This window comes from Malus domestica, chromosome 16 (genome assembly GCF_042453785.1).
Source record: "Malus domestica chromosome 16, GDT2T_hap1".
Lineage (NCBI taxonomy): Eukaryota > Viridiplantae > Streptophyta > Magnoliopsida > Rosales > Rosaceae > Malus > Malus domestica.
Window position 1 is genome coordinate 12,245,243 of NC_091676.1, and position 112,064 is coordinate 12,357,306.

Here is a 112,064-nt window from a genome sequence, read left to right on the forward strand (position 1 = left end):
CTACGCCAAGATTCTTAAACACTTTCAACTCAGCAGGGGCACAACACTTAGCCAAACCAATGGCACCTGACGGGTCTGAGTCTCCCTCTGGCTTAGTGGTCTTTTTACGACCACTTTTCTTCGAAAGCTTTTTGTACTTCATGGCATCCTAATACCAAAATCGGATCCATGAAGAAATATTCACATCTGGTTTACCCTGAGTCTCATAAGAAAGCTTGTGATATGCCCAAAACAAATAGCGGTAACTCGCAAGCAATCCTCGACTATTGCGATGATAAATTTTCTTCACGTTAAGAACAACCTCGTCGTAAAATTTACCCTGGATCGGCAAGACTCCTATATTGTGGAGATCCTAAAGTGAAATCGACATCTCCCCTTGTGATGTGTGAAATGTGTTGGTCGCTGAACACCAATGCTCAATGAATGCACGAAGGACAGAAGGATATCGATCATAACTAAACAAAGATGCATATACGGCATGATAAAGGCCCACGTTAGTAAGCACATCTTTGGATAGACTCAAGACATCTTCAAGCCATTCCCAATAAAACTCAACAAAGATGGCTTCTCCAGTAGTCGACAAAGGGCTATTCCAAGTCACAACTCTGCTAAGGATGTGATCACCAAGAAGCTCAAACGAAGCCGGTGAGTTATCAAGAACATGGTGCAAAGGATTCAAGATAAGAATCCTCGATGTACATGCGTTCTTCTTCGTATTTAGTCGACCAACATCTGTCACCTCCCAAAATACTTCAGAAGACCACGACTTGATATGCATCAAGTTATATTTCATAGGAAGAACAAGCGCTTTTGGGTTAGTCAACTGCGCACAAAGCTTCAACATCGTTCCCCTAACTTGCGAATCACCTTCCTTCACAAGAATGGTGATGGTATTGCTCTTAAAGCACTTGAAAAATACCATGGCTGCAACAAAACAAACAAGGCAACATAAGCATATGAGTGGGGCGGCAAGAAAAAAAAATTGCTTAATTAAAGCAAAAGACATGCGAGACGAACCTTGTGAATGTTGAAAGATGATGATGACAAAGTCACAACAACGAAAAGAAATCAGCCACAAAGCTTGAGAAGCACGACAAAAAAGGTAGCTACAAGACGGTCCTTCAAAGCACGCTACAGTAACAAAGAAAATCAAAATGCTACGTAATCGCACATATAGGAGAACAATTAATCATGGATGAAACAATGAACTGAGTTACCCGAATGCATCACTAGACCCATATTCGTCAACCCAATAGCAATTCCTCGGCTCCAAATCAACGAAACAAATTATCCATCAATGCTCGAGACCCATCCATGCGGATTGCCATCACTCCAAATTCCTATGGACCTCATACCATTGCAGATTATCGAAGTAAATCGCCATTGTTACAGACATGGCGAACCAAAATCATCTCCAAAGTTATCGGTCAGAATCCCGTCGGCACCAATTCCCAGAAAAAGACAATTCTCATTCAGATTTCAATAAAACAAGAGAAACAAGATGAACTTTATTCAATGGTTCTTAATAACACAATTAGCATATCAGAATACAAGTTTATTCATTACACTAATAAAACAAGAGGGTTAATAAACCAAAATTATCTTAATCTACAAACATCATAACCAACTGCAGCGAAAGCAATACATTCAAAATCAAAATTATGATGTTTAAATAGAGATATACTTTAGTAACTTGATACATACATCTTCAATTATGCAGGCGTGGAAAGAAAATCTCCAACCCATATCGAGAATCGCCAGTTCTCTTCTCGTTCAGACTGGTAACGGTCAAAATTTTTGAAAAAAACAAAACCCTATTCTTTGTTTTTTCAACAGCCAACGGTCATAAATTTTTTAACCAAAGTGTATGTTATAAACGACGTTGTATTCCTTGTTCTTTAGAAAACAAATAGACAAACTTTATATGTTGCAGATTTTAGGAAACGATTTTGGATCGAATTTAGTTGTTAAATTCAATGGCTCTGATACCACATGTAAGAATAAGAACAGTCTTTATAATATACTTAGCCAAGAATACAAGAATTTACCAACTAAATCACAACCAACGCATCAAATATGTTCTACATATGCAAATACTGAAGTAATATCTGAACACATAACTGCAGACTGTTTGACGAAGTCTTTTCCATGTGTGCTGTCAGAAGACAGCAGATGGTGCTGCTGCATGTGTGGCGTGCTGTCACCTGTATTTTAAATTGTAAAGTTTGTATGTTGTAGTGTATATAACAAAGCCTTCCCGTAAGGCCTAAGTTATGAAATTGATTTGAAAAGTTGCTGTGTTTCTAAGTTTAACACAGACATGTTCATGGATGAAGAAGCCATGGACGAATCTACACACAACCTTCTCCTTTCTACAAAACTCAATGATCTCCAAGTTATAAGTAATTGGAACAATAAGAGCGTATTTTTGTGAGAGAAGGGGCTTGTGGTTTTATACTACAAGACATGGATTGCCCTATAACAATCCTACAAGGAATACAAGACTGCATTCCTTGTATTAGTAGGAGTCCTATAAACAAGCAAACACAAGAGTCCTCAATATACCAATATGATTGGATTAACTCTTGTCAACATGATTTAGACTTCTTTATAATATCAATTATCCCACTTGTAAGAATTATACTCATACTCTTACAGTATTTCCTTTACTTGCAATAATAAATAAAATGAAATTTATGGATCTGATGATTCTTGCAAGTTTTTGTTTTGCACTCAACAATGTTAAGCTCCATTTTTATAGCTACATGAATTTGCTTGTCAGATGAGAATCCATAATAATTGAATACATTTGGATCTCTACCACATAATAGCATAAATTAAAGTGACGATGAAATGAAAAATCTGATTTAGTTTTCCTTGGAGACCATTTTGCAAATCATACCATAAATACGCCTATGAACTCACACACCTATGATGAAGATTTAAGATCTTGTTTTCCTCATCTTTGGTGTAGCATGACTCATATCGTTGGCAGTTCTTACTTCTTGCAATGGAATTTTCTTAGCTTGTCTGGTTTTCGATTTTTAAATTAGTGTCCATCCTGGCATACATGTTAGACTTGCTTTCCTAATGTGTTATTTTATTTTTATTCCTAACATATTTCTTTCAGTGTTTCAAAGCTTTATAACTTTTATTTTTATTCCTAACCTATTTTTCTTGTATATCTTGTTTTGCTTTCAAGAAGGATCCAGTTTATGTCTCCTCTGTTTTATTTGTATTTTTCTTGTTGCCTTAAGTGGGGACAGATTAATGTCTCTTATCGGTTTCATGTATATTTCATTTTGTTTCAAAGAAGTAAGGTTTATATTCCACTCATCAATTAGGTGTAACTTTTTTTTATTCAATAAAATTTTCCTTATACCATTGAGATTTCTTAAGAGCTTAAAAAATTATCAAAGTTGTCACTTAGTACTAGGGTCTAGTGGTATTCATCTTCACTTATGAGTGAAAGGTCTTAGGTTCGATTCTCGCCAAAAGCGAATTTTGAACCACATTATCGCTAGTCAATTGTGAGGCTAAGTCCACCGCCTCTCTTTAACGTAAATAATATCGTTTGTTAAAAAAAAAATTATCAAAGTTAGAAGGAAATGCGGAGAAAAGAGAATTCATGAGGGGAGTTTGGAAAATTAGGTTTCCTATGATGTTGCCCACGCTAATAGGACAATACCAATTTCTTACATTAATTTTAGTCAAAGAAATCACGAAGCAGCCTCTACAACTTGATTGGAAAATAATTAAGTGTGGTGTGCTAACTCCATATATTATATTGAAATTTCTAGTGGATTATTCTAAGTCACTTGTCTGCATACAATTATATGGATTCGGATCCTCGTTAGATCCTTTTTGTGAGGATCTCAAAGATCTGCGAATTATATTCATTCATCGTATATCGTACAGTCAGAAATTATTTTGAATATTTTTATTTAAAATTAAATACAAACAATAACTAACAAAAATTGACCGCACTATGTACGATAAAAGAACACGATTTACAAATTCCTAAGATTCTCTCCAAAATAATCTAGAGAGGATCTTGTTGGCAATTATATTGAATATACCCTTGATTATTTTTTCAGTACTAATTAGAATACTGTAAAAAACGGGTCAAAGTGTGATAATGATATGAGCTGTGGAAATATTGGGTGGCGTGTTAGAGGTGGGGTGGAGGGGTCAGAAATACAGGGATATTATTTGGTTTTTAACCTTTAATAAACCACGCACTACGTGGGGTTTTTATCATTTCAAACAACTTGGAATATATACATACATTATATATATATATATATATATATATATGTTATATATTTATATAAATTATTGGGATAATGTTTTATTATTTTTTTACTTGATAGAATCATATATATATATGTTATATATTTATATAAATTATTGGGATAATGTTTTATTATTTTTTTACTTGATAGAATCATATATATATATATATATATTTAAGTAATTGTGTGCTTTTTTATTTTTTTAATTTCATGGTGGTATACATATAGAAATGGTGTACCTAATTTGCAAAGGATGGATTGACTACAAGTTCATCCAATTGTGAAATGAATTGGAGAACTTTTGAGATGATACATAAAAAAAATAAAAATAAACGAGATACAACAACAACAACAACAACAACAACAACAAAGCTTTTTCCTACTAAGTGGGGTCGGCTATATGAATCCTAGAACGCCATTGCGCTCGGTTTTGTGTCATGTCCTCCGTTAGATCCAAGTACTCTAAGTCTTTTCTTAGGGTCTCTTCCAAAGTTTTCCTAGGTCTTCCTCTACCCCTTCGGCCCCGAACCTCTGTTTCGTAGTTACATCTTCGAACTGGAGCGTCAGTAGGCATTCTTTGCACATGTCCAAACCACCGTAACCGATTTTCTCTCATCTTTCCTTCAACTTCGGCTACTCCTACTTTACCTCGAATATCCTCATTCACAATCTTATCCTTTCTCGTGTGCCTACACATCCCACGAAGCATCCTTATCTCCGCTACACCCATTTTGTGTACGTGTTGATGCTTCACCGCCCAACATTCTATGTCATACAACATCGCTGGCCTTATTGCCGTCCTATAAAATTTTTCCTTGAGCTTCAGTGACCTACGACGGTCACACAACACGCCGGATGCATTCTTACACTTCATCCATCCAGCTTGTATTCTATGGTTGAGATCTCCATCTAATTCTCCGTTCTCTTGCAAGATAGATCCTAGGTAGCGAAAACGGTCGCTTTTGTGATCTTCGCTAGATTACTCCGGTCATTAGTGTGGATAAGTATATAAATGGATAGAGATAGGAAAGCAAACACCAGATGTACGTGGTTCACCCATATTGGCTACGTCCACGAAATAGAGGAGTTCTCATTAATTGTGAAGGGTTTACACAAGTACATAGGTTCAAGCTCTCTTTTAGTGAGTACAAGTGAATGATTTAATACAAATGACATTAGGAAATATTGTGGGCGAATGATCTCGTAATCACGAAACTTCTAAGTTCCGGAGTGTGGTATCGTCTTGACTTGCCTTATCTGTCTCGTAAGTAGATGTGGCATCTTTTCTGGAAGTACTCTTCCTCTATCCAGGGGTGGTATCTTTAACTGGTGGAGATGCACAAGGTAATGTATCAATTTCACTTGAAGCTTACTTGTAGTTTCAGGCTTGGTCAAGCGCGATACAAACCATGTAGTAGGAGTCTTCCAAGTCGCCGAGCTAAGGGATCTGCTGAAAGAGGTGACAGACAAGGTAAGCAATCAGAGCTCCAAGCAATCAGTCCCAGATCAGAACTTTGATTTCGACTTCCGGCTGATTGTTCATATTCTCCCTATCTTGCAGGCAGCATGAAGGATAAAGAGAAGAAAAATGAGAAGAGATGATATGAGATACTTTTACTTTTGAAGAAGTAACTTTCCATAGGCTTATTCTTGAACTGGGCTGGAGGGTTTTCTGGTTTCCTCCAGAGTATAAGGCCGACTGAAGAATTTGAGGGTCAAAACAAGTCCATCAAATCTATAGTACGTTCGACCCTGCTGATATGGGATACTTTTGCTTTTGACAGAGTAGTGGATGTATCGGCACGTGTGCTGTTACGCTTGTCTCCACATGCTTCCTTGTATCTTTCTCACTTGCCCTATATGTTCCTCAGGTAGATGCGGTATCTTCCCTGGAAGCATAAGATGTTGAAGATGAGTACTCGAGAGCAATGCCAGGTAAGTAATCAAGTAAGGGGTTCCAGGTAGTCAGTTTCTGACTGGAAACTTGATTCCAAGTGTTGATTGATTGCTCTCTTTCTCCTTGTCTTGCAGGTAAGAACAAGGCCAAAGGAAAAGACAGGGAAAAAACATGATATGGGATACTCTTGCTTTTAACCCTGATGATATGAGATATTCTTGCTCTAATATAGCTTGTTTGCAGAGGTATTATCGGGGGGAAAGAAAGCTGAATATTTCAAAAGGCTTCTTTGGGAGTGCCCTCTCAGATATGAGGAAGGGTTGAGCATTTTTGCAGGTCTGCCTGTCTGTTGGGGATGGAGGTCAACATATATAGGAGTCTCCCTAACAACAAGTAGTAATGCTATTCCTTTACCCTGCTTGGTCATAACACGGTAGTGGGAGCTGCCAGCTTCACATGTTTTAACTCTGTCAGAGCACTTTGAAAAAGTGGTCTGTGGTATCTGGAAAGCTGATGTTGCGTGTAAAGATTACAGACAAGCTTTATCCAAGGAGATCCGGCTCTTGAAGTTGGGAAAGTGGTGCCTCTTCGGTTTTCGAACAAGCAATCCTGTCAGAGATCTGGCTCTCGAGATTCGGAGAACGATGCCTTTTCGATTTTTGAGAAACCAATCCTGCTAGGGGTCTGGCTCTCGAGATTCGGAAAGCGGTGTCTCTTCGATTTTTGAGAAAGTAATCATGTTAGGAGTCTGGCTCTCAAGATTCGGAGGGCGGTGCCTCTTCGATTTTGGAGCAAGCAATCTTGTTGGGAGTGTTTTCTCAAATGTGAGAAAAGGTTGGGCATGTTTGCTAGTCTATCTTGCCATGAAGCACAGAGGTTGACACACAGGGACTTTCCAATTATCCAGCAGTGGTACTGTTCCTTTACCCTTGTAGGTAATAATATGGTAGCTAGACCTTCAAAATTTATGTGTCTAAACTTTGTTAGTGCTGTTTCTTTGCTATTCTTTTACCCTTCTTGGTCAGAGCGGTGTAGTGGGAGCTGCAAGCTTCACGTGTCTCAACTTTGTCAGAAAACTTTGGCAAAGTTATCTGTGGTACCCATGAGCTAATGTTGCGTGTGGGAAGTGGGTGATTGAACAGTAAGATTCATGTGCTTTCTACTTCACCAGAAATCTTCGACATAATGCCCATAATTTCCGCAAAGCTGACAGGTGCTGACAAGGCTGGAAAAGTAGGTGCCTCGTCGATTTCTGAGATCGGCTCTCGTGGTCTCTGAGCAGCCCAGCTTTTGAGAAAGTAAGCGCCTCTTCGATTTCTGAGATCGGCCTTCGTGGTCTTTGAGCAGCCCAACTTTTGAGAAAGCAATTGTCTCGGGGTCTCTGAGTAGCCCAGCTTTTGAGAAAGCAAATGCCTCTTCGATTTCTGAAGCTCCGTCGAGTGCAGATTTTTATAGAGGCTGGCATTAAGTTCCAAAGCACACTTGAATCTCTACCAGTAGAAGCTCCATTCTTGCACTTCTAAGATCTTGATTTGTCCGACCTCCTTCGACCGTCGTTTTGACTTGAACCTTGTTGAAGAGGCAGCCACGCCTTCTCCAGACAACATATGGCGCCCATCCTTCGTCTCCCCTACTGGTCCTCTTACCGTTGGGGATTCCGTGATGATGAATGATATGACCGCTGCGGTAGTGGCCAGGAACCTTCTCACTCCCAAAGATAACAGACTACTTTCCAAACGGTCTGATGAGTTGGCTGTTAAGGATTCTCTGGCTCTCAGTGTTCAGTGTGCAGGTTCTGTGTCTAACATGGCCCAACGCCTATTTGCTCGAACCCGCCAAGTTGAATCATTGACGGCTGAAGTGATGAGTCTCAAACAGGAGATTAGAGGGTTCAAGCATGAGAATAAATAGTTGCACCAGCTCACACATGACTATACTACAAACATGAAGAGGAAGCTTGACCAGATGAAGGAATCTGATGGTCAGGTTTTACTTGATCATCAGAGATTTGTGGGTTTGTTCCAAAGGCATTTATTGCTTTTGTCTTCTGGGGCTGTACCGCGTAATGAAGCTCCAAATGATCAACCTCTGCTGCCTCCTCCTTCTAGGGTTCTGTCCAGTACTGAGGCTCCAAATGATCCCCCTCCAGTGCCTGCTCTTTCTGGGGCTCTACCGACTGCTGAGACTTCTCCTAAGCAACCTTTGTGAAGGCTCCCTCTTGTTTGTTTATTTTGACTCATGTATATGTACATATTTGTGACTTATCGGGGATATCAATAAATAGCTTTCCTTCATTTCAACGTATTGTGTTAAATACACCAAAGCCTTCTTCGCTAAGTTCTCTGAATTTTCTTTTGTTGAAGCTTGTATGTTGAAGCTTTGTGAGTGGAGCATGTAGGTTGAGGTAGTATTCCCTTAATTTTCCGAGTGAGGAAAACTTCTCGGTTGAAGACTTGGAAAATCCAAGTCACTGAGTGGGATCGGCTACATGAATCTTTGAACGCCATTGTGCTCGGTCCTGTGTCATGTCCTCTATTAGATCCAAGTACTCTAAGTCTTTTCTTAGAGTCTCTTCCAAAGTTTTCCTAGGTCTTCCTCTACCCTTTCGACCCTGAACCTTTGTCCCATAGTCGCATCTTCTAATCAGAGCGTCAGTAGGCCTTCTTTGCACATGTCCAAACCACCGTAACCAATTTTCTCTCATCTTTCCTTCAATTTCGGCTACTCCTACTTTACCCCGGATATCCTCATTCCTAATTTTATCCTCTCTTGTGTGCCCACACATCCAACGAAGCATCCTCATCTCCGCTACACCCATTTTGTGTATGTGTTGATGCTTCACCGCCCAACATTATGTGCCATACAGCATCGCCGGCCTTATTGCCGTCCTATAAAATTTTCCCTTGAGTTTCAGTGGCATACGGCGGTCACACAACACGCCGGATGCACTCTTCCACTTCATCCATCCAGCTTGTATTCTATGGTTGAGATCTTCATCTAATTCTCCGTTCTTTTGCAAGATAGATCCTAGGTAACGAAAACGATCGCTCTTTGGTATTTCTTGATCTCCGATCCTCACCCCTAACTCGTTTTGGCTTCCATTTGCACTGAACTTGCACTCCATATATTCTGTCTTTGATCGGCTTAGGCAAAGACCTTTAGATTCCAACACTTCTCTCCAAAGGTTAAGCTTTGCATTTACCCCTTCCTGAGTTTCATCTATCAACACTATATCGTCTGCGAAAAGCATACACCAAGGAATATCATCTTGAATATGTCCTGTTAACTCATCCATTACCAACGCAAAAAGGTAAGGACTTAAGGATGAGCCTTGATGTAATCCTACAGTTATGGGAAAGCTTTCGGTTTGTCCTTCATGAGTTCTTACGGCAGTCTTTGCTCCTTCATACATATCCTTTATAGCTTGGATATATGCTACTCGTACTCCTTTCTTCTCTAAAATCCTCCAAATAATGTCTCTTGGGACCCTATCATACGCTTTTTCCAAATCTATAAAGACCATGTGTAAATCCTTTTTCCCATCTCTATATCTTTCCATCAATCTTCGTAAGAGATAGATTGCCTCCATGGTTGAGCGCCCTGGCATGAACCCGAATTGGTTGTCCGAAACCCGTGTCTCTTGCCTCAATCTATGCTCAATGACTCTCTCCCAGAGCTTCATTGTATGACTCATTAGCTTAATACCCCTATAGTTCATGCAATTTTGTACGTCGTCCTTATTCTTGTAGATAGGCACCAAAGGGCTCGTTCGCCACTCATTTGGCATCTTCTTTGTTTTCAAAATCCTATTGAAAAGGTCAATGAGCCATGTTATACCTGTCTCTCCCAAAACTTTCCACACTTCGATTGGTATATCGTCTGGGCCTACTGCTTTTCTATGCTTCATCTTCTTCAAAGCTACAACCACTTCTTCCTTCCGGATTCGACGATAAAAATAGTAGTTTCTACACTCTTCTGAGTTACTCAACTCCCCTAAAGAAGCACTCCTTTCATGTCCTTCATTGAAAAGATTATGAAAATAACCTCTCCATTTATCTTTAACCGCGTTCTCTGTAGCAAGAACCTTTCCATCCTCATCCTTGATGCACCTCACTTGGTTTAGGTCCCTTGTCTTCTTTTCCCTTGCTCTAGCTAGTTTATAGATATCCAACTCTCCTTCTTTGGTATCTAGTCGCTTATACATATCGTCATAAGCTGCTAACTTAGCTTCTCTCACAGCTTTCTTCGCCTCTTGCTTCGCTTTTCTATACCTTTCACCATTTTCATCGGTCCTATCCTTGTATAAGGCTTTACAACATTCCTTCTTAGCCTTCACCTTTGTTTATACCTCCTCATTCCACCACCAAGATTCCTTTTGGTGTGTGGCAAAGCCCTTGGACTCTCCTAATACCTCTTTTGCTACTTTTCGGATACAACTAGCCATGGAATCCCACATTTGGCTAGCTTCCCCCTCTCTATCCCACACACACTGGGTGATTACTTTCTCTTTGAAAATGACTTGTTTTTCTTCTTTTAGATTCCACCATCTAGTCCTTGGGCACTTCCAAGTCTTGTTCTTTTTTCTCACTCTTTTGATATGTACATCCATCACCAACAAGCGATGTTGATTAGCCACGCTCTCTCCTGGTATAACTTTGCAATCCTTACAAGTTATACGATCCCCTTTCCTCATTAGAAGAAAATCTATTTGTGTTTTTGACAACCCACTCTTGTAGGTGATCACATGTTCTTCTCTCTTCTTAAAGAATGTGTTGGCTAAGAAGAGATCATTTGCCATTGCAAAATCCAAGATAGCTTCCCCATCCTCGTTTCTCTCCCCAAAACCATGGCCACCATGAAAACCTCCATAGTTGCCTGTCTCCTTGCCCATGTGTCCATTTAAATCTCCTCCTATAAATAACTTCTCCGTCTGAGCAATTCCTTGCACCAAGTCTCCAAGGTCTTCCCAAAATTTCTCCTTCGAACTCATATCCAACCCTACTTGAGATGTGTACGCACTAATCACATTGATAAGTTCTTGTCCTATTACAATCTTGATTGCCATGATTCTATCTCCTACCCTCTTGACATCTACAACATCTCGTGTCAAGGTCTTGTCCACGATGATGCCAACACCGTTTCTCGTTCTATTTGTGCCCGAGTACCAAAGTTTAAACCCTGAGTTTTCTAGATCCTTTGCCTTAAGACCAACCCACTTAGTTTCTTGTAGGCACATAATATTTATCCTTCTCCTCACCATAACTTCCACTACTTCCATAGATTTTCCCGTTAAGGTTCCTATATTTCGCGTTCCTAAACGCATTCTACTCTTCTGAACTCTACCCTTCTGTCCTAACTTCTTCACCCTCCCCCGTCCAATGGAATCAAAGTACTTCTTTTGTGTGTCCCGTGTAAAGTTGATAGGTGCATATGCTCCCAAACAACTTTGAGTGGAGTCGTTCGAAAAGAAGTTTCTATGACCCCCTTGCTCATTTAACACTGCATCCGGGTGCCTATGGAGATACAGCGACCCTTGCTCACTTATCACTGTGCTCGGGCCACACAGCGCGCCACTTACGGGTGACGCCCTAGCTTTAGCGCGATTTCGTTCTGAATTCATTTTCATAAGGATTCGACGTAACTGTGGAGTGCCGGCTGTCGACTACCTGACGCCCTCCCCCTCCTCCTTTACCCGAGCTTGGGACCGGCAATGTAAGATAAACTTACATAGGCGGAGTTATAAACGAGATACAACAACGTTAAATAATTTAATCTATGTCAAATCCAATGCAAGGATCATGAACAAGAAGAATTTAGTCTATTATCCAAGAATACTTCTCATTATGATTATACGCTTACTGTTTTTTAAATTTTGAACTTGTTGGATGGATGTACTTTTGTATTCTTAGTATAGTTTTTTTTTTTTTTTTTGAAGTATAAATAGGCACTTATTTACAAAATATATAATAAATTTATATAAATCCGTCTAGCCACCTAGACGCTAGGCGTCTGCCGCCGCCCGACTAACACCTAGCATTTTTTAGAAATATTCAAATATATATTGTTTTATTTTTTCATTTCGAATCTGTTAGAAGAAAGATTAGAAATGTTGCATCCAATTACTGATGTTTACCAGATATGTGCAGAGACAGTACTTTCGTTATTTAGTAGTTGGAGGGTAGGAAATTGAGGATCAATTGCTACATACCTTGCCTGCAACTGGTTCTGACCTCTGAGTCATTGAATTTTGTTTATGGCGAAATCGTTCAGAGCTGAATTTTTTTTTTTTTTTCTTTCTATGTTTTTAATGTAACCTGAAGCTAAAAGAATTACAAGCGTAATTCTTTGAAGAGAAAAGTTCTGGAGTCCATCAGTTTGGACAGAAAAACTCAAAGAATTATTTGATTATTTCTTGAATTGATGAGTTACGTTGGAAGCCAAACGGCTTAAAAAGACATAAGCACTGCATAGTATAACCATGAGTCTTATTATGCTCTCAATTCTTTGCAAAAACGAGATATTATACGCACAAAATGACACCAGGATATTTCTCGATCTATTTTGTCACCATATCGATTGAATCTAATATTTCTCAACTTTAATTCTTCTTTTCAAAAAATTTTCATCTTTCATCATGGAATTGTCTCATATCTCGTCTTACATCATACTCCTCCACTTGAAAAGAGCTCGATCTCGAGTTTGTAACAATCTTGATAACTAGTAGACAACTTCCTTGTTAACCAAATGGATCCTTAAACTTGAGAAGCCCAACTTTTCCGTGCACTTAAGGGGAATAATCATGAAATCAATTCCATAAACAAGATTGAAATATGCCAATGGGTAATCAAAATGTTCTTCCTTACCTAATGTAGAACTATTATTGAAACTTAATTTTTCGACCCACTTTATGTTGGATAGTGGCCAAATTAGTGGCCAACTTGGCATTCACTTTCAGCTAGTAAATTAAACAAAGAAAAGTTTGGTGGACATCATCATGAGTAAAGGCACAATGATTATGTTTGTTGAAAAGAAAAAGGAAGGTCATGATGATGTTTGTAAATGAATGATTATTCCTTTACTTTGGATTTTTTATTGAATGTTTTTGTATGGATAAAGGTTGCAGCCGAATGTGGGAGAGGTGGGGGAGCGGCATCAGATGAGAGACATACTAGGGAGAGCGTTCGGCTCTCCCATTTGAAACAGTGATGCTCCTTCCCATTTGTCTGTAATCCCCTTTTGTTAGTAATCCCTCAATCAAAGATGTTGCTGCTACATGTTGTGTAGCTTTTGGGAAATGAGGATTTGGTATGTATTTTCTTCTTCGCCGGTTGTTCTTTGTGAGAGTGAGAGCTATTGGGTGTATGTGGGATTTGGGTTTGAGAGTTAAAACTCTATTTGTAATCTCTATTTTGATATTAGTGGAATTTCCTCGCCGTCTCGGAACTGGACGTAGGCTTACGCCGAACCAGTATAAATCCTTGTGTTATTTGGATTATTTGTCTTATCATATTTTGCCATTGTAGCTTATTAGTTTCATATTTGACGCTTCCGCACAACACTTTAAACAAAATAAAGTTCTAAAAACTAAAAAGTGATAAATTAAAGAGATTTCTTAATGTCACTAGTGAGCACCTACCCAACCATTTTTGTTGACAAAGAACACTCAATGACATTGTCACCGGAGAGCAACCGGAGGAAGGAGCTTTTGTGAGGACAAAGACGAGGCCTTGTCTTTGTGCGGTTGTTCTTTGATAAGAATCGGTATGGATGCAAAGAGAGAAGGAGGGGAAGACATATAGAGATAGACAGAGAGTAGAGAGAGAATTTGAATCCATCCTTGTCTGTCGTTCATGGTCTGGTGCGGAACTTAGCAGAGAAAGGGTGCTTGTCGTTACCACGTCGGGTAGGTGAATACGAATGCTGGTTCTTTGAGTTTTTTCCTTTGGCTTTTTGTTTAATTTTATTTGTTTCATATTAAAGATAAGTACACTGAGGTTATTTAGGAATCATATGAGAAAAGAGTATTTTCATTTTTCAATATTTATTGGTGGGGGAGAATATAAGGTGGGGTGAGACAATAGGACTGATAGGTGGTATTAGTAGCACTCTTCCATTAAATGGTAGCTCAGAGTGAATAACAATAGTGGGTAATAACTTGTGTTTATACTGTAACACGATGTTCCTGGTATAATAATCAACGTTGATAATGCAACAAACAATATCATTCTATAACTTCAAAATGGTTTTGTAGCATAGGACAATAAACTTTTTATTATTATAGTAATTTTATTCAAACAAAGGTAGCAATACCCTTAGTAAGTTAGTATTTTTCCAACTAAAGCATCACTGAATGAAAAAAACATAAGAAACTTGAACTTATGCCATGAAGACAACAAGGGTAACACACAAATTACATGTATGGATAACATCAGATTTAGTTGTAGGCATCAGGGTTGGCCACGAGGTAGGCTTCAAGAAGCTTGAAGAGACCGGAAGCCTTCTCTTTGCCAGCCTTAACATGCTCTTCCTTGATCTCAACATCACCCTTAGCATGGTAGTGGCTAGTGGTTTTGATGATGGATCCTCCATCAGGAGATGCGATCAATTTGGTCTCATAAGTGATCTTCTCAAGCTTGTCAGACAAGGTATCTCCTTCAATCATAGAGTAACTGTATGTAAAGTTGTCTTTGTCAATCCCATTGACCCTTTGCTTAACATACCCGTATTGGCTGCCTGCAAATGAATTAAAACATAAATTAGTACAAAAAAAGTCATTAATAATTTTGAGTTCATTCAAGTGTAAAACATACGAACAGAGGAGGAGAGTAATGAGGGTTATTTAACCTTCACCAAAGGTAACTTTCTTGATGGTTCCAACACCTCCATCGCCTTCGATGATTTTAGTGCTTTTAATTGCTTATGGAGCAATCTTCGGGATGAGGTTATCGCCATCAAGGATAAAAGCCTTGAACAATCTAGGTGCAGGGATGACAGAGGTGAACTCGGTTTCATATGTGAAAACACCCATGATGAACTTTGGATTTGGAAAATGATCAAAGAAAAAGAGTATATACTAAGACACTTGTCCAACTACCATGAGGTTTTGAGTTGGAGAGGAAAGAATGCTGTGGTTGGTATTTATAGATCACAAGTAAGAGACTGATGCTGTGGTGTGATGGCGGTCCTTCTTGTTTGTCTACCAGTTTATGCGAGTTGGTACTACAATTCTATCCAATATGTCCTAAACTGTCAAAAAGAGAGCACTAGGGGCCGAATTACTTTCAACACATGCCCTTTGACTCTGCACTAGACAAAAGATTGATTGGGATCGGGCTCCGGGTGGTCTTTAACTCTTTACATTTTAATTTTAATTTTCAATCCATTTGCAGTTTTTCAAATGGTTGGCCTTGAAGGTCAAATTAACTGAAAACTAGCGGAAATATTTTTAAATGAACTGATGGATCTAATGTATGTATCGAATGGATATATCAAAATATATTAAATGAATTAATATTTGAATTTTCAATCCATTTGCAGTTTTTCAAATGGTTGGCCTTGAAAGTAGACCTGGCAATTCATGTCGTGTTTTCTATGTTCGTGTCGTTTTTATGTCATACTCGATATCTTAACAAGTTGTGTCGTGTAAAGGCCGTGTCGTGTAACACTAGTTAAAGTAAACTGGTAAAATGACCTGAACCGAAATCGACCCGATAATATTAACAGGTAATATGACCCAACCCGTTACCCGTTAAGGAAAATATATTTTAAACCAATAAATAATCAAATGAAAAACATAATACTAAATAAGTATATACATATCATATTGTTACATTCAAAACATAAAAATGCATTTTTCTTTTAAGTATATTTTCGCTTACCTAAATTGATCAAATGGTAAAATTGGAAAATATTGGAATAGAGAAGGGGTTTTTTCATCCAAAAAAGTTCTAATAATATAAGTGAAATAGAATCCAACGGTACAGATTTACTCTCATTTATTTTACGGCTGTTATTTAAGTAAGGTTTTTAATAATTTTTTAATTAATGTAGAAGTGTAAAAAATATAGAAAAAATATATAAACACTCGTAATGACAAACTTTACAACTTTCATGAAAAGCTTAACTTCGAAATTCACCACTATAATCATATAAATCATAGGTCAAAATTTAACCGTTGATTGTTATTTACATTTACGCTTCATTGTTCTCATCAAATTTTGTTTTTTTTTTCAGATTTTCTTTTTTGAAAACATGATCTATTAGAAGATGCAAGAAGATGAACGATTTGGATCGTTAATATTATATTCAGAGTTTTATGGTTAGTAAAAATATTGCTTGATGTTTATAAAGTTTCTACAAACTATATGACATTGACTCATATTTCAATTAACCGTAAATATCAAAACGTGATATCAAAGATCTAAACTGTTCATCTACTTAGATCCTCCAGATGATCATGTTTTCAAAAAAGAAAATTAAAAAAAGAAAATTTAGTAAGAAAAATAAAGCGTAAATGACAATCGACGGTTAAATATAAATTTAAGGTTTATGAATTATAGTGTTGGATTTCAAAGCTGATCCCTTCATGAAAGTTGTAAAGCTTGTCACTATGAAAGATTGTATTTTTTTTTTTTTTACATTTTTTTACACTTCTACAATAATTATTATTAATTTTTCCCTCAAATAAAAAATATTATTCATGAGGGTTTGGAGGATTTTAAAAATCTAAATGATAATGTAAGTGTAACCATTATCTGCTTGTGGAGGAATAATGATAAGTCACGAGTGTTTATATATTCTTTCACATTTTTCATACTTGTATGTATGTCTTCTTAGTTCTTGCCTATACAAATACTATACTAGTTTATTTTAATTTTGGACAAGAACATGTTAAGTAAAATTTATCCTAGTAATGATAATAAGGAACTCTCATAATAAAAATAAATAATGACTAAAACCTTATTTTTAAACTTATATAGAATAATAATACAAAACTATATATTTAATATAGAATATATTGTATATATTAATAAGGCTATTGTATTTTATAATAAATCTTTTAGTAATTAAACTTTAAAATTATCAAAATAATTTTTTTTCTTAACAGGTTACCCACATGTTACCCACGTGTATACTCGTTAAGAATTCATTATTAACGGGGTTTTAACGGGTCACCCGATAATGACTCGATTAGTTATCGTGTTGACCCGAAACCCGCTATTTTTGTGTCGAGTTAAAAACTGTCGGCCACAACTCGACGTCATCGACCGCAACAGCCACTGCGCCTCCCACACCTGCTACGATGTCGATGAGTGGAAAAATCATAGATGATTTCACCAAAAAGGGCGTCGTCGGCAAGGTCTGTCAGGTGATCGGAGCTGTCATCGATGTTAGGTTCGACAAGGGATTACCGTCGATCTTCACGGCTCTCGAGATCCAGGATAACTCGAAGGTGGGATTAGAGTTAGAGAGAGAGAGGTCCTGGATAAGGGTTTCTGGGTTTAGGGATTAGAGAGAGAAAGAGAGAGAGAGAGAGAGAGAGAAAGAGAGAGAAAGAGAAAGAGAGAGAGAGAGAGAGAGTGTGTGTGTGTGTGTGTGTGTGTGTGTGTGTGTGTGATTTGGGGGTAGGGAAGACGATTTGGATTTGGGGTTTTTTTTTCTTTTTTGTCTTTTCTTTAATTAATTATTTTAAATATTTTATTAAGTGTTTAGCCACGTGGCATAAATGTGGCAGCCACGTCAGCACAAATAGGGACCTTTATTCACCATGTCATCACGTAACGGTTAACGTAACATATTTTTTAATGGATGTATGAAATTAAAATAAAATGATAAGTAAATATATGAAATTGAAATGTTTTAAAGATGTTGTAAAGAATTGAAATCGACCACAAACCTGAGGGGGTAAAATGTAATTTACCTTTGCTTTAATACTTCAACTGTAAGAATTGAATAAGCTGTTATTAGTGCATATTTAGATTGACACATTAAATTTTGTATTTCATTATTATCATGTTTATAGGTTAGTCAAACAAGAATCTCCACGAAGGGTTGTTTAATTTCTCAGATCGTAAAAGTCAGCATCATGGGTGTTGTCACATAGGAAACTGAATTCAGCTCAATCATTTCTTCTACTGAGTTGTTCAAAGCCCTTGTTCTTGATGCCAATAACCTCGTGTCCTAGATTGCTCAACAAGCAGTCAAAGCTACGAAAATTCTTGAAAGCAACTTCATCCTACTAAGGCAAGTGTTATCCGGAGTATTAAGCTAAGATAATTACTGTTTTAGTGAACTGTAAATGACCTACAAATTTTTTTTCATTGTGGCGCCATGATGAAGTCAGCATGACGTCATATTGCCTCAAGTGCAAAGGCACAAGAATGACCGATTGCTAAGTCCGGTGGGTTGGGCCCATTGATTTGGGTGGGTTGGAGTTGTTTTTGTTGGGGTAGGGTGATTGAATCACCCAATTGCAAAGGCAATTGGGAGGGGTGAAGTTGCTCTGATGAAGATTGAGGTGTTGGAACTATCAAGAAGACTAGCTTTGTTGAAACGTTTGTTTAATTTCTATCAAAAAGTTTGTTAACTTGTTAATTTGCCTAATTAACAAGTTAATGTATTGAGAGCACTAGTGTCGATGCAAATTTCCACCGTCTTCAGTCTTAACGAAAATGCACCTGCAAAGCAATTAACACATTTGATCAAGGATCTAAGCCTTAAACGCCCACGAGGTTGGGGAGGGGGGGAGGGTTAGGCCAATGGATCTCCGATGCCTAAGTCGGTTTCTCTGAGAGAGTAAAGTGTTTAGGGTTTTTTTAGGGTAGCAAAAGCTTACCAAAATTTGGTAGAATATGGGGTATTTATGGAGAAATATTCTCAAGATATTAAATAGGAAATAATATCTTGAGATGATGGAGTAATTACCCCTAATTGATTTAAATTGGAATTACTTAATTGATTGGAATCAATCTTCAATTGGGAATGTATTAAAGATAGGATTTGGGTAATTAATCCTTATCTTTAATGCTTTGACTTTTCCTTGCCAAGGGCAGGTGAACTATGGGCAGTCGTATTCAGCTACTGGACCTTCAAATGTGCGAGATGGGCGTGGGAGCATCTGAGAAGCTTGCCCATTTATTGAGGGAAATCTTGTCTTTCTTAGGCAAAAGTCCACGTGTCACCTCTAGAATTTTTGAGATTATTTTAGCCTCCACAAATGCCCCCACACCTGCTTGGCTGCACGTAGGAAAATGGCAGTAGGTGTAGAAATCTTAAGTTGTGTAGGCTTGTAGAGTTGTTTCCCAATTTGAACTTGATCTCCTTTCTGGATTTGGAGATAGACTTCTTCTACGAAAAGGAAACTAATTGCCAACAAGGAAGAGAAGCTAGAGGAAATTTTTCTTCCCTCTCCCCTAGCTTTCTTCTTCTTTTGCCCTTGCAAAGAGTAGTCTCTTGTTGTTGTTCTTCTTCTCCATGCTTCACCAAGGTAAGAAAAAATTGAATTTTCTTCTTCTTGATTTTTTGGGAGTCTTAGGACTGAAAAAATTGGCTCAACGGGGGCTGAGAAAGTGTGGCTGACGTGGCAGAGACGCCACAGGGCTGCAGTGCATAGTGGCAGCGCAACACAGGTTCTACTCGGCTTAGGTCGAGGTACTAGTGGCATGAGCTTGGCTCAGTGTTCGACTGGCGTAGGCCAGGTAATGGCCCAACACGAGCCAAAGGCGCAGATGCGCGATGCGGGGCTCTGGCCCGTTGGAGTGTAGGAGAGAGGGAGAGAAACGCAGGGCGCTCGCCTCCTCTAACAGGTGGACTAGGTCATGGGCCATTAGGCCTGCTTGGAGTGCTACTGGGCACGAGCCCGTGCAGGTGTGAGGTGAAAGAGTGAGAAAGTTCGACTTGGGCCAGCTCTCGGGTCTTGATGGTATGAGCCAAGGGTCTGGGCTTGCTGGCTTAGTCTGGTGCACGAAGGAAGTGGGAAAATGAGGCTTGGGCGTTCCCCCATGCTGGGCCATGCTGCTTGCGAATAAAACGGTTGGGCCATAGGGCCTGGTGTTGGGGCGTAAGGCTTTCGGTCCTTTATTTTTTTATTTATTTTTCTTCATACTTTTTGTAGAGACTTTGAGATGTCTTCCTACGATTGCAAAAGTGACGAGTATCCTCCACCTTTATACTATCAAGGTGGTTCTTCCGGCAAGGTGGGCTACTTCAAGGTTGCGCATGTAAAGATCAATTTTGATGAGTTGTTCCAGGTTTTCTTGACTCGTACAAGCATGCAATTTCGTTAGGACGCCACGTCAAGCAGGTGAAGGATGATAGCGGCCATGAACCGTGTGGCGAAGGTGCCACTACAAGGAAGAAGGCTTATCAAATTTTATCTGTATTACTTTGTGTTAGGATTCACCCTTTCTATGCCGCGTTTTTGTTCAAGAGGTGATTTTCTCCATGAAATGCGCGTCTGCTCAATGCTCCCCAAATGCAATTCATGCAATGTTGGGGTTCTTCAACTTGAGTAGGTTCTTTGATCTTGGCTTGACCATAAATGAGTTTTGATACTTCTCTGAAATCGGCTACGAGGAAAGTATATGGCAGCTGAGATCTCGCCATAGGCTGCTCAATGCTCCCTACAAAGGTGATCATGAGTGGGTAAATGACACCTTGGAGGTGAGTGGAGATTGGGAGTTTGACTCCTCTCCTGAACTGCGCATTCCGACTGTCTTTATTATCGGTAAGTGAATTGCTTCATTCTTGTCATGTTTGAATTTTTGTTAAGCTACTCCATGACGTCAGTTTGTTGACTGTCTTTCTTACTTTATGTAAATTTGGAGTTTGGCTCAACTTCAAGAACTTAGGTAGATATGAAGAAAGTGCATGTCACATTGGGCATTCATGCTGAGTACCGTGAATGACGATGGCTGCTCAGTTTTCTTCGTCGAGAAAAAGGCAGGCTGCCTCCGAAGGAAGAGATAAAGCAGATAAAGGATGAAGCACTTGCTCGTCCAATCGCTGCTGTAGAGCCTGCTGCTAATGAGGGTGGAAAGAAGAGGTATTCCTCACCTGCTTGTGAGCCTTGGACCGAGAAGAAGCCAAAGACTTCTTTTGCTACTCGCGGGGGTTCGTCTACTGCTGAGAAGCTTGTCATCGATTTGACTTTTCCAAAAAGGACAAAAAAAGTCTGTTAAGCCTAAACCTGTGAAACCTGCTGCTCTAAATGTGGCCACGTTCATTGCTGAGAGGATAGCCTAGTAGAAATGTTCGGTGGTGCCTTTAATGTCCAGGTTTATGTCGAAGCGCACGTCAAAAGCTATACCAGGTTCAGCTTCTGTAAGGCTCGTCGCTATGAAGAGTGAAAAGGTGGATTCTGCTAAAAATGTTGCGCTTGGGCCTGTTTCTCCTTCTGCTACGACTAGTTCGTCTACTGAGAAAGGGAAATCTGCTAGCACGGGCAGTTATGAGGGATCCACAGAGTCTGAGGTTGGAAAGTTTCTCGAGGTTTGTGCGTTGCTAAAGGCTGACCTACTTGAGGACGTTGATCATGCGCCAAGTTTGTTAACAGCGTTGGGAAAGTTGTCATCCACTCAGACTCTTTTGCGAAACGTCCTGCCTACTCGATGAAGTTCTCCTTAATTGCCACAATGTATAAGACTTTGATCCTGGCATCTGAGTCATGCGCATTGACCAGGATGCTGTCAAGTGTACTTCTCTACCCCCACTTCTATGCAGTTGGAGTTTTCTCATCATGAGGTCACCCATTTGAAGGCTAAACTTAGTGCGACTCAAGCGGTGTTGGAAGTTACAAAGAAGAAAATCAGTCGTGTTTTTCCAATGGTCGAAGACCTTGAGCGTCTCAATCCGGAGCTGCGATCTTCTTGTTTTGTCTCAAGAAGATTGCCAGTAAGCTTGAGTCCAAGGAAGTGGATCTGCAAGGTACTCTGTCTGTTAGCGATAACCTAAGAAATGAACTGGATAAGCTGCAGGTTGCTCACACTAGGCTTGTTGAGAAGAATGTATAACTAAAGAATGAGAAAGTTGGTCACGAAGTGGTGCTTGCTTCTTATCAGGCCGATTACTACAAGCTTGGCTATGTAGACCATCTTCAAGGCAAGCAGTCGGATTATGAATTTTTCGAGAAGGACTTCGAGACTTTCGCCATTTCTCCAGTTCATCTGCTTGATTTCTTATTTGAGGCTGCATTTGGTGGAGTAGTTGAGGGTCAGGTAGTCCATGCAATGGCGGTGAGGATGAGTTGATGGAAACTTTGGCTGCTATGAGCGATGTGGCTATTGAAGGCATGGCAGTTGAGGAACTAGTGGTTGCATAGACTGCCAATGAGTAGTTTTTTTGCTTAGACTTAGGAGTTTTCTTTTTTTCCTTTTTGTTCTACTTTATTTAAACTTTGCTAGCCTTCAAACCGGTTTATCAATTTGCTAGAAATTTAATAATCAGATTTCTTTCCTTTACTTCAATCCTTCTATTTTGCCATGGTTTTTGCGAAACTTTATAGTAAGATAGGTGGTTGGGTGAGCTGTTTCAATAAAGTAATTGATCCCATATCATCACTTAGATTTTAGTTTCAGGTTCGGGACTTTGGGAGCCTTGCCTGCTTGAGGCGACTTGCAAAGCTTTGCCGTTGGACGGGCAGTTGTATTGGCTACTTTGATAGAGCAATTAATCCCACATCGTCACTTTAGGCTTTATCTTGGCCTTGGGGCTTCTAGAGCTTTACCTGGAAGAGGAAAAAGGTGCGAGACTTTTAACTTATAGAGCAGGAGGCTGAACTCGTTGCCTCCGTAGGAAACAAAATAGTGCACATAGGTATTATAATCATGAATCTCGACTTTAATGGCTTCTTGAGCTTCGACCCTCCTAGGGTGTGTTGCGAAGTTTTTCACTTATAGAGTCGTTGGCTGGACATTTGTTTCTCGTAGAAAACAGAGGAAATCCGTGTAGCTGCTATAGCTATACCTCGACTTTGAGTAGCTTCTTGAGCTTCGGCCATCCCGGGGCGTGTTGCGAAGTTTTTAACTTATACAGTCGTTGGTTGGACACTTACTTCTGGTAGAAAGCAAATCAGATCCGCATAGCTGCTATAGTCATCCCTCAGCTTTAAGTGGCTTCTTGAGCTTTAGTCTCTGCAAAACTTAAACCGTAGACCATCGGCCAGAAGCGTTGCTTTTAAGTTAGCAGACGAGTCCATGTAGTCATAGCAGGTGTAAGTCTCGACTTACGGATTACCTTGGGCTGCCAGCAGTTAGGTCGTCGGTCGAGCGTCTTACTTACAAAAGCAGATTACCTGCGTGACCACTTCAGGCGTCGTCCCTGGCTCTCGAATGTGTTTTAGGCATGAGGTGTAGGCAGAATCGTGCCTCAGAAGCCATATCCTTCCGAGTTGTAACTTGATTCCGCAAGTCGCTTAACCAGTACTTCAACACTTAAAAAACCAAGCTACTTTCATGAAGACTTGCACGTCGAGGACATACCATTTAGTCACGTGAATTCTTTCATGGGCAGGTGTTCTGCACTTAGCTTCTCTTCCAGTTAAAGAAACGGGATCCAACGAAATTGAATCCTTTAGTCAGCTAAGTTTATTTTAGGAGAATGACTATCTTGCCAATTCTGGGAGTCGTCCAGCTCAAGTAGTCACTGTATTCCAGAATAGTTTATCATCTCCTAATTAAAGAGCATACGCCATGTCTGCAAGGGCAGAGGTGTCTTATGCTTGTCCCAGGCTTGTGAATAATTCCTTCAATTTTCATTGAAAATAGAGAAATTTATTAACTTTGCTGGTAGGCAGTAATGGCATAACAACTGATAATCCTCGACATGCGAGGTCTTGTTCATCAAGTTGCTTGAGTCTTTGAACTTTATTTGTCTTGAACGGGGTCCAAGGAATGGTGGGAGGTCACACGTAGTACTTTCTCAGGTTGTAGACATTCCACTTCTCGTCGATTTCTTTGTCTCTCATGGTGGTGAGGGTGTAGTTGCCCATTCCGCCTACTTGGCTGATTTTGTATCGATCTTCCCATATGGGAGCCATTTTTTTTAGCCTTCCCATCGGGCGATGATAAAAGGCTTTTCTGAGGACTAAGTCTCCTGGCTGGAACTACCGAATCTTCGCCCTCTTGTTGTAGCTGATAGGCCGTAATGTAGGTGATAACCTTTTTGCGCTCTTCCTCTGCCAAGTATAAGTTCGTGGCCATCTCCTTCTCGATTTACTCAAAATTCAGCAGTACAGTGCTGATGGTTGGCACCATGACGTTGGGAAGAATGATCGCCTCAGAGCCATAATCCAGGGAGAATAGAGTTTCGTCGGTTGCTCGTCTCTTGGTGGTGCGATACGCCTACAGAACACCAGGAAGCTCGTCTTGCCACTTGCCCTTCTTGTCTGAGAATGACTTATAGAAGCAGTCGATGATGGTCTTGTTGGACCCCTCGGCCTACCTGTTGCCCTGCGAATACCAGGGCGTGGACATATGCTGCTTGATGTCATATTTTTTGAAGAACTTCTCTAAGTCTTTGCCAACGAACTACGGGCCATTATCGGTAACGATGGAGTGTGGGATGCTGAAGCGGCAGATGATGCTCTTCCATATGAAGCGCTCTATATCTGTGTGGGTAGTTGTAGTCATGGGTTCAGCTTCGACCCATTTTGTAAAGTAGTTGGTCGCTACGATCATCATGCCTTTGCCCCTAATGGCAAGCGGCATTGGTCCTACCAGGTCAATCGCCCACTGCATCAATGGCCAAGGGTTCGTCTGCGGGTGAAGATCACTAGCAGGTAATGCGAGCATGGGCTTCAAGTGCTGGCAACTGTCGCACATTTGTACATACTCTTTGGCGTCTTGATGCATGTTTGGCCAGCAGTAGTCAACGTTAAGAGCTTTTTGTGCCATGGAACGGCCTCTAGAGTCATTTCCACAGACGCCTTCGTGGATTGAGCTAAAAATCTTCAAGTTATCAAGAGGCGATAAGCATCAAAGATGTAGTCCTGAGAAGGATCTGCGAACGAGTATGTCGTTCCACATGTAGTAGCGTGATGCCTTCATCTGGAGTTTTCTAGACTCCAGTCTATCTTCGGGAAGCATTTCATTGACTAAGTAGTCGATGATGTGATCATGCCAACTCGGAGTTGTGTTGATCTGCTCCACCTCGACTGTTGGTTCTTCATTTATACTTTGCTTCTCCAAGTACTCTACTGAGATGAAACGCTTGAGCTGATGGTCTAAGGTAGAGCCTAAGCCTGCTAATGCGTCTGCGTGGGCATACCTTGTTGAGTCAACAAGCAGGTCAATTCGGGGAACCGGGTAGTTATCTTTAGGGTATGCCTTGTTGAGGTTGGTGTAATCCATGCATACTTTCCATTTGCCCTTATCTTTTTTCTTCACAGCACGACGTTGGCTAGCCATGCTGACTGTGCCACTTCCTCAATGAATCCGGCCTCCAGTAACTTGTCAATCTCAGCCTCGATAATCGCTACTCGCTCGGGTGCAAAATGTCGCCTCTTTTGGATCACAGGTTTGGCAACGGGTAACCATGCAAAAATGTCACAGTTTTCCTTAAGGAAAACCGTGAGTTTTTCCTTCTTCATTGGGCTCAGATGTGAGCCAATCCTAGCCATCTTTTTTGGATGGTAGGGGTCAAAAATGATGTCCTCAGCGTTCTCTTCGAGTTTCCATCCTGATTCATCTTCCAGGGCATTGTCGACCTTGACGCCATCTTCTTAACCTGCCTATTGTAGTTGCTATTTGGCTGAGGTCGAGTCGTATTTCTGCACTTCAGCTGCTATTGCTAGGGCGAAAAACTTCTTCTTCGACTTCTTAAGAACTTGCATAGTGCATCTCCAAGACATGGCATGGTCGCCTTTGATCTCTCATACTGCTCCTCCCAATATGCAAAATCGGATCTTCTGATACTCGATCGAGGTCATAGCTCCAATCTTCACTAGCCAAGGTCAGCCCAATATCCCATTATAGGGAGATGGGCCACTGACGATCATGAAGGTTTGAATGATACAATCAGTGGGCTGGTTACGTCGAGAGTGATGGTGCTGATGGCAATTGAGGTAAGTTCGTTGAATTTGGTCAAGACTTTTGCTTTGCGTTTGATCATGCTTTCTAGGCCTATTTTCTGGATGACTGACAGTTGTAGGATGTTGATCGAGCTGCCATTGCCCACCATAATTCAGTTAACGATGGCATGCGCCAGTTGAATAGAAATCATCAAGGCGTCGTCGTGGGGAAAATCTATTCCATCCGCGTCCTGCGTGGTAAAGCCAACGATTGTCCAGGTACAACATCTATGGCTTGAACCTGAAATACCGATCTCGCCTGCTGGATCTTCCCCTTCTTTGAGTTGTTGGTGGTCCCTAGATGCTCAGACTCGGCAAAGATTGTGAAAGTGAATTAAAACTTGAGAGGTGTTAATGTAATGTCTCAAACATGAGGAAATTTTGTGAAAACTCGATAAACCTCAGGAGGTGTTATTGTAATTAACCAAACCACTGCAATATATTTATCTCGTCTGCTTTTTCGAAATTTCCGTTTGCTAGAAATGTGTGCTTTTCTCTTTGTCACTTTCAATAGGAATTTTCAGTATAATTGAAAAACCATTTCGTATATTAGTTTAGTTATGTTATACCAAGTATATCGTCGGCCAAAATTAAACTTTTTATCTTTTCTTCTCTATCATTTGATTTGACCAAACTTCTTGTTCTGAACAAGTTGAGCTCAAGTTTACATCGGATAACATGTCTGCACATTTGTTATCTTATTTTTTAACTAAAAGGGAAAAAAAAACCCTTATAAGTTATCTTATTTTTTACCATATTAAAGCTAACCCCTATTTTTTGTTATAATTGGCCTTATGTTTTAGCTATAAAAACCACGTAGTTGAGACCAATGTCTTATTTTAAGTTATAACCTTAAATTTAGTTTGAATTTAATGTGTTAGTTTTTTTTTATATCAAAACAAGTGTAGGTTCTTATGATATAATCATTTCAAAACTAAGATTTTCATACAAAATTAAGGCTCCGCCATTCATGTTTGATTGAAAAATTTCATGCCAATACAAAACACAAAAACTTTAATTTTCCTCTCATTAGTTGTATTGTAATTAATATTTCTAGTTTTTTTTGTAGGGCTTCAAGGGCCCCTCCTAGTCTGATTTTTTGACTCTGCCACTGATCATAGCTATGAATACCCTTTATTTTTTAAAAGGTGTAGACTATTGAGTGTACAATTTTTGTATATAAGAAAAAAAGGTTCATCCATGTAAAAATGTGTTAGTTATATAAAATATATAGAAAACTTGAATGAACACTCATTATATGTTTGTACCAAATTTTTTTATATGTTCTAGTATTTTATACTATACATATCATCTATTTTAAAATTTATGTTTCCAATATAATTATATATTTTTTAGAATAAGAAAATATTTATTATATGTTTTATAATAAAAGGTAAATAAAACTAAAAGCAGACCTCCTAGACGCTTATACTGGTCGTAAGCTCTGACTGGTCGGCTGACTTGTACCTTTTAGAACGTTGGTATATAAGAATATTATTATTTTTCAATCATATAAAGTAGATAATATTATATATTTTTTCTCATTATCCGGTATCTTTTATGTCAGACCTAGAAAACCCATGTTTGGATGATTATGTATGTTGAACGTGGACGGATTTTTAGGACAACCAGCTTTTTGGACGTATCAAGACAAATATTGGTACCAATTTGCACGATCAGATTGGGTTAGAAGGTAGTTTGTTGAACGTGGGCGGATTTTTAGGACAATCAGCTTGTTGGATGTATCAAGACAAATTTTGTTACTAATTGCATGATCAGATTGATTAAACGGATATGACTTGAAAAATTAATTCCTACTTATTCATGCGGCCCGAATACAAAATGATCCACGTCTTTCGCATATTAACTGTACTTAATCATTTCTATTGTCAATAAAAAAAACGTTCCTCTTGAAAAGCTGTTTTTTTTCAAATTTATTATTATTTAAGGGGAGCAGGGAGGGGGAGAAAGAATAAGACAGTTTGAAACCATTACAATAGTTTTAAGAAGGGAAGTTTTGAATTTAGGACATATAGGTGGAAAATAGGGCTAGAAAAAAATTCCGAAAATCCCAAAATGTACCAAAAAAATCCCGATCCCGAACCATTCGATACGGAAATTGGTCTCACCATTTTAAGAGTTTGGTAATCCCAAACCGAACCGAAACCTTAATATATATATATATATATATATATATATATATAAAATATTCTTTTTGTTATGACAATTACTTATTGGTGCTTTTGTTTTAGTTAAAGCGGCTTAAGACTGTCTTTCAGCTTCATGCCACTAAAACAAACAAGCTAACTAAAACCTATATATCTTTCACCATCATTTTTCAGTCTGCGTCCACGAGCACTACAAAATAAAAGCTCATCTACCATGATAATTTTATCACGGGCTTTATGTGTCCGTTATAAAAACTACAAATTTATGACGGGCATAAGAAGCACGTGATAAATAACAATTTTATACCACAGACAAATTTAGTCTGTTGTAAAATAGCAGTGAATGACGATGCGCAAAGTTGCACATTGTAAATTTACTAAGCCACCATAGATAATGCTCATGGTCAATACTGTCTGTATCCATAGCGCCTTTTTGTTATCTACCACGGGAAAAATGTGTGGTATTGTACATGCTTAATTGAAAATTTTGGAGGAGGCTGGACACCAAAATTTTGCAAAATTTCAAACTATGTAATTATCTGTATTATTTAAGAAAATAAAAACTGAAACAATAATCGTTTAGAACCAGATAAACACCACACCACATCCATCGTGCAAAACTAGACCAGTAAAAGAAATCGAAGTAGTTTTCTAAACGTATGTCTATGAAGTGCAATTAAATTCTGAAACTAACTATCCACTTCTCCCACGACAGTTTCCTCCACAAAGGAAAAGCTATGTTGTTTATTCGATCCTCTCACGTACTTTTTTTATTGCAATTTTAGTTTATCTGGTTTATTTTTATTTATCGATTAGATTCCTCCATTAATTTGGTATTAAATTCTGCAATTGTTTTGTTGTTTTGGGTTCACTGTATTTCTGACTCTCCATTATGTTTATTAGGAGTTTTGATAAAGCTAGATTTCTTGTTTCATCGACTTTGGGGTAGAATTGTACAATGGCTGGCCAGTCCAAGAGTGAATCCACCTACGATTTCACTGGCAAGGTTGGTTTTTGACAAAAAAATATTATTTTCCTTTTCCATCTACTCTACAATTTGAAGTTTTGGTAAATTATTTTTGAACATTAACAATCGAACGCTCTCATATTTTGTTTTTAGGTTTACTGGGTTGTATCGGCAAAATCTTCCATCTATTTACTCCTCCTTTGTTAAATGAATCTCTATAATTTAGGTTTGATTTTTATGCTTCAGGATTCGTAGTTTACAATATATTCTTTTAAATTTCTAGGTTAAGTATTGGCTGATAATGCTTTCTCCAATTGAGTTGGCTGGCGCAGAGACCAAATGGTAGCGGTCCTCCTTGTGGAGGAATCTGCTAGAATTCTTTTTGCGCAAATTTTCTTTCTGTTTGGATCAAAACTTGAAACTTTGGGCTTAAGAAAGGAGCTAGCCCAAAAGGAGGCCCGAAGGGAAAGATAGCTGAAGCCCAGTCAAAGCCCAGAAGGCAGAAAGGGCATTTTCTGACTTGATGCAGCTCATGAAGACCACTTGCTTACCTACCCAAAGGCCAAGTGGTATAGACTGACCAGCTACACAGCCCATAAAAGTACTTTATGATGGCAGTATATGTAAAAAAGCTGATGAGTCATCACCCTTCAAACCGCATTCGGGCAAGATTGTTGCTACAGGAGACCAAGCCGAGTTGTCTATATAAGAAGAAAGAGAAACCAGGAATAAGGACACTCAATCAAATAAACAAATGCAAGCACAAACTCTGCCCAAAGCCAGATTTGCCTTCAAAACGAAGCTGTAGTCAGCCCAAGCATTCATCCCTCGCGGGATAAACCTTCACTCAAACTCTTGTAATAGCTCTGCTACCTTATTCAACCTTGCTGTAGTATCGATTCACTTTTGTAAATCTCTCTCCCTCCCTGAAGCTTTCATACCCTTGATAAACCACAAAGATAGGAACCTGCAAGACGACCAAGCTTGCCCGACAAGGTTAAACCTTGCCCGACCTTCTTTGTTTTTGTCTTTTCATTCATTAGCCTAGCAATATGTTGTATATTTCCAGTTATATTCAAGTAGTTATTTCTAGCAAAATGACTATTAAAAGGCTTTCTCAATACTTGGATCCGATTTGAATATATCTTCAGTGTTCAAACCAGATCCAAGTCCTAAGCCCTCGAGCATGTAAATCTGATTAGTTAAAAGTCCTTGGCCTCAAGGCATAAAAAGAACCTTATGTGGACTTAACCAATCCACGACAATCCTTGATAAACGAGAAGTTCGAAGTTACTTGGGGCGCAAGTAATCGACCTACCTCTTAGTCTTATTGCTATTACATTATGATTATCATAGAACGCTTAAGCATGGGAAGGATCCTGATAGGAAGCCTCAAGGCCTACACCTAAGGCCCCACGAAGGCACCTATTTGGATTCATTCCATTCTGCAGTCTAGGGCGTTTGAGTATAAGAACGAACTCTAATGGGAAGCCTCAAGGCCTACACCTAAGGCCCCACGAAGGCACCTATTTGGATTCATTCTACCTCTCGAACTCGGATAATCAGAAGTATAATAGTAATAAAGACTCATACATTCACGAGAACAAATATGATGTGTTCGAGCACTGGTTTAGTTATTGATAAGAAGTCTCAAGGCCTACACCTAAGGCCTCACAAAGGCACCTATTATAACTAACACGGTTTCTCGGGGATATACATATACAACCAAAACTCGACATCCATTTCATATCTGCCATACTAAAGATGGCAGTGGCACGCCTGAGCACTTAAAAGTTAACCTTGATTGTGAGCCTCAAGGCCTACACCTAAGGCCCCACAAAGGCATTTCTCAAAGTTAAATTTGTCCTTCTCTTTCAGCATTGCCCGACAAGCCTTGCCCGACAAGCCTTGCCCGACGCGACTTGCCCGACAAAGCCCGATAGTGAAGCAGAAGCCCGACAGCAGCCCTCAACCGACGCCAACCTTCCGGGGAGCTGTGTGCTCGTCGGCCAGAAAACATCCCCGACGGAAATTCCTGACGCAAACATAGTTTTGGCACGCCCGGTGGGATCCTACATGGATCAGAAGATATATGTCAAAATGCCAGAAGATTTGCAAACCACGTTAGTACAAATGTTACAAAGATTGGAGAAAGCTTCCACAGGCTTTAGAAAAGAAACAAACCTGGTTCCTCCCCAGGGAAAGAGACTTAAAAGTAGCCCGCCTGAAGAGTTGGTGGTAGACAAACCTGCGGTTCCCTTTTCAGAAGCCCCCGTAAATATGATCAATATGGCATGGGTTGAAAAGGGAAAAGAAAGAATCACAAGGGAACCAGAGGAAGAAAAATTGACTGAAAAACCTACTGGAGGGGTGATTAAATCGCCCGAATATCCAAAAGCAGCCATAATCAAGGGGATGGTTATGTGTAGTAAGTGCCAATGCGAGTGTGAGCTCGAAATTCCCCCGGCTGGAGTCCTCATTGATCATGAACTGATCAGGAGGAAGGAAGAGGATGAAAGGAGGAGAGCCCATGAAAAGATCAAGCAGGCTACGAAAAAAGACACTTCCCGAAGCGTTTTTCAACGATTAGGAGGTGATTCCCAACCCAAAGCTTTGTCAGAAGTATTTCGAAACCATGAGGCTTCTGAAGAGGCAGAAGATATGGAGGCCAAAATACGGAGGGGTACAGATCATCCTCAATATGGCCAGATGGGAAGGGAAATCAAGAGGATGGTTGGGATAACAAATCCTGTCATAAAAGAAAAACATGCCCACCTCGGGCGAAAATGGTACGTAGTCGGAAAGAACGGACAGCCTACCAAACAAATTGGATCCTCCATGGTCAGGAGAGTTCAAAGGCAGCACAAAGCCTACATGAATTCCCTGAAAACCCCTGCAACATCCGAAGCCTCCAAAAATCAAAAATTGGAGAAAACATCATCTGGGGGAAATAGTCAGCTCCATTGGAGAAGTAAGAAAGAGGTGGAAAAGGCCAATAGCAAGACGGAAGGCGAAGGGAATCACGTGCCGCAGAGCCAGCACCCTGGGAAGTATCGGATATTGAGGAGAGCTCAAGAAGATCTAGTCATGGTGCCAACCCCCGGGTGGAAGCCCGAGCCTATTTGCGTTAGAGCTGTTTCATCTGAAAGGATACCACCTTCTCTGCCCTTGGGGGATCCTTTTGGTGAAGTTCCAAGGCAAACGCTGTATGCGGGCATGAATCAACAGGAAGGGGCACCAGAACCACTACTTCCAGCCGATGCAATGGCCTGGTTGGACGAATTCATGGACCAGGTTGGAGGCAATAAATAAGATCTGCCCGAGCCTAGTAATTTTCATATCAACATGGCATATGTATTATCCGCCATGTTTGGTGTCAGACCTGATCAGCCCGCTACTATGGAAGATGATTACTTGACAACTGAGCCAATGATGGCACATGTCAATGTGGAGGTAGTCGAAGAGGGAGAAGCGGGTAAGGCTGAATCCACTGAAGCGTCCAAAGAAAGTCCTTTCAGGATTTACACAGACGAAATGGTGTTTAGCCGCCCGAACAGCTCGTTGGCCAATCATCTGAAGCCCATATATGTTGCTGCTCATTTGGAAGGTGTGCCCTTCAAAAGAATTCTAATTGATGGGGGAGCAGCTGTTAATGTGTTACCAGCCAAACAAATGAGGAAAATGGGAAGAGGCACGGATGATCTTATTCCCACAGGCCTCACAGTCTCTAGCTTCTCAGGTGCTATCACCAAAACTCATGGGATATTGCCTTTAGAAGTGGATTTGGGATCTAAACAGATTATGCTGGCATTCTTTGTGGTGGACTGCACTTCCACATATGGGGCCTTACTCGAAAGAGATTGGATCTATCAAAGCCTGGCCATACCCTCCACTCTTCATCAACAAGTGGCTGTTTACCATGAAGCGGGCACAGAAGGACCAGGCTTTTGGGAGATGGTAGAGGCCAAATCACGGCCATTTCTCCCCACAGCCAACGTTGCATAAGCAAGTTTCTACAACCCCAACGTAGGAATCTTGAAGTGTTCAAGAGCTGACGAGAACGGCCGCCCTACCAAGGTGACGGCCCAAAAGCTTTTGGAACAAGGAATGCTCCTTACTAGAGAGGAGTGGGATAGACCTTGTATCCTCCCAAATCCCCTACACCATCAATGACTAAACAAAAGAAGAAAGATCAGGTAACGGCAGTCAGATCCCTGATTAAAAGACTGTTGGTATATAGGAAGGGAAGAAGACAAGAAATGGAGCTCTTGGACAAAGAAGAGCAGAAATGGCAGGTGGGAACTTCAACCAGCCAACATGAAAGCAAGGACGAATCTTGCAGAGAAGAATTGGAAAGGGCCATTTAAATGGCCGAGTGCATTTATGACCTAGATGAGCCAGATGACTTGCCCGAGAGCCCGGAGTTGGTCGAATTTCTGTGTGCAGAACCTGATAAGCCACCACCAGAAGTCCAGGATCCTCTGGAAACTATTGATCTAGGAACAGAGGAGGATCCAAGACCAATACAAATTAGTGGTTTATTAGGGGTTGATGATCGGGCGAAGATTATCTGTCTTTTGCAAGAGTTCAAAGACTATTTTGCTTGGCATTATACTGAGATGCCAGGTTTAGATTCAGCCTTGGTAGAACATAGAATGCCCATCAAGGAGGGATATAAACATGTTAAGCAAGCACCACGAAGGATGTCAAAGGAGATAGAAGAAAAGGTCAAAGAAGAGATTGAAAGGCTATTAAAAGCTGGCTTTATCAGACCAACCAAGCATGTGGAGTGGTTAGCCAACATTGTACCCGTTTTAAAAGCTGTAACAAAAGTAGTACGATGTTGTGTGGATTACAGAAATATTAATGGCGCTACACCAAAAGATGAATATCCTATGCCCATGGCTGATTTATCCATAAATGCAGTAGCGAAACATAAAGTCCTATCTTTTATGGATGGGAATACCGGGTATAATCAGATAAAGATGGCTCCAGAAGATATACACAAAACAGCTTTTAGGTGTCCTGGTCATGTGGGGGCATATGAATATCTGGTCATGCCATTCGAGCTCAAGAACACTGGTGCAACTTACCAAAAAGCAATGAATGCCATCTTTCACGATCTGATTGGCCAAAACATGGAAGTATAAATTGATGACATAGTGGTGAAGTCCAAGACAGAAGAACAGCATCTGGAAGATCTCAGACAGACATTAGCAAGAATGAGGATCCACAAATTGAAGATGAATCCAAAGAAGTGTGCGTTTGGAGTAAGAGCAGGCAACTTCTTGGGATTCCTGGTGCATCAAAGAGGTGTTGAAGTGGATAAGAACAAATCTCGGGCAATAAAGGAGTCACCTTCACCCACCAACAAGGTGCAACTCCAGAGGTTACTGGGAAAAATTAACTTCTTGAGGAGATTCATTGCTAATTTAGCAGGCAAGATCCAGCCGCTGACTCCTTTACTAAGACTAAAAGATAAAGAGAGCTTCGAATGGGGACCGCCGCACCAACAGGCCTTTGACAGCGTCAAGGCCTATTTGACGTCTCCACCAGTGTTGGTGCCACCTCAAAGGGGAAAACCCTTGAAGTTGTATATTTCTGCCTCTGAAAAGTCAATCGGGAGTTTGCTAGCCCAAAATAATGAAGGCGGGAAGGAACAGGCAGTGTACTACCTCAGTAGAATTCTGACCGAGGTAGAGACAAGGTATTCCCCGGTAGAGAGATTATGCTTGGCTTTATATTTCATTGCCAGTAAATTAAGGCATTACATGTTACCTTGTCACGTACACATCATCGCCAAGACAGATGTGATAAAGTACATGTTGTCAAAGCCAATGCTCACAGGAAGGATTGGGAAATGGATTCTAGCATTATCAGAATTCAGTTTTCAGTACGTACCCCAAAGGGCAGTCAAAGGCCAAGCAATTGCTGACTTCCTGGCCGAGCACCAAGAATCTCAAAGTAAGGTAATCAATATCCCAGGAAGCCTGGAGGTTACTAGCATTTGGATCCCGCCAAGAAAAGATATTTCGGGCAAAGAAGACTGGGTCCAGCAAGAGATAAGAAGAGTGGCTGGTCTCTGGATCACTCATTGGAAGTTGTATTTCGATGGATCCCACACCCAGAAGGCTTCAGGAGCGGGCATTGTAATTGTAAACCCTCAGGGAGTTTATCATTATTATTCATTTCTCCTGGACTACCAAGGAAATACTAATAATCGAGCAGAGTATGAGGCCTTAATTATTGGTTTGGAAATCTTGATGGATCTGGGGGCAGTAGAGGTAGAGGTCTTTGGGGATTCAGAGTTGGTAATAAACCAGTTAAATGGGGAATTCAAGTGCAGACATATTACCATGGCGGGGTATTACTTGGCAGCTACGCAATTATTGAGTTTCTGGGATTCTCAGATATCGGTCAATCATATTCCCAGGGGATCCAACTTAGCGGCTAACGAGATGGCACAGCTAGCCTCAGGAGTGCCAATACATGAGAGAAAATATGGGATAGATGTCGAGATCCAAAGAAGAAACCTTCCTTCCATCTTAGAAAGGGGATTCAGTCTAGATGTAATGGTGCTAAAGGCCGAGATAGAAGATTGGAGGTCACCTATCATTCATCATTTGAAGGATCCTTCTTCGCCTACAAGTAAGAATGATAGACAGCAAGCAACCAAGTATGTCTTATGGGCAAAGAACTTGCTAAGAAAAACTCCATATGGGTTACTGTTGAAATGCTTGGGCCAGGAAGAATCCATGAGGGTAATGGCCGAAGTACATGAATGAGTATGTGGAGCACATCAGGCTGGAACGAAGATGAGATGGTTGCTTAGGAGGTATGGTTATTTCTGGCCCAACATGGAAAAAGATTGCAAGTCTTATGCCCGAGGTTGTGAAGAATGTCAAAGGCATGGACCTCTCCAGCATGTGCCCTTGGTACCTTTAAATCCAGTGGTCAAGCCTTGGCCCTTCAGAGGATGGGCGATGGACTTCATCGGGCAAATATATCCGGCTTCTAGTAAAGGGCATACCTTCATAATTGTAGCAACGGATTACTTCACCAAGTGGGTGGAAGCATCAGCAGTAAAATCCATAACTTCAGCCACAGTCAAGAATTTTATCGAGACCAAGATTTTGCACATATTTGGGGTGCCCGAAACTATAGTGACGGATCGTGGACCATCTTTTATTTCAAAAGAAGTTGAGGAGTTTGCAAGCAAGTACAAAATAAAGATGATCCAGTCCAGTCCGTACTACCCTCAATCAAATGACCAGGCAGAAGCCAGCAACAAGATCCTGGTCAACATTATCAAGAGGATGGTGATTGATAGTCCAGAAAAATGGCATGAAAATCTGGGGAACACTTTGTGGGCATACAGAACTTCTAAGAGAGCAGGAACAGGGACAACTCCTTATGCTTTAACTTTCGGGCAAGATGCAATGCTCCCCGTGGAAATCAATGTAAGTTCTGTAAGAATTCAAAATCAATTTGGATTGCATAGTGAAGAGTATATCGAAGCCATGTGTCAAGGAATTGAAGACTTGGATGCCGCCCGAATTGAAGCTTTGAACCAGATTCAAGAAGGAAAGCGAGTCGTTGCCCGAGCTTATAACAAAAAGGTGAAGATGAAATCTTTCAAAGAAGGGGATTTAGTATGGAAGACAGTCCTCCCTCTAGGAGCTCAGCTCAGGGGCTTTGGAAAATGGAGCCCGACATGGGAAGGTCCTTTCATTATTAGTCGCGTTTTGGATAGAAGGGGATACTACTTGGCGGACCTTGAGGGAAACAGGCATAAACATCCCATTAATGTTAATTTCTTAAAGAAATATTGTCCTACGTTGTGGGATCTCATAGATTGTTATATTGAAGAGGATGCAGGGTAAAGTAAGCTTCGGGATATCAATGTGCAGTGTATATTTACTAATCATTCAAGAAGATGGAAAGACAAGAGTTGCTGAGATAATGTATATTTCATTTCGACAAATTGATGAAATTTACAAAAGATTCAAAGCCGACGTATTACAATCAATTCTCCTGCTGGATGCAATGGTATCTTCAGCTGATCTTCCGATGTCTTCATGGATAGAACCCAATCAGGTGATCGGGTTGTGCGGCCAACATGAGCCTGGTAGAGGATCCTCAGACAGGACCATCACCATAGGTGATGGTCAAGCCCGACTTATCACCACAATAAGCAGGAAGACAAGCCTTCGAGAGGAAACCGCCTGACCAAGGGTGTTGGAGATAGCGGGGTGTTCGACCAAGGGTGTTAGAGATAGCAGTCCTTTGATGAAAGCCCTTTTTCTCACGAAAAGGGAGTTTTAGGAAACCCCACTCAAAGCCTAAGGAACCCATTTCTCAGTTTCTGAACGCTCGAGGAAGATGGAAGAGAATGCTGAAGAGGATTTGATGGCTTGACAGAAGAAATTCCAGGCCAGAATTTATAGGGCCCCAAAGGGTAGTTCAAAGGTCGTGAGAAGAGCAAGGGGCACGGGGTTGCCTTCATCTTGTCTAGAAAACACGAAGTTCCAAAAGATTGAGATACACGCATGCGGATATTCAATCAATGATGGCGCCTGGGATTCCAACCTTAACATTAATTGAAGGGGGCACTGTTTGGATCAAAACTTGAAACTTTGGGCTCAAGAAAGGAGCTAGCCCAAAAGGAGGCCCGAAGGGAAAGATAGCCGAAGCCCAGTCAAAGCCCAGAAGGCAGAAATGGCCTTTTCTGACTTGATGCAGCTCATGAAGACCACTTGCTTACCTACCCAAAGGCCAAGTGGTATAGGCTGACCAGCTACACAGCCCATAAAAGTACTTTATGATGGCAGTACATGTAAAAAAACTGATGAGTCATCACCCTTCAAACCGCATTCGGGCAAGATTGCTGCTACAGGAGACCAAGCCGAGATGTCTATATAAGAAGAAAGAGAAACCAGGAATAAGGACACTCAATCAAACAAACAAATGCAAGCACAAACTCTGCCCAAAGCCAGATTTGCCTTCAAAACGAAGTTGTAGTCAGCCCAAGCATTCATCCCTTGCGGGATAAACCTTCACTCAAACTCTTGTAATAGCTCTGCTACCTTGTTCAACCTTGCTGTAGTATCGATTCATTTTTGTAAATCTCTCTCCCTCCCTGAAGCTTTCATACCCTTGATAAACCACAAAGATATGAACCTGCAAGACGACCAAGCTTGCCCGACAAGGTTAAACCTTGCCCGACCTTCTTTGTTTTTGTCTTTTCATTCATTAGCCTAGCAATATATTGTATATTTCCAGTTATATTCAAGTAGTTATTTCTAGCAAAATGACTATTAAAAGGCTTTCTCAATACTTGGATCCGATTTGAATATATCTTCAGTGTTCAAACCAGATCCAAGTCCTAAGCCCTCGGGCATGTAAATCTGATTAGTTAAAAGTCCTTAGCCTCAAGGCATAAAAAAGAACCTTATGCGGACTTAACCCATCCACGACAATCCTTGATAAACGAGAAGTCCGAAGTTACTTGGGGCGCAAGTAATCGACCTACCTCTTAGTCTTATTGCTATTACATTATGATTATCATAGAACGCTTAAGCATGGGAAGGATCCTGATAGGAAGCCTCAAGGCCTACACCTAAAGCCCTACGAAGGCACCTATTTGGATTCATTCCGTTCTGCGGTCTAGGACGTTTGAGTATAAGAACGAACTCTAATGGGAAGCCTCAAGGCCTACACCTAAGGCCCCACGAAGGCACCTATTTGGGTTCATTCTACCTCTCGAACTCGGATAATCAGAAGTATAATAGTTATAAAGACTCATGCATTCACGAGAACAAATATGATGTGTTCGAGCACTGGTTTAGTTATTGATAGGAAGCCTCAAGGCCTACACCTAAGGCCCCACAAAGGCACCTATTATAACTAACACGGTTTCTCGGGGATATACATATACAACCAAAACTCGACATCCATTTCATATCTGCCATACTAAAGATGGCAGTGGCACGCCTGAGCACTTAAAAGTTAACCTTGATTGTGAGCCTCAAGGCCTACATCTAAGACCCCACAAAGGCACCTCTTAAAGTTAACTCTGTCCTTCTCTTTCAGCATTGCCCGACAAGCCTTGCCCGACGCGACTTGCCCGACAAAGCCCGATAGTGAAGCAGAAGCCCGACAGCAGCCCTCAACCAGCACCAACCTCCCGGGGAGCTGTGTGCTCGTCGGCCAGGAAACATCCCCGACGGAAATTCCTGACGCGAACACTTTCTTTAGTCCTTTTATTTATTTTAATTAATTATCTTTGCTTTCTTAAATATTTTGTGTTGCTCAGTTTCAATAGTTAGTGGATTTTTTCCCATTTAATAAGCTTGCTCGCATTAAAATTAATGGGATATATAGTTAATATGTACTTGGGTTTTTTAATTATTATTTTATTTTTATATTAGTGTAATCGATGAGTAGATTGAATTTGTATATGATGCTCTTCATAGATGAGTTTTCTTTCAAACCTTTATATATGAATAAACTTTATGATATTAGATTTATTGATGTTCCAGTAATTGGATGGGACTGTTTAAAACTATCAGTTTTGTTATGCTTCATTTTTATTAGATAAATTAGATTTTCTTTTGATCCATGTGCTTATGTCTATACAGATAAAGAGAGCAATTAGTGAGGTTCAAGCATTAGGAGCAATATTTCACTTTCAAAGGACTTCATTTGGAGGTGTCTAAAGAAAAGTGAAGTATTTCAAGTGACAATTTCCTTGTTTTTAAAGGCATATTTGGTAATTCATGTGTAGTTTAAATCACGGGTGGCGTTGTTAACTTTGCACCTCTTGTAATACAATTTGGTATTCTTAGTATAAATTATTGGTGGTGTTGTTAGCTTTGTACATCTTGTGATACGTTTTGACTATATGATTATTCATGAAATATTGTATTATAGTAAATGTGCAATTTTGTTGTTTCTTTATATATTTTAAATTAATTTTTATTTATTTTAGAAAACATTTTATAACAGGCTTTATGTGTCCACGAGCACTACAAAATAAAAGCTCATCTACCATGATAATTTTATCACGGGCTTTATGTGTCCGTTATAAAAACTACAAATTTATGACGGGCATAAGAAGCACGTGATAAATAACAATTTTATACCACAGACAAATTTAGTCTGTTGTAAAATAGCAGTGAATGATGATGCGCAAAGTTGTACATTGTAAATTTACTAAGCCACCATAGATAATGCTCATGGTCAATACTGTCTGTATCCATAGCGCCTTTTTGTTATCTACCTCGGGAAAAATGTGTGGTATTGTACATGCTTAATTGAAAATTTTGGAGGAGGCTGGACACCAAAATTTTGCAAAATTTCAAACTATGTAATTATCTGTATTATTTAAGAAAATAAAAACTGAAACAATAATCGTTTAGAACCAGATAAACACCACACCACATCCATCGTGCAAAACTAGACCAGTAAAAGAAATCGAAGTAGTTTTCTAAACGTATGTCTATGAAGTGCAATTAAATTCTGAAACCCACTATCCACTTCTCCCACGACAGTTTCCTCCACAAAGGAAAAGCTATGTTGTTTATTCGATCCTCTCACGTACTTTTTTTATTGCAATTTTAGTTTATCTGGTTTATTTTTATTTATCGATTAGATTCCTCCATTACTTTGGTATTAAATTCTGCAATTGTTTTGTTGTTTTGGGTTCACTGTATTTCTGACTCTCCATTATGTTTATTAGGGGTTTTGATAAAGCTAGATTTCTTGTTTCATCGACTTTGGGGTAGAATTGTACAATGGCTGGCCAGTCCAAGAGTGAATCCACCTACGATTTCACTGGCAAGGTTGGTTTTTGACAAAAAATTATTATTTTCCTTTTCCATCTACTCTACAATTTGAAGTTTTGGTAAATTATTTTTGAACATTAACAATCGAACGCTCTCATATTTTGTTTTTAGGTTTACTGGGTTGTATCAGCAAAATCTTCCATCTATTTACTCCTCCTTTGTTAAATGAATCTCTATAATTTAGGTTTGATTTTTATGCTTCAGGATTCGTAGTTTACAATATATTCTTTTAAATTTCTAGGTTAAGTATTGGCTGATAATGCTTTCTCCGATTGAGTTGGCTGGCGCAGAGACCAAATTGGAGCGGTCCTCCTTGTGGAGGAATCTGCTAGAATTCTTTTTGCGCAAATTTTCTTTCTTTAGTCCTTTTATTTATTTTAATTAATTATCTTTGCTTTCTTAAATATTTTGTGTTGCTCAGTTTCAATAGTTAGTGGATTTTTTCCCATTTAATAAGCTTGCTCGCATTAAAATTAATGGGATATATAGTTAATATGTACTTGGGTTTTTTAATTATTATTTTATTTTTATATTAGTGTAATCGATGAGTTGATTGAATTTGTACATGATGCTCTTCATAGATGAGTTTTCTTTCAAACCTTTATATATGAATAAACTTTATGATATTAGATTTATTGATGTTCCAGTAATTGGATGGGACTGTTTAAAACTATCAGTTTTGTTATGCTTCATTTTTATTAGATAAATTAGATTTTCTTTTGATCCATGTGCTTATGTCTATACAGATAAAGAGAGCAATTAGTGAGGTTCAAGCATTAGGAGCAATATTTCACTCTCAAAGGACTTCATTTGGAGGTGTCTAAAGAAAAGTGAAGTATTTCAAGTGACAATTTCCTTGTTTTTAAAGGCATATTTGGTAATTCATGTGTAGTTTAAATCACGGGTGGCGTTGTTAACCTTGCACCTCTTGTAATACAATTTGGTATTCTTAGTATAAATCATTGGTGGTGTTGTTAGCTTTGTACATCTTGTGATACGTTTTGACTATATGATTATTCATGAAATATTGTATTATAGTAAATGTGCAATTTTGTTGTTTCTTTATATATTTTTAATTAATTTTTATTTATTTTAGAAAACATTTTATAACAGGCATTGATCATGGTCAATTAGTAATCCACAACGGTCGTAGCGCATGGTGTTTAACTCTAATCCATCAGGGGCACTGTCCGTGATTATTATGTAATTAACAACGTACTTTGTCCATGGTAAAAGTTATGACTTTTTATCACGTCTAGATACTTAACGGGTATATTGTCCATGGTGAATTGCAATTTACCACGGGCATTCACCGTGAAAGATGTGGGTTTGTCTTCCAGTGGAGCCATGTGTCCTCAATAAAACAAAGAATATATTATACATCTTTCGTCCTAATAAGTAGGTAGTAGGATTTGAATGCCAATGCTTTCAAGATGGAAAGGAAAGTGGTCACTACTCCTGTTGTTTATCTGTCTACAGATTTTAGGGTTATTGATTAATACTATGTTGTTTATCAGTCTCCTATTCATTGTTATTCAACCCCTACAATGACTGCCATCTTTACAGAATTGATAAGCCCATTGTTTGTCAATATAAACCCCACTTTAATATTCAGTTCAAAATTCAAATAAATTAAAAAATCCCAACAATTTGGGCTTGAAGGCCCAATCCAGAACTAACCCGAAATCCCCAACCCCAAAAATTAGGAATTCTTAAACTTCGGTTCGATTTCGGATTTTAGAATCATGTCCCGAAAATTATTGATTGGGATTTGGTTCGAAATTCCTACCCGAACCGGCCCTAGTGAAACCCAATATTTTATCTACTATAATATTGGACAATACCATTAAAAAGCTGTTCTATATAAACACTCTTTCAAGTGATCATGCACTCTTTGAATTAAAAATTTTCCCTTTTATAAATTTTTTAGATTGTCAATGTTGATTCCCTTTTATATCAATTTAGATTTTCCTTGTTATTTTTTGGATGTATTTGTTGATTTGCCCCCTAAACTTGTATAGAGGTGTCAATTTCTCTCATAAACTTTAATTTTAGCCGATTACCTCCATGAATTTTTATAATTAGCCAATTTCCCACATGAACTTTAACTTTAGCCGATTAACCCCCTAAAATATTATAGAGTAAATTACACAAAACTATCTCAACTATAGGTCAAACCACAATCTCATACCTTATGGTTTAAAAATTGGGAGTTTTAACGAAAAACTACATTTTTATACTAAAAAGTCAAACATGGTATTATTCATTTTATCCTTTATTTTGTCCTTATCATTAAAACTCAAAGTTTTCAAGCCATTTTCATTAGTTTTTCTTTAAAAATTACAATGTCATACCTCATCTTACGAATTTATTGCAGTGTTAGACCTCCGTCAAATTTTCTATCAATTTTTCTATTAAATGTTGACGTGACTTACAACATAACCCACTCCCTACCCCGACTAAATTAAAAAATTAATTAAATATTAAAATTAAGAATTAAAAAGCGTGGGATCCACCCCCACAAACCCATCATTCTTCCCCATTACACCGACGACATCCCATCTCCAGGCACCCAACCTCACCACCCTGCTTCCCCAGTACGCCCGCCGTCCTCCTCCTCAAACCCCCAGAACAGCAGAAGCCACCACGTCGTCATGCTCATCCTCCTCGGCTTCCTTCAAGGGCTGCTGCTGCCGTCTCTTCTTACTCTTCTCCTTCCTAGCACTCCTCGTCCTCGCCGTCGTGCTCGTCATCATACCTCCGCCTCAGTCTCTCTCTCTCTCTCTCAGCAGTCACGTGCTCTTCTCAACCGCTAACCCCAACAAGGTCGGGATCAAGTACGACGAGTCCAGGTTCACTGTCATGTACCTTGAGATTTCATGGGCAAGGCCTCCATCCCCGGCTTCTACCAGGACGCCGACACTATCGGCCAAGTCGTCGCCACCATCGCCATCAATCGAGTCAATTTTCTGACGCTGCTAATTTAGTCTGCGACGCTTCCCTCAATGTGTTTCCTGCATCAAAACCCACTTCCCAATTTTTCTTTGAATTCTGTTCGGCTACTAAGAAAATCACAGAAACCCACTATCTTCGGTGGGGGAGAGTTCTTGGAGCTTTGGTTCTTCCAGAAGAGAAAGGGTTGAAGTGGAGGTGGAAAGAAGGGGAGGAGAGCAACGGAGGGAGGGGGAGTCGAAGGTGTGGCGGAGGAGGTTGAGGTGGAGGCAGGTGGTGAGGTTGGGTACCGGAGATGGGATGTCTTCGATGTACCGGGGAAGAAGGATGGGTTTGTAGGGGTAGGTCCCACGTTTTTTAAAATAAAAATTTAAATGATTTAATTTTTAATATTTTAAATGATTTAATTTTTTTAATTTTTAATATTTAATTAATATTATGTATCCCTTTCTAGCATTTCTCCTAGAATTTTACATGTCAAATGGTGAGTGAAAAAAATATACAGAAAAGATAACTAGCATTTCTCTTATCTCCAACAAGTCACGCACCATTTACTTGATCAACGCATAATCACATAGAGACTACTGCAGGGTTAGTCTAATAAGACCTTTTGAACAAGGAAGTAAATCCATGCCCGTACCATCAAGTATGAGTTCTGTCTTATAGGACCAATTGGAAGTGCTTTTTCAACCATGTATGCAAAGTGTGGGAATTTGCAAGCAGAATGCTTATGAAGTAGAATCCCATTGTTCATAAGCATTCTCAATTTCTCAGGGAAAAAGAAGATGAAGATGGTGATGTTTTTTAATATTTAATTTATTTTTTTATTTATTTTTCTATAAAGTAATAAATATTTTCATTATTATTGAAGCATTAGTTATGAGGGTAAAGTTGTCAATTTATTAGCAAAATGTTGACTGAAGGGGCTATGCACAAGTGAATTAAAATATAAGAGGGTGTTAATGTAATATTTCAAACGTGAGGAGATTTTGTGAAAACTTGTTAAACTTCTAGAGGTGTTATTGTAATTAACCCAACCATTGCAACATATTTATCACGTCTGCTTTTTCGAAATTTCCTGTGTGCTTCTCTCTTTGTCACTTTCAACATGAATTTTCAATATAATTGAAAAACCACATCGTATATTAGTTTAGTTATGTTATACCAAGTATATCGTCGTCCAAAATTAAACTTTTTATCTTTTCTTCTCAATCATTTGACCAAACTTCTTGTTCTGAACAAGTAGAGCTCAAGTTTACATAGGAGAACACGTCTGCACATTTGTTAATTTAAGGGGGCCTTTATTCAACGAATTTTGAGGTGAAATTTATGAAATTGGAAGGGAAAAATAATACTCCAAGGTAAATATCATCAAATAATTTACATTTAACTAGTATATATATGTTTTATTTATTGAGATTAAAATCAAATACAACAATCCTTTTTAATATATCCAAAGTGCAAGTCAAAGAATTGCTTTGGTACGATAATAAATTGAACCACACAGCTGAGTAAACAGAGAAAGCAAAACACAAGATTGTTGCCAGATGGATGGTCTTAGTTGTAGGCATCAGGATTGGCCACAAGGTAGTTCTCAATAAGCTTGAACAGACCATGGGCCTTGTCTTTGCCAGCCTTAACATGTTCTTCTTTGATCTCAACATCTCCCTTAGTGTGGTAGTGGCTGGTGTTCTTGATGATGGAACCACTGCCAGATGCCACCAACTTAATTTCATAAGAGATCTTCTCAATTTTGTCAGAAATGGCATCCCCTTCAATCAAGCTATAGCTATAGTCAAAGTTATCTTTGTCAATTCCCTCAACCTTGTGCTTCACATAGCTGTATTCACTCCCTGTCAAATGAAAATGAAATAGAAATTAAGATGTTAGCTAGTATTTTCGATATATATGTGTGTGTGTGTGTTAAATAGGTAAAATTAACAAGTTAATGAATAAAACTGTGGAAATTAAACTAACCTTCACCAAAGCTAACTTTCTTGATGGTTCCAACACCGCCATCTCCCTCGAGAATTTCAACAGTTTTGACTGCTTGTGGAGCAATCTTCGGAATGAGATTGTCAGCATCAAGAACAAGGGCATTGTACAACCTAGCAGGGGGGATGATTGAGGCGTATTCGGTTTCGTATGTGAGGACACCCATGATGATTTTTAAGGGCTTGGAAAATGATCAAGGAAATTAATGAAAGGAGGATGCTAGGAGGATGATCGATGTTGAGGTGAGAAAATGTTCTCTCCATAGGGTGGTATTTATAGATTTGGTATGGAGGGTATATGTGTAAAGTAACCCCGCTCCTTATGTATAATTTCAAATGCATGCATAAAAAAAAAACAAAGAAAAATCAATGTATAAATGTATTAGTCAAAGAAAGCCACCAATAGAAACTTAATACAAATTTATTATATGAAGATATTATTGAAGGTGTAACATTATCTTCGACATAAAAGAAAAGACAATCTTACAATGTCGGTGGGCTGTTTGATGATGAGATGCTTACAAACCATAATTTGGATAATGGCACAGGTGGCGAGGATGACACAGGAGAAATATCATGATCAGTACGTATAGTATAAGGTATAACATACAAGAACTTGGTCTCTGAAGGCTAATTAGGTGTAACTTTTTTTTTTAATTTTTAATGCATATCAACAAAAAAAAAAAATACTTGAACATTATTCTCTCACTTTGTTGATACCCTAAGAAAAGAAAGTACTTGTATTCCTTGATTGAATAAAGATTATTGTTCAACTAACACAGTACTAATGAGGTTATTTAATGTAAATTTTTATCACACTATCATGTTGATTGTTACGCTATAAATGTTTTGTTAGAGGATAGATGTAATTAGTGGACGTCATGAAATTCTTCATTATTGTATTCACTTTTTTTGAGCTCCTTACTTTTACATTTTAATGATGTTATAATGATGTTAAAATTCAACTTTTAGGCTCCTTAATACTGTAACAATGATGATTTTACGTTGTGCTTGTCATTTTACACTATCGAAGTATAATATTATACATGAACGTGCTTGCATTACAAAAATATCGTTCAAAGGGATCTTGTTATGAATACCCTTTTTTTTTTTTAAAGGTGTCGTAGACTATTGAGTGTACAATTTTTTGTATTTATGAAAAAAAGATTCATCCATGTAAAAATGTGTTAGCTATGTAAAATATATAGAAAACTTGGATGAACACTCATTATATATATGTAACCAAACTTTTTTGTATGTTCTAGTATTTTATACTATACATATCATCTATTTTGAAATTTATGTTTCCAATATAATTATATATTTTTTAGTATAAGTAAATATTTATTGTATGTTTTATAATAAAATTAAATAAAACTAAAAACAGACCTCCTAGACAGCTATGCTAGTCGTAAGCTCTTACTCGTCGGCTGATTTGCACCTTTTAGAACGTTGGTATATAAGGATATTATTATTTTTCAATCATATAAAGTAGAAAATATTTTATATTTTTTCTCATTATCCGGTATCTTTTATGTCAGACCAAGAAAAAACATGTTTGGATGATATGTATGTTGAACGTGGACGGATTTTTAGGACAATCGGCTTTTTGGACGTATCAAGACAAATTTTGGTACCAATTTGCATGATCAGATTGGTTTAGATGGTAGTTTGTTGAACGTGGGCGGATTTTGAGGACAATCAGCTTGTTGGACGTATCAAAACAAATTTTGTTACTAATTGCATGATCAGATTGATTAAACGGATAAGACTTGAAAAATTAATTCCTACTTATTCATTTGGCCCGAATACAAAATGATCCACGTCTTTTGCATATTAAACGTACATAATCATTTCTATTGTCAATAAAAAAACGTCTCTATTGAAAAGCTGTTTCTTTTTTTCAAATTTATTATTATTTAAGGGGAGCGGGAAGGGGGAGAAAGAAGAGGACAGTTTGAAACTATTAGAATAGTTTTGGGAAAGGGAGTTTCGAATCTAGGACGTGTGGGTGGAAAATAGGGCTAGAAAAAAATTCCCGAATATCCCAAAATGTACCCAAAAACTCCCGATCCTGAGTTGAAAAAATCTCGAACCAAAAATCCTGAAAGTTTCAGTTCCACAACCCCAACCGATCCTGAACCATTCGGTACGGGAATCGGTCTCACCATTTTAAGAGTTTGGTAATCCCAAACCAAAGCGAAACCTTAATATATATATATATAATATTCTTTTTGTTATGATAATTAATTATTGGTGCTTTTGTTTTAGGTAAAGCGGCTTAAGACTGTCTTTCAGCTTCATGCCACTACAACAAACAAGCTATCTAAAACCTATAGGGGGTGTTTGTTTACTCTCATTAAAGTGTACTGGACTGACAGGACTAAGGGTTAGTCCAGTCCCATGTTTGTTCCCAACATGGACTAGGTTTAATGAGACTAAGTCTCACTCGCTCCGACAAAAACGCTTGCTAGGGGGTCTTAGCAAGACCCCCCGAAAAGGAGCGGACTACTAGTCCCTGCTTCGCCCCATCTTTGCTTCGCTTCACCCCTCCCCACTTTGCCCCATCTCTGCTTCGCTTCACCCTTCCCCGCTTTGATGTCCTTCCCTTCCCAGAAATCCTAATTGAGCTTCGCCGTATTTCCTCTCCCAGAAAAATTAGAAATGTTTATCAGAGAGATAAAAAGAGAGAACAATGGAGTCTCCATGACTTTGCTGACGAGAGGAGCATCAAAAATCGGGTACAAGATTTCGGTTTAGTTGGGCAAACATGGAACTTCGATTGTCATCAGGCATTTATGTAAATTTCTCACTATTAAATTTAATCCCCATTTTTTTAACTGCAATTTGCTCCAATATATGACCATCTGAGTAGTTGTTAGTATCTTGTGTTTGTGTTCTTTGTTGTTGATTTTGTTTTATGGGTTTTATTCGGTGATGCTTGTTTTATGAATTTTGTTTTTTGTGTGCAAAAAACATGTATAATAGATTGTTGTATTTGTTGCAGGCTATCGGATTTGAGGGCGATATGCGAATTTTTGTATATATTTTTTATTATTAGAAAATTATGAATGCAACAATGCTAGAAATTGTAGGATTTGAGGGCTTGGATTTGTGAGTTGTCTTTGAAATCTCAAATTGTAGGATTTTTTTGCTCAATGATTTCTGCAATCATGGTTTAGGGTTCTAGAGGCTTGGGTTTTGTTGGGTTTAGCTTTCAATGATTTTCCATAATCGATTTTTGCATGTTTTTTAAAGAGTTAAGGTTGATGCATTACTTAGGCATGAGTTTGTTCTGATGTATGCTTGTTATGATGAGGTTCAGCCAAATTCATAGAAAGTCGTCGTAGGAATGAAAAAGGAGACTGAGAAGATCGGTGTGATGATAATTTGGGCCAAGATCAAAAGTTAGGTCATTGAAAAGAAGAAAGGGAAGAATATAAGTACCACAAAGGAAGGACCAGAATCCTATATGGAAAAATATTGATACAAGAAGGGACGCATTGATGAACTAATGGGTAACACCCATTATAAAAAAAGAGAGATAATGATGTAAATCAAATATGATTCTCTTTCCATCTTTGGCATCCCTTATGTGCAATAAGATTGCTCATGTTAAGCAATGTGAGACTTGTTTCTTTTTTCTTGTGTGAGGTATATCCTAATTATGTTTCCATTGATTTGTTGTGTTTGTTTTTGCTATTAGGTTTTTGTTGGTGTTTCTCTTGGATGAGATTTAATTGATATATGCATTTGACTAGCTATGTTGCAACTCTGCATAAAATCATTTCTTGATTTTCAGTTTCTCATGGCTGCTGAAGTCTATTTGAATAGGATAGTTGTATGTGTATTGCTGAGAGCGAATCCCAGCACCTGAATTAGTTTGCATGATTTGTTGATGCCATTTGATGATCATAGTGATGACTGGATTTGGTTGGTGCAAACTTTTCACAGAAAGAGTTTGTAGTTTAATTTTGTGCTGAAATTTGCAGGTGAAACCACTGTTTGAAGAATTGCCCAGGATTGATGGAACATATGGGTTGGTATGTTTCAACTCATTAAAAGTGCTTGCTGGTTATTGTGCTATTAATTTATATATAGATAAAAATAGCAGAAAAGCATGCTCAAGGTGAGCAGTACGTTGTAAATAAAGAGAGGTAGTCAACCAAGTGCTGAAGCCATATTTACAATTACATACCGGTTTATTCTCCAGTCCCAGTCGCATAAACAAATGGTAAGGGTTCTTGCTAACAAAAAGAAGTAAAGAAAGCAGTGACTTGATTCATCAAGAATTCTGCTTCTCTGTTAAATCAGTTCCAATTGAGCCATAAGTAGTCATCGGTGTTCCTAGTTCTTTTGGCGGTGCTTCTCCAAAAGACATTGATGTTCCAAGTTCTCTCAGAAGTGCTTCTTTAGTAGACAGCAATTTTCTAAGTTTATTTGGGAGTGCTTCTTCAGAAGACATCGGTTGATCGGGTATTGCTGCTTGAGAAGACATTGACTTTCCAAATTCTTTTTGCAGTGCTTCTTCAGAAGACACCAAATTTCCTAGTTCTTTGGGTAGTTCTTCAGAAGACATCGGTTGATAGAGTAATGCTGCTTGAGAATACATCGACTTTCCAAATTCTTTTTGCAGATGTCTTCTGTTTTTTACACTAAACTGGCAATTTTTACAATGTCTACTTGCAAGCAGGTGGTTTCACTGTGGACATGCTCAAAGCTTTGTACACTTTGCTTTGTTGCTGGAATTGTTGTTGGTTATAAGCTGAAACGACGCGTCCGAAGTTGGGCTTCCAAACTTCTCAAGAAGATCAGAGATGATTGATTGCAACTGGATCGCATTTATAATGATACATTTAAAGTGTTGTTCTCCATAGAAGAATGATTCTCCAACAATAGTTGTTTTCTCTAGAGGGTGCAATTTTGATTAGCTTTCCGCGATTATAGTAACACTGCTTCTGACAATTCTGACATGATCAACATATATTGTTACCCTTCGTGTTTTATTATGTTAATGATAAATTTTACAAGCTAACCATCAACAGTGCCTCTGTTTCTGTACTTTGGAATTGTTGCATCTGCTGATTTAGCCTCGCTTGCATGATCAATGTGATTTAAGTCGGATGAATTCTGAATATCAAGTTGGAAGGGTATTTCTTTTGCTTGTATTGTCTGCCATGAATACTTGTTCATACTCTCCAAGCTTAGGTTCTTGTCCTTTTCTTGTTTTTCCATCGAAATTTCAATATGTTGGGCGCATATTCGCTTGAATTTTGTTTCATCATTGTAGATTCTTATTTTCGTCATTGTCAATACGACCAGGTCATTTTTCTTCCCGTGTTTTACGGAAAGTTTGTATTAAATTGGATATGTATGAAAAACAGTTGCATTTACATCTTTCTAAGCTACTATCATTATACATTTATATTTATCTTTCTCTACGGATGCTCCATAGGATTAGAAAAAGATAGCTACTTGGTACTTTGACGATGGTGGTCTTCTAGTTTTAGATATACTCCTTGTGGAATTCAAACCGTGTCGTTGTCTTATGACTGAGTTCATGTGATAGCACCTTCAGCTCCTTTGCCAACATTGGCATCCCACAGTAGAATACCCCTACAAATTAGCTGATTTCTTTAATATCTCGATTCTTTGTTTCGTTGCTCTACTAGATGCATGATTAGGGTTTCGTTGCTCTACTAGTCAAGTTTGGAACAATGCTACTTTTGAATAATGTATGTTTCTTTCGTTGGCAAGAAAATTTGGTTTTTGTATTTTTATTGAGTCTCACTCTCATCCAATATTATTAATTTTAATAATATCTTTAATATAAAAAAAACAATTAAAATAGAACAATAATGTAGTCCTAGTCTGAGCAAACACCAAATTGATGATAGTACTGTTTTCATTATCTTGCTTCTTTGTCCAACATTGCACCAAACGCTTCACTAAGTTAGTCCAACTTAATCTAGTCCAATCCAGTCTAGCTTAGTCTCTAAAGCTAATCCAATCCGAAACAGTCTGATACAACAAACGTACCCATATATCTTTCAGCATCATTTTTCAGTCTGCATCCACATGCCATGTGTTCTCAATAAAACAAAGAATAAATTATACATCTTTCGTCCTAATAAGTAGGATGTGAATGCCAAGGCTTTCAAGATGGAAAGGAAAGTGATCAATACTCCTGTTGTTTATCAGTCTACAGATTTTAGGGTTATTGATTAATACTCTGTTGTTTATCAATCTCCTGTTAATTGTTATTCACCCCCCTACAGTGACTGCCATCTTTACAGAATTGATAAGCCTATTGTTTGTCTATATAAACCCCACTTGGGCTAACTAATATTCAATCCAAAATTCAAATAAATTAAAAAATCCCAACAATTTAGGCTTGAAGGCCCAATCCCCAACTATCCCGAAATCCTCCCAAACAAATTAGGAATCCCGAAATTTCGTTTCGGTTTCGGATTTTAGAATCTTGTCCCAAGAATTATTGATTTGGGATTCAGTTCGAAATCCCGACCCGAACTAGCCCTAGTGGAACCCAACACTCTATCCACGATTACCCCCATGAACTTTTATAAGTAGTCAAGTTCCCCATGAACTTTAACTTTAGCCGATTACCCCCTTAAAATATTATAAATAGCCAATTTACCCCCCTAGCGTTAGATTTTAAAATTTTCATCCATCCAATTTTCCATTCTTTTTGCCCCAATACATTGTCATGTGTTGTCCACGTGATCAAAATGGATAAAAATGAAAATTTTTAAAATCCAGCGTCAGGAGAAAAATTAGCTATTTAAAAAAGTTCAGGGGGTAATCGGCTAAAATTAAAGTTCAATGGGGAAATTGGCTAATTATAAAAGTTCAAAGGGTAATTGGCTAAAATTAAGGTTAAGGGAGGAAATTGACACCTCTCTACAAGTTCATGAGGCAAATCGACAAATATGCTTATTTTTTAACTGTGATCTTTTTGTGTGCTTCAGATTATGAATAAATATCTTTATTCAAAAATACAAATTTATATTTAACGGTTAAAAAAATAGAGTATAGAAAGTCTAAAATACCATAAAAATGGCTTTTTATATTAGCACCCCACAAAATGTTGAATGCAACTCACATTAAAATTTAGTATTAAATGACTTATTTACCCTACTATGCAATGACAATTTTGACTTTATTAGGTTAAAAAAATAATTAAAAAAAATTTATATACATCCCAAATCACTTTTAATGTATTATTTATGTTCTTTAACTATCAAAACCCTTTCAACCCTTCATTGTTGAACAAAACTCTAACCAATGAAACTACAAACATGTTGATTGAGAAAATTTATTTTTGATGAATGAAACACGAAATCGATGTTTTGGAAACTTCATATGAGGTAAGACTTCATATTTTTTTATTGTTTTAGTGATTTTGATGACTTCGATAATTATTGAATCTTGCTTTTGATGCGTTCTTCAAGCTTATATGTTCATATTCATCTTTTAGGGATCTCATGGATTAAATGAAGAATTAAACACCTAAAATTACCACCAAATATTAAAAACTAAAGACATGGGTTTTAATGGTGAAATTGAAAACAACCCACATATGCTTTAAATCTCAGGCGACATCTTTTGTCAAAATTTCAGTAGACATTTTTTGTCCAAATTAAGGTGTATATTAAGAATGTGGGGTGTGAGGGTATTATGAGGAAATATGTGGGGTATATTAAGATAATTTTTAATTGAAAAAGCAAATATGGAGTGTATTAAGTATGAGTAGTTTATTCAACAATTTGTGGAGTGTTAATATAATAAGCCTAAAAAATTTGTTGCTAACATAGATCGATAAGTTTTATAAGTTGCGAGTCATTTTCATGCTCAATAAATGTTTGTTAAGTTCGTTGTGTAGTACAGAAGTAGAGATTTCGGGTCACTACAGAGTGTGGGCAATAAAAAGGCACCGCACCGCAGCAAGGCAACAAACAAAGTCTTTAAACAAAGAAAATTCAAAGGTAATGACAATATCCAATGTTGACTGCTAGTTGCCATTGCTGAAACCAAACCCAAAAGTCAGAAAAAGGGAGAACAAAATAAAAACCTCAGCTACATAGGTTTCCTGCATTACCACCAAAGTTTAGTTTTAAGAAGAAAAAAAAATGTGAGAGTAATTTTTTAGATCGTAAAAATATCACTATTTCTAAAATCTCTGCCTAACATTGGCTAAATCTTGTCTACGCGCTAGGCGGTTGCACACCGTCCTGACTAATTCATACGCATTTGAAAATTAAGAAATGACACATAGACTGCCTAGGCGCCCTCCTAGTTTACTCAGACCCGCCTAGGCATCAACTTAGATCGGGACTCTCACTTGGACAAAAAATAGATAACTTGCATATTGCATTATTTTCTAATATTATAATTTATATGTCATCATATTTTGCAATTTATATATCCAAATGCAATTATGTATTTTTTAAGTATAAGCAAAAACTTATTTATAAGGTATATAATAAATTTACTTAAATCCGCTTAAGTCTCGCCTGGCCGTCTAAGTGCCCGACCCCTACCCATTGCCCAACTAGTGCCTATCATCTTCAGAACTTTGAAAAATATTATGAGTAGCTGTTGTGGGTTTAATATGCTGAAACAATTCGTGAAGTTCTTACTAAGGCTGGTTCGGTATGGGATACCGAACCGAAACCACCATCCTGATTTCCAAACTGAAATATTTCGGAACGGGATTTCAATTCCCGAAATTGAACCGAATTTCTAAGATTCCCGAACTTCGGGATGCCCAAATTTTTTTTCGAAATATCAGGACGGATCGGGATTGATACTTCATGCCCAAATCCAATTCATACGAAGCCAAATTGCACCATAACTCTGCAATTCAAAACAAAAATAAAAATTCTGTAAAAAGCTCAAAATGATCAAACAAACAGATCCCAAAACAAAATTCAAATCAAATAAAGAATCAGATTTACATCCCATTATTATTATTATTATTATTATTATTATTTGAGAAATGACTACAACCCATTAAAAAAAACCACATAATTAATCATGAAGACCTGAAAGGATGGTTGTTGCTCCGATGCGGTGATGGCAAGTGGGCGAAGCTTGTAGCGAGGAACGGAGGATTTGGGTTGAGCAGAGATGGCGCAGATGAAAGAAGAGCTATTTTGGGGTTTTGGGAATCGAAAAGATACAGAGTAGGAAGAAGAAGAGAGGGAAGAAAGGGCAACGGTGGCAGGACATGAAGAGACAACTGTTATGGCAGTAGTCGTAGCCACTGACCTCAGAAATGCAGAGGCAGAGGAGAGAACAGAGGCGAAGAAGTGAGAACTCAAGAGAGATGAGAGGGTTGAAGATTGAGGCTTCGGTGAGAAATGTGAGAGAGTGAGAGTGTGAAACCCATAACTTAGATTGGACGGTTGAGATTATATCTCAACCAATCCAACGGTCCAAATAGTTTATAATTTCTAGTTTAAATTAAATACATATTATATATTAATATATTGTTGTTCGGTTCGGGATTACCGAACTTAAGGTTTATCGAAACCAAATCCCATACCGAAAGTTTCGGACTATTTCGGTTCGGGTTACCGAAGTTTCGGGATTTTCGGGTTTGGGTTTTTTTCGGGGCGAGTTTGAGAAATTTCTGATCGGGTTCGGTTTTTTCAGCTTTTTTTTCCAGCCCTAGTTCTTACACTCTAAATTAGAAACGAAATTTCTTCATTATTTCGACTTTCCAAAAATCAGGTTTTAACTTTCATGACCGACACCAAATGAAAACAGAAAATTCAAAGTTGAAAGTTGGAAGACCACCTAGAAACCCGGCTCCTTCATAGTTCCTTAATTTGTCCAACTCCTCGTCGACACCGAGCAAATAATTTGGTTGGAAATTAAATTTTTTGGAGATAATATGTCCGATAATAACTAAATGTAGTAACAATTGCATAAACTGGTTGATGATCTACACCGACAGTTCACAGCTTCACAACACTTGTGGCCTAAAATCTCAACCTCAGTTCATCTATAAATACCACCTATACCATTCTCCTCTTCATCTCAATATCTCCTCGGTTCAAACAATTCTCTTAATCCTTTTTGCTCTTCATTTGATCATTTTTTCAAGTCAAAAAATCACAATGGGAGTTTTCACCTATGAAACCGAGTTCATCTCGGTCATTCCCCCACCTAGATTGTTCAAGGCTTTCATCCTCGACGCCGATAACCTTATCCCGAAGCTTGCTCCACAAGCAGTGAAGGGCATTGAAATCCTTGAAGGAAACGGAGGGGTTGGAACCATTAAGAAAGTTACCTTCGGCGAAGGTTTGATGGTTGTCCCTATTTCTTTATGCTCAAGTGTCTCTCCTTCTTTCTCCTTCAAAATATCAGCAAAACCTCATGAACTCATAGCCTTGTTTCGATTTTCTCCATGAACTTTAAATTAGGTTATAAGCCATCTGATCTTGAAAGAGAAATGACTTCATATGCGCCTTTTATTTTATGTATGTCCATTGATTTTTTTTTAATTTATTCAACACAATGGACAAAAATAAATAAAGGTGCATAATGACGAGTAAAAATCACTTCCCTCTTTTAAAAGTGCCAATTATCCCTTGCCTCACATCGATTTAGGGGTCTTAAATAACGGAAATTTTCTTTTTGGGGGGGGGGGGGAGGGGGAGGGGATTGTTTCTTGATTTCTCCCATCTTTTTAGTATCTGATGAATAATATGATGGTACAAAATTTGTGGCAATATGACAAGCATTATTTAAACTAATTTGAATATTTATGTTTTTCTAGGCAGCCAATTAGGGTTTGTAAAGCACAGAATCGATGGGATTGACAAGGACAATTTTGTATACAGTTACACTTTGATTGAAGGAGATGGTTTGTTGTCCGACAAAATTGAGAAGGTAGCTTATGAGACCAAATTGGTGGCATCTCCTGATGGAGGATCCATCGTCAAAAGCACCAGCCATTACCATGCCAAGGGTGATGTTGAAATCAAGGAAGAGCAAGTTAAGGCTGGTAAAGAGCAGGCTTCCGGTCTCTTCAAGCTTGTTGAAAGCTACCTCTTGGCCAACCCTGATGCCTACAACTAAATCTGAAGTTATTCATATTTATAATATGCTTGAGCTCCCAGCTTAACAGCTGAAGGTGTGAAGGGTGCGTTTAAATATTTCTTGACCAGTTGTTCATGGTACTAGTAGATTGAATATCTATATGTTGTAATGTATTCTATAATAATTCGATCGGTATTACCTTTAATAAAAATAAATTAATAATATACTCGAGACTCGAATTTAAATTTTTACTTATAGGTGGATAAAATGTTGAAGTGCAAATTTTCTTAGTGTGTTTTTCTTAAAATGTTAAAAGAAATATGTTAAAAGTTGTCATACTTCGAATTTGTGTCAATAATCATGTTATTTTTAGGAAAAATTAGTTTCTGGTCCTTAGTTTCTAATATTTATTGACTAAGACCTTATCAGTTTTTAAATTTTCATCAAAGTCTTTAGCATTAATATATTAATGAATTACATGTAAGTTAATGTTGTAGCCTATTTTATTTGACAAAGGTGATGGGGCTGGCCGCAAGGAGAAGAGAGAGTGAGAGAGATGTATTTGTAAAATTGTAGGGGAATATATATGTTATCCCTCCTACATAGTGCCTTTATTTATAGTAGTAAAAGGAGAGAATATATTTCTTCATCCCCAAGGAATACAAGTTGTAATAGGAAGGGATAACTAGAATCAAATCTAATCTAGGATTTACACAATCACACTTAAACTAGGAAAATTTACAACACTCCCCCTTAAGTGTGTAAATACTCAAGGTAGATTTAGCATCATGCAGAAGTTGATGAAGTTGACTTGTCGACACTGATTCTAAGGAATAACACTTATTCTGAATAAGGTAGGAACTTGCATAAGTAAGTGAGTCTCACTAAAAAAAACCCTAAGGCTATGACAAAAACCCGATGAGGGACAAAGTCCATAGTCTAAGGAAAAATGTGTGAGAAATGCAAAGTCAAAAGAAACGTCTACGAGACGTCATCAGGGATATGACCAGCCCAAGGTGGGTGCCTCGTTAAAACCTAGTTAGATAGCAAAAACCCAGTGGGAAAAATGCTCATAATCGTAGGGAAGAAGAGTACATTAAGATCAAGCAAATATTCTTCAGGATACTCCCTCTGAGTTTAACACAATTCCAAAGAGAAATAGCAATGTTACAACTCAGACAGTTTACGCATACTAATTCCATGAACAAGCTTCTAAAACGTCATCTTTGATAATGATTTAGTGAAGAGGTCGGCTAGATTGTATTGTGAACGAATTTGCGTGACTACAATCTTCTGATGCTCATGTTGTTGATGTGAAAAGAAGAACTTTGGTTCAATGTGTTTGGTGTTGTCTCCTTTGATATAAGAGTTGTTCGATGCATGCTACGTTGTCTTCAAAGATGGCCGTTGGGACATCAACGACAGGATAAAGATCTCAAGAGCTTCGAATATGGCCTACTACTGCTCTCAACCAAAAGCATTCCCGAGTTGTTTCATGTAAGGCGATAATTTCAGCTTGGTTAGACAACGTGGCAACTAAGGTCTGTTTAGTTGACCTTCAAGAGATTGCAGTGCCTCCAACGGTAAAGACATAACCCATTTGAAAACGCACCTTGTGCGGATCAGATAAGTATCATGCGTTGGCATAACCAACAAGGCGAGAATCGACTCGAGAAGCAGAGGGTGCGGCATCACTCTAAGATTCATAGGGATAGAACAAACCCAAATCTGTAGTACCCTTAAGGTAACAGAAGATGTCTTTCACGCCAATCTAGTGTCTGCATGTAGGTACATTATTGTATTTGCCAAAAGATTAACAGTGAAGGAGATGTCAGGTCTAAAGTATTAAGCTAAGTACAATAAAGCGCCTATAGCACTTATATAAGGTACTTTAGGCTCCAAAATCTCTTCATCATCCTCATTTGGACGGAAGAGATCTCGTTTTGCATCTAGCGATCAAATGACCACAATAGTACTCGAATGCTTTGCTTTATCCTCATTAAAGCGGCGCAACACCTTCTGGGTGTAGTTCGATTGATGTACTAGGATTCCATCCGAACAATGCTCTATCTCGAGACCGAGACAGTATCGAGTCTTACCTAGATCTTTCATCTCAAATTCTGACTTCAAGTGCGTGGCAGTTTTCGCGACCTCTTCAGGAGTTTTGATGACATTCATGTCATCGACATATATTGCAACAATCGCAAATCTGGAATGTGACTTCTTAATGAACACACAAGGGCATAGTTCGTTGTTCATATATCCCTGACTAGTCAAATACTTACTCAGACGGTTATATCACATTCTTCCGGATTGTTTCAAACCGTAGAGTGAACACTTCAGCCGTATCGAGAGCGTGTTCTGGGGTTTAGAAACATTTGAACTAGTCAATGTAAGTCCTTGGGGAACTTTCATGTAAATTTCCATATCAAGATCCCTATATAGATATGCGGTTACTACGTCCATCAGCTACATACTCAGTTTTTCAAAAACTACCAAACTGATAAGGTAGCAAAAAGTAATCACATCCATAATGGGTGAATAAGTTTCGTCATAGTCAATCATAAGGCGTTGTGAGAAGCCTTGTGCAACAAGACGAGCTTTGTAATGCACAATTTTGTTCTTCTCATTACGTTTCCGAACGAAAACCTACTTGTAGCCAAAGAGCTTCACATGTGGAAGAGTAGGAGCCACAGGTTCAAACACCTTATGTTTTGCAAGCGAATCGAGTTCGACTTGGATTTCTTGTTTCCAGTTTAACCAATCAGTTTTATGTCGACATTCATCAATGAAATGCAGTTCAATGTTATCGCTCAACATGATTGCAAATGCCAATGCATCGTCGATAATCATATCATTTCTACGCCACACGTCATCTAAGCTAGCATAATAGACTGAAATCCCACGATTCTCGGAAGGAGGATTTGTCTCTTCAATGACACTTCCATAATTTAGAATTTCGTCATGAATTGGATAGAATGAGTAAGCGATAGTCAGATTCACGGTAGGCTCTTCGGGACCTTGTGCTGTGGATTTCCTCTTCCGGGGGTGTGAATCATTTAAACCAAGGGGTCTACCATGCTTTTGTGTAGGGCCAAATGATTGGCTAGCCGGTAATGTACGTGGATCACTAAGATTGGTGTCCCAGGCTTCCAGGAAGGAAGTCCATCGTACATTTGGTATATCCGTCTTTGCAGGCGTATTTGCAGCTGGAATATGTGATCTTGTCACGCGCGCTAAATTGGTGAAAACATTTGGTATGCTCTGAGCTATACAATGGAGATCTAATATACGCTGCACTTCAGTTTCAGACTGAGTGGTGCAGGGATCTAAATGAGACAAAATGGGGGTCATCCACAATAATTCACGTCATTCTTCAAGAACGTTAACATTCTTATTTGCCCCTAATGACGGGAAGACTATCTCATAGAAGTGACGATCCATGAAATAAGCGGTAAACAGATCGCATGTCAAAGGTTCTTAGTAGCGAATAATCGAATGAGAATCATATCTGACATAGATTCTCATCCTTCACTGAGGCCCCATTTTTTTACATAAGGGCGAGGAGATCGGCATATATACAGCACAACAAAAAACATGCAGATATGATAAGTCGAGTTCGTATCCGGTAACCAACTGAATGGCACAAAAATAGTTGGGTTGCAATAGGCCTCAGGCGGACCAACTTTGTTGCGTGCCATATTGCATAGCCCCAAGCAGCGATCAAAAGTTTGGTACGTATGACCAACGATCGAGCAATCATTTGTAAGCGCTTAATGAAAGCATCTGCCAGGTCATACTAGGTGTGAACATGGGGTACAAAATGTTCAACTTCAACCCCAACTGACATGCAATAGTCATCAAAAGTTTTAGATGTGAATTCTCCAGCATTATCCAATCGAATATATTTGATCAGATAATCAGAGTGGTAAGCCTCGAGCTTGATAACCTGAGCTAACAGTTTGGAGAATGTAGCGTTCCTTGTGGACAACAAGCACACGTGTGACCAACGTGTGGAAGCATCAACCAAAACCATAAAGTATCTAAATGGTCCGCATGGAGAGTGAATCAATCCATAAATGTCCCCCTGAATCTGTTATAGAAAAATGGGAGGATTCAAACAAATCTTGTCATAAGAAGGCTTGGTAATAAGCTTTCCCATTGAACATGTTTGACATGCGATTCCTTGGATCGAACCTAAACTTCAGGCTAGTGGATGCCCGTGTGATGATTTAAGGATTCAGCGCATTGCTATTCATCTAGGATGTCCCAAACGATTATGCCAAAGTGTAATTTCGTGCGTGGTCCCAGTAGTAGGGCCAGCCGTATAGTGGAATTCTATAGGGCGTATGGTCGTAGTATATAGGCCACTCGAGATACACTCCATCTTTTCTAGAATATACTTTTGGCCATATTCGTATGAAGTTATGCATATAAGTTTAACTCCGTTTTCTACATGGGTTTCAACGTGGTAATTGTTATCTCTAATGTCCTTGAAACTTAACAACGTTCTTCCGGAACGTGGAGAATAAAGTGTCTCAACAATGGTCAAGATTATACCATTGGACAACATTACACGTGCCTTATCGTATCCTTCTATCAGGTTGGATATGCCTGAAAGGGTTGTCAAAGGTGTATTCTTAGGTATGAAGTTAGTGAAATAGATGCGTTCACTCAAAACGATGTGTCATTACACTATCTGCCAGACAACTAACTTCCCCATTAGTCATACCTAGAATGAAAAATTAATTTGAATCGGTCACATGCATAAAAATTCTAAAAACAAATATCAATTCAAAATAATTTCATATATTCAAGGATGGTAATTAATGAAAACTTAATATCCAAAAACAAATCACCAAAAAATAATCCAAACATAAAGGAAAACTGTTCAAAAATCAACCAAAAAAAACAAATGAAGGGTTCAACCCCATTATTCAATTTTAACTAACTAAAATTGTTTATGTCTAACATTATAATCTTCCATATGGGTGGTATCCTCTTGAAAGTCATAAACCTCCATCATTGTAGTCTTTGGTTCGTCCACTTGTACGAAGTTTGATTCAAACTTCTTACAACGAGAATTATATTCATCTCCAACCTTCTTGGGAGCTCGGCAAACACATGACCAATGGTCCTTTGAACCACAGCGATAGCACATGTCTGCATCCATGTTTCAAGTGCTTTACCCTTATTCTTGAAGTTCGGGGCCTTAGAAACGAGGTTTGAGAGCTTCTGGTCTTTGTTTCCTCCCTTGGATGGGCCTTGACTATGTTGACCTTGGTGGGATGGCTTCTGGCCACTCTTACCATGCCTCTTTTGGCGTTTTGTACGTTGATTTGTGCTATAATGTGTTTCAAGCACAACAGCATCCCAATAGGTCAAGCTTGATGATTATTCATCAATAGCTAGTTCTGCTTTTCAGCGAGAAGTAAAATAGAGATCAAATCCGAGAACCTAGTGAACTTCTAAGCTCTATATTGTTGTTGCAGGACAATATTAGACGTAGAGAAGGTCAAAAAGGTCTTCTTTAGGAGATCCTCTTTAGTCAAAGTTTTGTTACAAAACTTGAAAAGTGATCAGATTCGACAAACTTCAGAATTATATTCATTCACATACTTAAAGTCTTGGAAGCGCAAATGTTGCCAGTATGTCTTGCTTCAGGCAAGAATAAGTCATTTTGATGATCAAAACGATCAGCCAAAGCGACCCATAGTGCACGTGAATCCTTCTCAGCAAGATACTCAATTTGCAAGACGTCATGGATATGTCTTCGGATGAAGATCATAGCAATGGCTTTTTCAGCTTTGCCAACAGGGTTGTCCGTCTCTTCTTCAATGGCAAGACGCAAGTTCTTTGCAGTGAGGTGGAGCTTCACATCATGGACCCACTTGTGGTAGTTCTTTCCAAAGATGGTGAAGTTAAGTTTGTTCAAATTCGACATGTTCCTATCACAAAATAGATGGACAAGATGTGGTTAGTGTAATGGAGAAAAAAATCAATCCATTCACATAGGAGTAGAATATACAGGTTATAATAGACATGTATTGGTTTAATTTTGCATGAAAAATTTCGGGTTTTCATGGGTGATGTTTTTAAATGAAAACTTCAGGTTTTTAAATAAGGCATGTTTTTAAGAAACTTCAAGTTTCAAAATAATTATGAACTTCATGTTCATATATTCCAACAGGCAAACACAAATATATATACAAAAATATGCAAATAGAACTTCAGGTCTACGATTGTAATTGAATTCATTAATTGAACTTCGGGCCAAATTTAAAGTGTGAGTGAAAAAACTATAAAACCCAATTTGTTTAAAAATATTAAACAATAGAACTCAGGGCCCAAAAATATAGGCCAAAGCCCACGGGTGGGCTGAGCAAATTTTGGTTAGGGACAAAACAGGCCGTAACAGGCAAACCCCAAAAAAAAATATCAATGCAGCCCGTTGCACGCAGGCCCGAAAATTTGGTTTTTTTTTTTTCACGGGCTAATCAAGCCTTAATATGAATAGTGGGCTGCAGGCCCAATATAGTAGGCCGGATCATGTGTGACGCAATACGGGGGAACACATATGCATCAGGAGAGTTGAGATCCGGTGCGGCACACAATGTCGGGACATCATAACCCCTTAGGTCAGTGTTGGGTTGAGCCATGTATTGGGCTGCATCATGGGAGCCCATTCTAAAAAAAATTCTCTTTTTTTTTTTTTCTGCGGGCCGAGAAAGGTCAGCCCAAAGATTTGGGGCTTAGGGTTTCAACCAAGAACACCCCATCCGGAGTTGGGTGCAGTCACTGGGGACAAAGGCCAGTGCCACCACTGCAGACGGCCATATTGTGGGAAAATTTTCTCGGTGCAAGGTCAGAGGTTCGACAACAAGAAAGTTATGGGGGATGAAAGGAGTACCTCGACATCGAGGGGAAAAAAAACCTAAGAAATTCAAATTGGAATTTCACCCAAATTCGATGAAATTTCTTCGGGAATTTCAATGTTATAGAATCAAAATTATGATACCATGTCAAATTTGGTCACAAAATTGCACGTCAAAGCCGTGGTCTCGTTGCAAGCGAAGTAGATTTTCTGGGTTTGGACGCCATGAGAGTCAGGTTTCAAATGAGCTTTGATGCTCCATGCTTGCTCGGGGTCACGGGTTCGAAGAACCCATGTGGTGATTTTGATTTTTTTTCCTTTTTTTTTTTCAATTCAATTCATATATAATTCAATTTCATGCATATGCAATTCAATATTTTAATGTATGTACATATATTTGATGCAATTCGTAGCAAATATCAAATTCACATAATTCAACAATTATGAATATAATGCATATACAATTTATGTAGAATCTAAAATTCAAAAAAACGTAAAGTTGGGTCATGCATTATGGTGAATATTCATGCTATTAGGGCTGCAAAAATATCGAGATAAAAACCGTTGTTTTGAAAGAACCTAATTACGTGATGATATGGATGAACTGGTTGGATGCAGAAAAACTCTTCAACGTTAGATTCCTAAACGTAGCCGTAGAAGCGTGCTGATAACGTATTGTAACCTATTTTATCTAACAAAGGTGAGGGGGCCGGCAGCAAGGAGAAGAGAGAGTGAGAGGGATGTGTTTATAGAATTGTAGAAGACTGTGTATGTTATCCTTCCTACATAGTGCCTTTATTTATAGTAGTAAAAGGAGAGAAGATATTCCTTCATCCTCAAGGAATACAAGTTGTAATAGGAAATGATAACTAAAACCAAATCTAATATAGGATTTACACAATCGCACTTAAACTAGGAAAGTTTACAATAGTTACATAATTTTTATATTAAAAAAATTAGTAATTGCTTTAGAGTTTTAATACTCACACCCTTAATAAACTCCTAATTAATTTTCAATTCAAGCATTTTCCAAATATAAAAAGTAAAGGTTTTTTTCATCACAAATGGTCCCTAAAATTGGCCTAACTCATCATGTTGGTCCTTCAATTTGAAAATCAATCAATGTCATTTCTGAAATTGACTACCACAAATCAACTTGGTCCTTACCGTTTAATCCGTTAAATTTTCTGTTAATAGGGCATACAAGTAAAGCCCCGTGTCCAATTAAATAGTGCCATGTGGAAAAATCTATAAAATCATAAAAAGACGAATTTAAAAACCCATAAAAAAATACCCAAAACTAAAAAAGAAAAAAAGAAAAGAAAAAAGAAGATGAAGCAGGCAGCATCATCGTCTTCCTAAGATGCCATAACCCAGCCACCACTTATGCCAGATCCTAAGCAGCAACCACTCCTTCCAAATCCCAACCACCAGCCAAAACCCCTTGATTCTTTGACTCTATTCGTTGATCTGTTGGCTCGACCAGCCACCCATTCTCCCTCTGCATATCATTCCATCGACCAGGCAGTGGCGTTGTCCGTGTGCTGATGCGACACGTCTTCTATCCATCGATCTACTTATAACACCGCTTGCAATTTCGTTCTCTTTCTGCAACACCCACGTTGCTCCTCTTGAACCCATATTCTTGCTTTCTCCACTTTCTTACAGCAACACACACTCTCACACTGAGTTCTTGGAAGGGCTCTGCAACTGTTGCCAGAACGAGGAGCAAGAGGGCTCAGACTGGATTTTTTTTATAATTATTTTATTTGGCTAAATAATAATACATGGCACTAAATCATTGGTTGTGTTGGCCACATGTGTGCTATGTTAGCAAACTAACAGAAAACTTGATGGAATTAAACGGCAAGGACCAAGTTGATTTGTGATAGGCAATCTCAGAGATTACATTGATTGATTTTCAATTTCATGGACCATCTTGATGGTGAAAGTCAATTTTAGGGATCATTTGTGATAAAAACCCAAAAATAAATTTGGAATAAGTTTGTAACCATTAAATTTTTGTAAAAAATTGATATGTATCCATTCTTAAATATACCAATTTGTTAAAATTGTGCCCTTTTTTTAAATGTACCCATTTTTTATATAAATTTCATTCAATCTTTTCTCTAATCCATTTTTTTTAACTTATATGGGTACATTCTATTTCGTTGATTTGAGAATGTATCTATGTCAAGTTTAATAGAAAAATTGAATAATGTTATTAAGCCTAAATGATTTGTTAGATGCTATTTTGACTTCAGTTGTTTTTCTTTTTCTTCTACTAATCTTTTCCTATATGTTTGATTTACAGGCCTCTTGAATTTTGAATTGTGATTGGAAATTGGAGTACGCACATGGAGTATAGGTAAAACCACTACTTATTTTTCTTATTACTTTTCCTTAAATGTCTTTTGAGTCTGAGATTGAGTCTCTTTAGATTGTAAATTTCCGACAATACCAAGAAAGCCAATGTTTTTCTTTTAGGTATAAAGAACCAAATACATTAATATATATATATATATATATCTTCAACGAATGCTTTGCTGTTTTTACTTTTTAATTGTTTAGTTCAATGGCTGTTTGGATACTTAAAAATATTCTTCGTTCAAATGTCTCTTTGGATGCATAATTAAATCGATATAAATTCTGTCTTTTTAGATGGATAATTAAATCGATATAGATTATGTTACCGTTTGTTTTATCAGTTTACTTATTTGAATCAAATGCCAATTCTAATATTCTATTGTCAAGCCCTGAAATTAAAACATAGTTTTTTCACATTAAATTGAGTTTTTCCATGATTGAGAACTCTCTTTTTGTTCAAATTGTTACTAGTTTTGTGTTTTTTTTTTCATCTAGCAGGTGGATATTTAAATTGTATAAGTCGTGCGTAAAACACCATAATCATAAAAGGCCCTTCCGCATGCGCGTGCAGGGAGGCTAGTTAATCTTTATGGCGATGAGGTGGGACATGTGAAAAATACAGTTTTTTCTTATTTTCCAAATATCATATGAAGAAAAAAAATCATGGAAACATACTCTTAGATATGTTTCGATTCAGAGGCGTACATGCACTTACTCTTATCATTTTCACTAGAATTACTGTAGAATTGCATATACTTTCAAACGAATAAATGTATATAACTATAGCCACTTTTAACTCTTATTTATTGCGGGGTCATGGAAATAGAACGGTGCAGTGGTGGAGAAAAGGGCTTAGAGATGCGTTTTTCTTCTACCAATGCCTTTTTCTGTAGTAAGTATACAAGTAATAGAGAGAAAAAATTTGCTCTTCAAGTGTATAAGGTCAAATAGGAAAGTATTATCTGTATTACATAGAAATCCTACTATAATACTACCTATGTTAAATATTAGTTACAACACTTCTTTTTGAGTGTGTAAATATTCAAGTAGTAGTTGCATCAAATCTTTAGATAGGAAGTCGAAGAAGTTGATGAAGTCGTCTTGTATAGGCATTTATTTATAGGCAACACGCGAGCTAGTCTCAAATAGGGAACTGCATATAGGAGTAAATCTCACAAAACCTGAAAATAGTAAAATCTGATATGGACAAAATCCATAGTGTAAGGAAAAAAGTGAGTAAATGTAATAAGTCAAAATTAACGTATCTAGAATGCGAGTAAAATGCACACAAAGGTATGACCAACCTATAATTGGTGTCTCTTCAAAACCTCGTTAGACAACAAAAACTCAATGGAACAAATGGTCCCAATCGTTGGAAAAGAATACACTTTAGGTCAAACAAATATATTACAGGATATTCCTCTTGAGTTTGCAAAACTCCCCTTGAGAACTACAAGCGTTGCAGATCAAACAGTTTACGCATAGTAATTTCTTAAACAAGCTTCTAAAAAGTAGACTTTGACAATGAGGTCGGCAAGACAATTTGACTTTAATTTTCGGATGCTCTTGCTAATAATGGGAGAAGAAAAACTTCAGCGCAATATGTTTGCTATTGTCTCCTTTGATGTATCATTTCTTGATCCGGTCAATCTAAGCGACATTGTCTTCATAATCATTGTCAGGACATCAACGACGAAACGAAAACATCAATGATAGAACGAAGTCTGGATGTGCTCTGAATATGCTCAATAAAGCTCTCAGTCAAAAACACTCATGTGTAGCCTAGTGAAGGGCGAGAATTTTAGCATATTCAAAGAAGTCGCAACTAATGTCTGTTTGGTTGACTTACAAGATATTGCGATGATTGCAACTATGAAGACATAACCCATCTGAAAATGTGTCTGGTGTGTGTCAGATAAATAACCTACGTTAACATATCCAACAAAGCAAGCATAATTCCGAAGACCAAAGGGGTGATCCATAGTACTTTTGTGATAACAAAAGATATCATTAACATCATTGCAGTGTTGACATATTGACGCGTTACTATATCTTGCTAAAAGATTATCAACGAAAGATGTGTTTCAAAATGTCTCATTGAAACTGCCGGATTATACACACTGCATTAGAAATGAAGATTTAAGTAGATTGAAACAGAATGGCAAAACATTATTGGCTGCCAAACCTGCAATAATTGTTCACATGAGCTTGTATCTATATTATTACGCCAGAAGAGCTTATGGTACGAATAAAACTATTTAGTCAACTATGATTAGTTGATAGAGCAACAAAAAAAAAATTATTAATTGGTTGGTTGAAATACAAATAATGAACGTTGTACAGGCTATAACTTGCAGAATCCATTGAATTCGTGATAATATATGGGTGGTAGAAATAGTTTAACAAAACAAAAATAATAATTGATTTATTTGTAAGGAATAAAAGATGTTCGATATACTTTAATTGATTCCAACAGCTGCTAGGAAACTTATATTTAATTGATTCCAATAGCTGCTAGGAAACTTATTATATAAGTAGATTAGCTAGTACTTTGGTAGGGGTTTTCACTGTGGGTAGTATTATTCAAGCATTTCTTTTTACTCAAATATTTTTATTAATTTTTTTTTATTGATTTTTTTCAATTCATTTAATTTAACGGTAAAAAATCCAAATGAATACGTAAAATATAAAAATATGTGTGTTGATAACACTATTCTTTATTTTTACAGAAAGACATAAAATAAAATAGTCAGCATAAATGTTATCTTGTTCTATGATGACCTTCCTCCAGCTTTCGGCAGAATTATTGCGCAAACTTTTTTACTGGTTTTTTTTTATAAAGTAAAGTTAATTGGCCACATTCATGAGATACTACACGCTCAGCTGTAAGTTTGAAGCATGTTGTTGCTGTCCGTATGTGGTATTTGGTAATGTAAACTGCTCCATTAATCCGGATGAGGATCTCTCCAGATTCTCTCTACAGGGATCATAAGGATCTTCACATTCTAATCGTTCATCGTATATTATGCGATCAGTTTTCGTCAAATATTATTTATCTTTAATTTTAAATAATAAAATTCAAATAATTTATGACCGCACAATGTATAATGAATACCTAATATGTGAGGATTCTTAAGATTCCCACAATTTGGATCCAGATGGGATCCAAACCCCATTAATCCTACCATTTAGTTCATGTATGAATGAAGCGATTGAATTTTGGTTTCTTACCATTACTTTATGAGAGATTATATCCACACACTTCAAATTACTTCTCTCACATTTTTTTAATTTTTTAATATTTTATACACACCACTAACACTTGATAGAAAAATATTAAAAAAATAAAAGGGTGTGAAATTGGTGTGTGTAAATATAATCTCCCTATTTTATTAATCTCAAATTTCATAAATTAGCCTATAACTTGTTAGCAACAAGCCTAAACGCCCAATCAAGGAAAACTACAATATAATACCACTAATTCTAAAAAATCTTAGCAGCGTCTGCCACTAAGAGATGTTGAACAGAAGCAGATCACTTGATCGAAACAAATTAAATTTAGTGATCACGATAAACTAAGGTTAACTAGTTTATCAGCCACAAAATTTATCTCATGATAAATAAATACGACGGAGTTTACAAATCAAAACTTTGGATTATTTTGTCACAATGTAGATATCCATCCCCAAGTATAATCAGGTACCATAAGTTATTCAGCGTTTGTAACGAATTTATTTAATTCCAAGTAAATTAATAAGGAGTTTACTCCAGTGCAAGATATAGAATTTAATTTAGAGAATTTTAACGAAAAGTTTCCGGTTCTGTTCATTTTAACGAAAAATCACATTTTTATATTAAAAAGTCAATTCTGGTACTATTCACTTTACCCTTTATTTTGTCCTTATTGTTAAAACTCAAAGTTTTCAAGTACTTTTTATTAATTTTTCTTTTAATTTATACTAAGAAGTTGTTGAGAAAGCAACTAGAAATTAATGAGAGAAATTGATAGGCAACGTTGACTGCCAGTTGCCATTGTTGAAACAAAAAGAACTCTCAAGTCTTCAACACCCCATCCTCATCCTTTCCCAAATTAAACAAGTGAAAACAAAATTTACCAAGATGATAATTAACCAAGCCAAACTAAAAACGTTTTAACATTTATAATTATTGGTCAATTTTGTCATAATAATGTGTGCTCTTTTATCCTTTGGTTGCCTTTTCCCCTGAACTATATGATTTAAAAAGCTCCAAACATGTTATTTTCAAAAAGCATCGATCGTCTCTTACATTCCTACCTTTTAGAATGTTACCATCTAAATCAAGTAAGATCTGCAGACTGTCACTAGAATCTGAAAAGCAGCCTTGAAAGTTGAAACCCTATGTGCATGCACATCCAGTACCGGGGATGATCATCAAAGGGAAGAATTGAAACCATACATCTAGAAAGCCTTTATTTTCTTGGCTACAAAATCACCGGCCGTCAAAATCCAGTGGACCTTTTTATTAATCTATTCAAATGAGCTTTATTTGACCAAAACATGGATTTTAATTAAAGATAGTACTATCTACGCACTCAATTTTAATTATCACACATTCCTCATAATTTTGTTTGTCGGGTCGGATTAATTGAAGAAGACCAATGACTACAATGAACAATGATGTGTGAGAGGTAAAAATGAGTGTGTATATCATCACTTAGATGTATCCAATACACAAGTGACACAAATTATTAAACATTTTAAGATCCTTGTAAATTTGTAGAGATCGAATGATCAAAATGACAAAATGCCCCAAACTCTACTCCTATAAATACCACCTCTCAGTACCCATCTCTAACACAAAACTCTCAACCTTCACTAAAACCATCATCCTTGGTAGTTGCTTTCTTTTGCTCATTCTCAACCCTCTTTTTTCTCATCATGGGTGTCTACACATTTGAGAACGAGTACACCTCTGAGATTCCACCACCAAGATTGTTCAAGGCCTTTGTCCTCGATGCTGATAACCTCATCCCCAAGATTGCACCCCAGGCAATCAAGCATGCTGAGATCCTTGAAGGAGACGGTGGCCCTGGAACCATCAAGAAGATCACTTTTGGTGAAGGTCAGATAATTAGCATTGATAATTATTTAGATGGTTTCGCTTTACAAATTTTATCAACACATATACATGTTGATGTTGTCAAACTATTACAGCGCTAGTGGATTTCTATATATATGATTATGTGCGGTTTATATTCACAGTCTAACAATAAATAATTTATTTGTCTCACAGGCAGCCAATACGGCTACGTGAAGCACAAGATCGACTCGGTTGACGAGGCAAACTACTCATACGCCTACACTTTGATTGAAGGAGATGCTTTGACAGACACCATTGAGAAGGTCTCTTACGAGACCAAGTTGGTGGCATCTGGAAGTGGTTCCATCATCAAGAGTATCAGCCACTACCACACCAAGGGTGATGTTGAGATCAAGGAAGAGCACGTCAAGGCTGGCAAAGAGAAGGCTCATGGTTTGTTCAAGCTTATTGAGAGCTACCTCAAGGGCCACCCCGACGCATACAACTAAATTAATATGTTTCTATGGTATTTTGGGTGTCACCCTTCAGTCGAAGGTTGTGTGGCTTTTCTTTGTATGCTTTTTCTAGTCAGCCCAAAGTAGCCATGGTTTTGAGCACTTTGGCTTTGAAAAATAAGTTTATGGTTGTGATCATCTTCTGGTTGCCCTTTATGTATTTGTTTGAAAAAAAAGTTGCAGACTGTAAGTGTATTATCTATAAATATAATGAAATCAGTTAATGTCTCACTTGCAACCATTGATCATTTTTTTTTCTTTTATTATTATTATTTTGACTAACTTCTTGAAAACCTAATAGAGATTATATTCACACACCTCAAATTACTTCTCTCACACCTTTTTAATTTTTTAATATTTTCTACACACCACTAACACTTGATAGAAAAATATTAAAAAATTAAAAGGGTGTAGGAGAAGTAATTTGGAGTGCGTGAATATAATCTCTCAAACCTAAAAATGTTAATTATACATCTTTTAGAGGCAAATCTATTGACACGGGAAATTTTTGAGTTTCACCGATTGATTATAAACAATAATATGTTTACACATTTTTAAATAACCATATGTCCATCCTTTTCATATCGTAACAAGTTGTGATGGGACAAATTCTCTCCTTTTCCTAATCCCTTAAGTCTTCAAAACATTATCTAACAAAACCAGATTTTGTCACAACTCTGCAGCATAACCAGAACCCACAAATATTCCAAGTCATCAAATTAAGAATGGCTTCCCCCTGCCCCAAGAGCTAAGAAGAATTTTCAAATCGCTCCCTATGTTAACAGCAATTGACTTGGAAAAGTTGATATTTTGCTTCAGTCTCATTTGGACAACTATACCAAAAACAAACCATAACATCCGCTCAAGAGTTGGACATCGATAAGGTACTATGAATGTAGTATTATTAGTATGTAGTTCTTAACAAATTTGAGGTAATACTTACTTTTGGTTGGAAAATACGACAACCTAAATTAGGACTCATGCTTTTAAATAACTAAAAGCGAAAAAAAAAAAAATAAACCAATCTTTATTAAAAATGTAAGTTAATTTTAAAAAAACACTTCAATTGCTTCATTTAAAAAGCATCAATTATGTGATTCTTAAAGAAATCACGTCAAGTGTTTTTAAAACCAAAAAATATTTTCTCAAAAGTGTTTTCAATTATTATAAAAACACATTTCCAAACGAGATAATTAAAGCCTACTGCTGCTGTATATCCCAAAAGAAAAGTAACTGTTTCCAACGAAAATGCTAAGTAATAAATACTGCTGCTCAGTAATTATCATAAACTTTCGTGATAACTTATAAGTAGTTAAAGATCTACTGAGTAATTTATATTACACCTTTTTTTTTATTTACACATTTTTATTAATTTTGATCATTGATATTCTTTAATTCATTCAATCCAATAATTAAAAATTAAAAATAATATGTGCTAACTAAAAATGAATGTATGAATAAATATGTCTTAGAACTAGACAAACATGAACCGGCTAGTTTAGAAATACAATACTTCAAATAGATAATACAACCACAAATAGAAAATTCAAACAGATAAGGAGACGGTCCACTAGTTTGGTGACCCATGACCTAGTGCATGTGCATCCATGATCCATCCACAAATGTGACCAGATACAAATTCCAACAAATCTGAGAAAGATATTGCAGAAAGAGAAAAACCATTATTTAAAATTTTGAACCACATGTCATTCAGTATTATAGTTAGTGGTATTCTTCTTTAAGAACTAGGATTCTCTCCTCTCTTTATTTTCCTCTCATTCACTCTTCACTCTTCTCTTATTTGAACGGTCACGGTTAGGTCATGTCAATATTTTATATTAATTTTTTTATAAAAAGAAGAAAGACAAAATAGAGAATGTGAGAGTGAGAGGAGGGGATGGAAAGATAAGGAGAGAGAATCTTAGTCCTTATTCACTTGTAAGTAAAATGTTTTAGGTTCGAATCTTGCAGATAACAAATTCAATACCAAATTAGATTGTTCATTATGTAGATTAGCTGAATTCCCTCTTTCCTTAATGTACATTATCGTTGCACTAAATTTTTTTTATATATAATTGGAACGACTTTCTTGGCCGGTAGATCGTGTGACTTGAGCCCGTGACTCAGTCTCCGTCAACCAAGGATTTTTAGGGTTGGCATAATTAAAGTATGATGAACCAGATACGAAAAGAAATAATGACGAAAAATTAAAATTGATGCAGCTTAATTATCCAAACAAAATGGTGATAAAGAATTAAAGATGGTAGTTTGCTTCCCGACAAGGTCTTCTGGTTTTAAGGAATACATCCAAATTAAAAAGCATATTGAAAAGTCGTTGGTTGCTAGACTTTTTCTTTGGAGTACATTGGGTTTATTGTCATTTGAAGGTTGCGCCAGAGGACCCACAAATTCAGGATTGAAAGAGTAAGGCTTAAGACGTATACGACAAAATACTTCACGTACAACTTACTTACAATGTACATGACTATTGAAGGGTTAAATAATACTACGTTTTAAGTGAAGGTAATAATACCGTCGTGATGTTGACATGACTTGCTTATAACCCTTTACTCCACTATTTATTGTAACAAAAGTTTCTTACGTGATAGTAGGGTTAGAGCAACTCTACTTGAAGCCATCCCTCTGAGCAATTTACTATTTAATTCATCATGTGAACAGTAACTGTTCTAATGAACAGTAACTGTTTTTTGCATCTTCACCCATGCACTTAAATAGCCCTAGCAATAGGTAATAAAATATTATTAATTTTTTTTTACAAAATAATACTAAATAAATTTATTTGTAATTTCGGATAAGATATTTTAAATCGTTCTCGTTACGCCACGTGTCATTTACCCAAAACGACTATTATTAGTCATAGATTTCGACAAAGACTCGAACTTTCAAAACATGTAAAATCAAAGTAACAAACTTTATTAACTGGAAATTCACACCCAAAAGCACACAGAAAAATCCAAGCAAGATCCATAAGGCAGCATGAATTACATACACAATGAACTGGGTAGAACTCAACTTATCATCAAAATCATTTCTTGTTTCATTTGTACCATCATATAAAACCATTTCTTTAAATCAGCTTCAACATCCAAATCCCACAAATTTTTTAAACATAAAGCAACAAAATACACAATTTAACGCATATTCCAAATCCCAATCACAAAATGCATGAGAGAGAGAGAGAGAGAGAGAGAGAGAGAGAGAGAGAGAGAGAAGAAACTGACTTGTTGTGACAAAACCCAACTCTCAGAACCTAGTGAAGTACTCACAGGAGGCTCAAAGAACACCAGAACGGAGATGAGATTTTTTCAGTCAGTGGATTCAAAGTGAAAAAAAAAATGGATATTTTTAATGGCAGAAGATATGATTTGAGGGTGAAATATTGGAAACCCAGATCAAAAAGTAAAGAGATTTAAAGAGATTGGGTATTGGCATGTGAGACTGGGCAAGCTGCTGCGAACCTAAGAAATTGGTTCAACTAAAACGGGTTCGACTGGACCGACGCCAGGCATGGCGTCAGCCTGACGTCACACCCCTCGGGCTGAAGGGCTAGCAATCCCTCACGGGCCTGGCCCTCGGGCTCCCACCCTCACTCGGGCTGCCCAACGCTGAAGCCGAACCCACCGGCCCTCGGGCTCTTTCCTCTCGCCTATCCCTTGAGCAAGGTCCAACCGTGGACTTGCTCTTAAGGGGTGATTTTCAGACGATCAGAATTCATTCCAAAACTTGTGGATCTAATTGAAAGCTTTGAATTATTCGAATAACAACAACTTATTATGTGTTAAATTATCCAAACTAATTATTTGTTACATGACCACTTGTGATTGCGCATGTCAATATGGAGGAGTTGTGTTAGAACCAAGAAATTTGCAAAGAACTTCTGTAAAGCAAGGTTCAAAAGCTCACTTAAAAAGGGAGAATTCTTATTAAATGAAAAACAACTACTATGGTTATTAAATAGCTTTACTCTTGAACTAGAAGAAAGAGCAACTGCCCACGATTTTACAGGTCCTATAATTGTGGTAAAGACTATGTCAAAAATAGAGAAAATCAAGTATAGGGATTATTGGACTCCTACATGACTAACAACCCTAAAAACTAGAAACCCTAGTAGTAACGGCTAGAAATCTTAACAACTTCAACATCCTCCCTTAAACTGAATACCACAGATATTCAGTCTACTGAAACTTGCAAACACCCAGTAAACCTCGCATCTTCAGAAAAGCATCAACCTTCAATGGTTTTGTTAAGACATATGCAATTTGTTCTTGAGTTGAACACTGCACCAGCTCCAAAACCCACTTTTGACCAAATCTCGAAGAAAATGAAACCTTGCATCAATATGCTTGCTACGACCATGCATCACAGGATTCTTTGAAAGTTTGATCGTCGAAACATTATCACAATATACCAAGGTTGGACTACACTGCTCCTGATTAAGACTCTTCAAGATCCTTCTTAACCATACAACTTGGCATATACTCGATGCTGCTGCCATGAATTCCACTTCAATGGTGGATAAAGTAACAACTGGTTGTTTTTTTTAGGACCAAGAAACAGCACCTAAACTCATTATAAACACGTAACCTGAGGTGCTCTTTCTATCATCTTGAACACCAGTATAGTCACTATCCGTATATCCAATAAGCTCATCAATTCCTCCCTTCTTGTAGAAAATCCCCAAGTCAATAGTCCTTTTAACGTACCTTAGAGCCTTTTTTGTTGTCTGCAAGTGAGACTCAGTTGGACGTTCCATCTATCTACTGATCAAACTAAATCGGGACGTGTGGCTATTATATACATAAGGTTTCCCACCATTTGTTTGTAAACAGTGCTATTAGCTTCGACTCCTTGTGAGTTTAAAACCAGGGACCATAGGATTAAGAACTGAGTTACACTAATCCACGTTAAATCTCTCTAAGACCTCTTGAGCATACTTTCGCTGACTGATAAAGATCCCATCAAAACTTTGTATCACTTCAATACCAAGGAAATATCTCATTTTTCCAAGGCCAGTCATGTCGAACTCTACCATCATAGACTTCTTAAATTGTTTGAACATTGTTTCATCATTGCCAGTAAAAATGAAATCATCAACATAAAGACACACTATTAAAATTTTACCTCATTCTGCTGTCTTAATGAACAAGGTATGCTCATAAGGACACTTGTTGAATCCCTCCTTAATGAAATAGGACTCTATACGACTATATCAGGCTCGGGGAGCTTGTTTAAGTCCATATAAAGCCTTTTTAAGTCGATATACCTTAGACTCATACCCATTTTGTTCATATCCAGGTGGCTGATCGATAAACACATCTTTATTGATCTCCCTATGCATAAATGCAGATTTGACATCAAGCTGATAGATCACCTAATTCTTTTGAGCAGCAAGGGAAATGACAATTCGAATGGTGTCTAGGTGAGCCACTGGTGCGAATACCTCTGCATAATCGATCTCATATTCTTGACAGTATCCCTTAGCAACTAGTCGAGCTTTGTACTTGTTTATTTCCACATTCTCATTGAGTTTTTTCTTAAACACCCACTTTAATCCAATTGTTTTCCCTCATGGTGGTAACTCCATCAATTCCCATGTACTGTTCTTCTATATGGCTTGTATCTCTTGATCCATAACTTGTCTCCATTTTCCAAACTTCACATCTTCTTCAAAGGTCGTGGGATCTTGATTAGTAAATAACACCAAGTCAGCCATGCTAGCATTCTCATCATCAGATAGACCTTGACCTGTTTCATAATCTCTCATCCAAATTGGTGGTCTTCGAGTTCGTCCTATACGAGGTGAGATCTCATCATTTTGAATGTCTCCTTCAACCAATGAGCCACTTTGATCAGACTCATATTCAGTCTCTCCCACAACTTCATCAATTTAAGACTTGAGGTCAATTTCCTTCCTTAATATGCTAATTTCTTCATCAATATCCCACTCAAGATCTGCCAATATAGCCTCTTTGTGACTGTCATCCCAACTCCATTGTTGATCATCTTCAAACACAACATCTCGGTTTATAACTATTTTATGTAAAACAGGATCAAATAGTCGATAAGCCTTAGATTCCTCACTTACCCTAAGCAATATGCACTTATAACTCTTGGCATCGAGCTTCACCCTTTTGTTGTCAGGTACATAAACATGAGCAATGCAACCAAAAATTCTGAAATGATCCAACAATAGTTTGTGTCCATTCCAAGCCTCCTCAGGTGTCTTGTTCTTCACAGCAAAAGTAGGGCATCGATTCAACACATGCATCGTCCGATTCACTACTGCATGCCAGAAAGTTTTGGGAATTTACTTTGCTGATAACATGTTTCGCACCATATTCATTATTGTGCGATTCGTCATTTCTACGACACTGTTTTGTTGGGAGTGTAAGCTGCCTATGAATCCCATTCTCATGACAGAAATTTGTAAACTCATGCGAGGTGAACTCTCCTTCTCGATCTGTTCTCAAACTTCTTATGAATGCCCCAAATTCTTTTTCAACTCGTGCTTTGAAGGATTTGAATGTGCCAAATGCTTTTGACTTTTCCATTAAGAAATAGACCCATGTTTTTATGCTGAAATCATCAATAAAGGTGATGAGATACCTTTTGTTGTTGTTCGAGGTAAGGTTAATTGGTCTGCATTTATCAGCATGCATCAACTGAAGAATCTTGGAGGCTCTCCATAAGTTTTCTTTGGGAAATAGATCTCGTTGATGTCTTCCTACCAATCAATCTTCACACACCCTTTGAGAGGCTGTGAAGTGAGGCAATCTTTCCACCATTTGCTTTTGTTGAAGCACTTTAAGCCCATTCCGGCTGAGATGCCCATAGCGACAGTGCCAAAGTCTTGCTTGATCTGTGGTCAACGAGGAGAAACAATTTTGTTCCTTTGGTGGACAACAAGCCAGCATTACAAACATTCTATTATGATTCATCTTGGTCTCCATGATTAAACCTCTCTCAGAGTGAAAGATCTTGCATTTTCCATGTTGAATGAGTATTGTAAGCCCTTTATCTTGCAACTGACTAATGCTTAACAAATTATTTTTCAAATTTGGCACGTAGAAAACACATGTGATCACATGCACAATGACATTCACCTCCATTCGCACATTTCCCTTGCCTTGCACGTCAAACTCGAATCATTTCCCGGTTTCACTGATTATCTGAAAATGCTATCAAGCTCACAAAACATGTCCTGCTTACCACATATATGATTGCTGTAGCCAGAATAAAAAAACTATATGTGCTCCATTGTTGCCTCCTTGAACTCCACAAGTGTTATCAACAACATCTCTTCCTTTGTCTCCACATAGTTTGTTTTCTCTTGCTTAGGTTTCTTAGGACACTCCCACTGAAAGTGCCCTAGTTCATGGCAGTTATAGCATTCTAGGGTTGACTTATCAAACCCTAGCCTACCCCGTCCTTTTCCTCTGCCTCGATAAGTTCCTCGATCTCGTCCTCTTTACTAGACTCCATGGGTGATTTAGAGTGCTTGTTCATCCAACACATGTCGATTTATCCTTTGCTCATGCACCAAAAGACTACTATGAAGTTCATCTATGGACAGGGTGTCCAGATCATTAGATTCCTTAATTGAACATACAACATAATCATATTTCAAAGTCGTGGACCTCAAAATTTTCTCAATGATCACCACATCATCCATCTTCTCCCCGTGAGTTCTCATATTGTTGGTTATGGAAAGTGTACTCCCAAAGTAGTCATTGATTGTTTCTCCATTCTTCATGTGCAGCACCTCGAACTCTTTGCGAAGAGTCTGTAATTGAGCACGCTTTACATGTGCAATCCCTTGATATTTTTGTTTCAAGGAATCCCATATATCCTTCTTCAGAATGGTCTCCAATATTGACCGATCAATGGCTTGGAACAAATAGTTCTTGCCCTTCAAATCCTTCAGCTTCAGTTCATCTAGAGTCTTCTTCTGTACTTCACTGGAATCTGATCCCCCTACTACAGCAGCGATCCCCATCTCCACCAAGTTCCAATACTTTTTGGAACGAAGAAAATTCTCCATTAGCATGCTCTAGTAGTTGTAGTGTCCATCAAACCTTGGAATGGCTGGTTGCACGAAACTGTTCTCAAATACCATGTCTTGTTTCTTCACTCTAGCACCTGGGTTGCAAGCTTTTTAATCAAGCCCCGTAGCAGGGCTTTGATACCAAATGTTAGAACCAAGAAATTTGCAAAGAACTTCTGTAAGGCAAGGTTTGAAAACTCACATAAACAAGGGAGAATTCTTATTAAATGAAAAACAACTACTATGGCTATTAAATAGCCTTACACTTGAACTAGAAGAAAGAGCAACTGCCCACAATTTTACAGGTACTATAATCGTGGTAAAGACTACGTCAAAAACAGAAAATGCAAGCTTTTCCCTCAAGTATAAGGATTATTGAACTCCTACGTGACTGACAACCCTAAAAATTGAGAACCCTAGTAGTAACGGCTAGAAATCCTAACAACTTCAACAAGTTGGTCTAGACAGTCTAGACTCATGAGTCATGAGGCAGAGAAAAATATAAGAAAGAAACGATCAGAGAAACGATAGAAACGAAACATAAAGTCATCTGTATGTATATTGAGCATTGACAACTCAACCTTCCTTAATTACCTCTTCAGTCATCTAAGTATTGAGTATCATATTTGACAGCTAACCCCCTGTATTTTTTAAATACGTCAAACTATTTATTTTATAAATAAAATCTAATGGGACTTAGAAGAAGCAACTTGGAAAATATATTATGCGTGTTGATTTGGAGCAATCTGATCTGATCTACATAAAATCTTCTATATATATTTGCGTAAAGAATAAGTTTTCTTAATGTGATCAAATGTCTAAGCCTGTTTTTTAATGTAAATAAGAAATCGTTCAAATTGGTGTAAGCCTAAAACTAGGATTAAGGCTTTTGTTTTCTTTTTCATTGACAAATTTATTAAGATCACCACAATGGTGGAAATGTATAGAGTCATTGCATGATGGGGTGGGTTAGAACTGATGAGTAGATTTTACATTACATATTTTACCCTAATCTTAATTTATTTTGGTTATTATTTTGGAAGAATTTTGATACTTTTAAATGTATTTTCAATATATGAGTTCCGACTTCTTCTGGGGAAAAACGTGACCAAATGGATGAATTTTGGAGTAATTCTAGTTGGAGGACGTTCGTGAGTCACTTAGCTTGATCGTGTCAAAATATCATATTTTTCCACCAATCGATTATTTTCTGACAATAGAATAAAAGAGCAGTGCGCAATGCTAAAGTGACATTTTGGGCTTGATTACGAGCTTTGGAGCCCAAGATGACCTATTTTGGAGTTGGCCCCTTCTGGAGATGTGTTCAGAATGTTCCGATCTTATAAAAAAAGCTATCATGGGCCGGATTTGGAAGAGATTTGAGGGTAAAACATGACTGAACAGTTGCCTTGCAGATTCTCCTAGCTTAATTAGAATTTTATTCTCTATAATATTTTATTTTTATTTGGTTTCCTAGTTTGATAAAAGGACTTTATTAGGGATTATGTTATAGCTGATGAGAGGGATATAAGGCTTTGGCTGGCCTTACTCTTTTGACGACTTCTTTTAGGCGACTTTGGAGATAGGAAATTGGCTAAGGTTCTTGAAGATTTTCAGACTTTTACTTTAAGGTATTTTTAATCTTTTTTTTTCCATAATAATATTTTTAATTATGAATATGCGTAACTAATCAGTTTTGTTAGGACGAAGCCGTGAGCCTTAACATGAATATGTAATTTTTATTTAATTGCTTGTGATTGATTGCATGCATGCTTTGAATTATTTATCACTGTTTTAAACTATCTAATTGTCATAATGTTTGATCACCAATACGTGGAGCTAGGAATTTTTCACTGAGTAGATCTTATGCTTGATCACCAATACGAGGAGCTAGGAATTTTTCACCGGGTGGGCTAGCTTAAAGATTTATATCTTTATAAACAAAAAAACATGATATTGTATTTTCACAGTATCAGCTAGCTAAAGAAAATTTTGACAAGGTGAGCCATGAATTTTTGTTATTAAACAAATTAATACGTGTTTAAATTCAAATAATTCCAAACTTGTACATATACAAAAATTGATGAGAAAAAAGAATGTAAGAAAAAGAGATAGTTTGTAAACTGTATTATATCATTTTATATAATCAAACCAAGAGAATTTGGATTAGTGACTAAATATATGGTAAGCTACATTCGAAAATCAATAAAAATTATATGTCAAATTTTATTTTTCACTAAAAGCTACCTGGGCTATAGCCCAAGGTAGCCCTTAAAGTGGCTCCGCCAGTGACCAATATGATCTTTAGAAAAGTAATTTGATATAATTTTGGTCAAAAGGTTCTCTGAAATTGACGCTAGCTTCATGTGGTTAGTAATTGTAATTTCACTTAGGATGAACATCACGTTTTAAGGGTTCTATTGTTTTTCAAAGGGTTTTCATAAAACTTAATGAGTGTTTTATGTTCATATTTGATCCAAACGTCCAGACGCGTTACATGTTAGATATACGTTATATGTTGGAGATTCCAAGTAGGACATATATTAAGAAAATCTAACCTTCAAAATATGCATGGGTAATTCATAAGTGATAGGAAGAACTACGTATGATTGTTAAAGTGATAGCAGAACCCTATTGTCTCTTTAAATTGATTTTCTTTAAATTGTTTTATAGTCAATTTATTTAATTATTTTTATTTTAAATTCGTTTTTAATATTTTAAATTTCAAAATCAACATTTTCCAAACTTTGTTTTAAATAATTAATTAAGAGTTGGTTTTAAATACAAATTATTCATTCAATTCCTGTGGAAAACGATCTTACTTCAACTACTATAATACGACAACCTTACACTCTTACAAGTATTTTAAGTGTTTTTATCACTCATTTTGCAAATGGTAAAAATCATATCAAGAATCTTATTGTTAACTAATCTATCACCTAATCTGACATAATTTATAAATAAATTAGTATGCGGAGCGATCGAATCGAAATTGTTTCACTTCAATAAAAACTAAATTGAAATAAGCTAATATATCAAAAAGCATGCGAAGCTATAAGGAAAAAAAAAGGGTAAATTACAATTTACCCTCTCAAGTTTGAGGTCAATTACGATCCCATACAACATATTTAAAACATTTTAATTTTATATATTTAATACTATTTCATTTCAATTTCATTCAACCATTACTTAATCTGTTAAATTAACCGTTAAAATAGTGATGTGGCAAATATATGGCCCACTTTTTGATGACTTGTCAAATAAAAATAATTGAATATTATTTAAAAATAAACCTAAATTAAAATAAAGTGGACCCCACCCAGAAATTTGTTCTTGTTGTCATCGTTCATCCAACACTGCCACCGCCATCGTCGATTGGAGCCTTGCACCCTGCCCTCCTCATCCTCAGATTCCACGGCCTCGCCACGACGGCTCCGGCGATGTGACCTATGGCGTTATCAGCTGCATAGCCGTTTGACGGCGGAGCTCGTCGAGATTAGTGGGAACCATTCTTCCAGATCCACGCCGCCAGCTTCGTCGAGCCATACTTCGATTCCTCCCACCCCCGTCTATCTGTAACCCCACCCATCCTCGTTAGAAATCAAACAGCTAAAATCACTTTTCTCCCAACTAACCTAAACCCTCGCCTATGGCCCTTGAAAACTCGTCAGCAAAACCCAGATGCAAATCTGCTTCCCAAATCCCACTCTTAAAATCCTCACTTCCCTAATCCCAAAACATGTTGAAAACCAGGATGAACCCAACGCCCCTCACTTCCCAAATCTCACACGCCACATACAACCACCCTCTCATCCACTTTATCCATCAACAATCCCTCATCCTTCTTCGTCGGATTTGAATCGGACCTCAAGCCAAGTGGTGGATGTGGTCCAGGCAACCAGCTGGAGGACAGCGTGAAGAAGCTCAAGAGCCCCAAAACTTCACCTGGGTAGGGGAATTTGGAAGCCGCATCCGCACCTTCGCGCACCTCCGCCTCTTCAGGTGGGTCGAGCGGTCCGGGTTGTTCAAGCACGACCGAGAGAAGAGGATTTTTGGGGGTGGGGTATGGGAGAAAGGGGTGGCTCGGGTGAGATTTTTGGGGGTGGGTGATGGGTGGGGAAGACGAATGAGATTTTTGGATTTGCCGCGTCGTTATTTAACGATTTACTTAATGAATTTTTTAAATATATAATATTAAAATAAAATGATAAGTAAATATAAGAAATTGAAATATTTTAAAAATATAAAAAATTAACAAAGCTAGACGTTAAAAAGCGTATCCAGACATTTATTTGTCATCATGTGCTCATAGTGTCAATCGTCCATGACACGGACCCTACCTACTTATCACTGATCATGTCCCTCTTGTTATTTGATTTTTGGATCATTACTAACAAGGCGCAATCTCTTCGAAAATATCAATTAATTTTAACAAGGCTAATTTTTTTAATTTGTAATTCACTGGGATAATGTAGGAGACTACATATTTATACTATATTGATGTACCATTTATGTGAAGTGATGTATATAATTAATTGATGTGGCACGTACAAATGGTACATTAATATGGTACATGTGGTCTCCTAACGTTGAATATGCGATCCCTCATTAGTCTCATTGTGTCTGTCAAAAAAAAGATTGTATGTATGAACTTATGGATATCCTTAACCAAATTAAGATGTGTTATTTAGTCAGTTGCCAATTATTTCGTGTTTTTTTTTTTGAAAACTGAAAACTTGTTTAGTAATTAATTTTAGTTTTAAAAAAATATAAAAATCAAAATTGAAAGTTACTTTTATGAGATTTTAAATTTTCGCTTGGCTTTTAATATCATTTAGTAGTATGGTCTAGCAGTATTCTTCTTTCTTTGTAAGTGAGAAGTCTTAGACTCGAATCTCCTTGATAGTGAGTTCGAAACCAATTTATCTCACCACTAAGTGTAAATATATATAGTGTGTTTTCTTTTACAAATGATAGCACTAGTGAATTAAGTTGTTAAAAGGAGAAAAACTAGTGGAGATTAAACCCAAACTATGATGCATAAACATGATTGTTTTTCATCATAGCGGTAAAACATAGTATGTGTAAATATATCGTTATTTGAAAAAAAAACAAAAAATTTGGCTTGCAATATTCAAAGTAGTAACTAAACAATTTTTCGTTTTAAAAACTAAAATAATTATCAAATAAACCCTGTAAATATATCGTTATTTAAAAAAAAAACAAAAAATTTGGCTTGCAATATTCAAAGCAGTAACTAAACAATTTTTCGTTTTAAAAACTAAAATAATTAGCAAATAGACCCTGAAAAAAATATTTCATTAAAAAAAAAAAGCCCTTTATTAAGAAGCAGCTGGAAACGCCTCATGCATTGTGTCATTTCAATAAAAATAAATAAAAAAGATTCTTTTCTTTTGTCTTTCCTGTAGCGGATTGGGAAATCAACCTTGGAAATACCGCCCCTTACGTTAAACATAAATCGTCAACATCCTCAACTTCATCGTTATATATATTATCCCCCCCGACCATTTTTTACAAAAACAGGCCATTTGCTTATTCATTTCATTTTTGTAAATTCCAGCATGGGTGTCTTCACTCGTACAGATGAGTATACTTCCCCAATCCCTCCGGACAGGTTGTTCAAGGCCTTGGTCCTTGATGCTCACATCCTGATCCCAGAGCTCATGCCAGAGGCTGTTAAGAGCATTGACACCCTCGAAGGTGACGGAAGAGCAGGAAGCATCAAGAAGATCAACTTCGCTGAAGGCATGTAAATAATACCTGGCTACCATACAACACTGCGAGTGAAATATTCTCGTACTAGACTATCAATCCAAAGATTCTATACCACTATTTGAGCAGATACTCTCACTTTTTTTTTTCATAAAAGAGAAGATTAGGCGATGTTAGCTCTTTAAATTAGGATGATGCAAAGCATCCACTCTCAAACTAGCTAAGGTGAAGGATGTTTTGGTCCCCCTTTGCCGTCCCTCTAAATAAATATACACTTATTTGAATATGTTGTATCAGATTGATAGTTTGGCCGGCAACATAATATATATGCCGGAGAACACACCCCACATGTTGATCATTTTATAATGTAAAAAGTTGTTGAATACATGTAATAATTTTTTCATGTAGGTAGCCAGCTCAAATCTGTGATAAACCGGGTTGACGAAGTCGACGAAGAGAACTTTGTATATGCTTACACTTTGGTTGAAGGAGAACCATTAGTAGTGGAGAAACTTGAATACATCACTTATAAGGCTAAGTTTGAAGCTGCATCAGATGGGGGTAGTAAGAACCGGTTGGTCAGCAATTACTACACCAAGGGTGACATTGTGCTGAAAGAGGAAGAAATAAAAGCTGGCAGGGAAAAGGCCTTGGGGATGTACAGAGTTGTGGAAACCTATCTCCTCCAAAATCCTGATGCCTATGCTTAAATTTTTAGGGTTGGGGTAGGGGGCGGTGGGGGTTTTGCCTTCACTAGCTTGTGGGGATTGATAAATAGAAATATGCTTGACAATGCCTGTGACTACGGCCATTGGAACATACTTTCTCCATGTATTGACTTCAATAAAAAGAATTTCTCCATGATTTTGACATACTCATTTTCATCTCCTACAAACTTTCCGTTAATTTCGGTCATTTGATCCTCCTCTTTCAACAATTTAATGGTCAGAAATAAATAAAAATGTACAGAGAATAAGATGGGTGCGGGAAAATTATTGCCCCTTGCCTCTTATTTATTTATTTATAAAGCCTATAAGGTTTAGAATGGGCTCAGCTTGAAAGGAACATAAACTATGGGGCCACAATCTCCCAAAAACCAATCCTTGACTGATGGGCTCAGGGATGGCCATTTGACCCATGGGTACTTGTATCCATGGATTCTTTTATTCTAATAGGATCATAAATAAAATGGATTAGATGGGTTTGGGTATTTTGTTGAGATCAAGTCTTCTGCATCGAAAATAGATATGACCTCTCTATAACTCTAATAAGTTTGACACATATTAAATTTATTACAATAAAATTAAGAAAAGTTGAAATAATAAATACATGTCAGTCACTTATTAAAATCACAAAGAAACCACACCTATTTTGAGTGCATAAAATTTAGTCTCTTTTTTGTTGGGGTCTATTATACCCACTTATTAAGAAAAGATCATAAACACTCCTCTCATGGTTTCGCCTCCATGTCTCCTTCCCATTGCCTTCATTGTCTCTATGTCTGTCTCCTTTCTCGGTCTCCTTCACCGAGACCGGCAAACCTTCCATTGCCGGCATCTCATATCCACCTCCTCCTTTTCCATTCTGTCTCTTTCTCTTTTGTTTTTTGTTTTTTGCTTTGTTTTTTGTTTTTTTTTTCCTTTTTTTTTGTTTTTTTTGTTTTTTGTGTCTTGCTCTCCTTAGCATTTCAGATCCGCAAGGAAGGAATTAATGTCAACCAAATTCTTCTTCTTCTTCTTCTTCTTCTTCACTATAATTGACGTTAAAAAAGTAGTCGAATCATGTTCAATATAATTGACGTTAAACTGTAAAACAACAAAGAGTTTATAAAGGTTATACTTTGAAAAAGTCACATAAGCATTTCTGATAATAGAATAAAATACAACAAAAAGTGATAGAGGCCCATCAAATCATAAAGATCAGAGATGCTGGTGAAAGCTCTCATGCTAAAATGATGAAGAAAAGAGGAAGGTTTTGGGTTTTCTTTGTTCTGATCCTTCTGCTGCCTAAAGGCTGGAAAGCATATGTTGAGGGACCATTGATACAAGTTTTCTTATTTGATTTTTTATATTTGTTCTTTGATTTAGCCTCACATGCATGGCACATGACTCATTTTAACGAAAATTCTAACGGAGTTGATGAAAAAGACAATAGTTGCTCGTTTTGATGAGTTGAGGGATCAATGGTAATGAATTTTTAGTTGAGGGACCATTGCTCTAATTTGATTAAAGCTGAGAGACAATTTCTCCAATTCGATTAAAATTGAGAGACCATTGATACAATTTACCAAAAAAATATCAATATTGTACTGTAAGCTATGATTATAGGTCAATATTTTTTTTTTTAGTCAAGGTCAATATTGTTATAGTGAGTAAAACAAAGAGCTAAATCATATATGATTTGATCATATAATTCATGTAAGAGTGGTACTAAACCCATCCATTGTTTTATTTGTCCACCCAATTATATTCCCATCCACTATAAAAAGGTAAATAATAACATTGCTATTTTCTCACCCACCATTATTCCAATTATAACCTTTTAAATATCTTAAGTTCTTTAAATTTTATTTTCTGTAATATGTATATATAAATATAAATATATATATACGTATATATACATGTAAATATATTTATCTCAAGAAAAAAACCAACCATGGGACATATTTAGCAGTAATTCAAACAACAAACAAGAATCCATCAAGGCAGACATGGAAGGTGTGACGACCCGTCCCTACTTTTCACTGTAATTTTCTTTTTGTTGGTGTAAATTGACGGTCATACCCTTATTGGACAAAAATGGAATCTAACGTGGATGTGGTTTTCAGCTTTCAGTTTCATTTTCCTGGGTTCGTACTAAAATAGTACTCATCGCTATGAATGCGTAAGCGCGTGTTAGAGTCGAATCAGATCTGTAACGAAAAAGTTACGCTCCGTTAAAGTATGTTAGTCACAGGTAATTTTATACACGCGCGTACGAATTTACTGTGTCAAAACATTGTCGAAATGACATATTTGTACATAAAAATTTGTACAAATCCATCTAATCCCTAAAAGGGATCCGGTCCCTTCTTTCACACCCATCAACCATCAAACTTTTGCTTTTTCCTTCTTTTCCTCTCCACCAATCAAATTGTTTTCCCTCAACCTTGCACCCAATCAGAAATCAAAAGGTTCTCTCCCTCACTTAAAACTTTCATTTCAAACTCTCTCTCTCGGTGAACAACCATAGAGACACCACCACCACCACACAAACGTCGCTCCGACAACTTCCTTCACCTCTGTCACGCCACATTACCATCACCACTACTAGCAGGGTTGCTCCGATGAGATATGCGAGTTTCTCAGCCTAAGAACTAGGACTTACACTGCCAATGACCATTACCACTGCTCACTTTCCTTCTCCAGCGAAACTTAATTTTCTGATCAAGAAACGATTTGAAGAAAGAAACTCCCCAGATTTTTGGAGGCGAACCGTGGCCATCAGGCCACTTTCAAACCGTTTCCTTGATCAACACAAACCACGACTGAGCTTCAAATAGGTATAGCCTTGTTCACTACATTTCTAGCTTTATATTCATTTTTGTATCACTGAAAATGGTTAAGAATCGAACTAGAAATTAGCCTTCAAAGTTGGGAAGAAATTCCTAGATTTCTGGAAATTTGGATCCGTGGTCATTTGGCCACTTTCAGGCCAAATTCCTGGTTAACACAGACCACATTTGAACTTTTTGTGAATATGGATCGATTCATAACATTCCTAAATTTAATTTGGCTATTATAGAAGTGTTTTTGGTTGAGAATCAAGCTCGTTAGGGGCTCGGGAAGTTGGCCAAAAAAACTGCAGAAAATCGTGGAGAATGCGAGTATACACGTATTCACAAGCGCATGAACGCGCGTGACCACCCACATGCCATCGGCTCGTGCAACGCGTGGTAGGTTGTGCAGCTTCTTGTGACAGCACGTGACAGCGCGTATGGCTTCCGGCCGACATGTGGTTGACACGTGTGTGTCTGTGACGTCGAGTAAATCGATTTTATATATTTAAACCCTAGGTTTGAGCAATCTACGGAGGTTTTATTTAAGTTTCCATGTATGTTTTATTAAACTAAGTTAATAAGTAATTTCACATATAAGGGAAACATATCTCGAGGATTTGCGAGGTTAAGCAAGGCTAGGAGGCTTCGTTTCGACTGCGTATCTGTAAGTGGGCAGTTTATTTATACCTATACATATTGAAAGTTTCCCTAAATGTGGAGTTACTTCACTTTTACGCTTATATTGCCAAGTATTCGTTATTGTGATATTAAATGTGATAAATGCTGTTATATGGTTGGGATATTACTGTCATGACTTTCATACATATCTGTACATGCTCATCTTGCTGCACTGATGTTAGTACTCACCCTAGGGCTAGGGCCAGTCCTTCATGTGTATGTTCACAGCCTTGGATCCAAGTTAGGTGCCAGTCTTGTTGGGCATATTGCATTAGGCGTTCCGACTTGTATGTGACGTGCTTCTGCACCAGTCTTCACGTGATCGTAGTACTAGAACGTAATGATTACACCCAGTTCTGTTCGTGTCAAAAATTATTTGTTCAAACTCATGTGTCAGCTTAGATGGATGAGCACTTAGCTATACGTGATTATCACATGACTATATTACTACAACATTTGATATATCATGACTTGGCATATTTCTGGTTATAATGCTGTTGTATTATTGTTTATATTTGTACCATACTTGACCAATCCCAAAACTACTGAGCACCGGTCAACGTTATACCGTCAAGGACCTAGAAGAGTTTCCCTCCAACCAGGAGGCCAATCATAGTACGACACGTGTCAACATCAAAAGCCAATCATAGCACAACACGTGTCAACATCAGAAGCCAATCACAACACAACATGTGTCAATGTCAGAACAAAGCTAGAAACTCTTCTATAAAAGGAGATCATTCTCCCACAATATTTCCAAATGTCATTTGTACTAAATCATTCACTTGTACTCACTAAATGAGAGCTTGAACCTATGTACTTGTGTAAACCCTTCACAATTAATGAGAACTTCTCTACTCCATGGACGTAGCCAATCTAGGTGAACCACGTACATCTTGTGTTTGCTTCCCTATCTCTATCCATTTACATATCTCTATCCATTTACATACTTATCCATACTAGTGACCGGAGCAATCTAGCGAAGGTCACAAACTTAACACTTTCTGTTGTACCAAAATCCTCACTGATTTTGTGCATCAACAGTTTACATACTTACATAGTATGTTTTAAAGAAACTATACTTGTTTTACGGTGAGAGGTTAGTATATTAAAAAATAAAGGTTTTTACAAAACGTTGTTTTACTGACCCACTCAACTTTGTTCTTCGCCCCTCCAGGTTTAGTAGTTGTGCTTGCGTGTAAACGAAGACTTTGGCAAGATCTTAGTAGATGGGTACCTTAGCGGTATAACCCTCACCCTAATTACTGTACTGTTCTTATACTCTACCATTACATGTGAAATGGGTGCAATCCCGCTCACCCGCACACTCTTTTGTTTTAGGCACTTTTAGGTTTAAATTTATTCACTTTTTCACATCACTTACCCTTATGGTTACGTCACCTCACGGTGATGGCCAACATGCTTCGACCTTCCCAGGTCATGGTGTGTCAGAAGGTCCACAGTTACCTATTTTCTAGGTCAAGCTCGAAGAAGGATGGAGATGGCAAAAGATGTACTAGTACATATATATCATCATAAAAAACCAAGTCAGAGTGCCAATTAAAGATTGAATATCAAACTACGGACAAGAAATATGAGTATGTCAATGCACTGCTGCACTTTGGTACATGTGTAGTGAGAATTACTTTGCTTGCTCCCTTTTTCTTTTTATTGGATTGAGGGTTATGTTCTGAAGATATTTAAGAGAGAAAAAGGAACTGAAATGAGGCAGATTGACCTTTGTTGATGCACAAAATCATTGAGGACTTTGGTACAACAGAAAATGTTAAGTTTGTGACCTTCACTAGATTGCTCTGGTCACTAGTGTGAATAAGTATGTAAATGGATAGGGACACGGAAGCAAATACAAGATGTACGTGATTCACCCAGATTGGCTACGTCCACGGAGTAGAGGAGTTCTCATTAATTGTGAAAGGTTTACACAAGTATATAGGTTCAAGCTCTCCTTTAGTGAGTACTAGTGAATGATTTAGTACAAATGACATTAGGAAATATTGTGAGAGAATGATCTCTATTTATAGAAGAGAGTTTCTAGTTTCATTTTGACATTGACACGTGTCGTGTTATGATTGGCTTTTGATGTTGACACGTGTCGCGCTATGATTGGCTTCTGATGTCGACACGTGTCGCGCTGTGATTGGCCTTCTAGTTGGAGGGAAACTCTTCTGGGTCCTTGACGGTATAACGTTAACCGGTGCTCAATAGTTTCGGGATTGGTCAAGTATGGTACAAATAACCTTCAAAGACAAAACTCTCGCCACTCGCTGCAAAAACAATCAAACCTCCAAAACCCCAACAACACCACTACCCCCAAAGTTTCAGCCGTGCCAACACATAAGCCCTACCCCATGCCACCTTTCGCAGCACGGTCATAGCCTTATAACCACCCACATGCATGGCTCCACCCATATATTCCCCTTCGCTGTACACAATCTCCATTCCGCCAGAATTAGATTAAGGCTGTCATCCATTGTGAGAGAAAGGGAATTTGAAAAGGGAGGAGCTGGCATCGACGCCACCGTTAGGGAGGTGTGCGGGTGTGGATTGGTTGGGCTTGTACAGTAGGGTGGGTTTTTAAATTTTTTTTTTTCTTTTTTTTCCTGCCATTTCAACTAATGATGATGTGGCAAAATGTTAGTATTTATTGTTTAAGTCCTTAAATGTCATTTTATAAGAGGAGATATTTGTCATTGACATTTATATTTTAAAGTGGATAGAGTGATAAGACAGTGGGGTGGGCTTAACATCTTCATGTAATGAGGTTCGAATGTTTTTTGGTTAATAAACAAGATTTAAATATATTCACTTTCGATCTTTACAGTAATGAAAGGGTATAAAAGTATTCTGATCTAATATTTACAGTGGAAGAATACAGTTAATTTCCTTCCACGTATATTTGTTTGAGCTATTTTGATCTTATAGGCTTGCACGTGCAATGATTGATGTCATTTAAGTATTATTAAGGCGAGGGAATATTATGGTTTTGACACTAATCAATCTTAGTACTAATTTTTGGTGTCGCTCCCTATTTAAAATAGTTTAGGCTATCTTATTTTAGCGACTCAATCTGAAACAATAGTCAATCAGTTGCGCCATAACATTCAAGCTTCCTCCTTGTGAGAAAAGGAATAGAATTTTATTCAAATATTGCCTATTTTATAAATGGAGATAAATGGTAATAATATAGATTGTTGCATCACAATAGGTGTTACAAAATTTGAAGAGGTGATGGTGGTGACTTAACATCAGTAGGGAAACATAATTGGTCGGTAGTGGTGGTCGGTACCAAATTGTTTCCAAAGCTTGAACAAACTCTACGAGCACCAAAACTTGAACATTGCATGGAAATTAATGTAGTCTTGACAAAGTTAGATTTGATTATTGCTTAATATAAGATGAGCTAGATCTTCTTTCAGAGCATGAAAATAAAAGATATCATGTAACTTTGAAAATTCCATGTCACTAGAAGCCTGACATTTCAAGCAATCTTCCTCCTAAATGTAAAACATACCATGTACCTTTCAGAGCATGAAAATTTCATGTGACTCCAAGTCATCCAGTTTGTCATTTTTAAAGAGGGGACCATCGGATTCCCTCCCCTTGTCGAAAAGTCCACATTAGGTTACATTTGGTCCAACTTATACATCGCATTCCACCATTACATATTGCATACGGAAAAAAATATTATTCATACCAACAACTTCCAAGCAAAGCAGCAGCAGCCCACCACCTAAAGTTTTGTCTTCATCATTCACATTCAAAAATAATTAATCGGATAACCTTTGCTCCTCCCTCCCTCTTGATATTTTCACAAATCAAAACCTTTTTTTTTCTTTCATCCCAACTCCCGAGTGTTGTTCATCAAGCAAGGCAAGCATGGGTGTCACCAAGATCAGCCAGAAGTTTGTGACTCAGGTGACGCCACAGAGGATGTTCAACGCCTTGATCTTGGATGCCCACAACATCTGCCCCAAGCTCATGTTCTCATCAATTAAAAGTATTGAATTCCTTAGCGGTTCAGGAGAAGTTGGAACCATCAAACAGATCAACTTCACTGAAGGTAAATTGTTAGGCAAATTAAAAGTCAACCCTCTTTTTCTTGGAAAATTGGATAATAAATCAAATCTCAATTGTTGAACCGATCAAAATTAAACCAAATATTAATGATATAGACAATATATTGAAAAACAAAATCATTTTGGTCAATTTTCCATTTTTCTTTCTCTGTTTTTACATGAAATTCAATATCTAATTTGTTGGGGATGTGCAGCTAGTCCTATGAAATATGCTAAGCACAGGATTGATGCTTTGGACAAGGAGGCACTCAGCTGCACCTACACCTTCATCGAAAGCGATGCAACGGATCACTTGTTGGACAAGCTTGAATACATAACATATGATGTCAAGTTTGAGGGGTATGGAAGAGGAGGATGCATCTGTCATTTGACCAGCACATACAAAGCCAAAGATGATATACAGATCAAAGAAGAAGACATTGAGCTTGGCAAGGATAGAGCTATTGGGATGTATGAAGTTTTGGAAGCCTATCTCATGGCGCACCCTCGCGCCTACGTCTGAAAATTTTTAAGAAAACTTTCAGTAGTCGTATGAGTTTTTGGGAATTCTGCTGCGTACAATATATCTAACATATTGTTCATGTTGTTTTCCTTTTTTCCGTAAGTGCTTTTCTTCTTGTTCTTTCCTAAACTTTATTCTTGTTGTACAAGATTGTGATTAAGAAATATTTAGTTTCGGTTCTAATTTACTTAATCAGGGGATCTGTTGTGTAGAAGTAGTTTATCCATTTTTTATTATCAGATAGTTCCTCCAAATATCTCAGCGGCATCCATCTTAAGTAAAGTGGAAGGGTAAATCTCAGATGATAAACAGATTGGAATTCTAGCCGGAAATTCTTAATTGGCCTCTGTCAACTGTTTTTATTTTAGTAAATCACTTCTTTTGATTTACTGGAGTGGAAATGATTTAAACTCCCGCAAAATAAGAAACTAGTTGCAGAAACACCCTAAATTTGCAGCTGATTTAAGAATTACGAAAGAGATGAATTGAGTACAAAGTGGTATCAGAACCGATATGAGACGAGGCCTAGAAATACTTTGTAAATTGTCATAAAAAAGGACCTAATACAATCTTGAGCGCCATCAAACACACTAAGCCCCAACTCAAGTTTACTTCCGAGATTAGCGAGGCAGTCCATGACCACTTTACACTCTCTATTACACTCTCTATAAATGTGTTGTACACTACAGGTCTATCTGTGATTGATCAAATCTTGACATCGATCCCAATATGATAATTACCTCAGGTGTAACATTTTTCGATTGTGTGTTGTGTGTGTATTTTCTCTACTACAATTCTGCCTTGTCCAAACCCAAAACATGTTTTCTACCAAACACCAATTGATCATCCAAATTAATCAACCACAACAAGGGAAAGAACTAACACAGCCCATGTATATTCTTAAACTTTGTTCTAACATTTAAAAGTTACAAAGCAGAGAGAACTTGGACCTTATAAGGATCCAAAGGATGCTACAGTGTGACAAATTTTGTAAGCGCCCATCCATATGTTTTAAGACAATAAATCAATAGTGACGGGAATCTAGGAACGAATAAGGATCCCTATCAATATAAAAGCAAAAGGAAAAAAAAATTTTTTAAGCCCAACATATATTTTATCTGTTGAATCGTTGAAGTTTGAAACCCAAGAACCAAAAGTCTTTTTTTAATTGACAATGGAAATGTTTAAGTACGTTTAATATGCAAAAGGCACAGAAGAATCAAAATAATTGATCATTGATAATTTCAAGGATCATTTTTATTGATTTTAAATCACAACAATCAAATTGAGGTGCTATAATAATCTCATTACCATTTTGGCTAAAAAAATCCTTTTTTATTAAGGAAAACTAATGAAAATGACTTGAAAACTTTGAGTTTTAACGATAAGGATAAAATAAAGGGTAAAGTGAATGGTACCATGATTGATTTTTAGTGTTAAAATGTGGTTTTTTGTTAAAGTGAATAGTATCGGAAGTTTTTTGTTAAAGTTCTCATATTATTAACAGTATGTTTAGCTGGTTCGATTTGGGATTCCGTACCAAAAATGGGATCCCAAATTCCGAATAGACATTTTTCGGCATGAGATTCTGAAAACCAAAACCGAACCGATATTTCGGTAATCCTGAATGTTGGGATTCCCAAAAAAATTTCGGGATTTCGGTACAATTCGGGATTTGTCGACCTTCCTCAAATTCATCGACGTGGCTACCGTCTCCCGGAGGCCCAAGGCTCAGAACTAGAACGAGATCAGGAACCACCATTGACCTCAACGAGCTCACGGAGGTACGATATTCAATGATGGCGGCTTCTAGGTTCTAACAACGATCATTCCTCACAGATCCAAGGAGAAATGGAGCTCTCGAGTTCTCGAGTTCTCTCTCGTACCATCATTGAATATCGTACCATGTTTTTTTCTTAGTCTGACATAAAAAAGATACCTGATAAAGAGAAAAATATATATAATACTATCTACATCTAAATAATATTCCTATACTAAAGTTTTAAAATGTGTTAGTTGGACGGCGGACAAAGGCCTAACGCATAGACGTTTATGCAGATTTTTTTATTTTATTTAACTTTATTGTATAACATATAGCACTATAACATATATAATTATACTATAATACATAAATTTCACATGTAAAATATATGAAGTAGGGTTGGGCACGGGCCGAGCTCAATTTTGAAGGGATCGGACCGGATCCGGATTTAAAGAAAACGGGCCGAGCCAAGACGGGTCCATCAAATTTTAATACAGTAACCAGACCTAACCCGATCCGTTCAAAATGGGCCAATTCGGACCGGATCCACGGGTCCTTTTTTTTTTTCGGTTCTCTTCTTCTTCTTTAGATCTCCCGACGAGCTCGTTGGGATGGCGTGATCTACTACCACATGCCACCAACTATGTGACGAGATCAACGTCGTCTGACGACGGCAACAAAGTCACGGCATCGACGACACCATGGGACCTGGAAAAGCTTCGCGGCCATGGGACCTGGAAAAGAGGGGTTGGTCTTCGATGAAGTAATCAACAGCGTCAACGACACCGACTGCTCACTCCCTCTCCCACTCAAACTCGTCCTCCGTCTAGTTTTGGAACTCGTCCTGGAGGCTGTCTAGCTCTTATCTGCAATCTGAATCATCGTAAATCCCTAATTGCGCGAAGATTCCAGAGAGCTTCAAATGTTCGGGGACGATTTCGCTCCTGAGGCTATCAACATGGAGCAAACCTCGAGGCGAAGGGCGTCGTCTCTCGGATCGACGAGCAGTTTTGTGGTGCTGCGGGAGCACTGGGTGTGGAGGAGGGAGATGGCCTCTTTGACATCGTCATTTAATTGGAGCTCCTTGATGGGGAGGCTGTCAAGCAAGGTAGAGAAGTTGAGGGTGAGCTTAGGGAAAATGTTGGCGAGGGATTCTGTCAAGGGGCCACATTCGGCTCCCGTTTGAAGAGTCCTCTATGAAGGTCTAGATCCTTTGGAGTAGGATGTAAAGCTCCTGAAAGCAGAGGAGGGCGGAGAGGGAGAAGATGGTGGTGGAGCTCCTGATGATGTCTTCGAAAATCAATTTGGGGGTGGAAATCGGTTCGGGCCAAGGGCCCGTTTCTTCCAGGATTTAGACCCGTCACGCCCCGCTATTAACCTAGACCCGCCTGCCCCGCCCCATGTTGAATTTTAAAATTTTGGACCCGTCCTAAACCGCTTAGACCCGCCCCGATCTGTGGGTCCAGGATCCGTTTGCCCACCCCTAATATGAAGTACTATAACATATTAAAAACCTGGAAACTTTGTTACAAGCACATAATGATTGTTCATCCAAGTTTTTTTTATATTTTACATAGCTAACACATTTTTAGATGGATGAATCCTTTTTTCTGATATGTAAAAAATTTCACAATCAATAGTCTACGATACCTTTTTTAAAAATATAAAAAAATATAGGGTATTGATAGCTATAATTAAACGATATTTTTGTAATGTAATCACGTATTATACTTTGATAGTTTAATATGATGTCCACAACGTAAATATCATCATTATACAGTATTAAGGAGCCCAAAAGTTGAATTTTAACGTCATGTTGTAACTGTTGGATGTTAGACCCTAATCCAATAGCTAATAGGTCACTACAGTTAATAAGGATTGGTTTGGAATGTAAGTAGGGTTAGGGTTTAGTTAATATGCTATAACTTGGACTCCAAGTAAAGTTAATATTCCAGTTAATTTGGGAGAATAAGGACTCCTGATTCTATCCTATTTGAACAGTATTTGGAGATTAATATCTTTTACAATAAGAAACCTTACTGTCATCATTATAGGAAGATACATTAGAGTTAAGTTAGTATAAATACTAAGCAAAAGTCCCTGCACATACCATCGAAACAAACTCCAAAGAATTCCCTTAGGTTCGAGTTGTATAGTGGTGGTGAGTGTGCTGAAAGCCATTGCTAAAGTTCTAGGTGCTGCTCGAAGTTGTTGTGTGCTCGTGATTGCTACACTGCTAAGAATGACTTCTCAAGGTCAGTGTCTTGTGGTGTTTTAATCTACATGAACTTGCTAGGTTTGAAAGTAAAACCAGTAAAACATAAAAGTAAGGAACCTAAACAGCCCACCGACATTGTAAGGTTGTCTTTATGCCGAATATAATACTCAGCATCTTCTTCCTTCTCTTGTATTATTAACCCGAATAATACTTGGCTGCTTAAAGATGAGTAGAAACTCTTAATTACTCAAAATTTATCAAAATTGTTTGTTGTCTATTTATAGAACTTCGTGTTTATAATTAAAACCGTTCATATTATAAATCACACTATAAAGATTGTGTATGCAAGAAATCAAATAAAATTAAGGTCGTTTAGTCATCAAACTGTTTAAAAACAAATGAACGGTATTGGTAAAAGCATTACAAACCGTCTATGTATTTGCTACAATAGATTAACTAAATGACCTTAGTTTTAATTTTTTTTTTTAAGAGATAATTTTTATAGTGTGATTCATAGTATGAATAGTTCTGATCATAAGCACAAAACCCTGTGATTAAAACACTAAAAGTTTTGAGTAGAAATTTCTACTTATCTTTAAGTAGCCAAGTATTGTTCTATTAACCCTCAATTCTTGCACATTTCCATTGGATTTCTGAATTGATTGGTGGTCTTAGACAATAGAAACGAAAATATTATTTTGTTTTTGGAAAATTAAAATATTAATAAGTTGGCCCACCAGTAGAAATAAGTTGATTTTTCTTTTTTCTAATCAAGTTCTAGAATTTTATTGGTGGCTTTCTTTGACTAATATATTTATGCATTGATTTTTTTTTTTATGCCATGCAATTGATAATTAATATTTCATTTTCATTTCACATGGACAGCATCCATTGAAAACTTCAAATTTTGTCCCAACTCCTTTACACATGTACCCTCCCTCCCGAATCTATAAATACCACCCTCTGGAGGGAGCATTTTCTCACATCAACACCGATCATCCTCTTTGCTTCCTCCTTTCATTCTTAATTTCCTTGATCATTTTCTAAGCTCTTAAAAATCATCATCATGGGTGTCCTCACATACGAAACCGAATACGCATCCATTATCCCCCCTGCTAGGTTGTACAATGCCCTTGTCCTTGATGCTGACAACCTCATCCCCAAGATTGCTCCACAAGCAGTCAAAACTGTTGAAATTCTCGAGGGAGATGGCGGTGTTGGAACCATCAAGAAAGTTAGCTTTGGCGAAGGTTTGTTTAGTTTCCACCATTTTCTCCATTAACTTGATAATTTTACCTATTTAATATATATGGAATAAGGCTTTATTGTTGATGGTGGTGTAATATATATCTCGAAAACACTAGCTAATATCTTAATTTCTGTTTCATTTTTCCATTTGACAGGGAGTGAATACAACTATGTGAAGCACAAGGTTGAGGGAATTGACAAAGACAACTTTGTGTACAGCTATAGTTTGATTGAAGGAGATGCCATTTCTGACAAAATTGAGAAGATCTCTTATGAGATTAAGTTGGTGGCTTCTGGCAGTGGTTCCATCATCAAGAACATCAGCCACTACCACACCAAGGGAGATTTTGAAATCAAGGAAGAGCATGTTAAGGCTGGCAAAGAAAGAGCCCATGGTCTGTTCAAGCTCATTGAGAACTACCTTGTGGCCAATCCTGATGCCTACAACTAAAACCTTTCATATGGCAACAATCTTATCTCTTGCTTTCTCTGTTTATTCAATTGTGTGGTTTAATTTATTATCGTGCCAAAGCAATTCTTTGACTTGCACTTTGGATATGATTAAGGAGTGATGTTGTATTTGATCTTTAATCTCAATAAATAAAATGTATACTAGTTATACGTAAATTATCTCATGATATTTAACTTGGAGTATTATTTTTCCCTTTTAATTGTGTGAATTTCACATCCGATCTGTTACGGTGTAAACTCAATGACACATAGAAAGGAAAAGAAAAGTTATTCCACTAAAGTTAGACCAATTAACTCAAAAGTTGACTGTTTGGGTTGTTGGGATGGAAGATTCTAATGGCGAAAAGATGAAAGACTTTAACATTACGTTTGGACGAAGAAAATTAAAATTACTAAGGAATTTAAAATGATAGAAATTAAAATGACGAGATTTTATTTTCTAAAATTTGTAAATTTTCTTGTTTGGTCAACCTAAAAGAACAATGAAATTGAATACGGAATTTGTTATTTTTAAACTCCCAATCGTAGAAATTGAGAAGTGACACATATTTATATGGAATTTGAACTTGGGATTTAGAGATCCCAAATTCCAAATTTTTTTGCACGCGGAAATTTTAAATTTCTATGTTTATGAATTCAAACAAGAGAATTGGTGCCTGTCAATTTATAAATTCTAACGTTTACCAAAATTCCATGTTTATTTCCCTCATCCAAACATAGCGTAAATTTCCTTGAAAAAAAAAAAAAAAGACTTGCTGCCATAGCGTTCTGGTGACCATTATATCCATCTTCATATCCCACAAATTACCATTTCAGTTGGGCTATTCTTCCAGCTCATGAACAAAATACCTTGCTAGTGGGCAATTTGTCATGTTTGAATTTCAGAAAAGGTCGTACCCAGTGCACAAGGCTCCCGCTTTACGCAGGGTTTGGGAGAGGTGAATGTCGGCTAGCCTTACCCCCATTTATGGAGAGGCTGCTCCCAAGTCTCGAACCCGAGACCTACCGCTCATGGGCGAAGGCACTTGCCATCGCACCAAGTGCAACCTCTATGTTTGAATTTCAGAAAGAAAGAAAAATTTCCAAAAGCTTATTCAAATTGCCATGGCTTATTGAAGGGGAAGAATAGCGCCACACCGCCACCCTAGTGAGTAGTGGAGGTGTTTAGTGTCCATCCAAATTTATATGAATAGAATATCTTCTTAAGGAAAATCCTCCCTCTCCAACCACAAACCTCAAACTCTGCAAAATTTTCAACCGTCGGTCCCTTGTTTTGGCTTAGGACCGGCGGTGGCCTCTCCTGCCTCTTTCTAGTGTCCCTTCCTCATAGCCTTTCCAATCCTCGCTCCTTAACCCTTCCCCCGTCCGCTCCTCCCACGAGCCTCACTTTCCTTTACTATCATTCCGCTATCCCTCCCCCCTTCTCAATTTTCGCTCTGGTACTTGGTGCTGCCCAGCACCTTCTTCCCCCACTTTTTCGTGGGCAACCAATTTTCCCAACTTTGTTGCAATCCTCAGACCGATTCTCGAGATCTATTGCCGTACAGGGATTCCTCCCTTGTCTGGGGCTAGATCTGCGGGTTTGGGTTGGTGTTCATTTGGTTGATTGGTGGGTCGGACCCTCCTTCTATGGTTTGCTCTTTCGGATTTTGTGGCTCTTGTTGATTGTGTTGTGGTGGCACTGCCTTGCGATAAAGTTGCTAATGGCGAGGGTAATGCGATGGTGTCATGCTAATGGCGAGGTTTATGGGTTGTGGTGGCATTTTGACGACGATGGCAGTTCTGACTGGATATCCCCTCCCGCCCCACCCTTCCGGGTGTCGTCCCGGCTACAGCTAGCGTCCCACGCCTCCTGCCAATTCTGCTCGTGCATCTGCAACCCATGCCTTCTGCCAATTCTGCACCTGCTTCTCCACTATGGACACGTCGGTTCTTTAGCCTAGGTCCTTTGGGGGGTTTTTTTTTTTTGTCTGTATTGCTTCGGCAAGTTGTGCCGCTACGGCATTTTTGTAGCCTCATTGGTTGTGATGGCTTTTGTGAGGGTTTAGGTGCTTGGTATGTCACGTCTCATCTATGTGGCATATCTACCTCACTCTTTGTTCTAGTGGTGTAGTTTGTGGGGTGGCCGTTTAGGGGTTTTAATAATTTGCTTTTGTGCTAATTGATCACTAGAGCATATGTACCCGTCTGGCACCTTTGTCATTGGTTGGTTGTTTGTGGTAGGGGTGGATTTTTTTGCTAAATTGCCCTGCCAACCGAATTGCCAACTGTGTCATATCGATTTTGTGCCAAATTTTTTGTACCAATCGGTAATGGTACGGTATTGTACCATACCGAAATTTCATGGTACGGTATTGGTAATGGATATCATTACCACGGTATTACCGTACCATACCGAAAATACAATATAATTTATAATTTATAAATTATATAATAGATAATTATATAACACATATTTATAATATTCCAATAATTTGAAAATAAAACCCTCCTTATGTTAGCATTGTTGTTGGTGACTTTGATCTCTTGAAATTGTGGAAATCAAACACAAAAGAATTCCTAACTCTTTCACAAATAGCCAAAATATCTTTGTAACCCCCACTTCTACTGTTGCTAGTGAAAATGCATTTAGCCTAGGGAGGAGGCTTGTTGACCCTTTTAGGGTATCCTTGACTCCTAAAATAATGAAGGCACTAGTGCGTATTAGTGGTTGGCTTAGGGCAGATGAAGTAAACTTCTACAAGGAATCAACAGAAGATATGCTTTTATTTTACAAGGAAATGGAAGAAGAGAAAATAAGAAAGATATGCTTTAATTTTTTTAGTAAATTTGTTATTAAATGGTTTTCAATTTTAATCCTTCTTGCTGCTAATTAATATGTTTTCTTTGTTTGTAATGTAGGCTTGGCACAAACTCAATCTTCTACAAGTTCAATGCCTCCTCCAAAAGCTTCGACATCTCAAACTTGAATAATTGATCAATGAATTCTCCATTTTGAAGTTTACTTCCAATTTTCATCTGGTTTGAAACTTTAATTTCTATTTGGATTGTTAACTTCTATTTGGATTGTAAGCTTAATTTTCATGATGAATCTTGATGCATCATTTGAATTATTATATGTGTGAATTGTTAATGATGAATAATAGATGAATTTAATCTATAATGTATGAGATAAGGGTACAAAAAAAAAGTTTTGCCCTTGAATTGGATTAAAAAAACACAAACAGATTTTGTCCCAAAACAAAATGGCAATTACCATTGTCATACCATGCCAACCGAACTTTTGGCAATACCGAACTTCGGTATACCGAAAGTTTAGTACGGTAATGGTAATAGATTTTACCAAACCGAAAGTTTGGTACGGTAATTGGTACAAGGGTTTTGGTACGGTAACCGTACCAAATCCACCCCTAGTTTGTGGTAATGAAATTTTATCGCTTCTGTCCAAAAAAAAATATATAATAATAATAATAATAATAATAAAATATATATATATATATATATATATATATATATATATATATATATATGAATTGTAGAGAGAGAAAAAAGGATGGGAGCAGTTGACAAAGTCGGTGGGAGAACGTATGGTCGTCCAAGTTAGAGCTAGGGTCGGTCCTGAGGCTTTCTTTCCTTGTTTGATACTTGGCATCAATTTTTCTTTCTGTTTTTTGTCCAATACTGAATAATACTCAGCATTTGGACCTCAGAATTTTTTCATTGCACATGTATTGGGAACTTTCCATCAGATTTTCGGACATAATTGGTGTGCTATTCAATATTCATTTCAAAAATGACATGTGCATTCCACATAATTACTTGGCATTCACAATAATTAGTTGAATTTTTCTAAACGAATTATATTCTACCGGTGGCCTAATTTCTTTGACAAATATACATTGTTGTACGGAATTTGAATATTATATGTTTCCCTTTTCACATGGACAACAAATATTGAAAATTTGAAAATTTGTCTGAACTCCTTTTGTTATAGGGCCCACTTTCCACACTTACCCTTCGGCCCTAATCTACGTCTCTAATGATCACATTTTTTCACAACAATATTAATCTTCCTCTTTGCTTCCCCTCATTTCATTCTTAATTTTTTGGATCATTTTTCTAAGCTCTTAGAAATCATCACCATGTGTGTCTTCACATACGAAACCGAATACGTCTTTGTCATCCCCCCTGCTAGGTTGTACAATGCCCTTGTTCTTGATGCTGACAATCTCATTCCAAAAATTGCTCCACAAGCAATCAAAACTACTGAAATTCTTGAGGGAGATGGAGGTGTTGGAACCATTAAGAAGATTGGCTTTGGTGAAGGAAGTGAATACAGCTATGTGAAGCACAAGGTGGATGGGATTGACAAAGATAACTTTGTCTACAATTACAGTTTAATCGAAGGAGATGCTATTTCTAAGATAATTGAATAGAATTTGACAAGAATAATCCCTCTATTACTTTCTTTGAAATATATACATATACAATCCTATACAATCCTTATTGAATAAGGAAACAAATAATTAACTTTATAAACAAAACCTCCCTAATAAAGGACTCACGACCAACACTCCCCCTTAAGTTGGTGCATAGATGTCACACATGCCCAACTTGACAAGTGAGTCTTCAAACTTTCGACTACACACAGCATGCGTGAGAACGTCTGCAAGTTGCTCCTCCGATTTCACAAACGGTATTGACACAATCTTTCTCTCAAGTTTCTCTTTAATAAAATGCCGATCAACCTCCACATGTTTTGTTCTATCATGCTGTACCGGATTATCGGCTATATCTCTCGCTGATTGATTATCACAATATAATCTCATGATCTCCTTTGGCTTGAACCCAAGCCCTTCAAGAAGTTTCCGAAGCCAAAGAATTTCACAAATGCCGTGGGCCATACCTCTATACTCGGCCTCGGCTGACGATCTCGATACCACCTTCTGTTTCTTACTTCGCCATGTAACCAAATTCTCGCCTACAAAAGTAAAATATCCCGAAGTAGACCGTCGATCACTCACATTTCCTGCCCAATCAGCATCTATGAACCCCTCAACATTCAAATGTCCATGCTTCTGATATAAAACTCCTTTTCCAGGTGCAGACTTCAAATATGCTAAGATACGCATAACAGCAGCCATATGATCTACACTTGGTGAATGCATAAATTGACTTACTACACTCACTGCATATGCAATATCTGGTCGTGTGTGAGCCAAGTAAATTAGTCTCCCTACAAGTCTCTGATATCTCCCTTTATCAATTGATTCCTGATTCGGATCCAAACATAGATGATGTTTTTCAACAATAGGAGTATCTACTGGCTTACATCCCAGCATACCGGTTTCTTTTAACAAATCCAAAACATACTTACGTTGTGACAAGAAAATACCTTTCAAAGATCGAGCAACTTCAACTCCAAGAAAATACTTCAAATCTCCCAGACTCTTCATTTCAAACTCAGCCGCAAGGTTACTCTGCAACTTTGAAATCTCATCAAAATCATCTCCAGTAATAATCATGTCATCTACATAGATGATTAAAGCTGTCACTTTTTCCTGTCTTCGTTTAACAAACAATGTATGATCAGAATGACTCTGATAATATCCAATCCTTTTCATAACTTGAGTAAACCTATCAAACCATGCACGAGGTGATTGCTTAAGTCCATAAAGAGACTTACGCAACCGACATACTCCGGTATTTCTACCAACACTGTACCCAGGAGGAAAATCCATATATACTTCTTCCTCCAAGTTCCCATGGAGAAAAGCATTTTTCACATCAAACTGTTTTAATGGCCAGTCCATATTAGCAGCTAAAGATATCAGAACACGTACCGTATTCATCTTAGCAACCGGTGAGAAAGTTTCCTGATAATCTACACCATAAGTTTGGGTGTATCCTTTAGCTACCAACCTTGCTTTGTACCTATCTATTGATCCATCAGCTTGGTATTTGACAGTAAACACCCATCGACATCCAACTGTTTTCTTCCCTTCTGGTAATGACGTCACCTCCCAGGTATTATTCTTCTGTAATGCCAACATTTCTTCATCCATTGCATTTGCCCACTTTGGATCCTTTAGAGCCTCCTCCACACGGGTTGGTACCTGAATAGCCTCCATATTGTCCACCAAAATCTTGCGCTCTGATGCAAGACCATTGCATGAGACATAGTTGGCTATTGGATACTTCACTTTACCTTCCGGAGAAAACCTGTCAGGTGGTACACCCCGATTGTGTCTCGGTGGCAATATATATGTATTTACATCATTACTTGCATCAGTTACATAATTATCCACAATACTTACCTCAGGTATATCCAGAGAAGATTCATTGGGCAGCACAGTATAGCTAAAGAGAGAGGGGGGTACGGTAGCAGTAGCAGAATCGATAAGGAACGACTGTGGTTGTTCTGATGGCACGGCAATCTGTTGCCGTGGGGTTGCTGAAGGTACTGCAGCAGTTTCTGCAATAGTAGTATGTTCCTGAGTATCATGAAGCTCGACAGCAGGTACTACGGGAAGAAGTGGCGAGTCTACCATAGTATTTCTCTCTAGGTCCAACCATCCAAGATCACCACAAATGTTCTCCCCCTGGTGATCGGAAGATGAAGATACGGGAGCATAAAACAATTCTGACTCAGAAAACGTCACATCCATGGTAACATACATATGGCGAGTCTCGGGATGATAACACTGATACCCTTTTTGGTGAGAAGAAAAACCAACAAAGACACACCGGAGAGCACAGGGATCCAACTTAGTACGATGAAACTTGTGAATATGCACATATACCACACACCCAAATACCCGGGGGGTGAGAGTAAAAGTAGACACCATCGGTACATGTTAAGTGAGGACTTGAAGAGGAGTTTGAAAATCAATCACCCGAGAGGGCATACGATTTATTACATAAACAGCATAAGTAACAGCAGCTGGCCAAAAAACCTTAGGAACAGAGGCGCCCAGAAGGAGAGCACGAGCTGTTTCTAGGATATGGCGATTTTTCCGTTCAGCCACCCAATTTTGCTGGGGAGTATGGGAACAGGTTGTTTCATGGAGAATGCCTTGATCACAAAGAAACTTTGACAACTCACGATTAATATACTCACCACCATTATCAGAACGGAGAACTTTAATCACAGATGAATATTGAGTCTGAATCATCTGAGAAAACGATCGGAAAACCATACTCACATCACTTTTATTTTTTAAGACATATAACCAAGTCATACGGGTGCAATCATCAACAAACGTAACAAACCACCGAATTCCAGAAGAAGGAACAATAGGAGAGGGGCCCCAAACATCAGAGTGCACAAGTTCAAACGGTAAAGCTCTTTTATTCATACTAGGAGGAAACGAAGCACGATGGCTTTTAGCAAGAATACATACTTCACAATGTAAGTCTGATTCATTTATTCCACTAAATAGACTAGGTAACAAATGCCGTAAATATCCAAAAGATGCATGTCCTAACCGACGATGCAACAACCACACTTCTTGTAAATTACTAGATTGTGACGCGCGAACAGCATGAGCTCTGCCAGTAGCGACGTCGTCCACATAGTACAACCCCTCTCTCTTAGTGCCACGCCCAATTATCTCCTTGGTCTGAATATCCTGAAGTAGACAAAAGGACGGATACATTAGAACAACACAATCCAATTGTTCAGTAACCTGTGGTATGGATAACAGATGATGGGATAAAGAAGGAACAAGCAAGCAATGATGTAAGGGAAGTGACGGAGTGAGATGCACAGTGCCGGCACCACACACAGGTGCCAGAGTACCATTGGTAGTTGATATATTTTTCCGGTGAGATGTAGTCATATATTGGAATATATTTTTATCATATGTCATGTGATCCGTTGCCCCAGAGTCCAGAATCCAACCTGTATGGTGCTGAGTTTCGGAGGCTAAGAGAACACGTCCCACGGTACCTGTGTCGGAAGACGAGTCACCCCTAGTACGAGTCAATAAGTTGTGACGAGGATCACTAGAACAAGGCACGACCTCCTGGGCTGTTGGTGTTGCCGCAGCAAGGGAGGCACAGCCTCCACTGGAACCCACTGCTCCACGCTCTTTGGCACGTAATTTTTTCTTTAATTCCGGAAACCAATCAGGCACTCCATGCTTAGTAAAGCACGTATCCTCAGTATGACGAGTTTGTCCACAGAAAGTACACTTCAAATCATCTTTATTTTCTCGGTTGGAAGCACGAGAATTTAAAGATTGATTAGAAGAATTATTAGAGCGAGAAGCACCAGTTGGCCGAGAAATCATAGCCAGGGACGGCACCCCTCCTTGATTGTTACTACCACCCATCATAGTGGCATGTCGTTGAGCTTCACGCCGAACAACAGAAAACACCTCCTCAACAGATGGTAGTGGCTGAGTACGTAAAATATCACTACGCACTTTATCAAAGACATCATCCAAACCCACCAAAAAAGCATACACACGGTCAAGTTGAATTTCTTCCCGAAGGGTTTTGAAATCCACAGCACATTCCATCTTGATGGGTCTCCTTTGATCTAACTCCTGCCAAACGGACTTGAGATCCGCATAATACACACCAACTTGCCGACCTTCTTGACGAAGTCGGAAAGATTTAACCTTCAATTCATAAATTTGGGAAATATCCGAACCATCATAATAGGTCCGAGCCACCTCTTCCCAAACTTCTTTAGCAGTACGCAGGTGAATAAAAAATCCCATGATAGCAGGTTCCATGGAATTGATCAACCACCCTTTTACGATTGCATTCCCTGTCTCCCATGTTTCATAGTCAGCAATCTCCTCAGCAGGCTCCTTGATACTCCCAGTCACAAAACCCTTCCTACCTCTTCCAGCGATGTGCATCTCTAAAACCTTGGACCAAAGCGGATAATTTGATCCATTCAATTTCACGGTGTTGGGTACAGCAGATACATCATGCTGAAGAACAACAGGATTCACGGTACGAGCACTGCCTTCCAATTTCAAAACACCACTACCTTCCGCAGATGCCATATTACCTTCGGGAACAAATCAGAGAAAAATGCACGTTGAAAAACAGTGTCCCACCACACTGCAATACACACGGCACTACTACCCCCACTCACGCGAACTGAGGTCTGCGGGAAGAAGGGCAGAACCAATCCGGCGGGAGGAAAGGAAAAACAGGGTTACAGGAAAAAAAAAGGGTTACAGGAGGAACTAGGGTTACGGCTAGGCTCGTGATACCAAATAGAATTTGACAAGAATAATCCGTCTATTACTTTCTTTGAAATATATACATATACAATCCTATACAATCCTTATTGAATAAGGAAACAAATAATTAACTTTATAAACAAAACCTCCCTAATAAAGGACTCACGACCAACAAATTGTAATTATTTTTAATTCTTTTTTGCATTAAAAATAATTATATACAGAATATGACAACTTATACTATTAGCATAGAATTGAAAAAGTAAAGAATTATTAAATAATATTTACTGTACATAGTTAATCGCGTTTTGATTGCGAACACATTGACACTTATGTTCATGAGTTTCAAATTGTTTTCGAAATTGCCACCATTGGAAAGAACAAAATAATACTAACCAATTACAAATTTCATCAAATATCAATCGTATCGTAGAACTCACAACTTCATCAAACATAAGCACATGACTTACACGAGCCTATAGATCATTTTCCTCTAATTCATATAAAATCATTTGAAGTACACCAAACCTTACATGTGCGAAGTTTTCCAGACAACAAAGAAAAATAAATGATGTAATCCTGAAAAGACTCGCGCAATACGCAATTAACAGTGAGTACTACTGTAAAAAGGTCATATTGTAAGGACATAGTGGGCAGAAGGGAAGCAAGGATTTTTTTTTTTTTTTGTTGTTGAAAACAAAGCAAGGATGTTTTGACTGAATAATTAGTTTTACAATTCAGTAAGTGAGAATGCGAAGTAAAAAGTCTCATATCGGTGATGATCTTCTACTCATCCCACCTCATTCGGTTTCTTAGGTTTGGGAAGCTCGATCAACCCTTGCTCTAATAAAGATGTGAAAAAATCTTCAACATCCTCATTTCTAAAGGAATATTCTTTGATTTGTGTTCTTTTATAAAACCTTGCAAGGGTTACAAAAAGTTGAGTTACTTTTTATATTATTAATTTTTGTGATGTTTACTATATTTATGTGATGAGTAGTACAATTGGTTTGAGTGTTTCTATTTAAAACACGACTATTTTTAAGGGATGTGCTATCCACACACCCCATTTTACTTCCCACACACCTCATTTTACTTCTCACACACCCTTTGATAATTTCTGTCCGTTGATCTTCTTCAATTCATTCCGATCTGACGGCCGAAAATTAAAAAGGTGTGTGAGAAATAAAATGGGGTGTGTGGATATCACACCCCTATTTTTAATAGAGTAGAAAATGACCAAATAGCACAAATTTAAAGATGGCGGAGAGATAGGTGGGCGGGCCCATTTTTTTTTTTTTTTATTTGTTGGATTTATGATAAGGGTAACGAAGGGAAGAGAAAAATCCAAACTTTCTGTATATTAATATTTTAGTTTTATGTGCAATGGAATTTCACATGTGAAAGGGTGAGTGAGAAAGAAAACGATCCTTGCCGGATCTATTTTTTTTTTTTATCTTAAGGATTCTACAATTATGTTCGTTTATCGTACATTATACGGTTAGAAATGATTTAAAATTTAAAATTCAAATATAAATCGCAGAGAGGCTACTACAACATATTTATCACATCTACTTGTTTGATATTTCCATTAGCTAGAAATGTGTACTTCTAACTCTATCACTTCCAAAAGAAATTTTCAATGTAATTGAAACCAAGGTTCTAAAAGACAATAGGCACTAAACGAGCGGCGGGCTGACACCTATTGCCTAGGCGAACTAGGCGGATTTAAGTAAATCTATTATATTTCATATAAATAAGTATTTGTTTATACTTAAAATATATATAATTTCATCATAAACTACAAAATAGAATGACATATATATAATAAAGTATTGGACATAATGAAAATATGGGGAACAAGCATATAATGTGTGTTCATTTAAGTATTCAACAAGTTTTTACAATTTATTGAAAAATAAATAAAATGCAAAAAGAAAGTTATCTATTTTCTGTCTAAGTAAGTCGCAACCTAGTCGGTGCCTAAGCGGGTCTGGGCAGGTAGGCGGATGTCTCAGCAGGTCTAAGCGCCCTTTCTTAATTTTCAAACGCCTAGTCATTAATAAAGACGGTGGCCAGCCGCCAAGCGTCCGCCTAGCGCCTAGGCCAAGCCTAGGCGGCACTAGGCAGGGATTTTTAGAATAGTGCAATGAAGACGAGTGGTTGAAGGAAGTTAATGTTCCACCTCAAATGCGGAATAAGGTTGGGATATGCAAAAGTCCCTTGAGTTTTCAATGTGGGGCAAAATTCTGCATCTTTACATGCACCCTCACATGTGAAAATACTCAAATAAAACACGTAGACAACACATATCAAATAAACATGTGTGGTCATTATACTTTTACACATAAGCCAAATATGTTTGAATTTATAAATGATAAATACAATTCACACATGAATCTAGCATCAAACATACCATATTCAGATCAATGAGGATTAAGAAATTAAGAAACAAATAAAGTAATTAGGTTTTAA

At 37.7% G+C, this 112,064-nt stretch overlaps 7 protein-coding genes and 2 long non-coding RNA genes across 9 annotated transcripts; 7 read left to right on the forward strand and 2 right to left on the reverse strand.

The window, feature by feature from the left end:
* Window positions 1-14,435: 14,435 nt before the first annotated feature.
* LOC103425641 (major allergen Pru ar 1) lies at window positions 14,436-15,315 on the reverse strand. The gene is given in 2 exon segments (XM_008363729.4): window positions 14,436-14,925; window positions 15,037-15,315. Coding segments are annotated over 2 exon segments (483 nt in total). The 5' UTR covers window positions 15,221-15,315; the 3' UTR covers window positions 14,436-14,626.
* A 13,647-nt stretch (window positions 15,316-28,962) lies between these two features.
* On the forward strand, window positions 28,963-40,265 carry LOC139192937 (uncharacterized). Its single transcript, XR_011577499.1, has 2 exons — window positions 28,963-29,431; window positions 40,033-40,265. It is a non-coding gene; the product is annotated as an uncharacterized lncRNA (long non-coding RNA).
* Window positions 40,266-40,712: 447 nt separating this feature from the next.
* On the forward strand, window positions 40,713-42,280 carry LOC139192798 (uncharacterized). Its single transcript, XR_011577181.1, has 2 exons — window positions 40,713-41,235; window positions 41,985-42,280. It is a non-coding gene; the product is annotated as an uncharacterized lncRNA (long non-coding RNA).
* A 3,289-nt stretch (window positions 42,281-45,569) lies between these two features.
* On the reverse strand, window positions 45,570-46,440 carry LOC103403673 (major strawberry allergen Fra a 1-3). The gene is made up of 2 exons (XM_008342515.4): window positions 46,168-46,440; window positions 45,570-46,043 (listed from the first exon to the last, which is right to left on the reverse strand). Exons 1-2 carry the CDS (start codon window positions 46,349-46,351, stop codon window positions 45,748-45,750), a joined length of 480 nt encoding a protein of 159 aa, XP_008340737.3. The 5' UTR covers window positions 46,352-46,440; the 3' UTR covers window positions 45,570-45,747.
* Window positions 46,441-56,090: 9,650 nt separating this feature from the next.
* Window positions 56,091-57,478, forward strand: LOC103403703 (major allergen Pru ar 1). The gene is made up of 2 exons (XM_008342542.3): window positions 56,091-56,513; window positions 56,992-57,478. The coding sequence occupies exons 1-2, from the start codon at window positions 56,150-56,152 to the stop codon at window positions 57,291-57,293; spliced, it is 666 nt and encodes a 221-aa protein (XP_008340764.3). The 5' UTR covers window positions 56,091-56,149; the 3' UTR covers window positions 57,294-57,478.
* A 13,873-nt stretch (window positions 57,479-71,351) lies between these two features.
* LOC103425638 (major allergen Mal d 1) lies at window positions 71,352-72,311 on the forward strand. Its single transcript, NM_001294363.1, is given in 2 exon segments — window positions 71,352-71,598; window positions 71,770-72,311. Coding segments are annotated over 2 exon segments (480 nt in total). The 5' UTR covers window positions 71,352-71,414; the 3' UTR covers window positions 72,066-72,311.
* Window positions 72,312-85,650: 13,339 nt separating this feature from the next.
* LOC103403674 (major strawberry allergen Fra a 1.06) lies at window positions 85,651-86,741 on the forward strand. The gene is made up of 2 exons (XM_029096132.2): window positions 85,651-85,906; window positions 86,282-86,741. The coding sequence occupies exons 1-2, from the start codon at window positions 85,719-85,721 to the stop codon at window positions 86,577-86,579; spliced, it is 486 nt and encodes a 161-aa protein (XP_028951965.1). The 5' UTR covers window positions 85,651-85,718; the 3' UTR covers window positions 86,580-86,741.
* A 7,079-nt stretch (window positions 86,742-93,820) lies between these two features.
* LOC103403675 (major allergen Pru ar 1-like) lies at window positions 93,821-94,850 on the forward strand. Its single transcript, NM_001297677.1, is given in 2 exon segments — window positions 93,821-94,166; window positions 94,377-94,850. Coding segments are annotated over 2 exon segments (492 nt in total). The 5' UTR covers window positions 93,821-93,982; the 3' UTR covers window positions 94,685-94,850.
* Window positions 94,851-99,553: 4,703 nt separating this feature from the next.
* On the forward strand, window positions 99,554-100,547 carry LOC103403677 (major strawberry allergen Fra a 1-3). The gene is made up of 2 exons (XM_008342518.4): window positions 99,554-99,914; window positions 100,068-100,547. Exons 1-2 carry the CDS (start codon window positions 99,731-99,733, stop codon window positions 100,361-100,363), a joined length of 480 nt encoding a protein of 159 aa, XP_008340740.3. The 5' UTR covers window positions 99,554-99,730; the 3' UTR covers window positions 100,364-100,547.
* Window positions 100,548-112,064: the final 11,517 nt, after the last annotated feature.

Excerpts from the sequence above, each read along its gene's own strand:
- LOC103403673 (XM_008342515.4), bottom strand. The coding sequence starts at position 46,351 with ATGGGTGTCCTCACATACGAAACCGAATACGCCTCAATCATCCCCCCT. Across the intron at positions 46,044-46,167 it reads GAAAGTTAGCTTTGGTGAAG|GGAGTGAATACAGCTATGTG; the intron begins GTTAGTTTAATT and ends TTCATTTGACAG.
- LOC103403703 (XM_008342542.3), top strand. The coding sequence starts at position 56,150 with ATGATCTACACCGACAGTTCACAGCTTCACAACACTTGTGGCCTAAAA. Across the intron at positions 56,514-56,991 it reads GAAAGTTACCTTCGGCGAAG|GCAGCCAATTAGGGTTTGTA; the intron begins GTTTGATGGTTG and ends ATGTTTTTCTAG.
- LOC103403674 (XM_029096132.2), top strand. The coding sequence starts at position 85,719 with ATGGGTGTCTTCACTCGTACAGATGAGTATACTTCCCCAATCCCTCCG. Across the intron at positions 85,907-86,281 it reads ATCAACTTCGCTGAAGGCAT|CCAGCTCAAATCTGTGATAA; the intron begins GTAAATAATACC and ends TCATGTAGGTAG.
- LOC103403677 (XM_008342518.4), top strand. The coding sequence starts at position 99,731 with ATGGGTGTCCTCACATACGAAACCGAATACGCATCCATTATCCCCCCT. Across the intron at positions 99,915-100,067 it reads GAAAGTTAGCTTTGGCGAAG|GGAGTGAATACAACTATGTG; the intron begins GTTTGTTTAGTT and ends TCCATTTGACAG.